This window comes from Lithobates pipiens, unplaced genomic scaffold (assembly GCF_037356315.1).
Source record: "Lithobates pipiens isolate NorthernLeopardFrog02 unplaced genomic scaffold, aLitPip1_a1.2 Scaffold_18, whole genome shotgun sequence".
Classification (NCBI taxonomy): domain Eukaryota; kingdom Metazoa; phylum Chordata; class Amphibia; order Anura; family Ranidae; genus Lithobates; species Lithobates pipiens.
Window position 1 is genome coordinate 82,644,584 of NW_027507758.1, and position 144,179 is coordinate 82,788,762.

Consider the following 144,179-nt stretch of genomic DNA (forward strand, 5'->3'; position numbering starts at 1 on the left):
AACCCTTTCACCAGTGATCACCGTATAAGTGTTACGGGTGACGCTGGTTTGCTTTTTATAGCATCAGGGCACCCACCATTTATTAACCAATAAAGGTTTAACCCCCTGATCATCCGGCGGGTAATATCAATTAGGTTTTAGGGTCAGATAGGGTCTGCGTCACCCGAGGCAGCGCTAGGTTAGTGCCAGTACCGCTAACACCCACGTGCAAAGCATACACCTTCCGTAGTGGTATAGTATCTGAACAGATCAATATCTGATCAGATCAGATCTATACTAGCGTCCCCAGCAGTTTAGGGTTCCAAAAAAATGCATTGTTAGCGGGATCAGCCCAGATACCTGCTAGCACCTGTGTTTTGCCCCTCCGCCCAGCCCACCCAAGTGCAGTATCGATCGATCACTGTCACTTACAAAACACTAAATACATAACTGCAGGCCTGATCCCTGCGATCGCTAACAGTTTTTTTTGGTAGCGTTTTATATTTAAATCCTGAAGGCGGTGCTTGGTTTTCGGGGTCCCGTACACGGCTAGGCTCCCAAAAAGTCCCCCACATGTGGTATCCCTGTACTCAGGAGAAGCAGCAGAATGTATTTTGGGGTATAATTTCACATATGTCCACAGCATGTGTGAGCAATAGATCATTTAGTGACAACTTTGTGCAAAAAAAAAAGTGTAATATTCCCGCAACTTGTGGCAAAATATAAAATATTCCATGGACTCAACATTCACCTCAGTAAATAGCTTGGGGTGTCTACTTTCTAAAATTGGGTCATTTTGGGGGGGGGGGGGGGTTATGCTATTTTGGCATTTTATGGCCTTCAAAACTGTGATAGGTAGTAAGGAGTGAAATCAAAAATTTGCACCCTTAGAAATCCTGAAGGCAGTGATTGGTTTTCGGGGTGCCATACGTGGCTAGACTCCCAAAAAGTCACATGTGGTATCCCCGTACTCAGGAGAAGCAGCAGAATATATTTTGGGGTGCAATTCCACTTATAACTATGGCATGTGTGAACAATATATCATTTAGTGACAACTTTTAGTAAACTTTTTTTTTTTTGTCATTATTCAATCACTTAGGTCTTAGGACAAAAAAAAAATTCAATGGGCTCAACATGCCTCTCAGCAATTTCCTTGGGGTGTCTACTTTCCAAAATGGGGTCATTTGGGGGGGGGGGGTTTGTACTGCCCTGCTATTTTAGCACCTCAAGAAATGAGATAGGCAGTCATAAATTAAAAGCTGTGTAAATTCCAGAAAATGTACTCTAGTTTGTAGACGCTATAACTTTTGCGCAAATCAATAAATATACGCTTATTGAAATTTTTTTTTTGCTAAAGACATGTGGCTGAATACATTTTGGCCTAAATGTATGACTAAAATTAAGCTTATTCGATTTTTCTTTTAACAAAAAGTAGAAAATATATTTTTTTTTCAAAATTTTCTGTCTTTTTCCATTTATATCGTAGAAAATAAAAATCGCAGGGGCAATAAAATACCATCAAAAGAAAGCTCTATTTGTGGGAAGAAAAGGACGCAAATTTTGTTTGGGTACAACATTGCATGACCGCGCAATTATCAGTTAAAGCAGTGCAGTGCGAAATTGTAAAAAGACCTCTGGTCCTTAGGCTGACAATTGGTCCGGGCATAAGTGGCTAAGGTAGACCTAAATCCAATCATGAAAATCTCATGAAAGTTTTAGGCTCAGTTCACATACATGTGAATTGGATGTGTTTTGAACTGCATCCAATTCGCACTACATGTGAGCCAGCAGCTTTCCCATATGTTCACATATCTCTGGGCCGGCTGCAGTCGTTTTTAAAAAAAAAAAAAACACTGTGCATTTTTCAGTCCAGTTCAGGTATGATTTAAAAATAAAAATTTGCCCCTGAACAGGTAAACAAAACCACACCGGACTCCTTTTAAAAACCATGGCCGGACATATGCGAATCAAGCCTTAATATGATAATTTAATCCAAAAAGCTTTCAATAGTTTTAAATCTACAGCTTTCATTAAAATTATACCCAGTGATCCTTCCATGAAGCTCCCCAGTATTGCTATACCAACAGACATTGCTGAGGCATGGTCTGCAGTTGTAACTATCAAAAAGCAAGTGCAGGATAATGATGAGTAGTCAACGCTGGAGCAAGTGAATGGAGACATAAGTGCCTGGAGAAGATCAGCAGCACAATGCGGAAAAGGGTTTAAGGGAAAATGCACAGTATTTATACACATAGTTTATTTATACAGTATATACACAATACAGTGATTGAAGACTAAGGCACCTTTCCTATTGGCACTGCTAGAAAGGAAAATCTGGCTCCTTAGGTGCATTTTTAACTCGCCTTATTCACTTGTGAAACCCAGCCAATGACCGCAGGACAGCCCTATACACACAGCCGTGTGCAATAAGATATTTCATACTGCATAGGAGATACTGTTTGCCACCACACCCCATAGAGGTGAATAGGTCTGTGCCACAAATGCTACGCAAGCATGGTGAATTGTTTAATTAAATGTTATAAAAGCAAAAATTTATTTTTTATATATCTATGCAAAACAAACATAGTAGAGGATTAGAAAATAAAAAAAAATAAAGCAGATATGTATCACCAGTATGAAACAAAGAAAACATTTCTTTAGAGTTGTTGGATAGTTGAACTAAGCCCCTATAACAGGGTTTCTCAACCAGGGTTCCTCTATTAGGTTGCCAATGGTTCCTTGAGCAATGAGCATTTTCTGATTCCCAGATAAGTTCCCGCTGACACCATTGATGTTTTTAGCTATCTGTAAGGGGGTCCCAATGACCACAAGTGTAAGGAGCAAGCTTCCCACTGACCATCACACTAATGTATCATGAGTTGTAGATATACAAATTTTTATCAGGGGTTCCTTGAGGCTGGAAAATTATTTCAAGGGTTCTTCTGTGCTGAAAATGCTGAGAAAAGCTTCCATATAATATAGCAAGGGGTCACTATCACTGCTGTATTCTAACAGATGATGCCACCTAGTGGCCCACAAATGACAATGGAAGAAAGTCTTATTCACAGAGCAATGAGTTTGTTTAGCAGTTCATTAGCCTGAGGGCCCTACAGGAAATGGTCTCTGTTCCTCAGTCACACCTATAGGGCTTCCTGCTGCAGAACGGTTACTTTCCTCTGACAATACACAAACCCCTGGATTCAGGAAGTCCAAGTTTCAGGTGTGTGTGGATCAAAAATCAGTTGCGATTGTCCAGAGAACATCCCTGGTTGGATTTGCTTTCAGGATCTATAACAGCATTTGAATAGCCATAAGAAAAACGTTTTTTCCAAAGAATTGTTGTGAAATTTCCAAAATATGTTTATACATTAAATAGGCGCTGTCAGCTAACCATTCAGGGCAAAGTGTCAGTGTCTGCCAACTGCCCACCTTCCCAGCAAGTTATACTCCCAAATCGCTGGCTCTGTGATCCATTGGAGCCTTTGCTCTATTGCCCTTACAGAGCAGGGGCTTCATGAATGGCAAAGTACGTGGCCTGCTCCACGTGACAGTGCTGAGGTGTTAGTGGCCAATCGCCAGACTTGAACACTGTTACATGGGGAGGGTCATTGAAGCCATCTTCTTAACAACCTAGGACAACAGACATAATGGACGGAGGGATGAGTATACCTTGACAGGGGTTATCATCAGAGTCCTTCTCTTTGCTATGAATGGGCAGGTGAAAAAAAAAAAGCCTGCCTGCCTTGAAGGTACAAGGCACTGCCTACCAGCCATGGCCTCAAAGACTTATGGTTCTAAAGAATCTTCTGCATTTGACACAACTTTGGGAGTGTCAAATACCTGGTCCCCCTCTGTGGTTCCTTTTGACAACCAGGGACTGGAAGGAACCTGAAACTGCTGCTAGGGATACACCTGGAAGAGCACTGGATGCAAAGGATTCCTAGGCAGGCATTGCTCTTAGCCCACGTACACACGGCCGGATTTTGTCCGTCAGGTTTAGTCTGACGGATTGTGTCTGAAACTGTTGCATACACACGGTCGGACTAAGTTGTCGAAGAATCCGATCTTTCAGAATGTGATGGCGTAATTTCGTTACGATGGGACTAGATTCAGGTTAGTAGCCAATGGCTTTGATGTAGGAATTTGATCTGAGCATGCGTGGCACTTGGTCCGATCAAAATTCTCTACACATGATCGGATTACGTCCGACCGGCCCAGTTGGTCAGGAAATATTTGCAACATGTTGGAAAATTGGGTCGGACGGAGATTCGGACGGAATCAGTCCGATGCATACCACACACAGTCGGATTATCTGACGACACGGTCCGATAAGACGCATTCTGACGGATTCTCCGACCGTGTGTATGCGGCTTTAGATGCAGCCAAGGTCTGAAGCACAGTCCACCAGACATAGGTAATAATATTGCAGTTGGCCTTTTTAAACCTTATACATATACAGTATGTAGGTTAGTGACAATGTCACTTTAAAGCACCAAGAAACACCAAAACCAAAAATGTAACATATTGCAGCTGACCAATCATTAAATGTGATGGCTGCATTTGTTTGCTTTTTTTTACATTTTTATTAGGCCTTTTTCCCCTCCATTTTCACCCGATGATCTGGACAGTACCACACTTGAATTAGAGTGCCCCAAAGCTAGATGAAGGGGCACCTTTGGACAACAGCATTGTCGGTGTGGGCATACGGGAGTGCTAGATGCACTTGCAGAGTTAGATACACTAACAAATTGAAGGGATACTCCAGCTACCACTTTTTAAATCAGTTACAGTTTTGTTACTCATTGGGAAAAAAAGTTTTACCATTGTAAGCACCCATCAGTGGTAAATGGTTGGTCTCATCCCACTAACGGCTACATCTGCAGGACAGCTTGTTCTGTTGAAAAACAGACTTCATCTACTGGTAATTGTCTGGAGTGATCTTATCTCGGCCAGGATGTACCCATACACTGATAGCACAAATCTTAGAGCCGGTTCACACAGCGGGCGATGCGAGGCGACACGACTCGCTCTCGCAAGCCGCCCCCGTTCTGTACAATGGAACCGTTCTGAGAGGAGCGACTCGAGTCGCTCCGACTCAGAAAAAAGGTTCCTGTACTACTTTTGGGCGACCTCGGGGCAACTTGCATTGACTTCTATACAGAAGTCATCTGCAAGTTGCCGCTGAGGTCGCGGCGAGGCAAGTCGGAGTCGCCTCGCCTCGCCTGCAGCGTGAACCGGCCCTTACTTTGTAGTGATATGTTCTGTGACGTTACCATTTCATTGTGTATGTCACATACCACTAAATAAAATAAAACAGACTTACTGGCCAGATCACCAGATAAAGGAAAGAAAACCTAAAAAAATAAATAATAATAATATAATATAGGAATGCAGCCGTTTCATCTAAGGATTGGTATGCTGCAAGAGTCTAACCTCTTGATGCAGACAGAGTGCAGCCACATTTTTGCATACTACTTTGCAAACAGCTGTGCCGAAAGCACATCCTGCACACTCCTGGCAGCTAAAGGAAAGCTCCCAATCACTGCATGTGATCATAATCACAAGCTTGTGAGCCAAACACGGCAGTCACATGATAACAAACCCTGGCCTTCCTGGCATCTGAAACCTCTTAAAGGGCAGGGAGTTGCCAGCTCCAAGAGGTTAATACTACTTTAAGCATGTGTGTCACCTACAGGAAAACTATTGGTACAGCTTTAGTAAACACGTTTGCATTCCATCAAACTGCCCAACCATGTCCGTTGAAAAACACTTATTGTTTATGGGGGCCTCCATGCTTCTCTAAAACCAAGCTTACAAATGTATTTTTAATCCTAGTTTGTAAACACCAGTCTGATGATCGTCATGTTTAGCAGCCATTTAACTAGCTTCAGCAGGTGCTTAATAAGTATTTACTAATGTAGTAGCCCAGTAGTTTCTCAGAGCGTTCTAAAAATCAGATGAAGCTTGCAAAATACTTGCTGATAACCAATATAGTTCTCAGGAGGGACGTTGTTTCACAATGAAAGCAAGATCAAAAACATGAGGACCTGAAAAAAAAAAGCAGCTGATTACCGGCTTCTGTTTATTATTAGTATTATTATTATTCAGGATTTATATAGCGCCAACGGTTTGCGCAGCGCTTTACAATATGAGGGCAGACAGTACACTTACAATACAAATCAATACAGGAGGGATCAGAGGGCCCTGCTCGTTAGAGCTTACAATCTACTTCCGTGATCAGCTGTGCACCAATGACAGCTGATCACGGAAGTAAACAGAAGCAGGTAATTGGCTGCTTTTTTTCTCCAAGGACCAAAATCGGTACAAGACGGCTCCTGGAATTGTTAAATCTGCTGAACATTATGCTGTTTGGGTTAGCCAGTACAAGCTGGAATTAAAAAGGCTTGTACGTATAATCATATATGTGTGGAAGAATTCTATTGAATTTAATTTAGGAGCCCAATTTTATGCAGCTCTACAAATGTATTTATTCCAGAGTTTGTTACATGAAACAAAAGAAAGTTTACACATTCACGGTGATATGTTAAAGTTTCAGGAGTATTAGACATTACTTTAAGAACTTTTTATTTATAATTTTGGATAGTGTAAGATGGGCTTAAAACCCTGCCAGTTTTTTTGTCATCCATGTCCCATTGGGCAAATTTCCCTGCACTTCTTGTCCCATAGCGTCCCCATAGAAAATTATCTTTTCTATTCCTGTGCCGATGACAACTGAAAATTTGGGTTTTGCTTTCACCTCCAGTGAAAATGGCCACCAGGACAAATAAAGATGGTTAGAATAGCTTTAAAGGCAGTTGTAAACCTCAGATATGAAATATGAACAAAAGCATATCCTTCTATATTGTGCACTTGTCTCAAACCAGAGCACCAAGTGTAATTTCTGTCTGCTACTTCGTTCCTCTAACAGCATAAGTAACTTCTGACAAATTTTCCCTGACACCAAGAAAAAAAAAAAAAAAAAAAAAAAAAAAGAAGAGCTCTGTTCCTGTGTTAAAAAAAAGGGGGTCCTTTCCCACAAACTAATTCTCTCAGATCTCTCCAGTGTGCAATTTCAGCTCTTGACCCCCTTTTTTCTGACAGCTCAGACAAGCTTTATACATTCAGGACTTTGGCATAAATAAAACTGCATAGTAAAAACAGTTGAAGGCAAAACAACAAGTTAAAGTGATTGTAAACCCTCATCTTGTAAAACAACCCATTCAGTTTAAAATTAAATGCAAAACATTTGTTTAAATATAAAAAAAACACATTAATACCCAATTTCCTTTTTTTTGTGATCACATTTTCTCTGTTTTCAGCTGTATAACAGCTGGGAGGTACATACTGATCCTCCCAGTGAAAGGCTGTGCAGGGGGGTGGTCAGGACAAATCTGATCACTGGAGGAGAGCAGGCCGAGTTCCCAGTCATGGCCCGTCCATTGAGAGCGCAGTGCGCATGCGCTGGTGACATGACCGGCGCTTCTCAAGTAAATATCTCCTAAACGGCGCATGTTTACTGTACCTTAACTGTAGGTATAAAATAATCCTTTACTATCACTTTAATGTCCCTTTATTGGCAGATAATGAAAAACAGTGTTTTTTTTTATTAAATAGGTACCACATAAAAGCTTTGCATGTCCCTAAAAATATCAGTCATACCAAAAAGGCATCTTAAAAGGATAAATTCACCTCTACAGAAAAATCTGTGTTCAATTCACTGGGTATATGTGAGGGTTTACAACCACTTTAAACTTTAAGTTCACCTATACAGAATAATCTGTAAGGTGAACTTACACAGGACCCCCCCCCCCCCCCCCCCCAAGTCCCACCGACCTGGATTGCGGCAACCTCCAGTTCTGAGCCCCAGTATAGCTGCCTCAGTGGTCCAGGGCTTATAAATCCCAGCAGCTGAATCTCCAAAATGTACCCCGTCAGGAGGGACTTTTCGGAACATTCTAAATCCAATCAGAACCCGCGTAGCCCATCCTGTTAGGGGGAAGACGATGTGTGAATGCCGAGGGATTTCTAAGCCTCGGACTCCCGACGCGGCTATACTGGGGCTCAGAATGGGAGATTGCCACAGAACAGGTCAGATTATTCTGTATAGCTGAACTTGTAAAGTTGATGTAAACAGCCTCAGATGATACACAGGGATGAAACAAATCTCCCTACATAATTTTTACATGTATATCTGTCGTCTTCTGATGGTGTTAGGAGATCTCTTCCTGTTCAGCACTGCAGTGAAGCCTGGGCACACAGCCAATACAGCAGATTGGGGTAAAGGCGCACCCCCCCCCCCCCCCTCTCCTCATAGGTAGAGACTTTCAGAGCCATTAGTTGAATCGCTCAGCTCTGTCCTAATTTATAGCATCCTTCCCAACATGAAAACTTAGGCTGCTTTTATCTCAGTTGACAGGGAATAGAAGAATGGAGCATGAGAAAGCCAGGGGACATAGTGCTTTGAAGAGAGCTAAGAAAACACTGCAGATAGATCTGCCCAGCTCAAATTTCATGAATTGGGTTTACAACCACCAAGTCAAAACATTGTTTAGGACAGAGTAGGAAAGGGTTAAATCTCCATGTTATTTTTTCTTTTTTAATGTCTTTGTCCCGCTGGGTTAAGTCTATTGCATCCACATGGAGTTCACTCCCTGTCGCAACAGGAAGTCAGAGGAATTCTTCCCAAAGTGAGAGGAATTCCCATTTTGGACAATTGTAACTGGAACAGGTATTTCCATTGGATAAATTACTTGCTATACTGACAATTGTAAAATTATGGATTTCCCCTCACTTTCCATTTCAGCGACAATAGTCACCAGTACAAATAGAGGGGAAAAAAAAAATCTTTCTAGCAGGACACAGACAGCAATAAAAATGTGGCAGAGGGTTTTAAAAACAAATTCACCACTTGTCCCACCCACCATGTATAATATGATAACAATATTGTCAGTAAGTCAGTTACTCCCAGCATCAGTTAGTGTCAGATTGACCGCCACAGTATCTTGGTCCCTTTATAAGTCCCAGATTGGTGCCATCCGTAGCATAAAAAAGAATTATACACAGACACACCATAGTTTGCAGACACTAACTTTTACGCAAACCAAACACTTAATGGGATTTTTTTTCCCCCAAAACATGTAGCAGAATACAATTTGGCCAAAATTTATAAAGACATTTGATTTAAACATTTATTGGATATGTTTTATGGCAAAACGTAAAAAAAATGTTTTCATAAATTTCTGCCTTTTTTCATTTATAATAATAAAAAAAAAACTCAGTGGGGATAAAATACCACCAAAAGAAAGCTCTTTGAGTGAAAAATATATAAATTGAATTTGAGTACAGCGTTGCAGGACTGTGCAATTACCAGTTAAAGTAGCACACTGCCGAAAAGCAAAAAAATGGCCTGGTCATGAAGGGGTAAAATCTTCTGGCGCTCAACTGGTTAAAATCACTTTTTTTTTTGGATTACATATAGTTTAACCCAGCGCCTCAATATTACCCCAGAGAAACCAATGAAATAATTTTAATGTCCCTGGGAACCCTTTCTAAAATTCATTTATTTGGGGTCAGTGGTAATACTCCTCCTTACATTGGGGGTCAGAGGGGAGAATGCCATCATTACAGTGGTGGTCAGAAAGCCACCCTTCTAGACAACTAAAATTATCTCTGGTGTCATGCTGGTGGCTCTTGCAAGTGACATAGGACCCAGAACCATACAAGCACCCTTAAATATCAGAAATCAATCAGCCACAGGCAAGAAACCACTTAATAACCTCTGATGGAACCCTAGGACTCCACAGAACCCTGGTTGAGAATGGCTACTTTAAGGCTCGATTCACATATGTCCAGCCGCAGTTAGATTGTGATTTTAAAAGGAGTCCGGTGCGGTTTCAATCAACAGTTTAGGTGCAATTTTTTTTACTTGAAATCACACCTGAACTTGACTGAAAATTGTACCGGACTCACGGACTGTGGCTGCCCCGGATATACTTCATAGAAAGTGGATTCAGTCATGTGAATCGAATGTGGTTCAAAACATCCAATTCGCATATATGTGAACTGAGCCTAACCGAAGCAGACTAGTACTTCTAAATTTGGTCTAGACGAGTCGGCTTCGCTGACCTCTGGTCACAAAAGGTTTAAAGCACTGATCTTACCTTTTCCAGTCGGTAAACAGAGCTTTGTATACAAGAGTGAACCTGGAGAAAGAGACCATGTTTTCTGGTGGACCAGGTCTAAAAACGAAGGCAGACACTGGAACAAGTCTAATAATGACCTGCAAAACAATTATAACTCAGCAGCTAATGGCTTGTTATTGGAGAAAAGTCCGCAAATAAAATGTGCTAAAAGCTGTAGGACAAATAAAAGAAAGATCTCCACTAAATCTGTGTGCTGTTTGTTTTGGATAAATACGTTTTAGTCAGTCACTGAATTCCCACATTTTAACAGTACTGAGTTTACAGTTCCTACAACAAAAAAGAAAAGCTTCTTGTAGAACAAATTTCAGGTGAATTGAGTGACAATTGTTAAACCTGAACTACTGACAGATATACAGCTAGAGCTGCACAGGCAATTTCTAGAGGCTCGAGAGTCACTGAGATAGCACCACCTGTGGATGTGTGGTGATGCACATTTATGGTGGAAGTAAACTCAAGCCGCAGAATTTCCATTCATCATTAAATCAATACTTGCAAACATTACAAAGCACCCCGCCATGTCAATTCTCCTATTCATGTGAGCTTTTAAGTAAACTTTCCTTACTTTCTGTCTCCCAGAAGCAGCCTGCACCATGTCAGCTCCTGGTAGCCTGTTCCTTCGTGGAGTATATTTCTGCCCTTCCTGCCATTATCCTGCACATGCATGGTACTTTTTATCTTGCTGACAAGGCCCAATGTTTAGGCCACTTGCATTTAAGAAAGTGGCAGAGCTCCTCCGTGAAGGGTTTGACAGTATGCTGTGAACCAGGGCAGAAAGGCACATGCACAAATAACCTCACTGCAGGGGACAGTGACGGATTTCTCACAAACGTCACAGATTCAGGGAATATAAAAACTAGAGTTAGACTCACCGGTAACTCTGTTTCTAGGAGTCGTCCAGGACAGCACTAGAGAGATTAGGCTCCACCTCCGGAGGCAGAAAACACATCATCAGACCTTTAAAGGTTGGCACCTGTCCCTTCTCCCTCAGTCTAACCGAGAACTTCCCCGAAACGGCTTCTGAAACAACACAAACACTCGTCCAACATAACAGCATATAGGGAGGGAATCCCTGCTGTCCTGGACGACTCCTAGAAACAGTTATCGGTAAGTCTAACTCTGGTTTTCTCTAGTCTTTCCAGATCAGCACTAGAGAGGATCAACGAGAACTTACCAGATTGGGGGGGGGGGGTCTACTGCTTGGAGGACCTTTCTTCCAAACGCTTGGTCTTGTGCTGAGATAAGGTCCAATCTATAATGCTTCATGAAAGTCGAGTAGTTTGACCATGTTGCCGCTCGACAAATTTGTTCTGGTTCCAGCTCGGTCTGCCCAGGAGGCCGATAGTGCCCGTGTGGAGTGAGCCATGGGGGGAAATGGACATTCCATTTTCATAAATTTGTAAGCTTGCCCAATAGCCTGTTTAAACCATCTCGCAACTGTGTTTTTTTTTTTTTTTGAAGCTTGGGACCCCAATTTTTTACCCGCATGTAAACTAAATGGCGCATTTGATTTCCTAATGCTTTTCGACATCTCCAGATACTGTAAGACACAGGCTCTCACATCCAGTTGGTGGAATTCTACTTCCTTTGGATTGGTGGGGGACCCACAGAACGAAGGCAAAATAATTTCCTGGGTTCTATGGAATTTTGTCACCACTTTGGGCAAAAATTCTGGGTCTGTGCAAAGCACCAACCTGTCCTCAAAAATTTGTAAAAAAGGCTCTTTAATGGAAAGCGCCTGAAGCTCGCTAATGCATCTAGCTGTGGATATAGCCACTAAGACGACTGTATTGAGCGTGACACATTTTAAGGAGGGCTCTACTTCTTGCAACCATTTTATCCATCCCTGTAGTACAAGTGACAGGTTTGGTAACATTTTAAACGAAACAGGTTTAATTCTGGCTAACCCCTCAAAGAACCTGCTGACTAGGGGGGTCTAACGCCAGGGGTTGTTCAAAAAACACATATAAGGCCCAACTTGTACCTTCAAAGTGCTAATGGCCAGTCCTTTATCTGTGCCGTCTTGTAAAAACTCCAAGATTGCCGGGATACTTTCAGACGCCTTCTTGGCATCTAACCATGAACAAAAAAACCTTAAAATTTAACAAATTGCTTGAGTTACCTTCTTTCTACTGGATAGAATTGTATTTACCACCCTGTCTGAGAGCCCTTTAGATTTCAAGAGGCTTTTCTCGGACACCAAGCCGATAACTTTAGAGTCCATATTTCTGATAACAGAACTGGGCCCTGGGACAGCAGATCTTTCCCCTCATTCAGCATGAGGGGAGGCTCCTCTGACAGGCATAATAGCGTGGAAAACCATGGCCTCTTCAGCCAATATGGAACCACTAATATCATCAAGGGTCCGTTCTTGAAGAAATTTCCTCAAGACTAGAGGAATAAGTGGTGGAAAGGCGTAGCACGTGAGAAAGGTCCACTTTTGTGCCAAGGCACCTATCCCTTTGGTCCCGGCTTCTCTCTCTAGCGAGAAGTACACTGGAACCTGGGCGTTCTGCTGGCAAACAAGTCTGTCTCGTGGCTGGCGCTTTTCAAATAAGGCACCCTGGTTCCGCTGTCCATGCTCGCCATGCGACACGGAACCCAGAAGTGGTTCACCGGAAGTCCCTGGCCTCCTCCTCCGTTCCACAGGCTGGAACTCAAAGCCTGTGGCCGCCGCCGCCAAATCCATATGGCCATCAGGCGGAGAACGCCAGCGTTCCCCAGGTTATCTAGGAGGAGAGCGACAGTCACAGCTGCGCTCAGCCTGCCTGGAGGACCCCAGATGTCCGCCATTCTGTTTGCCCCAGTATGCAGACCTCCTTCCCCTGCTCTCATGGGCTATCCCAGTTACAGGGGAAGGAGAGCTCCAATCCAGCCTCCTCCTCCGGTGGAGGAAAATATAAAGACTGAGATAGAAGGGACAGGTGCCACCCTTTAAAGATCTGATGTGTTTCCTGCCTCCGGAGGTGGAGCCTAATCTCTCTAGTGCGGTCCTGGACAGACAACTATAGAAAACACAGCTTAGTCTAGGATCATATCTAGGCTATTGCGGGTGATGCGTTTTCAACCCGCGTTTCTGCATGCATTTTGAGATTTGTGTTTTTTTGTGTTACCTGTAAAAACACTGTAAATAGCTAGTTGCTAAGGAGCAGGTCAGGAAGCCAGCCACCACGTCCTTAACAACCGATGAGTTATCAGCTGTCAGTGGGGTGCCCCGCTGACAGCTGAATCTAAAAAAGGGAAGAATTGCCAGCTAAAAATTTTTTTTTATAAAAACAAAAACGTGTGGGCCCCTCCCCCCCAAATGCATACCCCCACTTCAAAAATCGGCCTTTAACCACTTCCCACCCGGCCAATGCATATATACGGCCGGGTGGGAGCCGTCTACTCCTGATAGGCCGTTCAGGAACGTCCTTCAGGAGTAGCGGGATCGCGCTCGCGCAGCGGCGCGATCCCGATGTGCTCGTGTCACCCGGACACGGCACATCTCAGATCGGCAGGAGGGCTCTATGATTGGCCCTCCTGATCACATGACGGCCGTGTCCAATCACGGCCGTCATGTGATGTAAACAAACAGCCGGTTGCTAGGCAATCGGCTCTCCTCTCCTCACACGGAAGTCACCGCTGAGGAGAGGAGAGCAGAACGCTGCAGCCGGCTGATGATCTGTGAGTATGGGCTGCTTTTTACAGCTTTTTACTCACTGATCATCAGTGTAATGTAAACACACAACACACCACACAGTACAAACACAGTCCCCACATATGTCCCCAAATAATAAAAACACATGTCCCTAATAATAAAAACATGTCCCCCACATATGTCCCACTAAAATCACATGTCCCAATGATTATCTGCACACATATGTACGTGATCACCTGCACACATATGTACATGATCATTTGCGTACATATGTCCGTGATCACACAAACCAATTATTATACACTTAACGGAATTTTTTTTACCAAAAACAAGTAGCAGAATACATTTTGGCTTAAATTTATGACAAAATTTGATTTTATTGGATTTCTTTTCAAATAGAAAAAAGAAAATATTGTTTTTTTTCCAAATTTCCGCTATTTTTGCGCTTATATCGCAAAAAAAAAAAAAAAAACGGAGTCGTGAATAAATAACACCAAAATAAAGCTCTATTTGTGCGAACAAAATGATAACAATTTCATTTGGGTACAGTGTAGCATGACCGCGCAATTGTCACTGAAAGCGCTAGAGCGCTGAAAGCTGAAAATTGGGCTGGGAAGGAAAGGGGTGAAAGTGCCCTGTATTGTAGTGGATAAATAAAAAAAAAAAAAAAAAAAAGAAGGACAGGAAACTTTTGAAAAACGCTCAAGCCTTAAAAAGGTTTAGTAAATGTGCTTTAACTGCAGTAAAGCATGCCCATCATGATGGCAACAAGCTATTGCCATCTTTTGAAAATGCTAATTGCCTAATTGAGTCTGACTTTAATACGGAGTCAAAAAGCTGCAACAAGCATGCCGCAAGTCAGAGCTTCTCTTTTCTGTACCTGTCCTGGTCAGTTATTTCACTCCAGAAGCCAAAATGGCAGCATGATTAAGCGCTGTTTAGAGTGAAACACATTACAGACAGCATTTGCCTGTTGTAAACCATTAATGAAATAAAGATGTTTGTTGCAAATACCGAATGTTCCAAGTTGATTAATAGATCAACTTGGGTACAACCATCTTGCTGGATTTTACTTGCGATTATCACTGCCATAACTGCTAGCAATAATCACTATCTTCTCTCCTGCTCCCCCGCCAGGAGAATACAAAGTCTCAGTAGGAAGGAATCGCCTATCAGTACTGTCCGAGTAGAAATGGTGAGAATTTATTTCTGCAACCCGTGGTCCCACTGTCAGATCACAATAGCTTAGCAGGAGAGACCGCTGTACCAACATTGCATAGTTAAGCAGGGTACACACAGGCTGAATGTTAGGCATCATTGGCCAGTTCAATAATATGGCCTGTGTGTATGGCAGCCGGTCCGACAGACGCTTGAAAACCAGCAGCCGACTGCCTCCCAATCAGCGCTCTTAGCCAATGGCTGAGAACACTGACTGGAGTATTCTGGTGTGGGGGCTGTCCCCCTGTCAGAACACAACTCAGCAGGGGAGATTGCGGTACTAACATTGCATTTTTAGTACAGCGGCTCTGATCTGAGCTGTCAAGTTTTTTGTTTCTTTTTGTTCAAACTAGGCTTAGTACGGCAGCTCCTCCCCAGCTCATCAGTTTTTTTATTTTTTCATTCAGGCTATAATAAATAGTGTGTACCAGGCTTAATTCTCCCCCTCCACACATTTAGCTAATTAAATGAAAAACTCCACTTTAAAAAAAAAAAAAAAAAAAAAAACTGTTTGTGATACAAGGCATTAAATATTTTTTACTGAATGGAAATCAATGTCATTGTGTAGGATGGGGAAAAAAACGGAAAAAAAAAAAAAAAACAGATCTACGTGATCCATAAATTATTTAATTTCAAAAAGAGCAGTCCAAAGTTGTATAATAAAGCCCATGTAGATCATACAGTTTCATCCATTATACAACCTTACACACAAAAAAAAAAAAAAAAAAAAAAAAAAAACACCCACACTCAACCCACTTCAGCAAACCAATCTTTTCGACGGATTAAAAAGGTTTAAACAACCTATATTGAAATCCCCCACACACACACTTTTGCCATCCCATTTGCTTCATCCCAGAAGTGTACTGCCATCTTCGCATACATTTACCCATTGTCACGGTGGTACAGATTTTGCAAATCATTCTTGGATCCCTGTGAGTATTGTTAATCAAAAGGTCTTCAATTAAAATGGTCCATTAAAGTGAATGTGAAGCCTAAAATTTAAGGGCCCATATGCACTTTAAGGGTTTTTAATGAAATGTAAGGGGGGGGGGGATAAAAAAAAATAAAGAATAAAAAAAAAAAAACACATTAGAATGAACAGAGAGCAACAGACAAGCAAACTGGTATGCAAAATAATGAACGTGTTCAGTTTGTCCTATCTGTGCACCCATGCATCTAATTTGCAAAATTGCAGAATTTGTAAAATGCCACAAATTGGGTTCTTGAGTTCTGATATTTTCTTTGGATCAAGCAATAAATTCATTAGAGTAAGAGAAACAGGACTCCCCTTCAAGAGGTGTGGAACACTGCAATCTGTTCTACTAACTGGTGTCATGGAGAAAAACTGACACCCATTATGGAAGACACTTTAAAAAGGCCTGTTTTACCATTCATTACTCCTAATTGAACAGGTCCACCCACTACAATGAAAAGAACAGACGGATTGGCTTTAACTAGCCATACACAGATTTTGCATATTTATCCAGTGTGCTGAATGAGAGAATCGAATAGTCCGCTCTAAACAGTGTGGATGGCGGAATCTCTGTTTCCGGCTTTCGTATTCAGCAGCTGCGACACTCTTGGTTGTCACAGGACCCAATGTTGCCATTGTTCAGTCAACAACCCTCCCACCCTTTGATTTTTTTTTTTTTTTTTAAGTCAAAGTTGGTTTAGTCAGATGGTGTAAAACCTTAGTGGTCAAATAAAAATACAAAAAATACACAAGAATAATATTTTTGTTTCTTCGTTTTTTTTCTCTTTAAACTATACAAGCACTACAGGGTGAGTCCCTGTGTGGTCAGAGCTGTACAATACCATAAAATTCTTCATTATTTGTGGTCTCTAAAATTTGTGTAGGTACATTTTCCTAAATCTAGCTCATAAAACAAAGGTGAAATGGTTTACCATAGAATTCTTTTTTCACCACCTATATTAAACATCCCAATACACAATTTTTACAAGGTAAACAGCCAAGGATACACATGTCTAAAGAGAAGTCACAGGCCGATGTCGTCCATATGCTGCAGCCACCATTTATGTATCAACAGATATGGGGTTAGTTAATAAGCCTTCCCAACCATAGAAGTTTTCTGATCAAATACATTATAACAGAACTGAAAAACTTTTTTTTCCTTTAGATGAAGTGGTATACATCAGTTTGTTGTTGTAGTCTGTGTACCCGTTAAGATTTCCCTGCATTTCAGAGGGACGGGAAATGAGAAGAATCTCTCCAAGGGAATGCAAGTCTATGTACGGCCAGCTGTACTTTATAGGTTTCCCATGCCCGATTATAAATGATTAAAGTGCATCTCCAGCTAAAACAATTTATAGTATGCGGGAGTGTTAGAACTTTTGTCAAGCTTGTTTTGCCATCTGTGCATCCGTTGAGTGGATTATTGACCATTTTCTGTGCTGGTGACACACAAGGGAAAGTGAATGGATATATCAACCATGAAACACGTTGGAGTTTATTTACTAAAACTGGAGAGTGCAAAATCTGGTGCAGCTCTGCATAGAAACCAATCAGCTTCCAGGTTTGATTGTCAAAGCTTAATTGAACAAGCTGACTGACGTTCGTAGCCAATTGGTTAACATGCACAGCTGCACCAGATTTTGAGTGCTCCATTTTTAGTAAATCTCCCCCACTGAAACAAAAACCTGGCCAAGGTTTGTAGCAATTGCCAGTCTTCAACGAAAATAAATTTTAAAATGTCCTTCGTTTATCTCCCAGGAAAGAAATCCATCAGATTCCTCTATCCATGCTGAAGAGGATGGATAGATGAATCTCCAGCTGCAGGCTGTTGTATTCTGCCAGCCGGCATCATTGATAGTCAGAATACCCAAACAGTTCCTGCATCCCAGCTGTCGATTTCCCACTAAGCTCCATTTGATTGAATAATCAATTTCCGTCAATTTGGGTGTTGTCGACAGGATCGCCCCCAAAACGAACTCCCTCAGATTCAGCAGGCAGCTGCTGTGCTCTTTAAAAAGTTAGCTTCAAATACTACGACCTATATGAATCAAAGAGATGCAGAACTAAAAACTTAGCAAGCAGTACAGTCTCTGCTCTTCCCATCTCAAATGACCACTGTGCAGCCATATATCTCCATCCTCAGAAATCAGTGCTCATGTTCACAAGCTGCACCTTGAAGCCCTCACATTTTATATGACCTCCCCATACAAAATCCTATATCTGGCCAGAGAATATCATATCTTCTACATGCATAACACACAAAAATGGCATCCGGCCAACAACATTCCCATGCCAAGCACCTATTCCCTCAATAGTGTCAGAATCTCTGCTGAATGCATAACCAAACTTTAAAGTAAACTTGTCATAACAAAAATATGAATAAAACACCAAAGACAACTTGTGAAGGAGATTTAATACTTTAACTTTGCAGCAGGCAGTGTTCCCAGTCTTTGGTCTCTTGAAATACTGTGGTGTCTGAGATGTTCACTGGTCTCTTCAATGTTCAGGTGTTTTGATAACTAGTCCTCCACTGGATGCTGTGGTTTTTCCCATTGGCCAAGTCACTGCTGTGTCCTGTAGTAATGTAACAGCCGTTACGAACAACCACAGCACCGGGGAAGGGGATGTTAGCCAGTAAGCCAACATACCGTGATGCGTTGGATACCAGCAAAGCCTATAGACTTCAAAATGCAATGACTGTAATGGTCTCCTGTGGGAAAATTAAGTAGGACATCTCTTTTTTTTTCTCAGAAGATGAATAAAGTGTCAAGAACGCAAGAAGAAGGGGAGCATGTGCAGCTGCAGTGATCGGTAGTAGAGTGATCCTTTAAAGGACACTTTCACCCAAACTCTGTTTATGGGCAATCCAAAAGACATGCCAGTTCCCTTATTGGGGGAAATGAGAGGTATACCCGTTCCTGCCTTAAACACCCACATATTCTGACAAATAGACTTGAAAATTGGAAGATAACATTGGAGGGTCTGTCAACATCCACTGTCAACGTCCAAACAAAATGAACAGGCAGATGTACCAAAAGCAAGGAACCTGCTCATGAACCCCCTCCTGAATGGAGCAGACAAAGGTGTGTGAAAGGATCCATAGTGAATCACTGACCTGAAATCAGCACGTGCATAATCAGCTGCATTGGAACATCACTGATGCATGCTGTTTCCAAGTCAGGTCTACGATGACAAGCCCCAAAGCCTGCATATTTGGGGGAAAAAAAAATACAACCAGTAGCGCCTATGTACCCCAAACATCCACAATTCCAACTTGAACAAACCTAAAAACTTTCTAACCTGCATCTCAACTGCCTTTTATTTACTTCCTACACAATGCTTATTGCTGGCCACCAAGTAATTCCTATCAAATAAGATATATGCCTAGCAGAACACTAGGCACCTGGCAACTGCTTTTACATGTTCTTTATGGAAGCACCGCCAGTGTGCTCCCCTGATTACTACTATATAGGGGTATTTGATGTATGTAAAATGCATACTAGTAGGTGCCTCAAAACAGACCCGTCACAAAAAAAGTATAGAGATTCCTGCAATTTGGAGGTGCCTGGCTGTCGTGCTGATCCCCAGGCATACACATAATAATTGCAGACTTTTTAGATCTGCATACTTGTTCCAGGCCAGGGACTCCAAAAGGCTTGAAGCTAGAGAGTCAACACAACAGCCATTTCCAAGTAACTAGTCATTTTAGATAAAACATCAAAAATGGCAGCTACCATAAAAACTTTTATGGTAGTCACTTTAATTTAAAGGCATAGCCCACCAGGTTTCAAGTCACATCCATAATTTGGGTATAACTTGAATCACATTCCCCCACCCTCCCCCTTTACTACTTTAATTATGAAGTGCTACTCCCTAGAGCATCCCGTTTTTGAATTTAGCGTGCCTGTGCATGGCTCCTCCCAGAGAGCCGCATCATCCATTCAGAGGGATCTGTCAATGGAAAGACTGCAGGTCCCTTCTGCCATGGCAGCAGAGGGATTCACAGATCATAATGGAGCACAAGTGCAATGTCATCACCACATTTGCAGTCCATTGTTTGCCTTCTCCAGCCCCATAACAGAAGCTATTTACTTCCTTAGCAGGAGCTTGCACATTGCTAAACGACATACTGTTTGCAGCTGCACTGCTTATGCCAGCTTTAACGCAAAAATGTAATCAAGACACATTTTTTATTTTAGTAATGCAGGAGCATTTAATACATTTTTGCAAAAGGTGGACTATGCCTTTGGGGTACTCATAGTAAAGTTTTTTTTTGTGGGGTCGAAAAACAATATGCACCTTTATCAGTAGGATGAGCATCATTGGCAACTTCTGCTGGCACAGCTCATTTCCCTCCTTCCCTCCCACGGAATAAACCTCAAGAGAAGCTGTCCTTTCCTGTTCATAAACCTGCCTACCAATCTCCAAGCATAAGGATGATCAGATTACCAATGCACATCTGCTTTCCTTCATCAGTCTATAGAAGGCCTAAGTAAGAGTTTGCTTTAAAATCAACTACATACATTCTAAGCACATCAAAATAAAGGTGTTCAAAGTTTTACCTTTTGTTTTCTTCAGAAAATAGCTACAGCCAAAAAAAAAAAAGTTTGCGCCCTGTCAACATATTGTAGAGAAGGGGTCCCTTGCTCTCTGTGTGAAAGCAGTGGTCCTCTGCAAAAGTCTGCCACCCACCTCAGTGGGGAGCATGAGCTCAAGGGGGTGTGCAAAACTGCTGCCGAGAGACAACTGCTCACCCACAGAAATAGCTGGAGTCCTTTGCAGCAGCATCCTGGCAGAGGGAATGCTTTTCTCCTCGGTCTGCAAGTGCTTTCTAAAGAAAGTGGAAGACTAAGGCCCCTTTCACACGGGACGGATCAGTAATGATCCGCCCCGTGATGATGCACTTGCTCAGCAGGGATCGCTCCGTTTATCCCCGCTGAGTCGGCGGATAACAGGGCGGTCCCTGCACACTGTGAAGGGACCACCCTGTCAGCTCTCCGCTCTCCTCTATGGGGGATCGGATGAGCACGGACCGTCTGTCCGTGTTCATCCGATCCGCTCTGCAGACGGATAGAAAAATAGGATTTTACTCCGTCTGCAGAATCGGACAATAGCGGAGGCAGACGATATCGGGTGTCTGCGGATGTTCATCCGCAGACACCCACTATCCCATAGGAATGCATGTATGTCCATATTTCATCCGCAAACGGATGGATGAAATACGGACATAATGTCCGCATGTGTGAAAGGGGCCTTAATTTTTTTTGATGCCCCTGGAATGTATTTAGCAAAATTTTAAGCGAAAGTTCAATCCTGTTTTAAATGAGTTGGCGCCCTTTCCTTCCTTAAACATCTCAATAGAATGTAGAAGCAGAAATCTGTCAAATCTTTGATTTATATAGGTGAATGTTGAACTGTACAGTACTAAAGTGTTTGAAAGTGTGAGAACAAGGGACTTAACACTATGAACATTGAGCAAAATAACTAAAATCCACAAAAAAATAAAAAATAAAACCTGTACCTACAAAATCACTGTAGAAAGCCACATGTGGACCCCCTAGCCACTGGTTACAAATCACTACTGTACATGAAAAAACAGTTGCAATGCACAGTGGGTATAGATTTCTTAATGCAAACAGATCTCCTGGGATTCAATTAGCAGAACGAAAACAGGTTTGCAGATACATGGCTGAATTCTACTGGATGAGGTCAAGATGACATGCAAAGTTAACTCCCAACTAAAGTTTCAATTTGAAAACAGCAAACCACATTACAGGGAAACCAAAAAAGTAGGAAAGTCCTCTTTCTGCAGAAAAGGACTCTTGTACTCCATGTGGAAGTGGTGGTCTCCCTGGCAGATCCAAGCTGAGACAGAGCTAGAGATCACAACCAGCAGGGAGCATGGGCATGTTGATTGGATATCTCCAGTTCTAACTCTACAAAGGGGTATATTGGACCTCTACAGAGAGAACACTGCTTCCATGCAGAGAAAGGATCCCTTACAGTATGCTGGCAGGGGACAAGCTTCTCTACTCAAGCTTTGACTACTTTCTAAAGATCCTGGACACCTTTTGATTGGACGCACCTGGAATATATTTTACAGATTTAAAGTTTAGTTTAAGTAACCCCCTAGCAACCAATCAGAATGACTTCTCTTTGCTGGAAGGAAGGCTGGAATAGTAAATGCAGCAGATAAATGAGTCTGTATACCCGTGGTACACAGTATGGCTGCCACCCCTGCTTAAGCTGACAGCTTCAGTTTAAAAACTTGTTTGCCATGACAGGGCATGGGTTTGTGGGATTCACCTAAACACTTGCCGCTCAACTTGTAGGATGACCACTTACAATTCTCATTTGTTTTCATGCAGTGAAAGCAAACAATGCAGCTGATGACAAATAACGACATCACCACGAGCCACGCAGGACAGTGAGGAGGGATGACAAGGAAAAAAAAACAACAATGAAGAAAGGAAACGATGAAGGGTGCTCTTTCCACAATATCTGTAGACTGGGTGGGAAGCAGCCTGGAAACTCCATCCCTGCTATTCTTTTGCCGTGTGTATCCATAGGACAAAGTAAATAAAATATGTCAAGTTTGTAATGCTGGTTCATTTGTAATACAACGAAGAGTCTGTGTTTCTTCTATAGACAAGTACGCCAGATTGTCAGTCTCTGTTGGTGTTATTGGCTGAGAAGGCGTGGAGGTTTCCCATTTGACTCAGGCCGCTCTGGATATGTGCTACGTGGATCTCCACATTATTCTGAAAACAGCTGCAAAAAAACAAAACAAAAAACAGATGGGTGCCATCGTATTCTGAGGTCAGCAGGCTTTCTAATGCAACAAAACTTATGCTGACTGGTAAGAACACTTCCTGCTAGAGTATGGTGGACTCCCTGTAGCAGTAGGCATATACATGGTCATAGAGGCTCTAGGACTGGACAAGGAATTTGCAAAAAGCAAGGTCTAAGTTAAACAATGACATCAGAACCACACAGAGTAAATCATGTTTTTTTTTTTTTTTTTTTTTTTTAGAGCTAAAGGTGGGTAGAGATCGAAATTCAGCAAGCACCAGGCAAATTTTGATTAGGGTGTAGCTGTACCTGTTTGACAGAAGTCGATCATTAGATCGATATCAATTGAATGAACAATTTGAAAAAATGTTGAGGCTAAAGCAGATTAGAATATTCTGACAGTGCTGAGTCCATCTTTCAGAATACAATGTCCTGGTGCATGGAGGAATCTGTTCCATTTATAAAAATCTCTCGTATTTATAACACACGCATTCATTTTAAAGCGGGAGTCCACCGGGACTCCGCATTTTTTTTTTTTTAAAAGCCATTAGCTACAAATACTGCAGCTGCTGACTTTTAAAATAGTGACACTTACCTGTCCAGCGCGCCCGCGATGTCGGCACCCGAAGCCGATCTCTAGGTCGTCTGTCGGGTCCTGCCGCCGCCATCTTGGGTATGGGAATCAGGAAATGGAGCCTTTCGGCTTCATTTCCCCGTTTCCCTACTGCGCATGCGCGAATCGCGCTGCGTAATAAGGACGCTCCCCGCTGCCTCTGGGATCCTGTGTGTTTCCCAGCAGGCAGCGGGGCACTTGCGGGAAGGGGCGGGCACTTGCGGAAAGGGGAGTAAGTTACGCCCCTTTCCGCAGAGAGCTATCCCGGAAGTGGGTGCAGTTACCTGGATTATCCAGGTAACTGCACCCCCCTCCCCCCTGAAAGGTGCCGATTGTGGCACCGGAGGGGGGGAGGGTTCCGATGAGCGGAAGGTCCACTTTAGGGTGGACCTCCGCTTTAAGAGAGAATTTTCAAGGAAAAAAAAAAAAAAAAGGACGTACATTTTAAATAAGGAACTTTGAAGCAAAATAATGGTCAGTGCCCATCTGCAGCCTCATCATTACCATCAATTCAGCCTGATCAAGGTCCATATGAAGCCTCACAAATGCCATCAATGCAGCCTCATCAGTCCACATCAATGCAGTAGCCTCACCATTGCCATCAATGCAATCTGATCGATGCCCATCTGCAGCCTAAAAGGCACAAGGAAGGGGGTGGGACGAGCGCCGACAGATTACATACAATGAGAATCTCCAATGATAGATCGAACAGCGGTCCAATGGTGGCCCACGGGATGGGGCCACCAAGTACAAGTAAACAGAAGATTCTCACTGTATATGATCTGACGGCGCTCGTCCCACCCCCTATGAGGCAGCTAAAATCGAAGTATCGACGTATAACACGCACACACTATTTGCACCCGATTTTCAGGGTGAAAAAGTGAGTGTTATATGCCTATAAAAGAAAGAAGGAATCGTCCTTGATTTTACAAAAGGAAAAATGTCTCATACATATGACCAAGTGTTTTTTTTACTGAAAAACCAAATCCAGTGTCACCACACCTTAAGCCCTCCCGATTTGACAGTTTCAAATTGCATGACAAGTCACACACCATTGTTGGCAATGGAAACATTGAAATTGCCGCGACTGTTGCAGTGAATTTGAAAAAGGCTCCGGTATTACTTTTAGCCAATTTAATTGTGACTTGCATAGACTTCTGCTGTATGAAGCCGCAAGCCATAATGAAATCGGCAGTGCAAATTGCACTGATGTGCGGCCTTGAAATCGTCTGATTTCAAAGCTGCACCTGTGTGAACGGGGCTTACTGCATAACAGTAATACATATAAAGATAAACACTAGTCTAAAATACATGAAATACAAGTTGACACAATGGAAATGATAAACATGACAGCAGAATAAGACATCAAGGCCTGACACACATACCTGATATTTGAAGGGTTTATAGAACTCTTTATATCGTTAATAGAATCTGTTAAAGATTTGAACTCAAAAGAATTCAGGTCCCCTCCTTCTGCCAGACACTGTAAAAGAAACAGTACAGTCTCACAAATTATTCTCTAGAAAAGCCTGGAAGTAATGCAGCGATGTTGAGGTCTTACTTTGATCTGTAGGAGGATAGCGGTGAGTCGGGATATGAGGTCTGTCAGGCTCTCGTTCTGTACACATGACTGACCGTTTGAGGTGTTGGCTTGGCGGACCATCTCCTGGCCTTCTTCCTCACAACGCCGCCTCATGTCTGTTGGCTGGTTTGCAGGCTGAAGGCCCTGATCTGGAGCAAGCTGTGGAAGTTTGAGACGTGAGATTGGGTCTAATAGAAGATCTGTCACTGCCCCCATGCGATCACAAGGGATGTTGTTCATCCCCTGTGAGAGCAATGAAGTGTAAAAAAAAAAAAAAAAAAGTATAATTAAAAAAAACGCGCACATAGGTCCTGCACACATATATAAATGGTGATCACACCACACATGAGGTATCCCCACAAAACGTCAGGGTGAGAGCAATAATTCTAGCACAAGACCTGTAATTCTAAACTGGTAACCTGTAAAGGCCATTAAAGAGTTAGCTATGGATAATTTAATGTATTCCACAGGTGTGCACAATTTTAAAGCTTGATGTGTCGGTATCCATTTACTGTAACATCTTTTAGATTTAACCAAAATATTGGGCATTGTGTTTAAGTGCACTAAAATGCTTACAGTAGATCATTCCTGAAAATTTGCATTTGATAAAAGGATGCGCAAATATTGTGAGACAAAAAAATTTAAAAAATAAAATACAAAAAAAAAAAAAAAACGCAACAGCAACCACTTTACTCCCAAAAATATATATTGTGTTTTGTAGATCATGTATGGCGGTTTTAAGTAATTTTCTAGCAAAAAATAAAAACGTACCTGTACAATATGTGAGACATGTCAGAACTGGTTTGGAGGGCAAGTGGTTAAACAATTGAAATTCTATTTCAGTGAACTTATGTTCAGTTTAGTCCCACTGCTAACAAAATATCTTTATATACCTTCAATTACAAAGATTTCCTTACCTCATGGCAGTACTGCTGAACCTTATAAAGAACCTTATTAAGATCTTTATTGAGTTGTTCCAGTTCCAGAACAAGGGTTGCATATCTCCTCTGAAACTCAATGCCAATAGGAGCAGAATAGGATTTCTGGCGAGAGAAATGTAATTATCAGAAAAATGTATTTCATTGTCACAATATTTCATAACATGTTAAAATGAATCTGTTTTACAAATTTCATGTAATGTTGGGATAGTTTTTTTGGTGAAAAATAAAACCAGTCAGTCATTCAGAGGAGATATACGGGGCAAAATTTCATGATTTCAGCATATTATTGCAGATTGCCCGCTGCTGTTTTTTGGACTTTGAATTAGGCCATTTGAGTGCACTGAAATGCTTTAATATCAGTGTCATCTAGGAGATTCTTTAGTCAAATGGTCAGCCGCAGCCTAGTAAGAAACACTGCAGTCTCCCAAATAAAGGCTATAGTTTGAAAAACATGAATTCAGGAAGGGAGAGGACAACTGTGGGACCATTCACAAAGCGCAGCAAGAAACCTGCTCCACTGCTGGTTTCCCTTACCTAGGATTGAAGAATCGGCTCGGGTGAGGACATTGCTGGATCCCTGGACAGATAAGTGGGGGGGACTGGAGCTCCTCTTTAAAAGAAACTTTGACACTGAGGGCCTTTTTAAGGCACTTTAGCACTAAAAATAGTAATGAAAAGCCTCAGCTGCAAACCCAGTGTGAAAGCTTTCACACTGGGGTGCTGTGCTGGCAGGGCGTCACAAAAAATCCTGCAAGCAGCTTCTTTGCAGCGCTATAGGAGCGGTGCATACACTGCTTCTATAGTGCCCCTGCCCACTGATATCAATGGGCAGTGGCATTGACAAACCGCCGTTGCAACAGTGTTTTGCAGGCAGTTTTAGCCTCTAGCAGCCAAAAAGCGACGTTAAAACGTTGCTAAAAATAGCACCGCTTTACCGGCCTCCCCAAATGGATAGGCAGCTAATAAGCATGGGGGGGTGGGGAATACAAATAGTTGGAAACACACATGCAAAGTCTTTGTAGCCTTAGAGGTTTAAATGACCCAAGAAGCCGATTCTTCAACTTCCTAATTACAAGTCTTTCATTACTAGGGAAAAGACCTCAAGTCTGACACCAAGCTGCAGACATTGCACACTACCCGCCAGTAGGTGCACTGAAAGCAGCCCTGGAGTCAGCAAAATTTAGCTGGGGGCACCTAGTACAGTGGGATTATATCCCCCCTTCTCTAACATGTCTAGAATGAGACCTATTGCAACCGCATGGTGGCGAGACAATATATAGACTTAAGGTACAGGCAAGGCCTCAGGTACCCACAAATCCCAGACAGCTGGTAGCAGGTGAGGGTTCAATAGCAAACAGGAGCAGCAGTGAACAGGTGCTTCTTCAATGCTGCCTGGTTTGTAGCACGTAACGGTCCATCCTATGCCATGAAGTAGCACGTAGTGTTGGGCACGGCCAGCTCACTCACTGGTTCATTTAGAGACAGAACAAGCGGTGAGGCAATGCCTGCAGCTCAGGTCTGCATCTGGAAAGCACTCTGCAGTTAACACATACAAGAACAGAGTCTGCAAAGTGCTCCACATTGAACCAAGAGTGTGAAAGTCACTTCCTGTCTATCCCTGCAACATCCGGGGGGGGGGGGGGGGGGGGGGGGGGGGAGGGGGAACTGAAGGAAAAAAAGCCAACAAGGTGGTTAGTCTAACACAGCAGAGCTGTAGAAAAGATGTCCATCCTCCTAAGACACTTACAGATTATTATTTTTTTTGCTTGCCATTGTCAAATCCTTCAATAGCAGCAGTATAATCCAAAAGTTTAAGACTTTTGAACCCATGTCCTTCAATGGACAAAAAACGCTGAAGTCCTGCTTTTACTTTCTCACAGAAATTAGTAGATCACAGACTCACTCCCTTTGCTTGGTAGGAACAGAAGCTGCACACCTCAGTGGAGATCTAAGGTCAAATATCTGTCTCAGGGGGGGGCGTGGCCTGGACATGGCGGAGTAGAGACGTGCATTGCTTGAGCTCCCGGCCGTCTCCCACCTTACCTGTAGACGTTTGCCAGATTACCGCATTATGCCATCCTCGAAAAAGCGGGCCGCGCAAAGGAAAAGCATATCTGCTAAACCGGCTCTTCCTACACCGCAATCCGGTGATATCGAGCGGCTTTTCCATCTCTCTCAGCTCCGCTCTCCGGGCCCTGTCATGGCGGCGCCACGTGACCACGGAAGCGGAGTCCGCGCTGTCTGCGCCTCTCCGGACCTCGACCCAGATGCCTCCACTTCGGATCCCCTGCTGAGCACCCCCTTGGATTTCCATCGGGAAGTTACCGACACTCCGCAGGTGGCGGTGCCGACGCTGCAATTGGACGAGGAGCTTCGCTTGCTATTGCACTCCCTCCCTACCAAGTCAGACATCACCACGCTTATCGGAGCGGTGGAAGCTGCCCACCGCAAGGAGATAGCTCTCGTCCGAGAGGAGGTGAAGGTCCTCGCCACCAGAGTGACTGGCGGCGAGACATCCTTGGCGGCCCTGGAAGAACGAGTGGCAGCTTTGGAGGACGTTCGGAACGCCCAGGCGGACGCTTTGCTGGTGCAGCAGCTGAGGCTGGAGGAAATTGAAGACCGCAGTCGTAGAAACAACCTGCGACTGCGGGGTCTTCCAGAAGCGACGGGACCGGAGGATCTGGCGGACACGGTAGCGCCGATATTCCGGAGCATTCCTGGGGTGGATCTGCCCCCTCGCCTGGAATTTGATAGGGTTCATAGAGCCCTTGGCCCACGATCGACGGACCCCGACAGGCCACGCGATGTAGTCTGCCGACTGCACCATTACCTGCATAAGGAGGAAGTCCTGCGGAAGGCCTGGGAAGCCCCTGCCGTGGAGTTCGATGGAGTAGACCTGAAAATTTTGCCGGACATATCACGTGCAACGCTGCAGAGGCGAGCCCTGTTAAAACCTCTGCTGGAGCTGGCTCGCCACAGAGGAGCAACATACCGCTGGGGCTACCCCTTATCGGTCACGTTCCGAAAGGACCAATGTTTTTTTACTCTCCGCCACCCTGGCTCCTTGCCGGACCTGTTTGCCTTTCTAGCGGTGCACCCCATTACTCTTCCGGATTGGCTAGCTCCTCTACCCCGCGTTCAGGGTACAGATGCAGGTCCTGGACGTCGGGGAAGCCTGCCGCCCAGACAACAGAGGAACCGTCGGGGGCCCAGAGCACCCTCTCCGAGGATCTCCAGGGAACTGTGAGGTAACTTTTCTCTTTGGACTTCACCCCCTCCCCCACTTACCGCGGCTGATGCCGCTGACACTCTGGGCGGCCCGTTTACCCCTGTTCCCCCGGTGACTAGCTGCATATGGACGGCTCTCCCCTGTTTACTGGTCACAACCGTGATGGCTGATGCGGCTCCCCCCCTGCTGCCCTGGGCCACACGCTGTTGCGGTGGTCCACCACCTCTGCCCGAACTGCTGCGCAGCTCCCCCCCCCCCACTGATGTACATGTTTTTGCACGTAACCTAGACCTTCCTACCTCCTGCTCTGAATCTGGGGGTCCCCCGGGGGACCTGGACTCTAATATCTGGACTACGGGGGTCTTCCCCCGCGCTACACGACATCTCACTTGCCCTGGACTGTTGGTGGGTTCCCCTGCTCCCCCCCCCCCCCTGTTGCTCTGCCCTCTGCTACCTGCTCACACCTGTTCCATATGGCCTACAGTGGAGATGTCTACCCGCCCACCTGAGACTCTCGAGTAACCTATTTTTTGTGTGGCGGCTTGAGGATCATGCGGAGCTGTCGTTCCAAGGAGGATTGTGTATACTGTGGGTGGGGGCTCTGGGCCTTGTGGGGGGTGGGTGGGGTGCTGGTGGATCTCCACCTGATGTGACTCTGGGGACACCCCCCTGGAGGTACTTGGGGGACGCTGTTACACCCCTGTCTAATGGTTATGGGGCAGGGGTTTGGTGGGGGAGGAAGTTGTTTGCAGGAGCAGGGGGGGCCTGGGGTTGGGTCTCCTGTGTTGGGACGAGACGGCCGGTGCGTGGCACCCATACCTAGATCCGGATTGGCACGGGTGGGGCCTTGTATCGCCCAGATCGGCTACTTATTGGGGGCCCCCATGTCCTTTTATACTGGGTGTGGAGGCGGGTGGGGGATGCTGGGTAGGTGCCTATTTTATGGGCACCCTGCAGACGGTGCACGGTTTCAGTGCCTAGCTGTAGATACGTGAGGGCTGGGCCGTGTATCGTCTGGGTTCGGTTTCCCTTTGTAGCCAATGTGATTCCTTACCTGTTTTTTGCCCTTGTTATCTGTTCAATGGTTACATACGGGATGTTTGCTATTTTGACATTTTTTGTTTACCTATTTTTCTGTGTATAATTTTACCTGGAGTTATGCAATATGCATTGGTGATGTTACAAGGTGGGTGGCGGGCTTAGGGAGCTGGTTTTTGCGTTCCCTGCCCGGTTCACTCCCCCCCATAGGCTAGCATGTTTTGCTAGAGGGTATGCTGTGCCCTCGAAGCATTGTGTGCACATAACTAATTTAGTCTTTACTGGAGACGTAGGGCGTTAGCCCCGGTTTCCGATCACAGTTCCTCTTATCTGCATTCTTGTCTTTTCTTTCTTTCTTGTCTGTTCCTCCCCCTTCCCCCACTTCCCCTCTGTCTTTCCCTTACCCCCTTCCCGGCTACCTCCGTCCCCCTTACGCCCCCTCCTGTTCCCCTTCCCTAGTTATGGCCTCATCTCGCCTCCGCCTTTTATCGCTTAACGCGAAGGGCCTCAATACACCCGAAAAACGACGTATCCTGCTGGCGGACCTGAAAAGGCTGCACACGGATATTGCCTTTATACAAGAAACGCATTTTAAATCCCGTGCGCTACCATACCTCTGTAATAGGCACTACCCGTTCTCATACCACTCTATCAATCCGACAGCCAAGTCAAAAGGGGTCTCCATACTTCTTTCCCACAAACTCCCGTGGAAATGCCAAGATTCCCTGATAGACACTGCTGGCCGTTATGTTTTCCTGAAAGGTCTCATTGGCACGGTTCAAGTGACTCTGGCATCCATATATGCACCTAATGAACTTCAGGCCACTTTTGTGGAGGGAATTATGGAGAAACTGCAGGGCTTTAGAGCCGGTCAGTTACCGTTGGGTGGGGACTTTAATGTACCCTTGCTGCCCTCTGTAGACACCTCGACTGGTCGTACCTCCTTGCCGGTGAGTCAGCTCAAACAGGTTGCGAAGGCGCTCCATAACTCCCAACTGATTGATGTCTGGAGACTACAGCACTCTAGCGAGCGGGACTATACATTTTACTCTTCTGTACATAGGGTCTACACCCGCATTGACTATTTTATGATCCCTCACTCCCAACTACATGCAGTGGAGCACTCCTCCATCGGTAACAGGACTTGGTCGGACCATGCACCGATCTTTTTGACTTATCTACTGTCCGACACCCCGCCTCTAGCGACCAGATTTTGGCGCCTCAATGAAAGCTTGCTGCAGATCCCGGAGGTCCTGGAAGATGTGACCACGACACTGCGCCACTACCTCCGGGAGAATGCTCTCCCGGATTGTGATCCAGGGGTGCTTTGGGAGGCCCACAAGACTGTGGTTAGAGGGGTTCTTATCAAACATGGGGCACGACTTAAACGAGAACGCACTAAACTTCTTGACCAACTCTTAGAGAAGCTACACATAGCGGAAGCCCGACATAAACATGCCCCTACACACTCCTCTGACACTGATGTACAATTTTTACGGAAACAGGTAACAGACACTCTATATTACAGGGCTAAAGCGGCCATGCAATCCTGTCGTAAAATGGCCTACGAATCGGGTGACAAATGTGGGAAGCTGCTGGCGCGGTTGATAAGGGAACGTAAACTCTTGACATATATCCCTCACGTTATTGCGCCAGGGGTGTGGAGGGTTACTTTGCCTCGGGATATCACTCAGGAATTCCGCGGTTTTTATTCCGATCTATATAATCTCCAGGCTGATCCGCAATCGCAGTCGGACATGGTGGATTATATTGTAGCATCCCATATGCCCTCTATTTCCCCAGAAGCCAGAGCAGAGTTGGAGTCCCCGATAACCTTGGTTGAGATTCATAAGGCTATGGGGTCCATGAAGCCTGGGAAGGCCCCGGGCCCGGACGGCTATACCCTGCAGTACTATAGAACGTTATTAGATCTGCTGGGTCCGCCCATGCTCGCGCTATTTAATGCAATAGGCTCGGGCGGGTGCTTTCCTAGAGACTTCTTGAGTGCCCATATTTCGGTGATACCCAAGGAAGGGAAGGATCCTGCGTCCTGTGGTAGTTACAGGCCGATATCCCTTCTAAACATTGATTTAAAAATTTATACTAAGATCCTGGCCACTAGAATAGCTGCCCATCTCCAACACTTAATCCACCTGGATCAGGTCGGCTTTATCCCCTCTAGGGAAGCCCGTGATAGCACCACGAAAGTGTTAAACCTGCTCCACGTGGCGACAACCACGAGAACCCCTTGTGTTCTGCTGAACACAGACGCCGAAAAGGCCTTTGACCGTGTGAATTGGTCATTCATGTTCGCAGTACTCCGACATGTGGGGCTGGGGGAACGAATGCTCAACAGGATAGCTGGAGTGTACTCTACGCCCACGGCCCAAGTTAAAATTAATGGGTCGCTTTCGACCCCTTTTACGATAACCAATGGGACGCGGCAGGGATGCCCCTTATCCCCTCTTTTGTTTGCGTTATCCCTGGAACCCTTTCTAGCCATGGTCAGACTTAACCCCGATATACAAGGGGTGCGAGTGGGTCGGTCACAGCATAAGATTTCAGCTTATGCTGATGACATGCTTTTTACGCTGACCAACCCAGGGATATCGTTACCAAATTTACTACGGGAATTTGAGCGATATGGGAGGTTGTCCAACATGAAAATAAATTTCACCAAGTCGGAAGCTATGGGTCTCATGTTGTCACCCCGATTGCTGCCTGCTCTACAATCCTCTTTCCAATTTAAATGGACGTCCACCGCCCTGACTTATCTCGGGACTAACATCCCCTCGGACCTATCGGACCTCTACGAACAAAATTTCCCCCCTCTCCTTGCTAGGGTGAGGCTGCTTCTGGACTCATGGCGAAAAGGGATCCATTCATGGTTCGGTAGGTGCAATCTGCTGAAAATGTGCATTTTGCCCAAATTTTTGTATCTCTTTCAGGCGCTACCGATTAGGATCCCGCCCACGTACTTTAAACAGGTCCAGACCTTGTTCACCCGCTTCGTCTGGGCACAGAAGCGGCCTCGGATACCTCGATCCCAACTCTCCCTGCCGAAATCTTATGGGGGGTTGGCACTCCCTGACGTTAAACAATACTACTCTGCCGTACACTTGGGTAGGATTCTGGACTGGGGTCGTAATCTCGCTACTAAACTATGGGCGCAAATTGAACAACAACAGTGCCCCTTTCCATTGAAGACAGCTCTCTGGTGCCACGAGGCGCTACCGCGAGCGGTGAAATCCCACCCCCTCATAGGCACCACGATCTCTCAAGGCGCGAAGGTGGCGCTGCAACATTCTCTGACGACCACGGCGTCCCCGCTGACTCCGATCTTAGGTAACCCCTGTTTTACTCCTGGGCTATCTCGGGCACATTTTCGACCGTTATGGGACTCCGGTCTTTCTATGGCCTCTCACTTTGTCCTGCGGGATGACTAGACTTCCATCCCGGATCTTGTGGACCCCTTAGGTCCGTATGGTCTGGACTTTTGGAACGCCAGTCGCCTGCATCACTTTCTCCATTCTCTCCCGAACCCCCTAGACTATACCAGACCACTTACTACTTTTGAAGAATACTGTTCTGACACTGAACCGATCTCCCGAATCCTTTCTAAAATGTACATTCTACTCAATACACCTACACAACCACCACATATCGCGGGTATTACTAAATGGGAAACGGACCTAGGCCGCACTTTTACGCAACTACAAATTAACAACATACTGCGGTTCGCTCTGCGGTCCTCGATCTGTACCAAAATACAAGAGACGAACTACAAAATTCTGGTCCGATGGTACCTGACGCCTAGTCGCCTTCACCTTATCTACCCTGACGCATCCGAGTACTGCTGGCGCTGTCGCGAAGGGAGGGGCACAATTTTTCATGTTTTTTGGTCCTGCCCTAAGCTTTCGGAGTTCTGGGCCGCGGTCCGGACCATATCTCAAATTTACCGACTGGCGGATCCCTAATGACCCAGCCTTTTTCTTACTGCATGTTTCGGACATACCCCCTAGGACATACGCACGATCGATACTACGTCACTTAACGAATGCGGCCAAGTCCTGTATCCCCTTGCTCTGGAAACAGCAGACGCCGCCTTCAGCGGCGATGTGGGTAAGGAAGGTGGAGGATATAAATAAACTGGAAGACCTGGTGCTTACAGCCCAGGATCGGCAGGAGACATATCGAAAGACTTGGTCTCTCTGGAACGTGTTTGTATACTCAGATGAGGGTAAAGCTTTACTTGGCCGTTAATTTACTTGCCACTGGGGCCTGACATACCGTGTAGGTGAAGCCGATCCCGCCCTGCCCCCCCCCCCCTTATCCTTCACCTCTTCCCCTTAACTCTTCCTTCCCCACCCGCCCCTCCCTTCCTTTTTTCTCTTCTCTCTGTTATTCTTTCACTTTCTTCTCAATCTTCACTCTCTCTTTTGGCCGCGACTCCGACCATGCTCACAATGACCTTATGCCAAAGCGCTAGGTTAGGCTTCGGCATGATTGCTTCCTATGAAGAGGCGGGGGCATCTTTGCCGTCCTGGCCTGGAGGGTTTGGCCTCCGAGGCCAGTGGGTAGGACATGTTTTGCTGATAATCTATATGTTCCCATGCCAATACCTATACAGCATGTTTGTGAGGCTGCGACCTCTTTCGTCTCTCCTGTTTTACTTACTGTTGTTTGTTTTGGGGCTTTCCCAATGTCTGTTTTCATTGTTCAAAATACTAATAAAATTATATTTGCAAAAAAAAATATCTGTCTCAGGGCCACAGCCTACTTACTGCCCAAAATACCAGTCTCTATACTGCTGAATCACTGCCGAGGATAGGAGGTGTAGTCAGCGCAAAGTCACTGCTGGGATGGGGAAGTAGGGTGAACCGAGCTCCAATGAGAACTTGAATTAAAAAGTCAGTGCTGTCAACTTTTGAGGATAAAATGCACCACAGTGTCCGCAGCTACAGAGATTGCCAAGAACATATTTTAAAGTTCATTTGCTTCTTGCTAATATTTATAAATGTGTACAACCTGGACTCAAGTTCACTATGGGTGGGGGTATGCAGTGTTTGAAACTGACCATGCAAAATAATCAAGACTCACCAGTTTTTCTGCTTCTGTGTTCATGTCTTTTAGTTGTCGGATGTGCTCTTTCTTGATCATAAGAATCTTTGATAACCTCGTCTAAACAAACAAAAACCATGAATGTTAAAAATAGAGATCAAAAATAGTTCAAATAGAAAAAAAATAAAACATTTTTGTACGACGCCAAAATTAACATTGAAAAGGTTACAACTGCAAACCAAGAATGTTATATTGCAAATACTCCAGTATGAAGTTCTAATTTACTTACCACCTGAACAAGAAATTCCACTGGAAACCCCCCTATTGTGTTATTTTCTATGCTGGACGATTTGCTTTTCCAGGGAGATTGTGCCAACAGGGTATCACTTTCCTAAAATTTGGTATAAAACAAACATCACAAAACAAAGAACATGCTGCCATATGGTAAATCGAAACAGATAGACGCACAGTGGAAGCAAATTGAGAGCAGAAATTTTAACTGCAAAAACATTTCCCAGTGTAACAACCCTCCCATCCCTACTTGCGTAGCTAGTATTAATATTTTATGAATACAGCGCTGCATAGCAGCTTAGCCTTAATGCTACAATTATCTATTATTTAACTTTCCTCATTGTCCTTATTTCTACAAAATTTATGGAAAAAAAATAAAAAAATAAAAAAAACTTACCATAATGGGTGACTGGACAGGTGGAGGGTATTGTAACCGTGGTGGAGTCATGAACATTCTGGAAGGCCGCTGTTTTTGTCCAAAGGAAGCGATGGGCATTGTTTCATGTGGCTCATTGCTCTGCAAGATGTGCATAAGTTACAAACTTTCAAATAAAAGCGTTAGTGATCACCTTTTCATAAAGCAAACACCCTACCTACACCCTCCCTTCCCACCCACTGTGTCCCTACTGCACTAACTTCCGTGGGCGACGCAGTTTCACAGTCTATGCAGCCTGGCGCAGCAGTCCTGCGGTTCAAAAACTGAACTGTTCTCTTCTTTCCCTATGGGCGCCATGATGGGACAGAGCATTCCTGAGTGGTCAGATCGGGCATCACCCACAGATGCAAATGCAGTGGGGTGTTGGGTTGAGAGGGGGTTCTGTTCACCTTTTCATTTTTGCTGAAAAGGTGAACTTACAGTTTAAAACCTCCAAACATTATTTTTAAACAGACGTTAAAGTGATTATAAAGTCTTTTTTTCTATAAAAACAAACAAACATGTCATACTTACCTGCTCTATGTAGCAGCCCAGATCCCCTTCTCTTGTGCCTCTTCTGTTCTCCAGGCCCCACTCTCCTGTTGAGTGCCCCAACAGCAAGCATCTTGCTATGGAGATGGAGCTGTCGTTTTGGCCCTGTCCCCTCTCTGTTGATGGGCCAACTGACTAATTGACAGCAGCGGGAGCAAATTGTGCTGCTGCTGTGTCTCAGCCAATGAGGAAGAGTCCCGGATTGCTGAGACACTTGGACATCGCTGGACACAGCGAGGGCTTAGGTAAGCATTAGGGGCAGCTGCTGCACACAGAAGGATTTTTACCTTAATGTATAGAATGCAAGATAAAAAAATCTTATGACTTTACAATAACTTTAATACGCTTGCTGCTCCAGCACCTGTTACTGTGTGATTAGTATATAACCCATTAGATGCATGCTTAATGTTACTGGGCAGGCAAATTCTTACGATTGATGACCATTAAGCCTTTGGTACACATGTACCAGGAAAGGAGAGAATATTTTCTTTACTTTGACAATGTACAACAGATATCAAACTGGCATGATGGAAAATGTTGTTCTGACAAAACTACATCTGATTTTTGCTTGTAGTCATCTTACTACCTCTTACATAGTCCTCCAGATCCAGATGTTTGGCAGCTTCCCACTGGAGGACTTCATGTGGGGCTGCCCCATCTCCAACATATTTAAGTAGTCCAGGCTGGTAATATTAACTCGTACCCCTTGACAATAGGAGAGACTGCAATAAATGCATCTTTCGCCTTAAACTATTTGATATCTCAGGTATCCCTCAATACAGGTCTGCTTTAAAAAGCAGATGTCCCTGGCATCAAGGATAAAAAGTAATCAAATAGCTTAGGCTTCCATTAATATTTTAGCTGGTAATGACCAGATGGGAAAGCAGTTTAAGAACAATGCTTTGTATGTGATTCAAACCGTATGAGAATCTCCGGGTTTAGATCAGTTATGTACATTTAGATCTTCCTACAGTATGACCAAGTTAGGTAATGCTTTGTCTCACAAAGCCAGGACTAGAAACAGTGAGCAGATTTGAGTGAGCCTTTATTATTTTCTGGTGGTTGAGCAGAGTATGTAAACTTAAAGCGGATATTTTATTGGGGAATTGTTTGTAAAAATTTGGTTTACTTAGCAATCACATGCAGCTGAAGAAAAATGTGACAGTGTCTCTTCACTGGACTCCCAAAGAAAAATATCCCATTCTTCACAATCACGCCTTATTCATGTCATCAGTTTATGGCAGCACCTATATTTGTGAGCAACTATTTTTAACCACTTGCTGACCGCCACATGCCGATGTACGTCCCTACTTTGGGGAGCTAGCTGCCATAACCCTGGTATCCCTGTGTTCGGTCAGCTACAAGTTAAAAGTGGTCTGTGCGCCAGATTCACTGCGAGATCACTTTTATCAAAGGTGGAAGAGGGCCCCCGCGTCTGTTCTCCTGTCAGGTATGGAGACGAGCGAGGGGAAGATTGCCCCCACCTGTCACCATAGCAGGGAAGAAGCCATGTCAAAACGTCACTTCCAACCATACTTCTTAAAGGCACTTTTTTTGAGCATTTAAGTCCAAATATGAGATCTGAGGTCTTTTTGACCCCATATCTCATATTTAAGAGGTCCTGTCATGCTTTTTTTCTATTACAGGGGATGTTTACATTCCCTGTACTACGAATAAAAGCGTCACAATAAATTTTTTTTTAAAACATTGTAAAAACATGCCCTGTCCCGCCGAGCTCGTGTGCAGAAGCGAACACATACGTGAGTAGCGCCCGCATATGAAAACGGTGTTCAAACCTGTAACGCAAAACATGCAACCGGTAGAATTTTTTTAAATGTCGCCTATGGAGATTTTTAAGGATAAAAGGTGGGTCGCCATTCCACGAGCAGGCGCAATTTTGAAGCGTGACATGTAGGGTATCAATTTACTCGGAGTAATATATCTTTCACAATATAAAAAAAAAATAATTGGGCTAACTTTACTGTTGTCTTATTTTAATTCAAAAAAGTGTCTTCTTGCAAGACCGCTGCGCAAATACAGTGTGACAAAGTATTGCAACAACCATTATTTTATTCTCTAGGGTGTTAGAAAAAAAAAAATGTATGTTTGGGGGTTTCAAGTAATTTTGTAGCAAAAAAAAAAAAAGTTTTTAACTTGTAAACACCGAATCTGAAAAAGAGGCACAGTCCTTAAGTGGTTAAGGATGCAGCACATGAAAGGCAAAATCAGAACCAAAATATCTAATGAGCCCCTTGAGAATTCATTGAGAATTTCTACATCCATGGAACCAGATATTGATGAGTTATTTTATCAAAAACTGTCAAATATGGGTCTATTTTTATGTTGTTCTTTTACTTTTAGAAAAAAAAAAAAAAAAGTTAGATGATAGGTACATTATCTAGAACAGTGATTGTTAACTAGTGATCTGCCAGATGTTTTCTGTTTATCATTGTCAGCGTGTTTTATGTGTGGCCCAAGATGGTCAAAAGGTTGGACACCCTGCTTTAAAGTCAAGTAGGTTCAGAGACCAGGATAGCTCTTGAGAAGATTTCATCTCCTGTCGCTGACAGACAGCTATGCCAGTGTTTAGCAGAATGAATCAACTTAAAGTTTACATTTTAGAAGAATAGTTTCTTTAGGAACTCTACAAGGTAAACTGTAAATGACACAGCTGTGCGCACAAAGCAAACTTACCAGGACTTCATAGTCTGGGATCGTATGTGTACCAAGTCCATTTCTATCAAATGTGACCCTGTAAGTGGAATTTTGGGTGTCTACAGCATCGATCTGACCAGTGAACAGGCCATCGTGTATTCCTCGTAACCGAGCTGTGGGAAGATGGAAAACAAACCAGCTTTGAGCTAGACACACCATACTTGTTTAGAACATGAAATGTTTAATGGAAAAGGTACTCTTCTGAACAAGCACCAACATCCCTTTCACTGGCCTTTGCCAGAGTGAAGTCTAATAAACACCACATTATTGTTAAAGCCCTGCTCCAGACTAGGCCCCCACCCAATTGCCCCTCTTTACACAGTGTATTTTTTTTTTTTCAAACACTTAAGATATCTACAGGGTGGTCGTATGACCTACCAGGTTGTCTTCCTCTTTACCGCCTGTCCAGGGCAGTCCTCTGCTGATGAATAGAGCAATGCTGACGTGATGACATCAGTTCCACTCTCCATTTCAATAAACAATAAATGAAGGCACAGTGGTGATGGCCCCCTTAGGGGCAGGGCCATGACACCAATTTATTCATAGTAAGATTGGGTGCATATTAATATTCTTCAGTGCTATCAGCCTAGAAAATTCTGACTGAAGATGTGTCATGCCAAGACACTAATGAGCAGCCTAACCACTCCCTTTATTCACTGCAACACATACCAATACTCTTTGACTTGAGACTGTAATATTCACATCAGTAAATTGTCTATATCAGTGTTTCCAGAGCTTAACCATTACCTTGTCTGAGTTTCAGCTATATTGTTCTAAAACAATTAGCACAAGTCTAACCTAGCTACACTGCCAATCATTAGTATATATATATATATATATATATATATACACATACATATATACACACACACACACACACACACACACACAGCCAAATGACACCTGTCTTTACATGCATATGAACTCCCCGCCAGTTCCCTGCATCCAATTTGCATGACAGGAGAGTGACTGACTCTCTATGGAGCCAGTTCGCACAGCTCCGGGGTGGCAGCAGTCCGCACAGGAAAAAGGTCCTGTACTTCTTTGGCTCCCTTTCAGGTGTAAATTCAGGGAAAAATTTGGACCGGATTTTGCAGCGGAATCTGTGAACAGGGACACACCGGACCCCCTGCTGTGACCCGTGGCCACATCAGCGTGGCCACAGCCTTCGTCCGTAGGGTTTAATATTGAGTTGGCCCACCCTTTGCAACCATAACAGAATCAACTCTACTGGGAAGGCTGTTCACAAGGTTTAGGAGTGTGTCTATGGGAATGTTTGACCATTCTTCCAGAAGCGCATTTGTGAGGTCAGGCACTGATGTTGGGTGAGAAGGCCTGGTTCGCAGTCTCCACTCTAATTCATCCCAAAGGTGTTCTATCAGATTGATGTCAGCACTCTATGGAGGCCAGTTAAGTTCCTCCCCCCCCCAAACTCACTCATCCAAGTTTTATGGACCTTGCTTTTTACATGGTGCACAGTCGAGTTGGAACAGGAAGGGGCCATCACGAAACTGTTCCCACAAAGTTGTGACCATGACATTGTCCAAAATGTCCTGGTATGCCGACACATTAAGAGTTCCCTTCACTGGAACTAAGGGGCCAAGCCCAAGCCCTGAGAAACAACCCCACACCATAATCCCCCTTTCAACCAAAAGATTTGGAGGGGGTGGCCAAATACTTTTGGCAATATACTGTGGATGAGCGAGTTTGGGGTGGAGGAACCTAGCCTGCACAGAGTCCTGACCTCAACCCGATAGCTAGAAAAAATTATGACATGTTCAAGACTTACTTTACCAACTGTATATACATACACATATACACACACACACGCTCCTTGATTCACTAGGAAGATTCCTCTGTAAACATTTAAACACACGTTACCTGTAACTTTAGTTCCGATGACCAGAGAGAGGGGGATTTCATCCGGCAGATCCTTGAACTGGGAAACGTCTGCCACTTTCCTCTGCTGTAAGAGCCGTATTTTCTGTCGTTTCTGTTCCAGAGCCGATCGCTCTTCTTCAAAGAATGCAGCAGAACATCTACAACATCAACAATACAAATGTAATACATAGAAAAAGCACATCTGCAAAGCTTTCTGTAAACTGGCTGATATTTCATGGATTTGGACAAAGATTCGTTTATGAACATTCCCAAGAACATTCAGGGCTGAGAGCTCTGTTTCAGACCAGGAAGACTTACTATTCTGTTAAAACTACTGCAATCGTTTTAAGAAAACAAAATTTTTAACCTGCTAAATAATTTCTGTAACCAGTGTTAAAAATCTGCATTACTTTGAGTGCATTTTAAAAAATGCCAGTCATCATTTGTTGTACAGCAGATTTAAAGGTTATCTAAACCCAAAAACAAAAATGTAACATATTGCAGCTTACCAATCCTTAAATGCGGTGCCTGCATTATTTTTCTTTTAGTCCCTTTTCACCTGGTGATCTGGCCATTAACACTTCCTGTCTCAGAGTGGCTCCACTCCATGGAGGAACAATGGAGCCATCCATGGACAGCAGCACTGTCAACCTGGAGAGGGTAGTGTTAGCTAGCAAGCTATGATTAAGATCGGATGGTGTGAAACGCGTTAGAAAGTGTGCCATTTTCCCTCAATTATTGTACTGTGGAGTGTCGATTTGGAATATGATAGAATAAAAGGTGATTTTAACCACTTTCAGACCGGACCATTTTACTGGCTTAAGACCAGACCACTTTTTTCGATTCGGCACTGCGTCTCTTTAACTGACAATTGCGCGACGTGGCTCCCAAACAAAATTGGCGTCCTTTTTTACCCACAAATGGAGCTTTCTTTTGGTGGTATTTGATCAACCCTGCGGTTTTTATTTTTTGCACTATAAACAAAAATAGAGCGACAATTTTGAAAAAAAAACAAAACACATTTTTTGCTATAATAAATATCCCCCAAAAATACATAAAAAAAATTATTTTTTCCCCCTGGTTAGGCCGATACGTATTCTTATACATATTTTTGGTAAAATAAATTTCAGTAAGCGATTATTGGTTTGAGTGAAATTTATAGCGGTTACAAAATAGGGGATAGTTTTATGGCATTTTTATAAATTTTTTTTTTACTAGTAATGGCGGCGATCAGAGATTTTTATTGTGACTGCGACATTATGACGGACACATCGGACATTTTTGGGACCATTGTCATTTATACAGCAAGCAGTGCTATACAAATGCACCGATTCCTGTGTAAATGACACTGGCAGTGAAGGGGTTAACCAGGGGGTGGTAGTGTAGGGGTTAAGGTGTCCTAGGGGCATGTTACTAACTGTGGGGGGCTGGGCTGTGTTAGTAAACACTGATCTCTGCTCCAATCACAGGGAGCAGAGATCAGGGTCACTTGTTGCTAGGCAGAACAGGGAGATGCTGTTTACATTGGCATATCCCCATTCGTCGATCGCGGGGCTCACGGGGGTCCCGACCGACACGCCCACCGGCGCGCACGCGATGGCAGGGCGGCAATTACAAATGGACGTACCTGTACACCAATTTACCCTGCCCGTGCCATTTTCCTGACGTACATCGTCGTGCGCTGGTCGGGAACTGGTTAATGGATGTGAGGCAGACCAGATCTCTTCCTCATCATAGTGTTAGAAGCATTTGCAAATCTAGACAGACTTGACTAATAAATTTAAGCTGAACTCAAGCGAACACACTTTTTATATAGTTACAACAAGTTTTCATCCCTTTGGTATAAAGTTTTTGCATAAATAAATGAAAGCGGACTATTGTAAGCAACGCTGTCAGTGTTTAAGCAGAACTATAGTTAATAAATTTACCTAATCTCCAGCAGTTAGAGTCCCTCGCCAGCATCTTGCCCCTGGGTGTCAGTCTTCTGGTATCTTGACTGGCCAGCAAGACCGGCATGTGCAAGAGTCAGTCATCCCAGCACACTGAGACAAGGCTGGTGCTTTCTAACGCAGAAGGGACACTGCATGTATTTTCTGCAATATTAGCCTGCCTGCTCACAGTCTATTATGAGAAGACCTCCGTTCCACTTTAAACGGAACTGAGGATCCATTTTATTCTTTTTTTTTTCCCCCGTCAACAGACCAAGCTGTCCAGCACTATTGCTGGACAGCTTGGTCTGTTGGGGGAAAAAAAAATAATAATAAAATGGAGGAGAGAGACTTACTGGCAGGATCACTAAATAATATATGGGAAAACGATCCAAATAAAAACCCCAAAATGAATGCAGCCACCACAGTCACAAAGCATTATGGGCTTTCTAAAGGGAAAATATAGCAGAAGCAGTCTGCCTTCAGACGCTCTCTCAAACCTTTGTATGACGCTAGCTGGCAGTGGAATGCGATACAGATGTGTGTACATTTTAGATAAAGATCTGTTTACTCATCTCCAAAATGTACTGCTAAACATGGCCATAGATGGGTAGAATTTCTAACAAAAACGCCCAGGAAAAGAAGGTTCTAAGAAAGTTTGTTAATTTTTCTAATTATTGGGTCAAATTGATGTTCATTTTCAACCACAGCGAGGATTAAATTTGAAAGAGCAGGATTTTGAACACATTTCTAACAGTGTATGTGGTCCATTCATTCCAATATCATGTTAAAAAGCAAACAAACAATCTTTCGGACAAATGAATGTTTCTGATGAATATGCCTTACACGAGCGGAATTTCGGTTGGAAAAAACTTGCATGGTTTTTCCGACGGAATTCCGCTCAAGCTCGGCTTGCATACACACGGTCACACAAAAGTTCTCTGAACTTTCGACCGGCAAGAACGCGGTGATGTACAACACTAAGACAAGCCGAGAAAATTAAGTTCAATGCTTCGAGCGTGCGTCAAATTGTTTCCGAGCATGCGTGTTTTTTTGCGCATCGGAATTGCATACAGATGAACGGAATTTCCAATAGGAACTTTTTCAGATGGCAAAATAAAGAACCCGCTCTCAATCTTTTGCTGGCGGAAATTTCACCAGCAAAAGTCCGATTGAGCATACACACGGTCAGAATTTCAGACAAAAAGCTCACACCGGACTTTTTCTGGCGTAATTTCTGATCATGTGTATGCGGCATAAGACGTTTCGCTTGAAATTCTATCCATCTATGGCCAGCTTAATCACAGCAGCAATGCAGGCAAATCCCACAATTCAGCTGGCAACAGGTACAATGAGACTCCAGACAGAGGCAACCAAAATACTGCAAGGCCTGGTTCCCACCTATGCAGGTTGCAGTTTGCATATTCCAGGTAGATTTTGCCTTTTTCAATACACATTTTTAATTCATTAAAGTCTATGGAACCAAAAACCACCAAAATGTCCTGGGCCCTTTCCATAAAGTGCACAGGTGTAAATGTGACCCACAGGAAACCATGTTAAATGGACTATAGTGTGTTTCTGCAAAACTGAAGATGCACTAAAAAAAATGCATAGGTGTGAACCAGGCCTGAGGGATCAAAAAAAATTTCAGGAAAGATAAATTAACTTAGTATCTACAGCCTTGATGAAAGAAGAGAAAGGAGGACCATAAAACATTTTCAAAAAAGTCAAAAAAACATTTTTCACATTTTGGATGAAGGGGGTCAGGTATTTACTGCTCTCCAAAGCGGGACTCAATCCAGAAAACAGAAAATAAATAAATCTGGACTTGCCCTACTCAAAGAAAAGCACAAAATTTCCTGTGTGTTGCTGTTGAAGAGGATTGCTTACTTTATGTCTAGTAAAACAGAGCCGGAAGAATGGAAAAACCTCTCAAAGTGTTACTACACCCAGGACCCCGCATTCACTAGATCTGATCTCCCACAGTACATGGAAATGAAATCATTTTAGGAAATAAAAACTGCTAAATACCTTTTCTCATCAGCAATATATAGCAGTCTTGTGACTTTTTTATCAGTGCCTGGTTAAAGTCTCTAGGAGGAGTTTTCACACTGCACAGACTGTCCTATCAGGATACAGGACCCCCGACACTCTGGACTGTGCAGATTGGCCCTGTGCTCATCACATTCACTCTCCCAAGAAAAAAACAAAACCAAAAAAACCCTCTCTAGCAATACACACTAAACTCAGCATGTGCAGCCTGAGTCCATAGACTCAGTCTTATCCAGACCCAGACCCATTTTGGAGTCAGTGGAAGAGGAGGAGGATCTGTGCATACAGGATCAAACAGCCTTTTTACACAATGCGGAGGAATAAGTATAACAAGCATGCTTTACTACATGGGAGTTTACATGTTCTCCCTGTGCCTGAGTGGGTTTCTTCTGGGTACTCTGGTTTCCTCCAAAGACAAGCTTGTAGGTTAATTGGCTCCTGTCTAAATTGGCCCTAGTATGTGTATGTATGAATCCGAGTGAGGGACCTTAGAGTGTAAGCTCCTTGAGGGCAGGGACTGAAGTGAATGTACAATATATATGTAAAGTTCTGCGTAAATTGACGGCGCTATATAAGTACCTGAAATAAATACACAGACCGATTTTACTGTTGTGGGTTTAGTAACACTAACTGAACCCCAGATCCATTCACCACTGTACCCAAAATTAAAAAAGCAAACGTTTGGGTCAACGTTTGGGTTGGAAATACAATTTAAGGACTTTTACAGACCAAAGTCTGTTAAGCTGTTTTTTTTCTGCAGATATAAAAAATGTATTTATGTACCGTTTTTACACCATACATGTGTGGTAGGGTGCAGAAAATGCAGGCCAACAGGTATGGTGCGACAAGGGTATAAATAAGGTTCAGTAGGGCAGTATTTTGAGTATGACGCTGGGATTAAAGCAACACTAAACATCCTTATTCTCCAAATATAATCCTTACGTCACTGCCTAATGGTTCTGAAATAAATTTTTCATAAATCTCTTACTGTGTCTTTTTTCCTCCTTGTAATGTCTTATACGAGCCCCTGAACCTCCTCTTTTCCCTGTTATTTCCATTTGTTTGGAACAAACTGTACATGTTGGGGTCATGGGCACTGCTCTATGCCCACTACACACCCTATATTCCTTATGAAGGACCGCTTGGTCTGCTGTCACCCACTATTTTTATAAATTGGAAAAGCAGACATCCGGTATGGGAAACATGGCATGTGATGAAGTTTGTGTGCATGTGTTTTTCTCTGATAGGAGCCACCAGTAGGCAGCATTGATGAGCACCAAGTACTGATAGGCAGCACTGATGTTGCGTGATTGCGCTGGATGCACGTCCCAGGGGCACATGGGAAGCAGGGTTCTGGGAGGATGCCCATGGATGCCTGAGGCTCGGATGGAGGGGTGGGTCAGGGAGCTCCCCTATCATGGTTTCTTGCACCAGGGCCCCAAAGGTTCTAGTTACGCCTCTGTCTGCCATTATGAGTGAACAAAAAGCAGAGCATTCCAATTTACATTTAGGGGTTGGTAAACATGAGAAATATTCCTATTAACCTACCCCTAAGCTTGCCATACTGAACATCTAACCTCACCCCAATCTCTCCGACCCCATCCCCTAGGAGCCGCTGGCATGCAGTGCGGAGGAACAGTACAGAAGCAGTGGTGGCAGAGAAGTGGTCACTATTTGAATGAATAACTGTTCAGGGCTTTTGCTCAGAGTTTGAAAAACACTCCTGGTATCAGAAGGGGGATTCAATGGATGCAAGGCTTTCGGACCTGGCCAGCTGGAAGCAGTCTTTTTCTGACGCAAGCCTTACGTATAGTTAAAAGCAGACAGATTGGAAATGGGAGGTTACCATAAATGTGCAGGCTTTACTGCTGTCATTCTGACATCTGACTTCACTAACTCATCGGTCAATGATGTGGAACAAGGAAGGAGACAGTGAAGTCTGAAATGTCCATCCTGCATGCTTATGCCAACAGTGACTCACTACAAAGCAGGCGTTCAGTAGTCTTTTCTACACTTCGACATCTTGGTTTACCTTCGTGGCTTCCCCATAAGCCGTCTGATTTTGCCCCATTCCACTCTGGTTAGTTTCCTGGTCTTGAGATTTGGGAAAGACTCTTTTAGGCAAACACAGAAATCATTATCGCCTTCAAAGAGGGGTCTGCAAACAGAAAAGACATTACCTTAGAAAAGGCATTGTATGGATGTAATGTGCAAATTTTAAAAGACAAATACCAACATCCTTCATTTACTAAATACAGAACATATAGTAAGGTATAGCAACCACTGAGGCTTTTTTTGGTACCAGTTTAAGTCGCAGCTGGTGTCAACTGTTAAAATGGCAGTAAACCCTCATTCTGATTTTTACCTACAGGTAAGCTTAAAATAAACCTGTAAGCAAAACATCTTCTAAACCAGAACCATTTAGGAGATATTCTAGCGAGCAGCAGCCAATGAGTAAGCTCTGGTAGGTGGAGTGAAACGTGTTGGTGGTGTGGCCTGGTGGGGTCCAAGCTGAGACTAACATTCACTATCATACAGTATGCATGCTGCCATTTTTTGGAGCATAGACAACCTAGCACCCACAGCGGTGGTCATAGGACTTCATTCCCAGCCTGAGTGGCTCACATACATATCCTTGGTTCGCAAGAGTGTGTTAGTCTCACACTGCAGATATACTAAGAGGCTGTAGGCTCAGAAGTGTCTAGGCACAATCATACCAGCAAGTGCGCTGCTATTTCTCAATAGAAATTCAAGACATCTACAGACATTTTGCAGATTACTGCTTAGGCAAAATTACCTATAATATTGTTAAAACATCTGTCAAGGTTACTGCGGTCCTTATCTTACTGTCCTGGTGACAACCACTCCACCCATTTCCTGTGTGTCAAAAGGGACAGGAGATGAGGGGAAAGCTTTCCAATGGGGTTACAACCAGAAATAGGAAGCTTTAACCAAATTCCCACAGTAACAGAAGCAAAAAAAAAAAAAAAAGTTTGGGAGGTCTTGATTTGGGCTTGTCAGGATGGTGAATGTACCAATCAAATGGATCAAAATCTAGATACAAGCTAAGAAACTTCTAACATATTACCTACAGTTCTTTCCAAAAGGGAAAATATCAGAAGACAGATTATTAATCCACTTTAATAGTGATTGATATATTTATATAAAAATTCAGTCCAACGCAAATTGATAGTAGGAAATCACGCGTCCCACCACACTTGCGGACCTAGCATTGTATTGTTTCTACACAATCTGGTTTAGCGCATTGGGGAACTTCATTTGCGATGTGATGGCCATGTTTTTTTTTTTTTTATCTATAGTCACGAACGTTGAATCAAAAAGGGAAGTGGATGTCACTAGTGTACTGTGGTGAAGTGGACCTAGAAAATTAAGAGCACTTTTTGGAATTTGGACACTGCGCTTTATGAAAGGGGACTTTTCATCGGCAGGATTTCCTACTATAGATTTATGTGGGACTGATATTTACTATAAATATATAAATCTCGGTCACTATAAAAAGGTGGATTAATCTTTGTCACTTGGTGATATTTTTTGCATGATAGAGTTGCCTGGAGGAAACCAATACAGTTGTTTTTCTTTTTGTGTATTACATTTTTTTTTTTTTTTTTAATAATTTTTATTGGTTTTCAATTTCAAAGATAAAAATGAAAGAAAATAAATCACACAAAAGTATGAGCATAATGTTCACAGAGAGCACCCACTGTGATAGCAAGTGTAAAGTACAACAACATCTAGTTGAACTTCTAGAAACAAAAATGTCCCAATAGAACAGTATTACTGCTGGAGCAGTATATCATAATAGCATGCAGGAAAGGATGTTATACCTGAAATAAAACATAAGCAGTCAAGTTCGAAAAAAAAAAAAAAAAAAAATGGAATTACGTACCGGTAATGTCCTTTTCCAGGAGTCTTTCAGGACAGCCACCTTAGAGAGACACCGGCTCCTCCCCTCTGAGGAAACACCGCCTTCATTTTCATGATTTAAGCCTCCTCCTCCCTTCGTTCCTCAGTTCTTCCAGAGTACCTCCGGCCAAACTGGGGAGACACAAGAACACGTCAAACAAATAAACTTTTTAAGTCTTACCTGACGGCCTCATGTAATGAGTTCCCGATGATCTGCAAACAATTTGGGTGGGAACCGGTGCTGTCCTGAAAGACTCCTGGAAAAGGACATTACCGGTACGTAATTCCATTTTTCCCCAATCGTCTTTCAGGACAGCCACCTTAGAGAGGATAAGCGAGTACATTACCTTAGGGTGGGACCACTGCCTGCAGTACTATACGGCCAAAGGCTTGTTCTTTGGCTGACAGAAGATCCAGTCTATAATGTTTCACAACCGTAGAAACACTGGACTACGTTGCAGCACTACAGATCTGTGCAGGAGATGCCCCAGCCCACTCTGCCTGAGAAGTTGCCACTGCCCCGGCTGAGTGTGCTCTAACCCCAACTGGAGGACCTAACCTCCCTGTCACGTACGCCTGTCCAATGGCTAACTTAACCATCTAGCTCTCGTACGTTTAGAGGCTTTGGAACCCTTCCTAGCCCCAGAAAACAACACAAAAAATGAATCAGATTTCTTGAACTGACCTTGTGCAATCCAAATAATGAAGAACACATCTTTTAGCATCTTAATCTGTGAAACATGTGTTCCTGTTCTCCTACTGGATTCGAACAGAAAGTAGGTAGCACAATCTCCTGTATTCTTATGGAAACTAGAGGCTACCTTAGGTAAAAAAGGTGCCCTAATAGAAAGGGCTTCGAGTCACTTACTCTCCCTGCTGTAGTGATTGCCACCAAAAATACAGTTTTGGGAGTGATCAATCTTAACGAGCAAGGTTCTAACGGCTCAAAAGGTTCCCTTGTGAGAACCTGTAAAACTAAAGCAAGATCCCGACTGGGAAGGGGGCGACCAAAGGCTTGGTCTTCACCTACTTAAGGCTCTGAAGAACCTTACTATCCCAAGGTCTGACATTAGAAGTCTATTCAGAAACACGCTTGAAACGGATACCTGACTCTCCAATGTTTCGGGGCTAACCTTTTATCTGCCCCTGACTGCCGGACCTCTAGAACGGCCCCCGAGCTGTGCTCCTTGAAGGAGTTCTCTGAGCACCAGCTATTGAACCGCCTCTATACCCTCAAAAAAATGGTCTGAGCTTCCATTTACCTGCCATTCAAAAGAGTGGCTACTAACAGTCTGAGACCCCTTTGCCATTCGGAACTTCCTCAGTAGCCAAGCTGCAAGGTTCCACCTGGGGGCAGCAGATTGGACACTGGGAAAAAACCCAGGGGAGTTCCACCGACAGGCCCTTAAGAATGGAGACCCACGGCCTCCTGGGCCAATGAGGTGCGATTAGAAAGAGTCACCAGAACTTCCTCAACTCTGCAGGAATCAAGACGGGAATCAGGACGGGAAGGGGGAAAGCATAGCACCTAGAGAAATCCTAATTCTGTGCTTAGTGCGTCTGCTTCCGACATCCCATCTCCCCTGCTCATAGAACAGGAGATGGCTTCTTTCGCGTTTTCCCTTGGGGCAAAAGAAGTCTATCGAGGGCATCCCCCTCCCCCGGGTGATCATTTCGAAAACGTCCTGTTTGAGAACCTGGTTGCTCTCTCCCCGCGTTCTCCTGCTGAGGCATCTAATACCTGAATTTGCTCTCCTTTCCACCGGATCACTGGAAGGACAGGAATTTAACATTTGGCCCATCTGAGGGTGGCTTTTCGCTAAGGCCCTTAAGGCTCTGCTCCAGAAGCCCCCGTTTTATTGACGTAAGCCACTGCCAAGGGATTGTCTCCATGACTGCTACCTAATGTCCCCAGAGCACTCTCTACGGGGTCCTGAGAACCAGATCTACTGCTCTCAACTCCCTCCAATTTTGAGGGTCTCTTTGACTCCCTCCTTCTTGGATATTGGCCAAATCCACTCTAGGCCTTGTGACAAACATGCTCCCCTATCCCACCAAAGGGACTTTAAAATACAGGCTATGTAGTATTATCTCAATGCTCTAAGTCGGTTACTCACTGCTACCTTGCCAGCACGGGACTGTCAGCTGTGACCTTTGCCATTCGGTGATCAGTCATGAGCTACCGTGCTAAAGCTAGCAACAGAGACCCTCGTGATTTGACACAGGGTGGACTAGAACTCAGACATACGCAATCCAACCGCAGACTGCGCCTTTGGGAGACGGCGCGCATTGTCACACGCCACCGCTCCTGGCTTCTTTACCTGAGTTAGAACCGAAAACAAAGAGTCCTAAGGCCCTCTACTGTGGCCCCAAACCTTCAAGATGAATAGCTTGCAGACGACAGTAACGTAACCCCGTCCACTGAACAGCTAGGAGCGTGGATGTCAGTAAGCTCAACCTGACCCTCTTTACTCAGGAAGGTGACCCCCTTGGGAAGAAGTTTCTAGGGAGAAGGGGATAGCCCAAAGGGGAGTGCTTTAAACTGAAGGTGTAGCACCCCTACCGAGGTTATCCCTGCCAGCATGAGGAAACGCTGGTGGCTTTCTGCGTTGGAAATATGCAGGTATGCATCCTTTACTATCGATGCCCTGAAACAGTTTTGGTGGAAGAGGTGCCCTCACCCCGTGATTAAAACCAACCAAAAACTTCTGTAGGTGACCAAGACACCCAGACGATTCAGGCTCAGGATGAGCCTGAACTTTTCCACAGGCTTGCGAACCCCAAATGAGAGAATAGAAGCCTTGCCTATTTAATCTGCTGGGACCTTTATTACCACTTCCTATTCCTCTAACTCCTGCAGAGGAAAGAAAGGCACCTTTTGTCAGCTCAGTGACAAGGAGTCTCAAAGGGGGAAGCTCTGAAAACTCCACACGGTAACCTCTTTTGATGATCCCCAACACAAACTGATTGGAGGTGATCATCTCCCACTGGGGGAAGAAGGACCCTTTTTAACTGCTCCCCCTATTTTTTTCTTAAGGGGAAAGGCCTCTTTCTTATAAGCCATGCGATAGCACTGCTTCAAGACCTGGCCCAAACAGCAGGTCTCCTCTAAAGAGGAATTCCACCGAGCTTTGATTTGGACGCCCTGTCCCTATGCCATGTCTACAGCCTTAAGGCCCTCCAGGCTGAGTTGGTCAGACCTTGCATACCATCGAATGAATTAAGCCGAAACATCCGCAGAGTATGCCAATGCCTAAAGCAGCACGGGAAAAGGAGGATAGAAAAGACTCCTCTGCCGTCATTGCTTCATCTGGATAAGCCAATACTTTATACTACGAGCCACCACTGTGGCTGCTATGGTAGGCTTAGAGATTTCCTTATGGTAAAACCCAGGCATCTTCAAACCATAGGGTCTAAAAGTGCCCCCATGTCCCCAAGGACAGGTCAGTATGCCTGGACATCTGAGAAAAGGCCGCATCTAACCCGGGGGATTTTATTCCAGATGAGAGCCTCCTCTTCCGCCCAAGGAAACCTTTGCTTTAATGCACCAGAAAAGAAAAGTTTTCCTTCGGGATCCTGCCATCCTTGATGGCATCAATCAAGACGTCATGACCCGGGAACACCCGCTCCCCCTAGGCCCTAGTACATCTGAACGTGGGGTGACAGTGCCTCCTAAGTGATTTGGACAGCTCTCAAGAGCCTTTCCATCTCATCCAGGGGAAGTTTATACCGTGAGGTTCTTTTGGGTTCCCCATCCAAGTCCTCACCCTCAGTCTCCCTTTGGGAGTCTGAGACGGCACTGTCCACTTCTTCCTCAACTTCCCTCTGGAACCCTCTGGATTCTCCCTAACCTGTGGGAGGAACAACCATTGGGTTAGGTGGAACACTCTGCTGTGCTGGTGAAAAGAGTGCTCTGGAGCTGAGGGCATTGAAACCTTTACAGAAGCCGCCAGATCTGCACCCTGTTCTGCTGCCTGCTCTCTAATGGCACCCAAACAGAGCTACGGACTGAGCTATCCAGGCCTTTAAAACACTCCTTACAAAGTGCCTTGAACCAGGAATTCCCCAAAGAGGCTCTACATGAAGGACACTTCCTCCAAGAGCCAAGGGGGGACCTGCTTAAGTCTTTCTGAGATACCTGAAGCAAAAGAGAGAGAGCAGCATAAACTTTAAAAAGAAAAGAAAAGAAACACCAGCACTACTTAAGAGAACCACGGGGAGTGCCCCCTCCTAGGATCAATCTCCACCTGGATCCCAGATGCACTGCCCTTCCCCCCGACCACCTAGGGGGAAAACACACCAGTGGAGCTACTGGTTATAAGGTAAGGGAACCCCTCTCCAGGGCTATTACCTTTGAGTGGCTGGTGCTGTTATCTCCAGGAGTTCTTGAAGCCTCTGCTTCGGACATTCTCCCGTTGAGGAAGCGTGGTACGAACGTGCCTCCAACAGCTACCTGTGCAGACTGTAGAAAGAGAGGCTGCACCAGCCGAACGCTAGGTTCCCCTTCACGTGCCGCGTCCGGAACCGGAAGACGCGGATTGAACGAAGGGGTCCGCCCCCACCGGAACTGACGTCGCCCGCCTACCGGTCCGGCTTCCAGCTCCCAGCCGGCTGCATACACAGGGGGGCCCTGGATGCCTTCGTTCAGTACCCCACTGGGCGAAACGCAGGGATGAACCTCTCCAAAGACTTCCTGCTTTCCCCAAGCGAAGATTGGAGTGCGTGTAAAGGTCAGTCGAGTATTCAGCTTCCCCAGCCGACTGGACTGTTTGTTCCGTTGAAACACCCACGGGTGAACGAACAGACGACCCCATAAACTTCCTGCTTCCCCAAGCGAAGTTTAGGGTATATGGACAGTACGAACACTTCAGCTCCCCGCTGATAGGACTGTCCCGGACCGACCGATAAATGGTCGGATAGCCGAACGAGGCCGGGGCTCCGCTCGGATAGCTTTCAGATTCACCAACCGAATTCAGCCTTCAGGTTCCTTGGCGATGTCTCCCCGCCGGAGGAAACACCATAACTGAGGAACGAAGGGAGGAGGAGGCTTAAATCATGAAAATGAAGGCGGTGTTTCCTCAGAGGGGAGGAGCCGGTGTCTCTCTAAGGTGGCTGTCCTGAAAGACGATTGGGGAAAAAAAAAAAAAAGGAGGAGGAGAGAGATGTCAGCACATCAGCTTGTTTACCGATTCCGGGGGGGGGGGGGGGGGGGTCTTCCTGGAGATGCCACAATTCCCAAATATGATTATGGGCTTCTATCCTGTCTTGTATTCTAGCAGTCCTTTTTTCCATCAGTTCCACATCCTTGACACTTCCATAAAGTGCGTCACAGGACGGAGGCGAGCATTGCCTCCAATTTAGGGCAATAAGACACTGTGCAGCCGTTAGAATTTGACAGAGCAGTTTATTATAAGATTTAGAATTTTTCAGTGGGGAGAAGCCCAAGAGGACAAAATTTGGTGACATGGGGATAGGCACTCCAAAAAGGCGACTTAGAACTGAGTGCCAGAATGGAGTAATTAGTGGAAAAGTCCAAAATATATGCAGAAGGGTGCCTTTGTCCCTGTGAACTAGTGTGGTAAATTGGCATGCAGGACATCCGGGGGGTTAGGTACCAGAAGTAGAGAATTTTGTAGGCATTTTCCTTATAAAGAGTACAGAGGGAGCTTCTAGCAGCCTGTGACCAGATCACTGTGTATTAATTTTAATGTTATGATGATAGCAGCTTCTATGTGATTTGAATAATTCTGAAAAGATGAAGAATCCTCTTAAGTGCGGTGGTAGTGTGTAATACGACATGATTAGTGTTATATGGGTGGAGCTGCAGATGCAAATTAGTCAGCAAAATACTCACTTGTCGATATTGGAATAAAACCATTCATATATACACCATTTATGTGCTTTGGGTAGTTTCAGTAGGTTTCGCAGCCTGTAGCCAATTTTCTGAGATGCTTTTTTCACCGGCGTAGTTGTGGTAGATGTAAACTTCTAGTAGAAAAGCAAAAAACATTTTAAGCCCCAGTTTGTAAATCCGTACAAAAGATCTTCCAGGATATATAGTCAAGCCACTACCAGTCATTACAATAGCACTCATCTTGCATGTCTGAGTCCCGGTTTTCATACCCACCTTGGACACTATCTGCATGGAGTAAGGATGTTTGGTGTGCATCATAAACATGGTGTGTGTACTGTGTAAAGCATATCAAAATATGCTGATACAATATAAATAAAGGGGATGTCTAATGCTCAAGGATTTTCTAGTTTTTTGATATACAGAAGTTGTGGTCAATGCACAGAATCAGAAATACAAAAACTGAAGAGAAGAGCCACTGTATACCCACAGCAATGAGTTAAAAAGTAGAATGTTCCTTACCACCAAACCTAAATACCAAAAATCTACACGTTTCAACGTTTTGGACTATAATCTTCCAGGTGTAAAACAGATCTATGATGAGCTGTCATACTATCCATATTACCAGATTTTTTTTCTTTTAGCTGCAAGGCAGCTTATTTCCAGATTCTGGAAGTCCACATCCTCTCCATCTTTTTTGATCGATATAGTGAACAGTACTATGCTGATGGAGGAGATGCAGATGAGAGATTTAGACAATGTGGAACACTTACCACTCTCTGGTATATTTGGCTGCATTACTCTGCTTTTGAGAAGCTGCCAAGTAGGCATGGCCATTAGGCAATGTTTTGTTTCTAACTTGCCTGGACCCCCTTCCTTGGTCTTGACCCCGTTAAAATGGCTGCTACCCGCCTGTGTTTTTTTTTTCTGTCCCCTGTGAGCCTTTGACATTGTTACAGTTGCTTATATTACATACTATCCCCCTCATCGGGTGCTCTGGGGACCCTTTTACATTGCAAAATTATGACTGATGTACTTGTTACTGGCCGATCGTTCCAATTATATTTTATTCTCTAAATACCATACTGGTGACCTCACAATAGGGATAAAACTTTTTTGCAGAAGGGAGTTTAACAAAACACGGGGCCACTCATTAAAATTAGAGGAAAAGAGATTTAACATTAAACTACATAGGCGATTTCTTTACTGTAAGATCGGCAAGGATGTGGAATTGCCTTCCACAGATGGTCTCAGCGGAGGGCATCGATATTTTTTTTTAAACTATTAAATTTTGAGACAGTTATAGCTTTGTTTTGGTGGTATTTAATCACCACTGAGTTTATTTTTTGCTAAACAAATTTAAAAAGACAGAAAAGTTTCTTAGTTTCCGTTACAAATTTTTGTAAATAAGTAATCTTTCACCTTTACTGATGAGGGAGTGATGGGCACCGATATGCAGCACTGATGGAGGAGGCACTGAAAGGGCACAACTGGGGGGAACTGGCAGGCACCACTGATGGGGCTGCACTGATAAATCAATGCACAAACTATCAGTGCAGACACCCCTTTTAGGAGAGCCACTTATCGGCTCTCCTTTATGCATGCCCTGTCAGCTCAAGTAGAGGAATGTTGATAACCAGTACTTCCCAATTATGATGATCAGCTATGATGGGATAGGTCATAGGCTCTTTACCATGATCGGAGATGTGATGTGTCTGGGCGAGGGCATGCACAGCAGCTTGTTTTGAAGGACGACATACGACGTCCAGTCAGAACAATGGAACCCCCGCCCGGCCGTCATTCTGCTATAGTCTGGATGGGAAGGTGTTAAAAAAAAAAAAAAAAAGAGAAGTTCACCTTTTGACAAAAATAAATGCACTTTTTTGCGGGTAAAACAAACGTACATTTAGGACCCTTTCACACTGCTGCGACTTGAAAGTCATGCAATGCCAGGGAATGCCTGTGTAAACTTGAGGTCTATGGACCTCAACGCGCATCAAAGTCGGATCAAAGTAGTACAGGGACTACTTTGAAGTCGCAAAGATATGAATGGTACTCATTAAAAATCATAGGATATGACTTGTCATGCAACTTTGCAGTCCCAAGTCACAGGACAAGTCGCACAAGTGTGAAAGGGGCCTTTGTTGTTGCAGGAGCCCATAAAGTATTGCACCCATGATCACAGGACTCCTGTAGACCCGTCAATGTATCCGCTTGCTCGTACCTCATATGGGAAAGCCGATTGACTGACAGGAGGAATCAAACCACCACAGCGATAACAGTGCTGTGTTAGTTTATAGATAAGTACAAGCCATCAGCCGCTAAGGCTGTCAGGACATGTAGTATTCACATTCACAGAGGACTGCGAAAATGACATGGCTGCGTTTTTTTTTTTTTTTTTTTTTTTTTTTGACAGCTGGCAGGGGGAGAAAATCCTGAATATGGGTGCAACATGTAAAAGGCTATGAAAGGTGAACTTATCCTTTAAAAAATTCAAAGATTTTTTGGTGCACTTACATATTGTACTTCCTAGTTTTCTTTGGCACTGGTGATTATACTCGTTCTAGGATAGAGGACACCTAGGCAGCATAAACACCCAGTGATGGGTCTACCCCAAAACTATCAACACTTCCAGAGTTGGGAAAACGTGACTCAACTGAGACCAATCACTGCTTTTCTGGCAGGTTGCTTTTGAATAGCAAAAAAAAAAAAATCAATCAATCAATCTACAAATCCGGGTGGCCAAAACTGACCTGTGGCACAATGGGCGTTTTCTGGTTTCTTTTTGGTGATCTGGTGTTTATCTGACGTTCCTCTTCTTCACAAACAAGCCGGCTTCGTTTGGAGGTCCTATGGGGCTGGGCAAAGGAATGACAATTAAAACTGGACTCCAGCTATTTTTTTTAAACAATAAATGGTTGGAACCTCTGAAATCTGGCATTTCTGACATGAATGAAGCATTGTACCCCTTTATAACTGTCTATGACTGCTGTGCCACTTCACCCAGACTAGAGTCAAATTTCCAGTCATTCCTGCACCTATTCTCTGCTTCTTTAGACTATGCTGCTTTTCCTACTCCATTCTTCCCCCCACTTCATATAGGTCTTCCTGTTAAGGCTGCATTTAGACCATTCCTTCTTCTGCCTTGTACACACATTCCGACAACAAAATCCGTCTGTTTATTTCCGACTGATTTTGCCCTAAACTGGTGTTGCATACACACGGTCGGACAAAGTTGTCGGAAAATCAGATTGTTGGGAACATGAGGACGTTCGTTACGACAGGACTACGTTGAGACTACTAGCCAATAGCTTTGGTCTCCTAATTTGATATGAGCATGCGTGGCACGTGTCCGATTGGAATTCTCTACAAACGATCGGAAAAAGTCAGATCGGATTTTTATGTCGGAAAATGTGAGATCCTGCTCTCAAATTTTTTCAGTCGGAATTTCCAATAGAAAAAGTCCGATAGAGCCCACACACGATCGGATTTTCCCGAAATATAATCTGATCCAACGTTTTCCGTCAGAATGTCCGACCGCGTGTACAAGGTATTCATCTCAGTGCAAAGGGGATCCAGTCATCTAACACTGAAAATCCAACCCTATTGGTTTCCCCTGTGTTTAACCAATTACATATCACAGGCCGTCATATGACATCCTTGTCTGAGTGGAGATAACGGAAAATTTATGTCAAAATACTTACCGTAATTTTCCTTTCCCGATGGACTCCATAGCAGCCAACGTGTGGGTTTAGTCCCGCCTCCATTACCCTATAGGACGATACTCCCATAAATCTTTGCTCCCTGCCAAAGGCCGTGTTCAGTAACTATCCTACTCCAGCCATTTGGGAGGGAACTCCTGCTGCCATGGAGTCCATCAGGAAAGGAAAGTTACGGCAAGTATTTTGACATAATTTTTCTGTTTTCCTGACAGACTCCATGGCAGCCAACGTGTGGGAAATAACTCGCCAAAACACACCCGGGTGGGCAAAATGCTGAATAAACAAAGATTTGACACCGTCAACTGACAAAACTTTAACACCAAAGTCAACTGAGGATAGAGCAGCCGGGTCAACACAATGAGACATAAAAGTGTGTATCGAAGACCACGACGCCACCCTGCATATCACGTCAGGAGCCACATGGCGAGAGGCCGCCCACCAGGTAGAAAGACTTCTGGTCGAATGCGCTGTCACCGCCTGAGGAGCCAAGCCCTTTTCTCTGTACGCCCATCGGATTGCTTGAACTATCCATGCCGCAATTGACCTGACTGATGCCCTAGTGCCCTTGTTCTTCCCACAGAACAGAACCAACAGGAAATCTGACTGCCGGAAAGGAGCTGTAGCCTCCAAATATAGCTTTAATGAGCGACCAACATCAAGCGGATAAACTTCAGAGAAATCCGAGGATCTGAAGGTTGCTAGAGAGATTTTCAGGAAAAACCGAGGTGACCTTGGGGTTTGACCCCAACATTGGAACTTGGACCACTCTGTCCGGAAAAAATGTTAGAAAGGGTTCTTTGACTCCTAGAACCTGAATCTCTGAAACCCGTTTTGCTGAGGTGACCGCCACCAGGAATGCAGTTTTCAAGGTGAGTTCTCTGATGGAAAGAGCCTTACTAAAAAGAGAAAAAAAGTCCAGAACTAATGGCAGATTGCATTTAGGGAATATGGGTTTTCGCTGGGGTCTCAATCTTACTGCACCCTTGAAGAACTGTTGGACAAGGGCATGCTTGGCCCAAGAAATCCCTGTAAATGCGGAGATAGCCGAGACTTGAACCCGAAGGGAACTAACTGACAAGGGTAAGTCCAAGCCTAATTGCAAGAAACCCAAAACGTCTTGAACTGCAGGTAAAACGTAGGAACTAGTTCTGGAAGACATATAGGATACAAATTTGGCCCAGATCCGTTCATATACTTTATTAGTACTTCATCTCCTTGCCCTTAAGAGAGTAGAAATGGCCTCCTTAGGGCACCCTAGTGCTTCCAGCCTTCCCCTCTCAAGAACCAGGCCCTCAAATGAAGGTGAGCCGGACATGGGTGGAGAATCGAGCCTTAGGAGAGCAGGTCCCGTCTGGATGGGAGAGGAACTGGGTCCCAAAAACTGAGGAGGGATAGGAGAAGAAACCAAGGCCTGTTGGGCCAATGCGGAATTATTGCCAACACTTCTACTTTTTCCCACCTGAGTCTCTTCAGAAACTGAAAAATAAATCGGAATTGGAGGAAAGGCGTATGCCTTGCGGAACCACCAATGTTCTGTTAGGGCATCTATCCCGTAGGCCTGTGGGTCCTTGAACCTAGAGTAGAACCTCATTACCTTCCTGTTGAAACGGGAGGCGAAGAGATCTACTTCTGGAGAAATTCCCAGGGATAGAACCCATTGAAACACATCTTCGTGAAGGGCCCACTCGTCCAAGTGGACTCGTGAGAAAATCCGCTTGGACGTTGAGAACTCCAGGCACATAGGCTGCTGTCAAGTTGGCCAGATTCTTCTGGGCCCAACGCATTATTGGATCCACTTCTCGGAGCAGAGACCGACTTCTAGTGCCCCCTTGCTTCCTTACGTAGGCGACCGCAGTCGTATTGTCCAGCCTGAGGACTAAGGATGTTCCCACTATCAGATGCGGAAATGCCAACAATGCTAGGAAGGCTGCCCGTAGTTCTAGCACATTTGACACTACTCCCCGAAAGTCCCAAATGCCCTGAGCCACTTCCGACAGGCAATGCGCCCCCCAGCCCCTGTTGCTGGCATCTGACGTCACTGTGATCCATTTGATTGGAAGAAGGGAGTGGCAATGCAACAGGTTCTCCCGACGAAGCCCCCAGAGGAGGGAACCTCTCATGGTCTGAGTAATATCGATGGACTGGACCTTCTCTCCCGACCATTGGCGAAGAAAACCCATTTGAAAGGGGCGCATCCTCCACTGTGCCCACTTCACCATCGGTATGGTGGACACCATGGTGCCTATGATCTTTAGGCATTGAAGAGCCGACGAGACGAAGAGAGGGCCAGGCAGATCCTGTCCCGTACTACTGCAACCTTCTCCTCGGGCAGAGAGATGGTACCTTTTGCCATATCGAGAAGAGCACCGAGGAACACGAGAGACTGTAGGAACTAACTGGCTTTTCTCTAAATTCAGGAGCCACCCGAATTCCTTGAGGGTTGCGATAACTTGATCCCTGTGTGTTTCAAGAGACAATCTCTGTCCTGAGCCAGAAGAAGCAAATCGTCCAGATAATGATGAATCCGGATTTTCCTGATTCTCAACAATGCTACAACTGCTAGCAGGACCTTCGAGAATGGGCAAGGGGAGGTTGACAGACCGAAGGGAAGGCAGGAAAAACTGTAAATTAAGCTGGCCAACGGAGAAACAAAGAAACTGTTGAAACTCTGTTGCCACCGGGACGTGGAAATAGGCGTCTTTGAGATCTATTGAGATAAGCCAGTCCCCTGGCTGCACTGACTGTTGGATCGTGGACAGAGTTTCCATTTTGAATTTCTCCTTTCTTATGGATCGATTTAGACGCGTCAAGTCTATTACCGGTCTCCACGTACCGTTCTTCTGGACCAGGAAAAGAGGGGAATACACTCCCATGCCGCGTTGGTTGTCTGGAACAGGAATAGCGGCGCCTTGATCCAACAAAGATTTTACGTAGGTTAAAAGAATTTGTCTTTTTTCTTCTGACCTTGGAATGGATGTGGGGGACACACTTGAGTTTGGGGACACTGCTGAACGACCAAGTGTGCCCGAAGGAGACCGTCTTAACGGTCCAAAAATCCTGGATCAAGACCGCCCAGATATGCCGAAAATGGAACAAACGAGCTCCCACCCGGACCGCCTGGACGGGCCCGATCTCAAAAGGACTTAGTAGGCTCCTTTTCCCCCCCATCGAACTGCCCTTTGCAGACTTTTTGAGAGATGTCTGTCTGGACCTCCAAGATCTGGAGAATTCCCGTCCAGGCCTGTAACTGCGTGCCTCCCTGGCACGGTCTTGACCCTGCTTTCTTGGGAACGATCTCCTTTGACTCTGCAGCCGCCTATCATGGGGGAGAAACCCTGACTTACCCCCGGTGGCCTGAGTTATATCACTATCCAGCTTATTGCCGAAAAGGGAAGAACCATCAAAGGGAATACGGCACCAAACCTGCTTAGAAGCGGGATCGGCTAGCCAAAGACAGAGCCACAGGGCACGCTTGGCAGTTACAGAAGAGAGCATAACTCGAGCCACCAGTCGGATAATATCGATCGAGGCCTCCCCCAAGAAAGCCGAAGCCAGCCTTAGTTCTTGAATGGGAGAACCCTTGGCAAGATCTTCTGAGACGTTTCTGAGTGTCTCATCAACACTATCAGACCAAACTTCCATCGCTCTAGACAGAGCCGCTAAGGCCAGAGCTGGTTTACAGGCCATGCGCCAGCCGTAAGATAGATCCTCTTCAGGTCAGAATCAATTCTCCTGTCCAGGGAATCCTTAAAAGAGACTGTGTCCTCAAGAGGAAGGGTCACATGTCTGACCAGTCTCATTACTGCCGCATCCACCAGAGGGGAAGCTTCCAAATTAACTTCTTCCTCCTTGAAAGGGTAAAGTCTCTGGATCTTAGATAGAAGAGAATTATTTTTCTCTACCTTGCTCCACTCATCCGAGATTACGTCTCCCAACTCAGAGGAAAGGGAAGCTAATACGCTCCTTCTTTAGTAGCTTAAAAAACTTCCTTTGCTTCGCCGGAGCCACTACCGGCTCTTCCCAGTTCAGCGTTTCCTTAATGGCTTTGACCAAAGGAGGAAGCAAGGAAAAATCAAAGCCTGAACCAGACTCTTCTTCCTCAGATTCACTATCTGAGAGGACCGCAGATGGATGGCTAGGCAGAGAAGAATCCCATGTGTCCTGGGCATCCCTCCCCGGAGACCTTGAAGACTCTATGGGAGACAAATGGGGGGCTTCAAATTTCTTTAGACTGTCCTTGACCAATTTTTCAACCATAGACTTCAGCTGAGTCACTCCTTTCGCCTGCCGCTTTGACATAACAGGCATCACAAAAGGGACTTGTCAGCAGGAACCTGCGTCCTACACCCCCAACATAAACCTTCAGCTGCGTGACTTGAGCAAGCTGTAGAAGGGCAGGAAGGTTCCCGGCTACGGAGACTAGATCTCGCAGGAGAATCATGACGTCTGGATCTGGAAGAGGAATGCCGGCGGTGGGATTTCGACGAACCACTTCCTCGGTGAGAACTCCGGCGTTGAGTAGACCAAGAAGGGCTGAAAAAGGGAGAGACCAACAGTGTTAGCGGAACATCCCCTAATGTTCCACTGTCCCCCCCCCCCCGGGAGGTAACCCAAAAAAAGGGTACCTGTTGTTACGAGAGGGCTGGCCACTAGCAGGCGGTGAGGCATCCAAGGGATCCATCAGGGCTGGAATAAAACAGCCCCAATTAAACACAGAGAACAGCAGGATAAGCAAAGATAAACTGACCTTTCCCCATAGACACATACCTATTGCTGAAGAAATCAGGGCTCAGGAATGGCACTGCAGGAATTACAAGCATCCCAGAGGCTCTGCAAGCTGTCCTCCGTTTTTAAAACTGCCGCCTTAATGACGTCATCAATTACGCCAAAAAACCGCTAGTGCGCATGCGCGAAGCCCGCAACGCGCATGCGCAAACCAAGCCTCGGCCTCGCGCCAGTCTCGCGCATGCGCAGAATGACCAAGCAGCGAACGAGGAAGCTGGGCGGCTGGAACACAAGGAAACCAGCCGCCCAGCTTGCCAGATACACCGCAGAACGATGTATGGGGGAAAAAAAAAAAAAAAAAAAGAGACAGAGCAAGGACAACAAAACACACAGAAAAAACTACATAGAATGGCTGCCATGGACAACATAAAGCTCAACACTCCTGTACACGGACACCATCCGAGGTAGGTCCCCAAACACATGCCGGACTTTGGGGGGGGGGGCGATAGTCACCTGCTAGTAGCTAGGCTCACGACTAACACGTGGTTTCACCTGTCAGTGACCAGGAATACACCTCTTCAGCGCCTCTTCCAAATGCCCCTTTTCCATACTCCGCTAGTAGCTAGAGCTTATTGGAAATATGCGACTCCAAGTCGCACGGCTGATCCGAATCGCAGAAAAAAATGCAAGTCTTCAGGGTAAAAAAAGACACATGCTAGGTCCTATGGAGGAGGACAAAAAAAAAAAAAAAAAGAACACGGCCTCTGGCAGGGAGCAAAGATTTATGGGAGTATCGTCCTATAGGGTAATGGAGGCGGGACTAAACCCACACGTTGGCTGCCATGGAGTCTGTCAGGAAATTTGAATTATGTCTGCCCGAGATCTTTTTTTCTGCTGGCGATTTCCTTCAAAGTAAAAACAATCATAGCAGCTGTTCAGCTGCTTAATTGTTTTTAGAGGCGGTGAGAGGGGACGTCCCCTCACCTCCTGTGCTTCTATCGCCTTGCCCGTGCGATCGGCAAGCTAGAGAATGACTCCGCCGGTGGCAGTAGTTTTATCATAGAGCTGATTGAGGACCAGATGTTCCCCGGCCATCTCTATGACGTCACTTCCAGCACATTGGATTCTTCCTACAACTTACCTATAAAATATTTTTCTTGGAGTTCATCACAGGACACAGAGCAGCCATAATAATTACTATGTGGTTATACACCACCTATAGGCGAATGGGCACTGGCAGATCAAACAGGAATTCTTCCCCTATATAACTCAGTTTTGTAGCAAAGCAATGAATATCCCAAAAAAGAGGGGAGGGACCTCTGTGTTCTGTGATGTACTCCAAGAAAAGAATTTTACAGGTAAGCTGTAGGAAAAACTGAGTTACGTCCTGGTAACATCCTTTTCCGGGAGTCTTTCAGGACAGCTACCTTTAAGAGACCCTGGCTCCTCCCCTCTTAGGAAACACCGCCTTCAATTCCACAATTTAAGTCTCGTCCTCCCTCCATCCCTCAGTTCTTCCAGAGTACCTCCGGCCAACTGGGGAGACACAAGAACCCGTCAAACAAACAAACTTTTAATCTTACCTGACGGTCTCATGTGAAGAGTTCCCGAAGATCTCCAAAAAAAAAAAAAAACCTGGGTGGGAACCGGTGCTGTCCTGAAAGACTCCCGGAAAAGGATGTTACCGGTATGTAACTCCGTTTTTCCCAAGTTCGTCTTTCAGGACAGCCACCTTAGAGAGGATAAGCAAGCACATTACCTTAGGGTGGGACCACTGCTTGCAGCACTTTACGACCAAAGGCTTGGTCTTTGGCTGACAGAAGATCCAATCTATAGTGCTTCACGAATTTAGAAAAACTGGACCACATTGCAGCTCTATAGATCTGTTCGGGAGATGCACCAGCCCACTCTGCCTGAGAAGTTGCCACTGCCCTGGTTGAGTGTGCTCTAATCCCAACTGGGGGTTCTAACCCCCCTGCCACGTAAGCCTGCCCAATGGCTAACCTTAACCATCTGGCTATCGTACGTCTAGAGGCTTTGGAACCCTTCCTAGCCCCTGAAAATAACACAAAAAGTGAATCAGACTTCCTGAACTGACTTGTGCAATCTAAATAATGAAGGACACATCTTCTAACATCCAATCTATGAAAGATGTGTTCCTGTTCTCTCACCGGATTTGAACAGAAAGTAGGTAGCACAATCTCCTGGACTCTATGAAAACTAGAGGCTACCTTAGGTAAAAAGGCCGGATCCATCTTAAAAACCAAACAGTCCGGAAAAACCTGAAAAAAAGGTGCCCTAACAGAAAGGGCTTCGAGTTCACTCTCCTTGCTGTAGTGATCGCCACCAAAAACACAGTTTTGAGAGTGATCAGTCTTAACGAGCAAGATTCCAACGGCTCAAAAGGTTCTCCTGTGAGAAACTGTAAAACTAAAGATCGATCCCAAACTGGGAAGGGGGAATTTGAAACAGGTCTCTGCCTACTTAGGGCTTTGAAGAACCTCATTATCCAAGGGTCTGATGCTAGATGCCTTTCCAGAAACACGCTTAAAGCTGATACCTGACCCTTCAGTGTTCCAAGGGCTAAACCTTTATCTGCCCCAGCCTTGAGGAACTCTAGAATGGCTACAGAGCTGCGCACATTGAAGGAGCTCTCTGAGCACCAGCTATTGAACCGCCTCCATACCTTTAAGTAAATGGTCTGGGTTTCCTTTTTCCTGCAGTTTAGGAGAGTGGCTACTAAACGATCTGAGAAGCCCTTGCCCTTCAGCAATTCCTCATCAGAAGACAAGCTGCAAGGTTCCACCGCTTCACCTGAGGACAGCAGATTGGACCCTGAGAAAGGAGATCTTCCTGGACTGGGAGAATCCAGGGGGGTTCAACAGACAGGCCCTTCAGAATGGAGAACCACGGCCTCCTGGGCCAGTGAGGTGCGATTAGAATAAGGGTAGTATTCTCCACCTGAAACTTCCTTAACACTGCCGGAATCAGCACGGGAGGGGGAAAAAGCATAGCACCTGGAGAAACCCCAACTCTGTGCTAGTGCGTCCACCCCCAACGCCCCGTCCCCCCTATTTATAGAAAAGAAGATGGCTACCTTCGAGTTTTCCCTCGAGGCAAAGAGGTCTATCGAAGGAATCCCCCAGCTCTGGGTGATCATTTCGAAGACTTCCTGCTTGAGAACCCAGTTGCCTTCTCTCAGTGTTCTCCTGCTGAGGAAATCTGCCACCTGATTTTGCTCTCCTTTCAAGTGGATCGCTGAAAGGGACAGGACATTTGCTTCGGCCCACCTAATGATGGCTTTTGCTAGGGCCCATAAGGATTCGCTCCTGGTGCCCCCCTGTCTGTTGACGTAAGCTACCACCGAGGAATTGTCCGACCTGACTTTTACATGATGTCCCCGGAGTTCTCTCTGAAAGGTCCTGAGAGCCAGATCTACTGCCCTCAGCTCCCTCCAATTCGAGGATCTCTTCGACCCCCTCCTCTCCCAGGTACCCTGTATCAAACGGGAGTCTAGGTGTGCACCCCAACCTGAGCTGCTCGCATCGGTTGTGACCACCCTGGATATTGGTAAAATTCACTCTAGGCCTTGGGACAAATTTGCTCCCTTTCTCCACCACCAGAGAGACCTCTCTACCTGAGTTGGAACCGAAACCAAAGAATCCAGAGACCCCTGGCTGTGGTCCCAAACCTTCAGTATAAATAGTTGCAGAGGACGGTAATGTAATCCCGCCCACTGAACTGCTGGGAGCGTAGATGTCAGCAAGCCCAATGCCGACATGACCTTCCTTACTGAGATCTGATAGCTGCCCTGGAGAAATAACAGTGCTTTGTCTACCTTTTGGATCTTTTCTAAAGGAAGGAAGACCTTTTGTTCTGTTGAGTCCAACACATACCCCAGGAAGGTGACCCTCTGGGAAGGATTTAAGTTGGATTTCTCCAGGTTCAGAAGCCAACCCAGGCTTACTAACAGGTCTCTTGCTATCTGTAGATCTCAAATCAACTGCGTCTGAGAAGGGGCAAACAGGAGAAGATCGTCGAGATATGCGATCACCGAGATTCCCCTGAGACGCAGGAATGCCAGAACTTCTGCCATCACTTTGGTGAAGATCCGGGGGGAAGAGGATAGCCCAAAAGGGAAGTGCTTTGAACTGCAGGTGTAGCACGCCTTCTGAGGTTCTCACTGCCAGCCTGAGGAAACGCTGGTGGCTCTCTGCGATGGGAATATGCAGGTATGCATCTTTTAAATCTATCGATGCCATGAAACAGTTTGGTGGAAGAAGTGCTTTCACTGAGTAAACTGAATCCATCTGAAACCTTCTGTAGGTGACTGAGACATTCAGAGGCTGTAGGTTTAGAATGAGCCTGAACTTTCCCGAGGGCTTGCGAACCACAAAAATGTAAGAATAGAAGCCCCTGCCTTTCTCTCCTGCTGGGACCCGTACTACTACTTCCTGTTCCTCTAACTCCTGGAGAGAGGAAAGAAGGGCAGACGATTTTTCTGCACATCTTGGCAGCTCGGTGACAAGGAGTCTGAGGGGGGAGTTCTGAAAACTCCAAGCGGTAGCCTCTTCTGATGATCCCCAACACAAACTGATTGGAGGTGATCATCTCCCACTGTGGGAGAAAGGCCCCCAACCTTCCTCCCACTGTGACCCTGTCATTGAGACTTTTTGGGCTGTTCAGGAGGGCGAAAAATTGCTTCCCCGCGCCCTTTGCCCTTGAGCCCCCAACTTTTCTTCTGTCGAACAGTACTAGGGGCTTCAAATTTTTTCTGAGGATGAGTCTTTTTGACTGCTCCCCAAATTTCCTCTTAACGGGAAAGGCCTTTTTCTTATCAGCCGTGCGATCTAGCACTGCTTCAAGACCTGGCCCAAACAGTAAGTCTCCTGTAAAAGGGATTCCACAGAGCTTTGCTTTGGACGCATTGTCCCCCTGCCATGTCTTCAGCCCTCCTGGCTGAGTTGGTCAGAGCCGAGGATCTTGCAGACATTCACACGGATTCAGCTATGCTATCCCCTTAAGCAGCATGGGAAAGGAGGATAGAATAGTTTCTTTTGCCGTCCCTGCTTCAATGTGCGCATTAATCTGGGTAAGCCAATACTCCATATTACGAGCCACCACTGTGGCTGCCATGGCCGGCTTAAGATTTCCCTGTGATGAATCCCAGGCCTTCTTTAGAAGTGAATCCATTCTTCAATCCATAGGGTTTGAAAGTACCCCCATGTCTTCAAAGGCCAGGTCAGTATGTCTGGACACCTGGGAAAAGGCAGCATCTAACCTGGGAGATTTATTCCAGACAAGAGCCTCCTCTTCCGCAAAAGGAAATCTTCGTTTTAATGCCCCAGAAAAGAAAGGTTTCCTTTCGGGATCCTGCAATTCCTTCCTGATGGCATCGATCAAGACGTCATGCACCGGGAACACGCGCTTTTTCTGTTCCCCCATGCCTTTGTACATCTGATCATGGAGTGACAATGCCTTCTTTTCCTCTTGTATGCCTAAAGTGGTATGAATATCTCCCAAGAGCTCATCCACTTCTTCCAGGGAAAGTTTATACCGTGAGGTTCTATTGGATTCCCCATCCAAACCCTCATCGTCAGATTCCCCTTGGGAGTCTGAGACGACACTGTCAACCTCTTCCTCAACTTCCTCTCTGGAGCCCCCTGGATTCTCTCCACCCGTGGGAGGAACATCCACTGGGCTAGGTGGTACACTCTGCTGCGCTGGTGGAGGGGTGTTCTGGGCCTGAGGCCACTGAAAACTAGAAAAAAGTGTTTTGAAGGACTGGAAAGTACTAGAGAGTTCCTTCACAGAAGCCGCCAGATCTGCACCCTGTTCTGCTGCCTGCTCCCTAACCAACCCCTCAATGCACTCTACACAGTGCCTTGGACCAGGAATCCCCCATAGAGGTTCTACATGAAGGACACTTCTTCCTAGAACCATGGGGGGACTTGCTCGTGGCTTTCTGAAAAGCAGAAATAAAAAAGAGAGAGCAGCATAAGATTTAAAAAGGAAAAGAAACACCAGCGCTATTTAGAGGACCACCGGGAGTGCCCCCCCCCCCAGGATCAACCACCACCAGCATCCCAGACGCACTGCCCTTCCCCCCGACCACCAAGGGGGAAAAACACCAGTGGAGCTACTGATTATAAAGGGAACACCTCCCCAGGGTTCCCCTTACCTTTGAGTGGCTGGTGCTGTTATCCCCAGGAGCTCTTGAAGCCTCTGCCTCTGACATTCTCCTGATGAGGAAGAGTGGTGCGAACGTGCCTCCGACAGCTGCCTGTACAACTTTAGAAAGAGAGGCCGCACCAGCCGAACGCTTGGTCCCCTTTCACGCACCGCGTCCGGAACCGGAAGGCGCGGATCCAACGAAGATGTCCGCCCCCACCGGAACTGACGTCGCCCGTCATCGGGTCCGGCCTCCAGCTCCAAGCCGACTGCAAACAGGGGGACCTTGGACGTCTCGTTGCAGCGCCCCACTGGGCGAAACGAAGGGATGGACCTCCCCAAACTTCCTGCTTTCCCCAAGCGAAGTTTTAGAGTGTATGGTCAGTACGAAAATTCAGCTCCCCAGCTGACCGGACTGCCGAAAGTAGTCCGATAGACGATCGGACTGCCGAGCGGGGCCAGAGCTCCACTCCAGATAGCTTCATTCTCGCCAACTGATTTAGCTAAGGTTCCTTAGCGATGTCTCCCCACCGGAGGAAACACCATAACTGAGGGACGGAGGGAGGACGAGACTTAAATTGTGGAATTGAAGGCGGTGTTTCCTAAGAAGGGAGGAGCCAGGGTCTCTCAAAGGTGGCTGTCCTGAAAGACGAACTTGGGAAAAATTAAATTTTCTTTATCATACATCACGGGACACAGAGCAGTGATAATTGCTATGTGGGATGTCATAAAGCAATGTCCCTGAGGGGAGGGAGACACAATCACAGAAACTACCACCTGAGAAGGACTTATTCTGCCACCCGTAACATACTGTGGCCAGAGCAGTATCTTATGTGGCTTCAATATCCATCTGGTTAAACTATGAATCAAAGACCATGTAGCCTTACAAACCGGAGCAGATACCTGATGGCCCAAGATGCCCCCGCACACCTGGTAGCAAGTGCTCTCACCATAGGCTTGAACAATTAACTTGCGGATCCAATGAAAAAAATAGTTAACTTGGACGCCTCCTGCCCTTTCTGGGATCTGCTGGCAGCACAAACCAGAATTCCTTACCCCTGCTGACAATTCAATTAAATCCTGACAACCTGAACTACCTCTAGATTATGCAGCGATCTTACTCCTGCCAACTGAGGATTAGAAAAGAAGGCAAAACACTCTCCTGATTCAATTATGCAGAACTGGTCCCTAAGGTGTTACCAGTGCATCTATCCCTATTGCCAGTTGGACTCTCGTTACGGACACAACCTGTCCAACTTGTTGCAGCACTTGGAATCCAGTAGATCCACCTGCAGAGTTCCCTAACATTGGCAGATTGCCAAAAATGTCTCAGGAAGCAGGGACCACTTGGTTTTGTCATCATTTACTGATGACTGAAATCCCCTGTCATTTCTCTATACCTGGAATATGTTCTGGTGACTGAGACAGCACCTGTTCTGCCCCAGTCAGAACGTGGTTCACCTTCCAGAGTCATACAACTCCTGGTGCCACCCTGGTGGTTAATGAATGCTATTGTAGAGGCATTGTTAGACTGAGTCTACAACTGATTTGTTCAATAATCCAGAGCTAGGTGTACTGGCCAAAAGTTTCAAGATATTGCAGGGCAGTATTCTCTCCTATGGAAACCAAGTTCACTGAACTGTAGTCACCTTCAAACCAACTGGAGAGACTAGCACTAGTGGTCATTATCTTCAAAACTCCTGAAAGGAAGAGTTTCACCTTCTCCAGATTCCAAACCATCAACCACCAATTTGAGCTCTGCAATACCCGGGAACAATGTCCTCTGGCAACCCAATGCTTGGATTCACCTGTCCCAGACAGAGAATATTCATCTACAAAAGACCTGGAGTAGGACTGTACGTAGAAATGTATCCAAGTTAAAACTGGAACCGACTGCTTTCTGAACAAAGATTATTATGCATCTATGCCAATATGCGCTTACGCAAACATGTATCCATGCAAACACGTAAATCTATGCAACATGCACACACATTTATGTACACATGTTTATGCAAACACGTGCTTATGAAAACTTGCGTCTACGCAACACACGTCCATGCAAACACACACCTCTGCAAACATGTGCCTATGCAAGCTTGTGTTTATTCAAGCAAACACGTTTCTATGCAAACATGTGCCTATGTAAGTAAGCAAGCATTATGAAACATGTATACTGTATGCTGCACCTGGTCAACTGCTCCAGGGCCCACACTAGTTTTGCAGGATTAGCCAAGTACATAGGCATCCAATGCAGCCTCTATGCTGCTTCAACAGTCAAAAACTAAGCTCCTACAGACCAAATGCATGCTATTCTGGAGACAACTGCTTAAAGTGCACCAATGCCCACGTTCTTTCAAACATGTGCTTATGCCACATGTATCTATGTAAAACGTGTTTATTCAAACATGCAATTAAAGTTTGCAAGCATGTATCCTATGCTGCACCTGCCCAACTGCAATTGGCCCCATACTAGTTTTCCAGGATTAGCCAAGCACATATGCATCCCAGCCTTTTTTCTGCTTCAGAGCAGCCTAAAAGTAAGCTCCAAATGCACATTATTTTGAAGACAACACCTTACAGGGCACAGATACCCACATAGAAGTGTATCAACTTACAGTTGTACAGGACTGCCGGATTAAGCAGAAAGTATGCAGTATATAATCATGACTTGTCTGGCCACACATTTTTCCCATTGTAAATCTCACCCTTCATTAGTATCCATGGGCTGCTGTTATGTCTCAAGAGGCACTGAAGCTGCTGTCCACATAGTAAACATGGCCAGCCCTCCACTTCCTGCCTATATAGAAATAGTCCATACTGAGCGAGCCTGCGCACTCTAGCGTCTCTAGGAGAAACAGCAGCCCACTCTCCTAAGAAGTACACAGATCATGTTTAAGAGCACACTGCCCCCCAGTGGCCACGGAGAGAAGATCAGACAGTCAGATTTTTCTTTTTTTTTAAAGAGAAACTGCAAAAATGCAGGACTTAACATTCCTGCTGCAGGACTCTGAACATAACATGAGTCCAACCTTCACCCATCATGGCGGGCTTTGTCATAAGACCTTCAGGGACCCCTTAATGTGAGGTCCACTCCCCCGGACCTGTATAGCACCCAGCAGGAAAGCACCTTGGTCAGAACAAATACTGCACAGGGTTCCATTACGCAAGGTCTAGCGCCGTAAGGCTGCATTACAGGCAAAAATCGAGGAATATTCTCTCCTATCCAATGAGGCTAAGGTACTATCCATTTTGGCTGACAGTTTTTTCAAATGGATCCGATTGAAGTCCATGGTTCTTACTAGAAACATCCAGACCACCAAGTATGCTCCAATAGCACATGTATCACATCAGTGACCACCACCTTACAGACACTGGCAAAAAATAAAAATAAAAATTGAGGCACTTCCCATGTAGAAGGGGTTATATAGGGGAGGGCTTCCTGTTTGATTGATCTGCCAGTGTCCATTTACCTATAGGTGGCATATAACCCACATAGTAATTATTATGGCTGCTCTGTGTCCCGTGATGTAAGATAAAGAACAAGCCAAGAGTTTTTTTTCTCTCAGGCTTTCCAGCGTAGAGGAGAGATGTGAGAGCGACTCTATATCTCGCTATAAAGAGGACGTGTCATGCCCTATTCCTATTACAAGGGATGTTTACATTATTTGTAATAGGAATAAAAGTGATAAAAGAAAAAAAAATTTTTAAAAAGGGAAGTGGGGAAACAACGCATGCAAAAGAGTGCATATCTAGATTGCATATGTAAACGATGTTTAAGTCACACGTGAGTTATCGCTGAACATTAGAACAAGAGCAATAATTCTAGTGCAAGACCTCGAACTCTAAATGGGTAACCTGTAAAAAAAAAGTTAAAGTGTAGCATATGGAGATTTTTTAAGTACCAAGGTTTGGCACCATACCATGAGTGGGTGCAATTTTAAAGCGTGACATTTTAGGTATCCATTTACTCTGTATCATCCTTCACATTATACAAAACAAAATTGGGTAAACTTTAGTGTTTATTTTTTTTTTTTTTAATTCATGAAAGTTTTTTTTTTTTTAAACCAAAAAACAAAACAAAAAAACTGCGTTTGAAAAATTACTGCGCGAATACCGTGTGACTTATTAAAAAAATGCAACAGCCACCATTTTATTCCCTATGGCCTCTGCTTTATATATATATATATATATAAAACAGTTAACAGTCACAGACTTCACGCTCCATATGATTTGCTTTCTTTGGATTGAATGCTACTGAAGACACTGTATAAATTGCATGGAACTTGAACGCGCATGTTAAAACAATGCAGACAATTCGTGTATAACTAAAAGGCAAACACTTTTTTTTTTTTTTTACATATTTGGATACAGTAGAGAGGGATTAGAGCACCTGTCGGGTTTTTACTGTCTGTTTTCTTGTTTAGGAGATTCGCCCTCTGTCTCATTTACCGTTATCACCAAGAGTGAAAGTGAAAGACAGTCCCTAATTTTAGGTTGTCAGCAGAACAGGAATAGAGGCGAAATCTACCAACTGAGACACTAGTTATGGTGACACCCTGGGATTCTCCAACTTTGGAGGATTTCTTTTCACTTCCTGTATTGGCAATGGGACAGGAAGCAAACAGCTGGCAAACAAAAACTGACAGGGGTTATAACCCTCCATTACTCTATCCAAAATGAAAGAAAAAAAAAAAAAAAAACGTTGCCTTTAGTTCTACTTTAAGAACAGTGGTTAGCCAACCTGGACTATGGCTGCCATGCTACACCAGAGTTTCCAGGAAACAATCCAAGTCCTGCAAAATCCTCCCTGTATTTACCTGAGGTATTGATGACACACACCCAGTACAACATAAACCAGTCACAAACTGTCCTTTGCTGACCAAACTGTTTTATAGTGTACATCTGCCCCAATATTTCAGACACTAAAAATAAGTTACAAACATTTTGATGACACTCATTGCTATCTGACAGGGAGTAGAAAATCTGGTGTCAATCTAAAGAGTGTGCAGACAGGTAGGAACCCCTAGATACTAACCACATCAGCAGAAGGACTATTTCCTCCTTTCCAGGTGGGAGTCTTCTGAGGCGAACTGTATTTTTCATTCCACGTGTGTGACAAACCTCCTTCTGTAAAAAAAGAAAAATCAAGTGTTTTTTTCACCTAAGTAAATAAGCGATTGTGCTAACTAGACCCAAACAGTCATTTAACGGGCAACATAGGAGGGCCAAGAAAGTGACCCACTGGGGAAAGTGGATGCAGCTCATCTCCGATTTGGTCTTAAAGGAGAAGTCAAGCCTGAGCTCGTTTGGCTGTGCTTCACCTATGGGTCACAGGAGTAAAATTCGTTTTGCAATCCTGTGACCCATTTTCAGCAGAGAGTGGTCTGAAGTCCACTCTCAGCTGACATCACTGGAACTAGCTCAGGCACCGCATCATGATAATGAAGTCTGAATCTGCCAGGTGCCTGGACCGATAGCCGTGTCAGCCTTTCAGCGAGCCACTGAGATGGCCACTCTCCATAGATCAGTGCTCCAGTGAGCATGGAGGAGCAGAAGAGAGTTGCTGATAGTCAGCAGCTCTCCTCTGGGGGATCTGTGACAACTGAGCCATCGGAGGTGTTTGCTGGCTCGGTTCTCAGCTCAGAGATAGTGGGGGACAGATGCAGCATCAGGCCGATGCTGCATCAATCTAGGTAGGCATGAAGCTGGCAAAAAAAACCCACGCCATTTTAAAAGAGACGTTTGTTTGTTTTGTTTTTTTTGGGGGGGGGGGGTTCCCCTGCCAACACCCGTGGTAACAGGAAAGAAATTAATTTGCATTAGTCAGTGAACGAGATACAGACCACGAAAGAAAAAAAAAAATCTATACTGACCTTTATGCTGCAGCATCGGTGTGATGCTGCAGCCGTCCCCTGTTGGCTCCAACCCTGAGAACTGAGCGATCCTATGACCGCTGAATGCTCAGTTTTAGTTTTTGAACTTCCTGGAGTGGAGAGCAGGGACTCTAGTCATTGCTCTCCGATCTGCCCCTCTAGTGCTCACTGGAGGGGCTGTGGGTGAAGCTGGCTTTGGGTCTCAACCTCACACTAAGTACTAGAGACAGCCGACATCCAGGCAGCTGGGAGGATAAAAATATGGTCAGGATCCTTCCAAAGTCTGAATCGACTCTGGGTCACAGGAGAGCATAAGTGCACTCTTGTGACCCGGAAGAGATGTATGGCCAAAAAAGCTTTGACCATCCTATTTTAAAATTTCTATCTAAAGCAATGTATTCTTAGGGACAGGAACTGAGTGTTATAAAAATAATCCAGCTTTTAGTAAAATCTTACAAAGAAAATTTAGGAACTATGAACATCTTACCTTTTAGACTAACAAGGGCCTTAGCAGAAGAATCTAGAGGGGGAAAAAAAAAAAAACACTTAGAATTCTAAAATGTTTTTCTGAATTTATAAAAATATACATCTTGATGGAAAGGAACAACTGGGTACAAATTGTAGTGCACCAAATAAAGCACGAGCAGTATATTACCAAGCTATGAGAGTTATCAGCTCATGAAAGACAGCTGTCATTCTAAACATGGTTCCCCAAATCATGGGTGACTGTGCTGCCTGGCCACTACTTTAACATACATAGAGCTCAGAAATGATGTGCTTGGTGGAAGAATATGCTCATTCTAGTGTTACCTACCAGTGGCTCTAAAGAGGTTATACTGATCTAACTGAGTTTGTGCAAAGTCTGCTTTTAAAGGCCATTTTGGAAAGAACAGAGATTCCCAAAGAGAATTAGGTGTTAGCGTGAAAATGAAGGCAGCATAAATAGTTAATATTAAAGCATTTGTGCAAATCTGTGGATTCATTTCTAGCAATATCTGCGCAGATACAACTGACAAAAGCCGTATAGGAAAATGTTAACACATGGCAAAACATAATAGCTCACTGATGGGAGAACACAGAACAAGCCAATGCCCAAGTTACCATAATCATGATGTCAAAATACCTAATGCCAACCAAAAATCACTACACCAGATGCAGCCTTTGTCCAACTCATGGAAGAGGCATTTGTTCTTGCATATTGCATAGCAGTGTACATCTCGTGTCTACAGCCTAATAGCTGAGATTTAAGGCACTGCTAGTCCCACCAGATTTCCAGGGAGATATGGTGATGCCACCATATCCAAGAAGCAGAGCCTCTGCACAGTCTTGCCAATATTTTTTCATTAAAGTGGAGCTCCAGTCTCCACCTGAACAATTAAAAGTCAGTAGCTACAAATACTGCATCTGCCGACTTCCTCTCTGCTTACGGTGGCAATCTGACCGAAGTGGGGGAGCGGCGGGTACCTGTCAAAATCAGGTACATGCCCCTCCCTCCCCAAGAAACAGTGGTAATTGTAAAAGGAGACGGGAGAGCAGAACATTCCCTTTTGGGTGAAGTCACACTTTAATAACCTGTGAGATCATTGTGTTTTAAAAACACTTCAGTGTAATTTTCCAAAATGTAATAGATTATATATATATATATATATATATATATATATATATATATATATATATATATATATATATATATATATACATACACATACACACACACACACACACACACACACACATACATACACACATACATACATACACACTGACTGTATATGCAGGGACCATATTTATTACATATTTGCAGTAGTACATAAAGGCTGCAATCCACTACTGAACGAATGAGTGACTTGTATAGCGCTATCTATGCAAACTGAATCGCCTCAGGGCGCTTTGCCGCCTGTGTCCATCTGCGATATAGCGCGGTCCTTTACCCCATAGGGTTCCGATGCGTTTACAAACACATTCTTTGGCCAATTTTTTAGACAGGGTATAATTAACCTACCGGTATGTCTTTGGAGTGTGGGAGGAACCGGAGTACCCAGAGGAAACCCACGCAGGCACAGGGAGGACATGCAAACTCCAGGCAGATGGTGTCGTGGTCGGGATTTGAACCAGTGACCCTATCACTGCTAGGTGAAAGTGCTAACCAAGTGTAGATGTTATAGAGTCTTGGGGCCCTCAGACTTCAGCAGCCTGTAGTGGGAACATGAATTGGGGCAATAGCATTCATCTCTACTATTCTCAGGTAACATGCTCCCAGTTTTTCAGATTGTATTCCGCATCATATCCTCAGTCAAAAATGAAGACTGTCCCCCACACTCTGACACTCATTCCCTCTATTAGGTCTGCAGTTTCTGATAGTCCTTTCAAGCAATACATATATTGAACATTATGTGCGGCCAGAGGCCTGCATATGAGGCCCCCCTTTATCTCATAAGTTGACAGACACCAATATAGAGTAATTGCAACAAACCAGGAAGCTCCTTCTAGTGGTCATTTATAACTATATTTATTACAAAAGGCAAAAATACAGAAGAGAAAGCTTGTAAAACAGATTATGCAATTTTACGTTAAAGTGATTAAAGTTAAAGTGATGATTTAGCATGTTCTAGGCCAGTAGTTCCCAAACCTCAGTCCACAAGTACCTCCCCCCCCCCCCAACAGGATATGTTTGGGTAATTTTTCTTAGATACAATAGTTACCAAACACCAAGACACTGAAAATGATTTAAAGCACCTGTGTGAGGTGAAGGAAATGCTGAAAACATGACTTGTTGGGGTACTAGAGGACTGTTGCTGGGATACACTGGTCTAGGGAAACATGTATGAATGTTAACTGTGCCCAAACAAGTAATGTACTTTTTGTTTAGAAATCCATCTGAAAATAGAGAAGTGCACCTCCTGGTATGTTAGGGTGCCCAAGCTGTAAATCTGCAGTGTGAGATCTAAAGCCTCATACACACGATCAGACTTTGGACAAACTTTCCCCGTGGATTTTTGTACAAAGGGCATTGGCCGTGAACTTGTATGGCATACACACGGCAGGAATTTTTCAGCCAACTTTCACCAAATCACGTGGTTTTTCTGCTCTTTACTGCCACCTTTGGTCAACTTCTGTATTGTTTGATCTTTTTCATTGGTTCTGAGCACGCGTGTTTGATTCCCTGCAAAGGTAAAGCATAATGGACTACTATGCATCGCATAGTAGTTGTGCCAAATGTGGCATGTCAGGGGGTCACCAGTACTTAAAGCGGAAGTTCCATTTTTGGGTGGAGTGCCGCTTTAAAACAGTACTGAGGAAAAGACTAGCTGCAGGGAGTCAGCAGGCAATACTGGTGATCAGTCCTTTGGAAGCTGTGCCCAAAAATGACAAGCAGAAGGAACAGTACAGGTCTTCTTTAAAGTATGCCCTACAATAAGTCAGAATAGACTCTCATTGTAACTACAATATAAACAAATGTCTATATACAAGAGTTGCGCTTACTTACATGAATCTTTGTGTGCTTTGTGTATTGCTTTCAGATCTGTGCAGTAATCCAGTGTGACACACTGGGATTTTTTTTTACTAAAGCTGGAGTGTGCAATTAAAAACTACTGGTCACAGGTTCTATCTGTAATACAAGAAGTGGTGGGAATAGACGTAGCCCAAACCCCGCGGATATGCCTTCTAGGCTTAGTAGAAGAATTAGCCCCCAGGATAGTGGACAGAACTCTGATAGGACTCCTACTTTTCTATGCCAGGAAAATGATCACTCTCTGCTGGAAAAAGCACGCCCCGCCGTCAATATTGTTGTGGAAAACACATGTCAATAAAGTACTACTGCACTATAGGGAAACCTACCATAATAGAGGATGCCCCACAAAATACACGAGATTGTGGGCCAGGTGGCTGGCTGAGGCCTCCACAGCATCCGCAAACTGAGCATGTACATAATGCCACTCTACGGGTGGATGCGATTTTGCTGCAGTAGGTGATTAGTATCGATTTATTTCTTTATTTACTTTTTTATATATATTGTAGCCTCTGATATGGGTTTATTTCATTTCTTTTATAGTCCCTTGGGGCTCGACTGAAGAATTAGGTCCTTAGTTATCTCAATTGAGCGGGAGCCAACCCAGCACTAAGTTAGTTGTTTGTTCTTGTGGACGTGCTACAGCCGTAGATCAATAATGTTGGAAGCAGCCCACTGACCCCTGCGTGGGTCTAGTCCCAATGCTTTGGCATGTTTACTGTTACCTGTTGATTGTCTGTTTGTATGTCTTAAACTCAATAAAAATATAAAAAAAAAAAAAAAAAAAAAAGCTGGAGTGTGCAAAATCAGGCACACCTCTGCAGAGAAACCAATCCGCTTAGAACCTCAGCTTCTTCAGTTAAGCTCTGGCAATAAAACCTGGAAGCAGATAGGTTTATATGCAGATGTGAGCCTGATATTGCACTCTCCAGCTTTAGTAAATAAACCCCTTTGCCTCTGTGCTGGAGCTTCCTGTAATAAAGTCTGCTCACTGCTCTCTCTCCTTATGCAGTGTGACTGGTCTGGTCTCCACCCCTTCCTATAGTTCTCTATAGGCAGCCTGCAATGGGCGGAGCTTGTGGGGTCTCTCCTACAGCTCTGCTCTCTGCACAGTGAGGAGGTCAATGCTACTTTTGCAAGATAATATCTGCATTTGGTGCATAAAAGTAGATTTATATGCTTTGTGGGTGTTGAGGAAAATATTAAAAATGAAAGTTTTTGTGCTAGGAATTCTGCCGTAGGCGGTCTGCAAGTGCTTAAGCTGACTTACTGCAGCAGAGCGGCCCCGCTGAGCAGGACAACATACATGAACGTGATCCAGTATTTTAGGGTAGGGTGCTAGTTCCTGCTACGCTGTCATTCCCTACAGCACAAGCCAATCAACGGGTCCCGGGCAATGATTTATGGCCAGAATCTGCCGATCGGCTGAGCAAATGACAGAAGAGAGCTCTGTGTTGGTAAACAGAAAGCTTTCTACAGAGGGCAGTGATGTGACTTTTTTCCCTCTCCCTGCAAATGGAGTAAAAATCAGCACATCGTTTAGTAAAAATAGTACACTGTGCACGCATTACATGACGTTGGGCACACAGTTAGCCACTTTTGATTGCCTCTAAATGTTAACCCCTTCCCAGCCAGTGTCAATAGTAAAGTGACAGTGTCAACGGCAGTTATTGTCAGATTGCCGGCCGCACTATCAGAGTCCCACTTATAAAGTTGTTGATCACCATTACTAGTATAAGGGAAAAAAAAACCCAGTGTATATATCCCACAAAGTGAAATATACAAAAGTGCAAGGATAGCAGCCAGCACAGCAGTGATTCAAAATGCAGAGATAAATATATTTATATTTATCTCTGCAGTGTATATATCCCATCGTTTGTAGATGATATAACTTTCGTGCAAATATACACTTACTGGTAGTTTTTTGTTTTTTTAACTAAAATGTCTTTACATGATGTAGCAGAATAGTATGAAAAAAATTAGATTAAAAAAAATAAATAAATAAAAAAATAAAACTTATAGGATATGTTTTATAGCAAAAAAAAGTATCCCCCCCCCCCCCCCTTACATAATAAAAACCCAGTGGGGATCGATCACCAAAAGAAAAAAACCTTGTATACATTTTTTTTTATATATTATATATTTGTAATCAGAGCCCTCCTCGACACCTGAGAGCAACCTAACTAAGACCTGCATTGTGCAACGGCCTGTAGGTCAGTATACCTGAAAAGAGGGCATACCCTGTATGAATACCTGTGTTAGGATTTCAGATGGTGAGTCTGACTTGGTGGAAGGAGACCTCTCTTACGACTCTGGTTCAAGTCTCTCTGGAGTGGGAACAGAGGGACAGGAGCACAGCGGGGTAGGAGCGTCCGGCCAGATGCAGCAGCAGGTGCTAGGAAGATGGAGATCTTCAGGTGCAGGAGCTCTCTGTAGCAAGAAGGCAGCCGGTGGAGATTGGCAACAGGCCGTGGTACACGGATCTGGAGAGGCAGAGGCTGGCCCGGATGGATCTCTGGATGAGGAAGCAGCAGACACAGAAGCAAGCAGGAGCCAGCAGAAGAATCAGATAACAAGCAGGGGTTCGGCAACAGGTATCAGTCCAAGAACGGTCAAACAAGCCGGGATAGGAGCAGGAGAGGTCAGCAGAGTCAAACGGAGCCGGGTCAGGTATCAGGTAGGGTTCAGGCAGAATAACAGATAGCTTCAGGTACTAGCTGCAGACGAACAGCACAGAACATCTGCAGCTGTGCCTTTAAAAAGGGCCACTGGCGCCAATCGCGCTAACGCGCACACGTGCGTGTGCCGCGCGCAGATACGAACGGCGTGCACCCGCGCGCGTCTGAAGACGCGCGTGCCCACGACGACCCGTGGCACGAACGCGCGTGCGCGTACGGAGACCCGATCGCACAGAACGGACGGATTTCTGACAACCTGCTTGATTGTAAATACCGAGAAAGTGGGAAACCGGGAGGGTGGGTACCCGGAAATAGTCACGGACGTCGTCACAGCCAGGGAGGGAGGCTTAAATAGCGCCTGGGCTCCTCCCACAAATACAGGCTGGCCTGCGGCCAGCCTTACAACTTGTAATCAGAGCCCTCCTCGACACCTGAGAGCAACCTAAGACCTGCATTGTGCCTCGGCCTGTAGGTCAGTATACCTGAAGAGGGCAAAAAGACACGTGGATAGGTGAATAAATAGAGTGTTTAATGGTGCTGCACAAACCGAGATTCATTTAACAAAGAGGCGAACGCCCTGCTGACTTCTTCCTGTGGATCGGGGATATACCTGCTAAAATAGGAGGAATTCCAGCGCCCCATGTGCTTAATGATATGAGGGGGCACCCCCTGTTGGACGCGGCAGATGCTGCCCCGATTCTGAATGAATGACCTGTAAATGATTTGGGGTCCAACCCCAACTTGGCGATTAACAACCTAACATGTGTCATGAACTGTTTGGATGTCAATGGATCGGATGGAAATGGTAACAACGGGCTGTGCTGAGGAGATGCCGCAAAAAACGCGCCAAGCGCATCAAGTACCTGGAGTGGACACCACCTACTGCTGGTACCATAGAACTTAACTACATAACCCTGACCCACCTGCTTGGTCTTGTTATTGTTAAGCTGTAGAGCGAAGTGGTCCGAGAACCTGCTAAGACTACCCTTGGACAGAAAAGGTGCATGATTGCTGACCCGTGACACCTCCCCTGGTCTGAGGAACCCAAAGAAACTTAAATATACCGCTGCTTTGATCACAAGACTGGGACCTACGCCAAAAGGGGATGCCGAAAGTAAATCTGAAATGTCCCGAACCATCCAACCGGAAATGGGCAGCCTGGCCGCCCGGGCCTGACCCTGAGATTTCTGCACACCCCTCAGCAAGGCTTTGAGAGGGTGAGTGGCAAAAATGGACGGACTAGCAGGGTCTTGGATGGACCTAAAATGCTGAATGCCTGCGAGATAAGATTTGATGGTACAGGCGGACAAAGCCAACTCGCTGTGGCAATAGGCCGCAAATGCCATGACAGAACGGATATCCCACGGGCTGCTAGAAGGATGCAACCTCAAAAACCTGAGAAAACTCCTCCACCCCGTGGAGCAGGCTTTAAACGTATTGCTGGACAAGGATGCGTTGGCCAAACCGATCGCCTGTGTCCAGAATCTTGTCAGTCCATGGTGAGAAGGCAAAAAGGAGGGACTGGCTTGCCCAACCGTTCTGCTTCCGGATGCTGTAAGAAAAATTGACTGAATTTGAAACGTGACAAAGCATCGGCCGCCCTGTTGAAATCCCCACTGATGAATTCCCCCTGAAAATGGAACCTGTGAGTCAACCCCAACCATGTCAATCTGCGCATGAAGGCCATGATGGCCAGGGACCCTGACCTGCCTTTGTTGATGATGTTGGCCGTGGCCTGATTGTCCGTGACAAAAATAACTGAACTTCCCGTCCAGACCGGCCCCCAAGTGACAGCTGCAGCCACAATTGGGTAGATTTCAAATAAAGCCGAAGTCTGAGCAAATTTCGGTAACTGAAACACCTCCCGAGGCCAACGACCAGCCAGCCATTCCACCCCACACATGGCCGCAAACCCTCCTGACGCCGCTGCATCCGAGAACACCCTGGGTGAAGAGCTGGAAGGCTGCGGCACCAGCAATGAAATGCCATTCCAGTCCCGCAGAAAGTGATCCCACATGATCAGGTCAGCGCGTGCGTCAGCTTGCAAGCTGACACGAGCGTCCGCATCCTGGCTAAGGGGCAAGAGGGCCAAAAGTCTGGAAACAAAAGCCCTGCCTTGCGGAATGATTCGCATCGCATGATTGAGCATGCCCAAGAGTGACTGCAACTCCTTTTTTGAACAGACGGAAGAACAAACAAACGCATGGATGGTCAGACGTATTCTGTCCAGCTTCACCTTGGGCAAACTTGCAATCATGCGCCTGGAATCCAGCGTGATGCCTAAAAAATGTATGACCTTGGCGGGACCTTCCACTTTGTGGACAGCCAATGGCACGTTCAGCTCTGTGAACAAATCCATGAGATACTGCAGGTCCCTAGGAGCCCTGGATGGATCCTCCACGAGCAAAAAATCGTCGAGATAGTGCACCACTCCCTGGCAGCCTTTGTGATGACCCAGGATCCAATGGAGAGCCTGGGCGAAAATGTCGAACAGGGACTGCTTTTGGCCCCAAAAGTTAATTTTGTGGCAAAATAATAACAGTCCCGCCACCTGATGCCATGCCATTGCCAGAGTGCCGCACTGATTGGGAGTAACTTGAACGCATCAGCAACGTCCGCCTTGGATAACCAGTCCCCTTGACCCAACTGAAGAATAAGCTGAATCAACCGAAGAATATTTCAAAGAAAACTCTTCCGAAGGAATCAGTGAGTTGATGCTAGGAATGCGTGAACAATGAGGAGCGGACAAATCGTAGATGAGACGGTATTTATTTGAAAATTTGCCACATACAACCCCAATGGGGCTAACCCTCCACATGCCGAACGGAGAGGAAGAAAAAGGCCCGATCACAAAACCTTTGGCAACTTCTACACCCAACAATTGATCAACTAATGAGGCATGTTGGTCAGCAGACACAAGGTTTCTACACTCAAACGTTTCCGTAGGCAACGTGATCAACCCTGTGTGGAACCCAACCGTGAAGCCATTCAACAGAAAATCCCTGACCACCGTGGATGGGTGATCCTCTAAATAACCCCCTAAAGCAGCAACATTCACCCGGTCTAGTCATGTGGTCCCAAATGGTTTGACCATGCAGGACGATTTGGGATGAGCCCGGAAACAATTAAAACACACATGCAGGAGTCTGCACTGATTGTAATTGCAGCCAGCATGATTAAAATTGTTGCAAACCTGCGATTTCCCTAAAAAATGAATGGTCCTACCCAGCTTGTCCACCTGGCCTGAAGGACCCGTGGAAGAAACACCAACCCCCTGTCTGCTAACCCCTGACGGACCCGGGGGCTCAACCACAGGACACCAAGCAGCGGTATGCGTTGAAGACTGACAGGAGCTGCATACCGGGGACTTCTGATTGGCAAAATGTCTGCAAAAACGCTCCATGTCAACGTTGCTCCAACACATGACCACCTGGAACTGAGTCCAAGTGGCCACCACCTTGGCCGAAAAGGAACGGTGGTAGTCATAGAAACTGCAACCCCCATACTTGTGAGCCAGATCTACCACCTTGTGGAGATATAGATCCAACTCCACCCTCCTATCCGGACTGACCGCGCAAATGATGTCCCGGAAGATGCCGAAAGCCAGCACAAACTCAGCCACATTGAGTTTGCGATTGAGTCTGGGGTCTTTGACTTTCAGCACAACCGACACCTCACTGCAAGCATAAGATTTGTTCTCAGTAATGTCTTGCGATGCAATTAGTAAGGAGGCTAGATTCACATCCTTCCCATCCAAAATGTCTCTCTTCAAATTGGCAGGAATGAAGTGAGACGGTGACACAGATGGGGGAGCTGCCAACGGTGATGGAGCTGTGATAGGCAGGGAAACGGCCATGTTACCTGTGAGAGCACCAGAAAGGACAGGAGCTGGGGACACAGGAAGCGCCTGCGTTCTGGCCGCATGCGCTTCCACCACCTCCATTCTATCCTGCATCTGGGACATGGAAGTGGATGTGTTCAATAAAGCATGAATCTGCGTAAGAGAATTCTGCACCGAAACCTGCGACATGCTGTTATCGGGGAGTGGCTGACCCGTGCTGGATTGCAATAGTCTAAAAAGTTCAGCCTTCCTGGCAGTAGCTGGAAAAGAAATTCCCCTGCAACGAAGTTCTGCCGTGAGCCTGGGCACCGTCCAGCTCCTTAATGAAGGTGTGCTGCCATGCACAGACCCCCCGGTGACAGATGGCGGAATGAACGCAAATTCGTCACTCTCAGATACATGTGACATGATGAATCTGTGGTAAAAGCACAAGAACATGAGAAACTACATACCGACCCGACCCCCTCCCCCCCTCTCTCCCTGAAAGTACGGACCTAACCATGCCAAGGATGTAATCATGTAACAATCAGCGCATGAATGAAAACCTGAAGCGCCCCCACCCCCATACCTGAATGAGTGTGCTGAGAAAGCCCGAGCAACCTGCGGCGCTACAACAGGTAAATTAATAACGAACACTCAGGGCTAAGAACAAAATACCCACAGAGCGTGGTGGGTACCGAAATAAGCGTATGAAGTGAAGTGCAACGTATGAAATGTTGGCCGCGAGCCTGTAAACCTATGAAAACTAAGTGAATCCTGGCCCGTAAGGATCTAAAACGAGATGAAACCTGACCTGCCCCATGTAAAGAACCCATGAAACCTGAAAGAAACACACGCACCTTCTGTTTGCGAAAAGTTGCGACGAGACGAACGAGTCACCCGCAAGGTAATGTACCTAACATGAGTTAACACGGACAGAAAATCAAAGCACGGCTTCCTGACAATCATACAACGCCTGAGCTAGGAACAGAACCTGTGGAGCAAACGTGAAACCTTGAAAAAAAAAGGTACAAAGCCTGGATGGCCATCAGATGCCCCCCCAACACCCCCACCCCCCTCACCGACTGAGCCCACAATGACCATGCAGCATGCCCCAAACGCCCCTGCATGCGCCTGACCGCCCTGAGATGCCCCCAGTGATGCCAAGCAGTTCCACCCCCACCCCCCCCCCCCCCCCCAACGACCCTCCCCCCCACGGTAAGACCACCAGACAGCTAAGTAGCTGCCCCCGCCATGACCCCGTCAACCTACGACTGATGAGGAATCCTAAATGTGTAGGAAAAATGCTAACCACATGCGCCGTGCTTAGGACCTGAATGAGTGATGCGAACGAATGAATGAATGAACAAGCACTAACGCGTACTTTGAGAGAATGCTGTGATGAACTGCTCCATGGCACCACCCATGGCCGATGAACCCCACCTGTCGCATGAGTGACTGTGCGAGTACCTGGCATGGCTGAGACACATGCGACTGGGGCACTCCCCTGTACCCTGACACAGAACCAGCAATGTACCTGATGGAAAAGAACAGCAGACTGACCAAGCCAGCTTGTGCGGGGGGGGCTTTATCTCCCCTGATGGACGTGCCCCCCACGGAACGGCGGCCGTGCTGAAAGTGGATATGCCTTCCCGTGGGCCAGAAACATGCCCCCAAATGATCCACCAGTGATGGTCTTCACACATGGAATAAGCCCCACCATCAGCGCCATCCGCACCACCGATGTTGTCAGTGCCATCCTCCCCCCCCCCCCCCCCCCCCCCAACGCCACCTACCTCCCGCCAGTCCAACAGCCCGTCCGCCTCGCTCCACGAAAGGCCTGGTGCTGCGGTTTGCAAGAACCATGGCTGGAACGCAAACCGGAAACCACGATACCGGAAGTGAAGTCGTGACCCAGAAATAGTCACGGACGTCGTCACAGCCAGGGAGGGAGGCTTAAATAGCACCCGGGCTCCTCCCACAAATACAGGCTGGCCTGCGGCCAGCCTTACAATATATATAAAAAAAGTCCATCTAGCTCAACCAAAAGTAGTTCAGTGCTACATAGCAAAAAATAGCTTGGTCATAAAGAGGGTAAAACCTTCCAGAGCTCAAGTGGTTAAGCTTTTACCTATAGACTTAAAAACAAAGCAATTCCCCCCCCCCCCACTTTTTTTTGGCATTCTATGCAAATCCCACACATACAGACAGTACACTGACAGGAAAATAAGTACAGCTTTCTTAAAAGTATATCCCCTATACAAGTAACAAAATAGAAATAAAGAAAACAGTATTTTAAAATGTTACATTGCAATGCCTAGCTACAAAATCCGATTACAGGCAGCATTTATATCATTTTAGCAAGCTGCTTTCTCAACCAGTAAAAAGGTTTACCAATTAATATTTGTTCTGCAAGTACAACTAAGTAAACCCAGTTTATCACACAGTGTTCAGCAATATTTGTAGAAGAAACCTCTTGCAGAAAACTGGTAGAGAGCGATGCTAAACATACAATTGTAGCACGTTTAGAAAGCCCAGATTACAGAGAATGAGTCAGTAGGACACTGTTTGGATCAGGAAGTAACTGGCAGCCCCTGTAGGCCTCCTAGTGCTGAAAGGACAGCAGCTGAATGGAAAAACAAAAAAGTAAATAAAAAATAAATAAAAGACAAAAACAAAAACAAAAAATAAAGAATAGCAATGACAGGCTACCTTTTGGCGCATATTTTTTCTAAATATATATTGAAAAAAAAAATCTTGTCTCAGGATTGTTTTTTCCTTGTATATTTAGCATTAATCCAGAAACATCCAACAAGCAATATATCGAAATAGATAGATATATTTTAGGTTTAGCAGGATGGGAAGTTAGTGTAGTCACACAGGGAGGGTAACAGATGAAAAAAAGCAATGGAGGGGGGAGGCGATGAATTCACATTCAGGGGTTAAACTGGGAACCCGTTAAACTGGGAATACTCCTGCACAAGACAACAGTGAAAAGCACTGATCGGAACAAGGAGTCTGTACTGGGGGGGGGGGGGGGGGTCCAACATGACATGCAGGACCAGAACTAGAAGTAAACAGAGGAGACAGTTTATTATTAGTTTTGCACGATTTTTCAAGTTATATGTCCAGCCATTGATAATGCTCAGGAAAAAAAAAAAAAAAAAAAACAACGTGTATGCACAAACAAAAAGTAGAAAAAAAAATCTTGGTTCAAATAGATAAAATTTGTGGGGGAAAAACAAAGAGAACCCCACCCAAAAAAACAACAATTAGACCTGGTCAGGGTGGATTTGATTTAAATAAAGTAGATTTAAAATCATGGTTTAAATCACTAGTAAAATAGCTTTATATAAATCAACTTGATTTAAATCACACTTTTTTTAAAGAGCAACCGTCATCTCTGTCCCCAACTGCTGCTCCTCTGAACCGCTGTTGACCGACAGTTCAATTCACTTTAATGGGACGGCTGGTGATGTAGCGGTGACACAGCAAGGTGAGGGACGTGGCGGTAGCAGGTGAGTGGATGCCCACTAACAGGCGCTGCCATGATGGATCTGAAATGACAGGTGCTCTTTAAATATAAGGATTTATTCTTACTGGTAGTTAGAATCTTTAATATTTGCAAACAAAATTAAGGTTTCCTATTTAGAATAATAAGCTCATAATAAGTCAGATTAGTAAAAAAGCGTTATCAAAACTGATTCAATCATACAGTTTGTAATGTACATAGATTTGCAAAACAATGGGATAAAGAAATATTCTTCAACTTTGTTTCATCTCATGGTTACTGTGAAATTGTGTGAATGCATCAATGCAGGGCATGTTATCTCAGCTTGCAGAGCTTGGATTCATTAAATGTGTTTACCAAAAATGTAAATATTGCAGAATATACAGCCTCATGCTACATAACTAAGCTCCATTTCATGCTGAACAAAATTATTAACATATCAAATAGAAAATCTTTAGATTTTTACTCCAAAAGCATTTTATTTAAATAAATGTGATAAAAATAAAAAAAGTTTTTTTTTTTTTTTTTTTAAATCATTGATTTATATTCACCCTGGTTCACATCTATGAGTTTAGAGCATTTTGCATAATTGCATTTAACGTGGTTTTCTATAGGACATGTTCACATTTATGCGTTTTTGGAAAGGGTCAGGGACTCTCTCGGCTCAGTTCACACACGTCCGTCTGTGATTTCAGCACAATTTTTAAAAGGAGTCAGGTGCAAATTTTACTTGAAATTGCACTCGAACTGGACTCAAAAACATACAGGATTCTTTAAAAACGCTTCATAGAGACAGCTGCCGGTTCACTTGTCATGCAAATTGGATGTAGTTCAAAATATATCAAATTTGCATATATGTGAACCCAGCTGTAAACGCAACACGGTGCATTATTGGTTCAATAAAAAACTTGAATGAATAAGCAGTGGAAGCATATGTAGTGCATTTTGCACAAGTGAAAGATGCATCCAAAAAAACACTATATATATCAGGGCTTGACAAATTTGCTTGGAATCTAGGAGCCAGCTAAAAAAGTTAGGAGCCGGGTCGGTAACGGCAATCCAGACCTGTCCCTGGCCTGACATGGAGACGAGTGAGGGGAGGATAGCGCGGCCCCCCCACCTGTCTCCATGTCATTGCCCATAGCTCTTAGAGGGACATTTTATTTTATTTTTTATTTTTTTTTCAAATGACAATTTTTTTTTATTTTTTTTTTATTGCATTTTAGTGTAAATTTGAGATCTGAGGTCTCTCTGACCCCAGATCTCATATATTTAAGAGGACCTGTCCTGTTTTTTTCAATTACAAGGGATTTTTACATTCCTTGTAATAGGAATAAAAGTGACAATTTTTTTTTTTTAAAAGCACCGTGAAAAAATAAAAAGTTAAAATAAGAAAAAAAAAATGTTTTAAATGCGCCCTGTCCTGCCAAGCTTGCGTGCAGAAGCGAACGCATACGTGAGTAGCGCCCGCATAGGAAAGCGGTGTTCAAACCACACATGAGGTATCGCTGCGTTTCGGTAGAGCGAGAGCAATAATTCTAGCCCTAGACCTCCTCTGTAACCCAAAACGTGCAACCTGTAGAATTTTTTAAACGTCGCCTATGGAGATTTTAAAGGCTAAAAGTTTGTCGCCATTCCATGAGCGGACGCAATTTTGAAGCGTGACATGTTGGGTATCAATTTATTCGGTGTAACATTATTTTTCACAATATAAAAAAATTGGGCCAACTTTACTGTTATATTTAATTAAAAAAAATAAGACTTTTTCCCCGAAAATGCGCTTGTAAGTCCGCTGCACAAATACGGTGTGACAGACAGTATTGCAACGACCACCATTTTATTCTCTAGGTTGTTAGAACTCCTAAACATATACATACATACATACATACATACATACATACATATATATATATATATATATATATATATATATATATATATATATATATATATATATATATATATATATATATATATATGTATGTATGTATGTATGTATGTATGTATGTATGTATGTATGTATATATGTATATATATATACACACACACACACATTTTTTTTTTTTTTTTTATTCTAAGTAAAGGTGAGATGGGTGGGCAGTGAAAGCTTCATTAGCATCGCTGGCTGTCATACCAACAGCCACCACTAGATGGCGCCAGATTACAGAACTAAACATAGGACCACAGAAGGCCTCAAAGCCGCGGCCTCAATTACCGGCCGGCGGCGGCGCGGCCCGACACGATCACGCCAGGGGGGGGGGGGGTGGAAGGAGACAGGATACCCCCGCTGTGCTGCCCCAGGCGCCAGATCACAAATTCTAGTCGCCAATGCGATCTGGCGCCCGGGGTTTGTCGAGCCCTGATATATATATATATATATATATATATATATATATATATATATATATATATATATATATATATACACACACACACACACACACACACACACACACACACACACACACACACACACACACACCACACACACACAGTTGGCTGACATTTTCGTCCCATTTTACTTTGCAAAGTAGTTGAAGCTCTGTCAGATTATATGGAGAGCGTCTGAACAGCAATTTTCAAGTCTTGCTACAGATTCTCATTTGGATTTAGGTCTGGGCTTTGACTGGGCCATTCTAACACATCAATATTCCATTGTAGTTCTGGCTGTATGTTTAGGGTCATTGTCCTGCTGGAAGGTGAACCTCTGTCCCAGGTTTTCTTCTAAGACTGCCCTATATTTAACCCCATTCATCTTCCCAACCCTGACCAGCTTCCCTGGTTTCAGGGTGATGTGCAGTGTTAGTTTTGCGCCACACATAGTGTTTTGCTTTTTGCCCAAAAATTTCAATTTTTGGCTCATCTGACCAGAGCACCTTCTTCCACGTGTTTGCTGGGCCCCCACATGGCTTCTCGCAAACTGCAAATGGGACTTCTTGCCACTCTCCCATAAAGGCCAGATTTGTGGAGTGCACGACTAATAGTTGTCCTGTGGACAGATTCTCCCATCTGAGTTGTGAATCTCTGCAGCTCCTCCAAAGTTACCATGGGCTTCTTGGCTGCTTGTCTGATTAACCACTTAAGCCCCGGACCATTTTGCAGCTAAAGGACCAGGCCCCTTTTTGTGATTCGGCACTGCGTTGGTTAACTGACAATTGCACAGTCATGCGATGTGACTCCCAAACAAAATTGGCGTCCTTTTTTTCCCCCCACAAATAGAGCTTTCTTTTGGTGGTATTTGATCACCTCTGCGGTTTTTATTTTTTGTGCTATAAACAAAAATAGAGCAACAATTTAAAAAAAAAAAAAAAAAAAGCAATATTTTTTACTTTTTGCTATAATAAATGTCATGGTTATGCAGTGATCTTCCTGTTTGCTTACCTCCCCTCATGTGTTCAGACTAAGAGGCCAGCCACTTCCACCTGGTGGTTTTTATAACCTCTCCTCTAAGCATGGCTCCACCCCAGGCCCTATCAGGGAACCCTATATTAACCTGTGCACTGCAAGCCAACAGTGCTGATCAACCATTGTGTGTTTGGCCTCCTGTTTTCTGCTTGCCATGTGCTCTATGTTTGTCTCTGTTACCAACCTTGGCGTGTTCTCAATGATTCCTGTCTGCTTGTGACCCTGACCTTTTGGCACGTCCCGACCCTGAACCTTTGACGTGTACTCTGTTGTTCCTGTCTGCTAGTTGCCCTAACCTCAGCCTTATCCCCTTACTATCCTTGTTGTTCCAGCCTGCTGCTTCCTTCTCCTGTAGTCTACTGTGAGCGTGAGCTGCGAGACCCTAGGGGCCGCGACCTGGAGCCAGACTGCAGCGAAGTCCATCCTCACCACTGGAGGCTCTGGCGAACACCCGCTGGCTCTTAGACTCCACGCCCTGGGGAATCTATGCTCCAGCTCCCATTGGGATCCGTTTAGTGATCCTGTAGACTTGTGTCCTGAATCTCCCTGGGTACAATCTGCAGCAGTCAGTCCTAAGGTCCACTACCTAGCGGTGCACTTCCGACTCCTACGGAGTGCATCTGTCAGGTGACCTGACAATAAATATCCCCAAAAAATATATAAAAAACGTTTTTTTCCTCAGTTTAGGCCAATACGTATTCTATTTTTGGTAATATATATATATATAAAAAAAAAAAAAAAAAAAAAAACGCAATAAGCACAAAAGTTATATAGTGTCTACAAAATAGGGGATAGTTTTATGGCATTTTTATTATTTTTTTTACTAGTAATGGCGGCGATCAGAGATTTTTATTGTGACTGCGACATTATGGCGGACACATCAGACAATTTTGACACATTTTTGGGATCATTGGCATTAATACAGCAATAAAAAATGCACAGATTACTGTAAAAGGTCACTGGCAGTGAAGGGGTTAACACTAGGGGGCAGTGTAGGGGTTAAGTGTGAATTTTTTACAGTAGGGGGGCGTGGCTTGGCGTGTGACATCACTGATCATTTTTCCCTATGACAGGGAACAGACGATCAGTGACAAGCTCACTAGGAAGCATGGGGAGAGGTTTGTTTACACTTACCTCTCCCCGTTCTTCAACTCTGTGACCCGATCACGGGACACCGGCGGTGATCGGGTCCGCGGCCACAGGGCTCAGGACCGGGTCACGAGTGTGCCGCCGGTGGCGCGTGACCCACGGCTGGGCTTTTAAAGAGCAACGTACCTGTACGTGCTTGTGCCATTCTGCCGAAGTATATCACGTGAGGCGGTCCTTAAGTGGTTAATGCTCTCCATGGCCCGGCCTGTCAGTTTAGGTGGATGGCTATGTCTTTGTAGGTTTGCAGTTGTGCCATACTCTTTCCATTTTCGGATGATGGATTGAACAATGCTCCGTGAGATGTTCAAAGCTTGGGATATTTTTTTATTATAACCTAACCCTACTTTAAACTTCATTCCCTGACCTGTCTGGTGTGTTCCCTGGCCTTCATGATGCTGTTTGTTCACTATGGTTCTGTAACAAACCTCTGACGGTTTCACAGAACAGTTGTATTTATACGGAGATTAAAGTGAAAGTCCATGCAAAAACTAAACTCCCTGCAACTATAGCCACCAACATTATAATACCAACCTGTCTAGTCCATAAAAGAAAAAAATTAGTATACATACCTTTTCTACAGGTGATCCGACCTGATCGCCAGCAGCGGAAGCTCTGATCCTATGCTGAGCTGTAAGCTGTGGCGGCGGGTGCAGAGGACACATCTGTCAACGGAAGCCCCATAGTAACTATGGGCGACGTCACGTCCCATCGATTCCACGGCCGTTGTCGGACGTGTACTCAGCAGAGCTTCCGCCTCTGGAGACTGGGTCGGATCGCCTGCAGAAAAGGTAGGTATACTGATTTTTTTTCTTTTCAGGGCTAGAGAGGTTAGTGTTAGAATGTTGGTGGCAATAGATGCAGGGATTTTAGTTTTTGCATGAACTTCCACTTTAAATTACAGACAGGTGTACTCAATTAACTAATTAGGTGACTTCTGAAGACAATTGATTCCACTAGATTTTAGTTAGGGTAAGGGTCGGTTCACACTAGGACGACTTGCCAGGCGACTTATTCGCCTGACAAGTAGCGTCCCGTTCTGTACAATGGAACTGTTCTAAGCGGAGTGACACAAGTCGCTCCGACTTAGAAAAAGGTTCCTGTACGACTTTGGGGGGCGACTTGCATTGTTTTCTATACAGAAGTCGTTTTGCAAGTCGCCGCAGCGGTCACGTCCAGGTTGCCTGAGGCAGTCGCGCTGCAAGTCGTGCTGCCTCAGTGTGAACCGGACCTAAGGCTCCATGCACACTGGAGCTCATAAACTGCAGTTTATTGGAGTTTGGACGTTTTTTTTTTTTTTTTTAAAAGCCCATAAACTCCACTCTATGTTAGCCTACATGTCCATGCACACATGGACGTTTTTTAGCTTTAATGAGCAGTGGAGTTTATGGGCTTTTTTCTGAACGCCAGAAATTCGCGTTCAAAGTGCAGTTTTTCACAGCCAAAAAAACAAAAAAAAAAAGAACGATAAACGCTCATAAACACACGTTAGTGTTCGGCATTCAATTTTTTCAATGCATTGTGGGAGTTTGGAATGTCCTCTATGTATTTTTATTGAAAAACGCCCATAAACGCTAGTACAAAACGCTGTTAAAGGCATGTTTTTCCACCAGCGTTTTCTGTCAGCAATCTGGCGTCCAGAAAAAGCTTTTTTGAGCTTCAGTGTGCATGGAGCCGGAAGGGGGCGGAATACAAATGCACGCCACATTTTAGATATTTGTAAAAAAAAAAAAAAAAAAGTTGAAAACCATTTATCATTTTCCTTCCACTTCACAATTATGTCCCACTTTGTGTTGGTTTATCACAAAATCCCAATAAATTACATTTACGTTTTTTGGGTGTAACATGACAAAATATGGAAAATTTCAAGGAGTATGAATACTTTTTCAAGGCACTATAGATTTCACCATCATAGTGCAGTAAGACATGGCCATACTTTTATATACAAAACATTTTTTCTCTAACAGCGCAATTGTGAAATACAAAAAATAAAAAAAAACTTGCGAAATTTTGAATTTTACCTCAATATAAAAACAGGTCTCAGTAACAACGCTTAGGAATCCAGCAGCGAACAAGAATAAGGACTTGATTAAATTATGGGTTATGATTATTGCACACAATTCTTTCCACTGTTCATATTTCAAAACAAAATAAAATGTTTTAACAAAGCAAAAAAAAAAAAAAAAAAAAAAAAAAAAAACCTAATGGGAATCCACAGCAACCAATTGGATTTCACATAGCTGTAGTCAGCTCAGGGAAAGCTAAATTCTAAAAGCACTTCACGTTTGCCTTTCTAAAAAGTCACGTCCATTGCCAACAGCCCAAATTGACACGAACGTGGAGCTTTAACATGGCCATTTTATGCATGTGGTGTGCACACCAGCAAATGACTTTAATGGAGCGATAACAGTTCAGAAGCTTGACCCGGTTTCCACTGCACTACATTTCTTTGGAAACAGCATTTCCAAAATGTAGGCAAAGCAGGTCAAACCCAGCCTTTCACTGCATTTCGATTAGTATGTATGCAGCTGCTTCCAAATAGATATGTCTGTGTTTGACAAGAATGGCCTTTGATATGAGCCAATTACAGAACTATACAAAATGCTAGGATTGGAGACAGGTGTATATACACAAGCGAATTTTATGGTTTTGCATCTAGTCCCTTGGCAATAGGACATGTAATATAAAGAAGGCATGACTTCAGCCATCAGGAATCTCAAACATGATCATAAGTAATTGCTGGAGACTAAGCAGTCTACAATCCATGTGTTTAATTGACCACCAAAATTTCTTTGTGAAATTAACTTCATGCAATGAATTTAACCCCTTGCCTACAGTGCACTTAACCCCTTCCTGCCCAGGCCAATTTTCAGCTTCCAGAGCTGCCACATTTTCAATGACAATAGCGCAGTCATGCAACACTTGCACCCAAACGTTTCGTATTTTGGTCACACAAACAGTGCTTTCGATTTGGCAGTATTTAACTGCTGGATATTTTACTTGTTTTCTAAATGGGGGAAAAAAAAAAACAAAAAAAACACACACACCTTTTTCATAGTTTGTTATAAAATTTTGCAAACAGATTATTGTTCTCCTTCACCGATGTGCGCTGATGAGGTAGCACTGTTGGAACTGCACTGATAATCCGCGCTCTGATTATCAGTGTACATGTCCCTTTTACACAAACCATTTATCGGCTCTTCTCTTCAATGCTGTCAGCATGAGGAAATGAGTGCCAATAACCAGCTTCTGTTTACATTGTGATCAGCTGTGATTGGACAATCAATCACCCCAATCTGATCAGCAGTGTCCGGACCATCACTGGATGACGTCATATGACGGCCTCCCATAACTGGCCAGCCGCGCTGTAGCTGTCATTTGGCTATAGTGTGGTCAGCAAGTGGTTAAAACGGGAATACAGTTTACTGAAAAATCAAACATATCAAGTTGGAAACAAAAAACACTATGGCAATTTCTGACAAAGCAAACTTTTCCACCCAGCTCAATCAAGGCAGCTGCAATTCCATCTACTTGTTCACGTGGGGTGTACTATAACGTATACCCGCTCAGGGCCATGTTTATTCACACAGTGATCTACAGGTGTTCCATGCAGGTAGTCCCATTAAAGTCTATTGGGACACAGCAGCTGTGTCCCAATATGCATTACATCTGTGTGGGTGCATGTCCCCTAATGCAGACAGTGAGTAATGAGAGTTTGGGGACACGCACCTGCACAGAATTCATATTGGGACACAGCCGCTGTGTCCGAAAGACACCAATGTGACTGCCTGCATGGAACACCTGTAGATCCCCGTGTGGATAAACATGGCCCTGAGTGGGCATCGGGTATAGTACACAATGTGCAACAAGGCCTAAACAATCACTAAGTGTACGATTTGCTTTACGATTTCAGCAAAAAAAAAAAAAGAATTGAAAGTTCAAAATGGCATGCATATGGTCAGCTTTAAGACCCCATTCACACCTGAGCATTTTGTAGCTTGAAGCTACAAAACGCTAGAGGGGGGAAAAAAAATCTATTATTCTCAATGGAGATGGTTCACTTCTCCACTCCATGTCGTCTGAAGCCGAACGCCTGAAGCTCAAACAAGTTCCGGATTTGGGCATTTTTCTTCTTTTAACATTGGTGACCTTTTGCCCTGCACAAAAACCCAGCAAATAGCGGTAAAAAACGCCGCAAAATCACGGTAAATTCACACGATTTTCTGCTTGAAAACGGTCTCTGGTGTGAATGCAGCCTAAAACCAACCTTCACCCAAACCACAAATACACAGTTAAAATACATATATACACACACGTTAGTCTAACCAAGATTTATTAGGAAACTCTTGTGATTCATACACCATGTTCACAATATGCTACCAAAGGGCAACACCAAATTTCAGAGATTGCAGCCATCTTGGTGACCGCTGCCCTCTCAGGCCTAATTGCTACACCATGAAAAAGCCTCATCACACAGCTGACATGCGCTCAATTTTCCTCAGGTGCCTTCACTACATTCAGGGTGATACCACATACTGTTTGTTAAACGACTTCACTGCCACCACACGTTTTAAAATAGTGGAGTGCCGTTTAAAACACTCAATCCAGAAAACACATTGAGGCGGCCAGGATCTGACCGGTCGTTAGACAGCTCACATCACAGACAATGTACCGAGCGGATCGGAGTGACTCTGCACCTCGTGGCTGCTGTGATGGCCAATCACAAATGTAAACACTCAAGTGTCTACATTTGAGAGCGGTCTCCTTCCTGTGATAACAGAGGGAAGAGAGTTTTAATCAAGAACAATTAAAAGAATGAAGGCAGCATCAGATTTATAGTGAGGGGCGTTACCCAATTGTGAGATCATATTTTTATCCCGTCCAGGCCCCCTCCTCTCCATCTCATCCTCACCATGTCTTCTCTATGTGATCTGTATCTTAACACCTTCAGCTCCCTTATCCTGCACATTAGAATGTTCATCGTGCAAGGCAAGGCCTTAGTGCTGCTTATACAGAAAACTTATCTTTCCATGTTCTATATGTTCATAATAAGGACTCACGGAACAGCAATGATAGGTGAGCGACTATCATTTTTGAATGGCTGTATTTATGATACATTTAGTATATATAAAGCACAAACTTTTATTTTATGTATTGTAAGGAATGGTTAAGAGCCCCATTAGATTCAGTTGTTTATAGACCTCACAGAGACCAAAGGAAGTGATAATTCTCACTAGAGGAAGGGTAATCTTAGTGGTCACTGGAATAGGTGCTTCACTAGAATATTCTCCCTTTAGGTCCTATTTCACAGAGGTGTACTGATCCATATGCCTGTGAGAAGGGTTGTCTTTAGCCCCCCCCGGGATGTACGGGAGTGAAGGGGGGGGCCTGTTGACATCAATGACAGGCAGCCGTCTGCATGGACCTCCACACGCATCCCACGGTGTACATCCGCGTGGGTCCAATGCACAGATCAACACCTAGACAGACAGTGTTAATTGATATTCATCCGTCTGCCTGCATACCCCCCCCCCCCCCCCCGCACAACACATCTAGGGATCCAGGGCAGCTGAAGATGGATCTTCACATGAGAATACAAATCAGTACACCCATGTGAATGAAGCCGTATTCCTGTTTTGACTATAGCTGTAAATTTCCCATAATTTTCTGTACCAGACACAATAGGGCACATTTACTAAAACTGGAGTGTGCAAAATCTAATGCAGCTGTGCAGGATAGCCAATCAGCTTCTAACTTCAGGGCACATGTATGTGTTATGATGCGATAAAAGGTCAGGTGTGTTTACAGTGTGGCTGTGCAATAGGGGCTCATAAAAGATGGATTGACACACACAAAGCACAGAGACAATGCATTGTTGCAACATAAAGAAACGCTCATATGTGGGGTACGGAGGAAGTAAACCCTCCTATCCTTTACAGACAAAGAAGGTGCCATCTTAGCCTCCGTTTGAGCCATAGGTATCATGGAGCTGAACATGTGATCCGTTATGACAACAGCCATTTGAAAGCCTGGCAAGTCTGTTGAGGGTACAAGCAATTGTAACAGTTATTACTGGCATGCCCTGAATGTAACCGCTTCAGGAGACAGCTATTGTTCTGATCATGGACCCCAGTGTTGGTTATAAAGAGCCTAGCAATAAAAACACTGCTACGGTCCTGGTCATGGGTTCCAGTGTTGGGTATAGGAAGCCTACGAATGAGGAAACAGCCATTGTCCTGTCATGGGCCCTGCTTTGGTTATGGGGACCCTATCGAAGAGAAGACTTCTATTGTCCTGGTCATGGGCTAAAGTGTTGGGTATATGGACTTCATCGAAGAGGAAATTACTATTGTCCTGGGTATAAGGACCCTAGTGATAAGGAGACAGCCATTGTCCTGTTGTGGTCCCTGTGTTGGGTATCTGTTGTCCCGGTCATGGGTTAAAGTGTTGGGTATAGGGACCATAGCAATTAGGAGACCACTATTGTCCTGGTTATGGGTTCCAGTGTTGGATAAAGGGGCCCTATTGAAGAGGAGTCATTATCCTCGTCATGGGTTCCAGTGTTGGGTTTAGGGACCCTCTCAAAGAGGGGACATTATCATCCAGGTCATGGGTTCCAGGTTGAATATAGGAACCCAAGCAATGGGTAAAATTCCATTGTCAAGTCATGGGCCCCAGTATTAAGATTAGGGACCCTAGCAATGAGTAGACCGCTATTGTCCTGGTCATTAATTTTCAGTGTTGGGTATAGGGACCCTAGAGATCAGGAGACAGCTAGTGTTCTGTCATAGGTTCCAGTGTTGTTGTACTGCGTACCCCTCAGTAAGGTTTAGGATAGGAAGTGTTGCGAGTGATATCTACCTGCTTGAAGTCATGGGCTTTAGTGTTAAAATAATTCTCCTAGTAAGCCAGAAACCCGGTATCCTCCAAACCACAAAATCTTTATTAGGCTACAGCTGCCCGCACTCTGCCGTTTTAAGATGTATCCAAAAGCCCCATACACACTATCAGATTATCTGCTGACTTTTTCCTTCAGATTTACCAAAACCATATAATATGAGGTCAAACCTTAGGAGTTTCAATGTGTATGCAATCAGGCAGGCCCTTGCACTACATGGTTTTGATAAATCTGAAGGAAAAACTCAGCAGATAATCTGATAGTGTGTATGGGGCTTAATAAAGATTAGGGACTTTGAAGGATACCGGGTTGCAGGCTTACACGTCTTACGGATTCATGCTTTGGAAGTTAACATTCCTGCCAGGAGCACCGGTCTCCAGCAACTGGCACGTTTATAGACCAGTTGAGTGTGGGTATAGCTTTTCTCTAGCAATCTATTTAGTCAACAGCAACAGTGTTGGGTGTGGGGCCCCTAGTGGTATTGGCTGTCTTTTTTTAGTCAAGGGCCCAATGATGGCAGTAGGACCCTTAGTGGTTAGGGCCCCAGTGTTTGGTGCAGGGACATGGCTAGTGGTATTGGCTATCCTGCAATGTCAACAGTCGCAGCGTTAGGTGTAGGGCCCCTGGAGGTACTGGCCCTCTTCTCCACTCAGGGGCCCCAGTGTTGAGTACAGGACCTTCTAGTGGTATCAGTTATTCTCCTGATTCCAGGGTCCCAGTGTCTGGTGTAGGGCCTCCTAGTGGTATTGACTATCCACCTGATTTAGGGACCCCAATGTTGGGCATAGGGCCCCTAGTAGTATTGGCCCTCCTCTGGATTCAGGGGCCCCAGTATCGGGTGAAGGGGACCTAATGGTAGTGGCTATCCTCCTGATTCAGGAGCCCCAGTGTCTGGTGTAGGGCCCCTAATGGTATTGGCTATCCTCCTGATTCAGGAGCCCCAGTGTCTGGTGTAGGGCCCCTAATGGTATTGGCTATCCTCCTGATTCAGGGTGCCCAGTGTCTGATGTAGGGCCCCTAATGGTATTGGCTATCCTCCCGATTCAGGGGGCCCAGTGTCTGATGTAGGGCCCCTAATGGTATTGGGTATCCTCCTGGTTCAGGGGCCCCAGTGTCGGGTGTAGGGCCCCTAATGGTATTGGGTATCCTCCTGATTCAGGGGCCCCATAGTTGGGTGTAGGGCCCCTAGTAGTATTGGCTATCCTCCTATTTCAGGGGCCCCTAGCGGTATTGGCTATCTTCTCCAGTCAGGGCCCCGCAGTGTCCCCTCTCTCCCAGGCTCCTGTCAGGCAGTGTCGCCCCCGGCCGGTGACAGGTCCAGCCGCCCGCCGGTGACAGCCGCTCCCCGCCTCTCTCACCCTCTACATCGGCCAAGTCAGAGTGTGGCCCCTCCTCGTCTTCCGCCCCCGAGCCGGCGGGGCCCCTGGCGCTCTTCATCCTCTTCATGTTGCCGAGTCACGGGCTGGACGAGCCTCCGTTGGGTTTGAACTCCCCTCTCTGCGCCGCCATTCGCGATCCCGCTCGCGTTGCTGGGCGAGAACATGACGTCAGCACAAACACAGCGCGGACTGCGTGCGCGCTCCCAGCTAAAGAATGAAGACGGGGAATCCTCAGAAGCGCGCAGGGCTGCGGGGGCGCGCTCTGTGTAGCTGACTGTGGCCGGATCGCTGTTTGGCTGATCCTCGCTCCAGCCAGTTTGAGCCGCTGGCTGCATTTCCATCAAAACTAAACAAATCCATTATCGTGTGACATTCCCAGAACAGTGCAGAGGACACACGGGGGAGGAATGCCCACCCCTGCCTGTGCACCAGCAGCCATTCATTAAACAGGTTGGCTTCTGATTATGTGCTGGGAATGTGAATAGTGAGAGATCCGCTGTGATTGGTGGTATTGGGATTTCTTACATCCGGGGACCTGGCAGAGATTTGGGCTATTTTCTGCCCGTTCACAGCCTGTGTTGGGCTATTTTTAGCAGTGACACGTGGCAGCTTCTGGATGTGACCTGAGGTGACTTCTACACTCTGCGCTCTGATTGGAGGAGGGACAGGAAAATACACAAGCCACAACTGTCCATGTCACTTAAGCCACGAACACACGATAGGATATTCCAATGGGAAATGTTCGATGACAGGCTGTTGGCGCAAAATCTGACCATTTGTGACAATTGCACAATTGTCTGATTTTCCGCAGACAAATGTTGGATGGCAGGTTTTCAAATTTTCCATGGACAAATGTCTGTTGTAGGATTTTCCTAGTGTGTGTACACAAGTCCAAAGTACAAACACGCATGCTCAGAAGCAAGGAGGAGCCAGAAGTGGTCGGTCTTGTGAACTAGCACTCGTAATGGAGAATTAACATTCATAACGTGGCAAATTATGAAATCTCAACATGCAGCGCACATTCTCGTCTTCTATAATGGCATAATAATGAAGCTGCTTTGCTGGTGATACTGATGGAGTTATTGCAAACGAATTTTCAAAGGATTTTTTTTTTTCTAGTGATATCAAGAATAACATTATTATGTGTTTTTTTTTTTTTTTTGGGGGGGGGGAGTTACCACAACACCATTATTCTGTAGTTTTTAAAAGCAAAGATACAACTATGTTGATGTTCCTTGTAAATTTTACATTGTATTTTTTTTTTTATGTAACTGCCTACTCCCAAACTGTCATTTGAAGTAAAATGCATAGCCAAGTATTATTCTCCACATTTATTTTTTATTTTTTATTTTTTTGTGCATTAAAAAAATAAAACAAATAAAAATAGACATTTTATCTGGCAAAAGAACTTAACCAAAAAGTGCATTCTATGCATCTAAAAATATACCAAATCAAACCAGCGTATAACACGTGCCGGCGTATAAAACGCACCCCAAGCAGTGGCGGAACTACCGCCATAGCAGCACATGCGGGTGCTATGGGGCCCGCAGTCAAATGGGGCCCGGTGAGGACAGGCGCTATGGCTCCGTGGGAGATAGCGGGCAGCTCCGCGGGTGGCCCGCGGCTCCGCGGGTGGTCCGCGGCTCCGCGGGTGGTCCGCGGGCGGCTCCGCGGGTGAGAGCTGGCGGTCCGCGGGCAGCCCGCGGGTAGTCCGCGGCTCCGCGGGTGGACCGCGGGCGGCTCCGCGGGTGAGAGCGGGCAGTCCGCGGGTCCGCGGGGGGCTCCGTGGGTGATAGTGGGAGGCAGATGAGAGTGGCCGGTCCGCTGGTGAGAGAGTGGGCGTGAGCGGGCTGGCCAATCAGGGAGCTGACGGGCGAGGGAACATAGAGATGACATCATCTCTCGCCGCCCTCTCATCCCTGCAGTGCAGTTCCCCCCTCACTGTGCAGGCAGCCAGGAAGCAGAGAGATGACATTATCTCTCTGCTGCCTGACTGATAATCTGCTGGCTGACTCTGTGACACAGCAGGAAAGTGGCAGAGCAAGTGACAATCCATAATGTGTGGCAGGCGACGTGGCAAGTGAAAATCCATGACGTGGCAAATGACAATCCATAATGTGTGGCAGGCAACGTGGCAAGTGACAACCAGGGACGTGGCAAGTGACAATCCGTAACGTGTGGCAGGTGACGTGGCAAGTGAAAATCCATGACGTGGCAAATGACAATCCATAATGTGTGGCAGGCAACGTGGCAAGTGACAACCAGGGACGTAGCAAGTGACAATCCGTAACGTGTGGCAGGTGACATGGCAAGTGACAACCTGGATGTGGCAAGTGACAATCCGTAACATGTGACAGGTGACGTGGCAAGTGACAATCCGTGACGTGACAAGTGACAATCTGTAATGTGTGGCAGGTGACGTGGCAAGTGACAACCCGGGACGTGCAAGTGACAATCCATAATGTGTGGCAAGTGACAATCTAGGATGTGGTAAGTGACAATCTGTAATGTGTGGCAATCTAGGACGTGGCAAGTGACAATCCGTAATGTGTGGCAGGTGACGTGGCAAGTGACAACCTGGATGTGGCAAGTGACAATCTGTAACATGTGGCAGGTAACGTGGCAAGTGAAAATCCGTGACGTGACAATCCGTAATGTGTGGCAGGTGACGTGGCAAGTGACAACCCGGGACGTGCAAGTGACAATCCATAATGTGTGGCAAGTGACAATCTAGGATGTGGTAAGTGACAATCTGTAATGTGTGGCAATCTAGGACGTGGCAAGTGACAATCCGTAATGTGTGGCAGGTGACGTGGCAAGTGACAACCTGGATGTGGCAAGTGACAATCCTTAACATGTGGCAGGTGACATGGCAAGTGAAAATCCGTGATGTGACAAGTGACAATCCGTAATGTGTGGCAGGTGACGTGGCAAGTGACAATCCGTAATGTGTGGCAGGTGACGTGGCAAGTGACAACCCGAGACGTGGCAAGTGACAATCTAGGACATGGCAAGTGACAATCCGTAATGTGTGGCAGGTAATGTGGCAAGTGACAATCCGGGACTTGGCAAGTGGACAATCCGCAACATGTGGCAGGTGACATTCTGCAACGTGTGACAAGTGACAATCTGCATCTGGTGGCAGGCGACGTGGCAAGTGGACAATCTGCAATGTGTAGCAGGTGATGTGACAAGTGACAATCCTTAATGTGTGGCAAGTGACAATCCAGGACGTGGCAAGTTACAATCCATAATGTGTGGCAAGTGACGTGGCAAGTGACAATCCGTAATGTGTGGCAGGTGACGTGGCAAGTGACAACCCGAGACGTGGCAAGTGACAATCTAGGACATGGCAAGTGACAATCCGTAATGTGTGGCAGGTAATGTGGCAAGTGACAATCCGGGACTTGGCAAGTGGACAATCCGCAACGTGTGACAAGTGACAATCTGCATCTGGTGTCAGGCGACGTGGCAAGTGGACAATCTGCAATGTGTAGCAGGTGATGTGACAAGTGACAATCCTTAATGTGTGGCAAGTGACAATCCAGGACGTGGCAAGTTACAATCCATAATGTGTGGCAAGTGACGTGGCAAGTGACAATCCAGGACGTGGCATGTGACAATCCATAATGTGTGGCAAGTGACAATCCAGGACGTGGCAAGTGACAATCCATAATGTGTGGCAGGTGACTTGGCAAGTGACAATCCGCAACATGTGGTAGGTGACATTCCGCAACGTTTGACAAGTTACAATCTGCATCTGGTGGCAGGCGATGATGGCAAGTGACACGCTCAGGGATCCCACTGATTTTGCATTATGGTGAGTTGAACTATTTCATTTTATATAACAGAACAGAAATTGGTTAAAAGGCCTGGAGGTCAGCAATGTGTTCCCTTCAGGGGCTGCATAGAGTATACTGCATACTTTGTTGTTCAAAATTAATATAAGCCGTTGCCTGGGTACTGTGCCACATGGGTGTGGTAGTCTGTTGTTTAATGGCATTAGTTCATTTTTTTGGGTGGGTGGGGGCCTATACAACATTTTGCTATGGGGCCCTGTGATTTCTAGTTACGCCCCTGACCCCAAGTTTAGGAGGGAATTGTAAGGAGAAAAAAAAAAACGTATATTTAAATGCCCATCAATGCAGCCTTATCAGTGTCCATCATTGCACCCTTGTCAGTGTCATTTGCAGCCTTGCCGTTTAAAAATGGCACCGCTGAGATACAGAGCCGGAACGCCTGTGGCTCTCGGCCGTGAGAGGCTCACAATCGCTGGGGGATCGGTGTATAACATACACCCATGATTTTCCCCTGATTTTAAGGGGGGAAAAAAAGTGCGTGTTATACGCTGATAAATACGGTAATATAAAAGCCTCATGCATGTGTCCTGCTTATTAATATAGGGATCAACAATGCCAAGAGTTGGTGAAAGCAGGGGTCCATCATCCTGAGATAATTCCGAAAATCATCCGGATTATTCTCCTGGAGGTCCCGCAGCAAATGACATAATTGGTCATGATTAATAAAGCAACCAATTTTTGGTCCATAGAATGCATGAAGGTTAAAAAAAAAAAAAAAAAAACTTCAGCCTTTATAACCACTTGTCTACTGGGCACTTTTACCCCTTTCCTGCCCAGGCCAATTTTCAGCTTTCAGAGCGGTATCCATTGATTGACAATTGTGTGGTCATACTACACTGTACCCAAACAAATTTTTTTATCATTTTCTTCACACAAATAGAGCTTTCTTTTGGTGGCATTTAATCCCTACTAGGTTTTTTATTTTTTTTACAAAAAAACTAAAATTCCAGAAAAAACATTTTTTTTTTTCTGTCAGTAATTTTCGTAACTAAGTAATTTTTCACCTTCACTGATGAGGCAGCACGATAGGCTGAACTGGTTGGTGGGCATTGATGAGGAGGCACTAAATATGCCGCACTTATGGGCACTGTTAGGTGGCACTGGTGGGCACTAATAGTCGGCATGAATAGGCGGTACAGATGGGCACTTATAGACAGAAGTGATGGACATTGATGGGCAGCACTGATTGCCAGCACTTACTGGCATGGCTAATGGGCACTGATTGCTGCCACTGAGCACTGATATTGATGGGCACTGTATTTTTACACTTTATTTCTATATTGTAATCAGGGCACTGATGATCAGTTCCCTGATTACTTCCCTAGATGTCCCCCTGTGAAGAGATGTCCCTGATCGGCTCTCCTCTCCTCACACTCTGTCAGTGTGAGTCGAGGAGAGCCAATTGCCAGCATCTTCGTGTTTACATGTGACCGGATTTGATTGGACACAGCCGATCACATGGTTAAAGAGCCGCAGACTCAGGGTCGCGATGTGTCCTAGCAACATAGCGCAGCCACGATCGGCGTGGGGTGCGCAGCACCGCCCTGCTGTCATTTGACAGTACGTAGGTGGCAAGCAGTTAAAAAGGTTTTTTTTTTTAAAGAACATGTTGTACTTCGTTACTCTGTGCAAAGGTTTTGTACAGAGCAACCTAAACCTTCTTCTCTTCTGTGGTCCCCCACCTGAACTCTTGGCTCCTCTTCTTCTCTATGACCCACCAATGGAAGCCACGCATGCAGGCTTGCTGCCAAGCTGAGCCAAATGTGTCTATAGAGACAGCCTGGCTCAGCCCCACCTCCTAAACTCAGGATTTGATTGACAGCAGCAGGAGCCAATGAGTGCTGCTAGCTCTCTGTCCTGTGAATGAGAGCCATTACAAGTTGACACAGCTGGATCGAGTGAGAAGTATTTAGGAGGAGGGGGCAGCATACAATCACTGGCCCATTTTTTGCAGAGAATGCATTAAGGAAACAAAAAATATTTAGCTTTACAACCACTTTAAATTAATTGGCTGGAAACTTAAAGCGTTAAAAAAAAAAAAAAAAAAAAAAAAAAAAAAGTAAAAAAATTATCCAGTCCCTTTAAAGCATTAATAACAGCACAGGTCTTGCGCTGTGTCATTTGCCCCCCTGTATCACCTGAAATAAATGGCTGATCCCGTTTCTGTCCCCCCCCTGTGAATTGACCATGGTTTATCATGGCTGCTGAGCCCTGACACGGTGGTTAGTTTACATGCCTCCATCATCCGCTCTCTCCTCTCCCCCCCCCCTTCCCTCCCTATCAGCTGATGACAGTGCCCACCCCTCCCCTCTTGCTGCTATTATAACTTTATAAAATTTTATGGCAATACCGTGTTAGATAATGCAATGTCTCAAGTGTATACCTTATTTCTGAATGTCCATTTGGCGCACACATGACCGCCTGCCTCTATCCTCCTCCTGACTGCCGTAGCTGTCAAATCGGGAGAGGGAATGGCAGGCGGTCACTCAAGCGCCGCTATGAAATAAAGGTATATAGGGGTATTTTTTTAATAAAGCGCAGACACTGGAGACATTGCATTATTTAACACAGGGGATTGACAGAAAATGATAAAGTGGGTTTACAACCACTTTAAATTTAACAGGGACGAAAACACAGAAACCAAATCTTGCAAAAACAAACACTGCAAACTGTGTAGCCACATCAATCCATTAACACAACACACACATAAAAAGGAACCTTCAATATTATGGGATCATTTAGCTGCACCACCAGTAATGTGGTGTACTTCATTAAATACATGTGTAAGAAGCTATGATTCATTGTTGAAACAGAACAGAAATTACAAAGAACCATAAAGGAACATAAGGAGGATTACTGCACACTCTAAGGACATAATTTCTCACTATCAGCCCAAGTACATACCAATAGTTTTTTTTTTTTTTTGTTATGCCCACTGGGTTGTACAAAACAAAACAAACCAAACAACTGACAGCTCTGGTCAGAGCCGCTGTACTAACGATCTGACGTTAGTACAGAGATAATCCCTGCTTAGCTGTCGTGTTTTGACAGGGGGATGGCCGTCCCACCAGAAAGTTGAGAGCGATCATCAGGAGCTGATCAGCTACTGGTTTTCCAGCATGCTCCTCTAACCGAACGGCCAGCTTCTGTCAGACTAGCTGACATACACACGGGCTGTCGGCATTCGGTCCATGTGTACTAAGCACTAAGCTTTCTAAGTCGGGTTCAAACAGTTTTATGACCATTCTCACCTCTGTCCTCCTACTCCCTTCCCCCATCCCTTTCACAGCCCACTTGCTACTTCTTATCTAAATATTTTTACTTTTATTACACAGACACTTTTATTACCCTGCGTTTTCCCCCAGAGATTGCTGTATTTCTCAGATTTTTATCACTTTGATACACCTTTGTGTATCAGTACTTCTAGGGCCAAGAAGAAGCAGGTAGACACCCCTGGTGGTTCATGTGCAACCATCCATAGCTTCCAACCATCCATCATTTGGAACCTAATCCATTTTCCCTCAGGCATTCCTCTGTTTGGTCTGATCTAACAAAACTATGAAAAGAAAAAAATGATTTTCATAAAATATGGAAAGTATAGTGACATGGGCTCCATAATCAGACACTGGGTTATATGCAGCCACCTTCAAGAGACAAGAAATTGGCAAGCAAAACATTGGACAGCCCATGTAACCTCTCCCACTCTCGGCAATCTTCAGTTTTGTAGCAAGCAACAAGTGGAAAATGCTTGTGTCCTCCTATACTTCCAAGAAAATGATTTTACATAGCAAAAATTCCTTTCTGATTAGAGGGCTAAAGTACAGGACTAAAGCCCCACACATACGGGCCAAATTCCAGGTGACATCAGCTGAAAAACATTGTATATTGATTAGTTGGCACAAAAGTTTACAAAATAGGGGATAGATTTATGGCATTTTTATTTTATAAATTTTTTTGTTACTAGTAATGGCGACGATCTGCAATTTTTATCGAAAACTGTAAAAAGATGAGCTCCTGCGCTACTATGGAAAAATAAAACACGTCTAGATAGGTGCTATTATTAGCATAGTAGCATTTCTACGGATAGCACTATTCGCTTTATATTTTAGATTTGTTTCACTTATTTAAATTTTTTTTACTTATTTATCACATGAATTATTTACCTTTTATTTATTTATCCCATTACATGAACTATTTATATATTTTCACATTGGGAGCGCAACACCACTTTTTAATATTTTTTCTGCAATTTTTATCTTGACTACGATGTTATGGCAGACACATCGGACACTTGACAGATTTTTGGACGATTGACAATTATACAGCGATCAGGGCTATAAAAATGCACTAATTACTGTATAAATGTCACTGGCAGGGAAGGGGTTAACACTAGGGGGTGATCAAGGGTTAACTGTGTTCTCTGACTGTGTGTTCTAACTGTAGGGGGAGGGGACTGACTATAGGAGATGACAGATTGTGGTTCCTAGCTATTAGTTTACACACGTCCCTGTTCTGCGTCTCGTGCCCGCTCATGGCTAGCGGTCATCGCGAGCACCGGTCACCTCCCGAATGCAGCGTGTGCGCACCTGCTATCCCATTTAAAGGAGCCGCCGTACAGCTATGACGGCTTGCGCGATCATGCCGACCTGCCGCTGTATAATGACGGTGGCTGGTCAGAAAGTGGTTAAGGTGGAAGGAAGAAACCACTCTGGGATAAAGGAGGCCTGAAATCTCAAAGCCACCTTGTCCCTATGAAAAAACAGGAAACATTTTTTACAAGCTAATGCCAACAGTTCTGTGTCCTATATCGCCAATGTGATTACCACAAGAAAAAACACCTTGCAAGTAAGGTCAGCTAAGTGAATATCTCAAATGAGCTTTAAGGGAAGCCTAAACAGAGTCAAGACCATATTAAAAAGGAGAAGTTCAGCTTTGGGGAACATATTAGTAGAAGTTCCACCCATTTTTAGAGTGCAACATATAACATGTTCCCGCTCCTGCAGTGGCATGGCGATCCTTCCCGAAGTTCCCCATACCAGCTGTCACTTTTTGAAGAGCGTGGCCGTGCGGGGCTCCATCCACACAGCTGTGTCATTCATTCAGAGAGTTCTGGGAATGAATGAACTACAAGTACTGACATTCTTTGTGGCTATCGTCTTGTAGTTCTCAGTGAACAACCACGGCACTGTTGATATTTCATTGATTCTTCCCGTCAGTATGAAACTGTCTGCCCTTATGATGTACAGGCATACGGCTTAAATGGACAGCCTGCATGAGACCTAGTGCAATTCTTTCCAGTCTCCTAAATAAAACAAAATAATAAAAAAAAAAAAATTGTTAATGCAGATTTTTTTTACCTGCAAATGGTGAACTTATCCTTTAGCCTCAGTTCTTTTTTTTTTTTTTTTGATAAATATTTTTATTATTTTCAAGAAAGAAGAACAGTACAAATCATATACATAAAAAATGTGTATAATAAAATACATATACATTAATAGTTAAGAAAGGGAATAAATAATCAAATAAGTGTAAATAACAAATGTACAAGAGTTTTTAAGAATATATCACAAACATAGAAGGGATCTATCAAAATTTTGTGGCAAGATGGATGTAATCCATGGGGATCATGTTTTCTAAAAATTTGTCTATATTATCCCAAATAATAGCAGCAAGTTTTTCATTGGACATAAACCAACTCATTTTGTTCCTGACCTGAAGTGGAATTTGGAGTAGAGGACCACCATGCTTTTGCCAATGTTTGTTTAGCAGCAGTGAATACAAATAACAAATGTCAAAAGATGGAAATGGGTATTAGTAACATTTTTTGGTTTGAGATTTAATAAGGCTTCTAGAGAGTTTTTTGGATTTTTTCCCAAATAAGGTAAAAATAATTTTTTATATAATATATATATATATATTTTTTTTTTTTCAAACCAAAATTGGTTTAATTTAGGACACTCCCACCATATATGTAAAGCGTTTACAATAACCAAGCAACCACTAAAGCATTTACTTGAGATAGTTGGTTTAAACTTGGCTAAACATTTGGGAGCCAAATGCCATCTCATGAGTAATTTGCAATTGGATTTTATTGCGGCAGTATTAATAGAACAGTGGAAGTAACATACCATATTTGTTCCCATTCTTCTTCTGTTATAGTTGTCCCAAGATCATTTTCCAATTTTGTTTTATATGAATGAAGCTTTACTTTTATTAAGTATAGATCATTGAGAGACGACCTTTAGCAGTAGGATCGTGTTTACAAAGATGTTCAAAGAGAGTGAGGGTTTTTTAGATTGTGTGAAGATCTTCTAGTTTAAGATATAAGTTGTTTTATTAGAAAGTGTCTGGGAAGTTTTTGATGGGGTAATTTGTGAGTTTGTTTCACAGACGAAAGGCTTAATTACTCCAGAAAGAGTTATTAGATTGTAGATTTTATAAATATTTTTCAAAGTCCATCATTTGAATTGGAGGGGTTCATGGAATCCTGGTTAAAACACTGGGTTACATACAATTGGTAATAAGGGAGCACAAGAGGACATTAAATTACTTCTTAATATGTATTTATCCCAAATTAACATGTAATGTTTGATAATGGGGTTATCAATATGCTTTCTAATTTTTTTTTAGGAATCCATAGAACAATATCAATGGATATAGGGTCTATTTGGGAGGCTTCCAGGGAAATCCAAAGGGGAGGGTCTGAATAGTTATGGTAACCCATAAGATGAGATATTTGAGCAGCAGAATAATAAGTGGAAATATTAGGAAGAGCTAGTCCTCCATTTTTTTTTTGTTTGGAAAAGAGTTTCTCCATTTATTCGGGGGTTATGTTTTTGCCATATAAAGGAAAATGTCAAAGTTTGAACTGATCTTAGAATATGGGAAGGAATATTAGTAGGAAAAATTTTTTTTTTTTTTAAAGATGTTATGCATCTTAACCACTAAATTTGATAGTTTTTCCATGCCTCGAGAAGAGGTTTCAAGAGACGTATAATAGACTTAAAATTAGCATTATAAAAAGGTAAGAAGAGGTTTAATGCCTAAATAGGACAAGGAAAAGTCTTGCCAGGGAAAAGGAAAATGTGTTTTAATATGAATAATATTGGTATTTGACATTATAATGTTCAGGGCTTTAGAATTAATATTAATATAAAGATCAGAATTTTTTTGAAATGCAACTAGTTCTAGATTTGAATAGGGTAACGTGGTCAAGGGTTGTGTTATAAATAAGATGACATCATCAGCAAAAAGGCAGATTTTATGATGGTAACTTGCAATATCTAAACCTTTAATATCAATGTTATTCTTAATCAAAATTGCAAGAGGTTCAATCGCTAATAGAAACAATAGTGGGGATAAAGGGCATCCCTGTCTAGTGCCTCTTTGAATTTCAAAAGGATGTGATCAAAATCCAGCATATTGTACAAATGCTTTTGGTTTATCGTAGAAAGAATTGATCCAGTTGCAAAAGTGAGGACCGAAGACCCATTTTTTTAAGAAGGAAATTTAAGTATGGCCAGAGCACAGTATAAAAGGCTTTCCTAATATCAAGAGATAAGAGGAAACCAGGATTTTTTATTTTTTTTAGCTAAATGGATAAGATGTAATATTCTGCGAATATTATCATTTGCTTGTTGTCTAGGCATGAAACCTAGTTGGTCTTTACTAATTAACTTATTTATTCCAGTGTTCAATCAAGTCACAAACATTTTTGCATGTATTTTAGAGTCTTAGTTAAACTGATTGTAAAGGCAGAAGGTTTTTTATCTTAATGCATTAAGATAAAACGCCTTCTGTGTGCAGCAGCCCCCCTATTACTTACCTTAGCCCCATTCTAGATCCAGCAATGTTGTAGGATTGTCTCGGCTGCCTGGGACTTCCCTCCTCATTGGCTGAGACAGCAGCACAATGAGGAGAAAAAAAGATTGGGCCGGGTCGTGGTTTAGTGTCTGAATATACACGCAGCGCTGCGGCTCGGGTGCCCCATAGCAAGCTTTTTACTGGGGAGGCACTCAACAGGAGGGAGGGGCCAGGAGAGCTGAAGAGGGACCCAAAAAGAAGAGGATCCAGGCTTCTCTGTGCAAATCCACTACACAGGGCAGGTAAGTATAACATGTTTGTTAATTTTAACTTAATAAAAAAAAATAAGACTTTACAATCACAGTGAAATGGTGTGAAAGTTAGACCAAGTAGTATTATCGCAATTTGGATCAGGTATCATGCAAATAGAGGCAAGAAGTGTATTCAAATTTATCACCTTATAGCATAGCATTATGATATGAGGATAATTGAGGGGCAAAAAAATAAAAATAAAAAAATCAACAAATTGCTTATAGTAAAGAGCAGAAAGACCACCTGGACCAGGTTTTTTATTAGTTTTAAGAGGAACAGAAATATATTATTTCCTAGTAATTGAAAAATAGGTTTTGGAATTGCGGATAGGTGTATAGATGAAAAGTAGTTTCCAGCTAGTTTATCATCATAAGTGTCTGATAAAGATTTGATAAATGTTCATGAAAAATTTCTAGAATTTTAGAAGGATTACTTGTAAATGAATTTGAGCCAGTCTTAAGATGGATTGGTTTAAATTTATGGACAGTTTTACATAATTTATTAGCCAAGAGTATATGGTTTATCACATATATATACACACATATATATATATATATATATATATATATATATATATATATATATATATATATAAATAAATAAAATGAGAATTTATTTTTTGTCCAACTGATATATTTTTCAGATTATGTACTTAAATGATACAGAGGGATTTTTTTTTATGTTGGTCGAGTATTATAGTTTTTTTTTTCTATATTTTTAATTATGTCATTGCGCTTTTCTTTTAATTGAGCTTGCAATTTGTCTGATTTTACCATGTAGAACTGCTTTATGTGCACTCCATAAAGTTTTGGTAGAAAAGTCAGGGGAGGTATTGAGATCAAAATATTCTCTTAGGGATTTCTCAATTTCAGAGAGAATACTTAGTTCATACTTTAGCCTTAGTTCATAATAAAATTGTGGAGTGTATGTTAAAAAGAGGAGGGCCGGTTTAAAAAAAAAAAAAAAATTAAAAGTCAGCAGCTGCAAACACTGTAGCTGCTGACTTTTAATAAGCACTTACCTGTCCAGGGCACCCGCGATGTCGGCCGCCCGAGGCCCGATCCGTCCCTCGACTCTCGGGTCCCGGTGCCGCCATTCTATGTAAGGGAAACAGGCAGTGGAGCCTTGCGGCTTCACTGCCCGTTTCCTACTGTGCATGCGCGAGTAGCGGCAGCGCTTATTGAAAGGGGCGCGCTGTGTTCTGGGACACACAGTTCCCAGAACACTCAGTGCCCCATTACCCAGAAGACGCTGCACGGAGGAGAGAAGAAAGAAGATCTCCGCGGAGGAGGAAGAGGCAGATTAGGATGATGTGCCTAGCAACAGGCATTTCTGGCAAGTTAAAAAAAAAATATTTTTTTTCATATTTTTTTCTAATTTTTAATGTCTTTTTTTCAGGGTGGCCCTCCACTTTAAAGTGGTGTGCCCAAAAGAAAAAAAAAATTTAAAAGTCAGCAGCTACAAACTTTTAATAATCAGACACTTACCTGTCCCAGGGTCCAGCGATGCGGGGGAACGAAGCCCCCCCTTGTTCCCCGCTCGCGGTGATACGCCGCAGTCATCTGGGACACGTGACAGGTCCCAGATGACTGTGCGGCGCGAGGGGAAGTGATGTCACCAGCCCGGGCAAGAAAGAAGGCAGACTACGAGGGACCCCCTAGCAACAGGTATTTAGAGGCGAGTAAAACATTTTTTTTCCAATTATTTTTATTTTTTTTCAGAATTTTAAACACTTTTATTTTTTGGTGGCAACACCACTTTAAGTACACACCAAAATTGGTTTGCAAAACGCAGTGCAATTTGCATGATCAGATCGCATGTCTGAACACCCAATGCGATCAGATTCTGGTGCAGACAAAAAAAAAAAAAGAGCCCTGCACGAGTTTGGTGCGAAGGTGGTGCAATTTGAGTCATACAAATCCATGGCTCAAATAGCACAGGAATGTGCTGTGATTCCTGTGCGAATTATATGCGGTATCCTGCACTGCATTAGTGTGAACCCGGGCTTAAATTGTTACTAAACCCAGCATCCTGCATTCACTATGTCTGGTCTCCCACAGTACACAGAACATGGAAATGCAATTAATTTAGTAAATATAAACAGCCAAATACCTTTTCTCATCAGCAGTATATAGCAGTCTTGTGATTTCTATCAGTTCCTGGTGAAGCTTGTAAGAGGACTTGTCCTATTGCACCGAGCTGTCCTAGGAGGCTGCAGGGCTCCTAACCCTCTGTCTGGACAGTGCCGATTGGCCCTGTGCTGATCACATGCACTCTCCCAAGAAAAAAAAAAATCTCTCTAGCTATATACACCAAACTGAACATGTGCAGCCTGACTCCAAAGGGGGACAGTGTTGGGAGGGGAAGATCGGTGCATACAAGATCAAGCAGGTATTTTTACACAATGAATGAATGAAATACTTGTATAGCGCACAATGCGAACTGAATTGCCTCTAGGCGCTGTGGCGAGCCTTGATCATCTGCTAAAAGAGGAAGGTCTTGAGTTTTTTCCTAAAAGCCAGGTGATTTTCTTCCAGGCGGATGTTGATTGGTAGAGCATTCCATAGCCGGAGGTTTTTGTTGGCTGAACGAAGACTGCGGTTTGGTGTGTAATGATTTATTTTCTCCATTAGGTATTGCGGAGCTTCTCTATGCACGCATTTGTGGGTGAGGCAAAGGGTCTTGAACATGATCCGATTTTTTACGGTTAGCCAATGTAAGCTCCTCAATGAAGGAGAAATGGATTCCCAGGGTTTTTTTTCCTGTTATCAGACTTGCCGCCGTGTTTTGGATCAGTTGTAATCGCGCAAGTTGATATTGTGGTAATCCTATGTAAAGCGAGTTTGCGTAGTCCAGTCGTGAATTAATGATTGTTCCAACTACCACTGCTTTGTCATTCTTTGGGATAAAAGGGATGAGTCTGCGAAGCATGCGCAGCAGATGGTGAGATCGACTGACTACAGATCCTATTTGCGCATCCATTGACATTTGTGCGTCTAAAATAACCCCGAGACTCTTCGCTTTGGTCTTTGGGGAGATAGTCTGCCCAAAGACGGTTGGTGGAGACCAGGAGGTTTTGGTTGCGGGCTTATGATTTGGGTGTAAGATAAGAAGCTCTGTCTTTGATTCATTCAGCTGGAGGGAGTTGGTGGTCATCCAGTCCTCTATTGATTTGAGGCAGTTTTCAAGTTGTTGTTGGTGATCTTTTTTTCCATTGATCCGGAAATAAAGTTGCGTGTCGTCAGCGTAAGAGTGGAAGCAGAGATCTGAGCATCTGATGATTTGAAGGAGTGGGCGAATGTAAATGTTGAAGAGAACGGGTGACAACGGAGAGCCTTGAGGGACTCCGCAGGTGACTGCCCGAGTTTCGGAGAGGAATTTTCCTAGTTTCACTGTCTGTGACCGATTTCCTAGGAATGACGCGAACCATTGGAGATCTATGTCTTGGACTCCGGCTACTTCTGTGAGGCGGACGAGTAGAGTATTGTGATCTACTGTATCAAACGCTGCACTTAGGTCTAGCAGTACGAGGAGACACGGCTCTCCGTCATCTGCTGCTTCGAGGGCGTCATCCCAAATCTTGAGGAGAGATGTTTCTGTTTCATGACCCGGGCGGAAGCCTGATTGCAGCGGGTCCAGGAGTTTGTGAGTATCCAGGTAAAGTTGTAGCTGATGTACTACAGCTTTCTCCATGAAAATGGTGTTGAGGCTTGTAATTGGCCTACGGTTGTTTGGATCCTGAGGGTCCAGGTTTGGTTTCTTGAGTAGAGGTTTGACGATGCCTTGTTTGAGGATGCTGGGAACAATCCCTTCATGGAATGATCGGTTTATGAGGTGGGTTATGGTTGGAGCCACGATGTCGGAGCATTCTTTCAGTAGTTTTGTGGGGATGATGTCAATAGATGAGGTACTGATACGCAGTTTGTTGATGTTTTTTGCGGTGTCTACGGTAATTGGGGATATTGAAAATTTTGGCGGTTGCGGTATGTTGGTGCAGACATCCTCTTTATGTATTTGCTGGCTGAGGTTGGATGTTTTCTTCTGACAAATTGTTTCCCTGATGGTTTTGACTTTATCGATGAAAAAATCCGACAGTTTGTCACAGTAATCCTGGGATTCGCTTTCTGGGGGTTCTAGGCACACCGGATTCATTGATTGATTAACCAGTTTAAACAGTTCCCGTGGTTGGTTTGCGGGCGTTGAGATTGTATATGAGAAGTGGTCCTTTTTGGCTTTGAAGATTGCTTTCTGATAATTCTCTGTGAGACCTTTGTAGTTAAATAGGTTTTCCTCGTGTTGTTCAGGGAGTTGAGTGTTTCCTCCGTAGAGTGGTTTAAGGTTATTGTAGATATCTTTTTGGACAGAGTGGTTTTGAAGGCTTCGGAGTACAGTTTTTTATGCGATCTGGTCCAGTGCGTTGTTACAGGTTTCCGTTTTGCGTTGGTGATGTTGGTAGCGATTTTGAATTTGATGGCGTGGTGATCCGTCCATGGCAGAGTTATGTTGTCGAGTATGTTGACGTCGATGTTCTGTTTGAAAATGAGGTCCAGGGTGTGTCCTGACCCATGCGTGGGAGTCTTTATCAGTTGCTGTAGACCCAGTTCTTCTAGTTGATTGATGCAGGCAGTCGCGATGGGGTCTTTAGGCTCGTTTGCCCAAAGGTTGAAATCTCCGAGTGCCAGGAAATTTTTGAATTTTAGGGTGTGCATTGCAAAGGATTCCGTGAGGGGTGAAAGAAGATTGGACTTTGGTCCCGGTGGTCTGTAGCACAGTAGAATATGAGTGGTGTCATGGGGTGTTGGTTGAAGATGTAGCGTCAGGGTTTCCATAAAAGGCACTGGGTTCTGAGATGATGGTTTAGTGAGATCCAGGTGACCTTTAAAGATCACTGCTAGGCCTCCTCCTTTTTTTCCTATCCGGTGTTCGGTTAGGATCCTGTAGTTTTCCGGCACCAATTCGGTGAGGATGGTGTTGCAGTCAGAGGTTAACCAGCTTTCGGTGATGAAGAGGCAGTCTACATTGTTCTCGATGATGAAGTTGTGTACTTTCAGTCTATGTTTGACTGCAGACCTGGCGTTAATCAAGGCGCAATCTAATTGTAGTGGTCGAGTAGATGTCTTCCTGTGGTTGGGAGCTGCTTGTCGTCCGGTTTTTAATAGTTATTCTCTTTGAAGTATTTTTTGTATGGAAGATGGCAATGTGGTGTTGATGTTCCTTAGTCTGTGCAGAACTTCAGCTGAGTATTTGAAGTAGCACATGGTTTGTGGATGCTGTTGATGGTACTATGGGCCTAAGATGATGATCCTGATCAGGGTATTGATCCTGAGGTGGGGCTAGGTATCAGACTTGCCGCCGTGCTTGAGGCTATTAGCGCGCAAGTTGATCAGGGGATGCCTATATGGATGCGGAAGGAGTTGTTGTATTCGGTTGCTGGCTGTTCCAGCTACCTTTACTTAAGGTGAAGGTCTCCGCTCAGAAAAGAAGTCTGGCTGTGATCTGGAATAGTCGTCCTAGGATAGCGTAAAAAATGGAATGGAGGCCGGAGGTAGGGGTATGCTAACCTATGGTTGTTCCTGATTGTTCCAGAGGAAGGCGAAAAACCCCCTGACAGTAGCAGCCAAACGCACCAGTGGGGCAAAAATTCCTTCCTGACCCCCGTAGGCGGTCGGAGTCCCTGGAACAATCACGGGGGGAGTGGAGGTGCGAGCTTACCTGGCTGCGGTGGTCCCCGTTAAACACTCTGGTTCCGGTGAATCTGGCTTGCTGTCAGCCTGACGTTTCTGGAAAGCTGTCTGGTTGCCCCTTGCAGTGGGATCTTTAAAATGGAGGGGAGGATGGGAGGTAGGATAGAGGTTAGAGACTCCTGTCTTAACTCCTGTTTTCAACTCCTGGTTATTAACTCTCCACTTTAGTTCAAAAAATCCACTTGTGTTCACAAAATCCACATGCAAGACACCATCAGGGAGCAAGCTCCTGGAGGAGTTTGTATAACTACCTTTTATACACCTGTGAACAATTAACCCCTCCCCTAAATTGGCAGGAAGAAAGAGGGGAAAAAAAAATGCTGTTTAAAAAGTGTCAGAAAAAAGGTCTTTTAAAAACTGCTAGCAAATGTATCAAATAAAGAAGGGGAGAAAATAACCCCCCCCAAAAACAACACTTGCAAGCAGAAGCAGTCAAAGCACAACTCCTGGTTATTAACTCTCCACTTTAGTTCAAAAAATCCACTTGTGTTCACAAAATCCACATGCAAGACACCATCAGGGAGCAAGCTCCTGGAGGAGTTTGTATAACTACCTTTTATACACCTGTGAACAATTAACCCCTCCCCTAAATTGGCAGGAAGAAAGAGGGGAAAAAAAAATGCTGTTTAAAAAGTGTCAGAAAAAAGGTCTTTTAAAAACTGCTAGCAAATGTATCAAATAAAGAAGGGGAGAAAATAACCCCCCCCAAAAACAACACTTGCAAGCAGAAGCAGTCAAAGCACAACTCCTGGTTATTAACTCTCCACTTTAGTTCAAAAAATCCACATGCAAGACACCATCAGGGAGCAAGCTGAGGATTAACCCCTTAGGTTCCACAGCAAGTATAACAACCATGCTTTACTGCATATACAGATCAGGGACGTGCAGTCAGGGGAGGCAGAGCCTCACCTACAATAATTATATATAAAAAAAAAAAAATTAAAAAAAAAAAAAAAAAGGATCAACTTCAAGGGTCATAGCTCGGCGACCTGGGTTACAGTCACAGAGACCCCAAATTTGAAGTCCTACCCCACCACTGGTCAAAATTTGGGGCTCCTACGACCTATGGTCCTGGAGATACAGGGCTTCTTGTGCAACCTGTAAGAGACTACATACAGAGCGGCCAGTTTAAATACAAGCTGGTACACTCTGCAGCAGACAGAGGATAAGCTCACAGTACCTCTCCTCACTTCTTGTCAGAGGCACTGAGCTCAATGGACAGCTTGGAGTCTTGGACCAATGGTAAAGTACCATTAGCCCAAGCTGTCCAATAAAAATGTTGCAGTGGAGGCACGCCTCTCTGCAGTATCATAGACGGGGGAATGTGTCTAAAAGACAAATGCTCCCTCACAGCCCAGCCCTCTTAACTACAAGGAAAAAAAAAACGTGTTTATGGGTATAAGATTTACCCACAATCCAATGTTTTTCTCACACAGTTAAGAGGGAGAATGCGAATCTGCCGCTGCTAAAAAGGTACAAGCTAAATCATATATTGTGCTATATGTTATAAGATAATTATTTATCTACTGTGAAACTACTGGTTGGAAGTTATAACTTCAAACTTCAGTAATTTGTCCATTAGGCCACCTGCTCCAGTACAGTTTTGAAAATGTAGTAAATTATCTTAAAAACAATATAGAATAAATTTTTATATGACGTGCCACTTAGGCCAATTCTGACACTTCTCCCCTACATGTAAAAATCATAATTTGTTTTGCTAGAAAATTACTCAGAACCCCCAAACATTATATACATTGTTTTAGCAGATACCCTAGGGAATAAAATGGTGGTCATTGCAACTTTTTTTGTTGCCCAGTATTTGCGCAGCAATTTTCCAAACAATTTTTTTATTCATGAATATATATATATATATATATATATATATATATATATATATATATATATAAAAAAAAAAACACACCAAAGTTAGCCCGATTTTTTAGTATACTATGAAAGATGATGTTAAGCAGAGTAAATAGATACGTTGTGGGAATGGTAACATTGGTTTACTCTGCGGCACCAAACCAGGCAACACTTGTTGGTTAGTTTGCTCAGGGCTGTAGTGGAACATAGGTTTTGTAAGGCTATGGTGATGCTCTTCAGACAAATGACTGGAATTGACTGAGCCCTTGTGTCATGCTTTAAATTTGCGCACAGTTGTGGAATGGCACCAAACTTCAGTACTTAATCTCCATAGGCGAGGCTTCAAAATTTTGTATAAGTTATAGGTTTACAGTTACAGAGGTCTAGTACTGGTTATTGCTCTCGCTCTTACGTTCATGCAGTGGCGGCCCGTCCATAGGGGGCACACGGGCACCGCCCCCCTACTGACAGTCAAGAAAAAAAAAAACTGGCCCTTTCAAAAAAAAAAAAAATGTAAAAAAAAGGTCCATAAGGTCACTGTGTTGGGGCGCCGTACACAGTGCACTATGAGAAGCGCCACGTCTATGCAATCACAAGATTGCAGACGTGGCGCTTCATTTGCGGGCTTTAAACCCACCTTGTGGCGCGCTCCATCACGCCCGTAGCTTCCGCATTAGTATGCATATAATATGCATTGCTATTGCCGGGTGCTTTGAGTGACACTCAGTTATGATGTCACTTCCGCTTTTATCTCCCAGTGCGCCCGAGCACAGAAAGCATGTCGAGTGGACTCATCTACTGCTGTGTGACTACACAGTCACACCGAGAGAAGACATCCTTCTCAGCCTGGCTGGTATGCAAGGAAGGAGGCAGAGGAGGTGCCAGGACGGCTGTCACTAGCCACGGATTGCAGTCTGCTCAGGAGCTTCATTATGAGAAATGTAAGTCATCATCATCAACTGTATCTCCCACCCAGTGTCACACAAACACACACACCCCCCCCCCCCCCATCTGTCTGTCTCACCCAGTACCTATCTCACCCACTATCTATCTATCTATCTATCTATCTATCTCACCCAGTATCTATCTATCTATCTATCTATCTCACCCAGTATCTATCTATCTCACCCAGTATCTATCTCTCTCATTCTCCCCCTTCCACCCAATATCTACCTGTCTGTCTATCTCTCCCACCCAGTGTCTAAATCTGTAGGCCCTATTGCGGGCGAGTGGCGGGGGGGGGGGGGGGTTTGGTTAGGGCCTTTTTGCCCCCCCACAAAAAATGGAGCACCAGCCACCACTGCGTTCATGGTGTATGTAACCTGTGTGTACCTGGCTCTAATACTAGCCAGTGCCTCACCAGTCACTAACCTCACATCCCTAATAAGACGGATTTTACTGTTGTGGGTTTAGTAACACTAAGATCCCACAGTGATACCAGGGTACTAATGGGGAGAATTACGTGAGCCTGAGTAGTCAGGGCTGTAATTTGACCCTTGAGGGTACCCAAGGCCAAGGCACTGATCCAAACCAGCCTGGAGAAAAGACAGGATACATCCCGTGGAATACCATCTAGAATCACATTTTTACTACTCACACCAGATAACACTTCCATGTGCAAAGATGGACTTTCGGAGAAGTCAACTTCCTAGCCTTCAAAACAGACAACAGGTCTGGAAAAAGTCCACAAAGAGTCTATCTGGTGTCAGACTATGTACCATCAAGCCAGGAACAAAAAACAGGACTGGCCGAAGCTTTTTGAGAAAAGAGTAAGAACATGAGAGCAGAGAGTCAACACCTGCTTCCAAGCAAAATATACCCAGGTCTAGGCCGTATCCAAAACTAGGCTCAGGTATGCCTAGTGATGGGTTGGAGCATCCACTTACAGTGCCTTGCAAAAGTAATCGGCCCCCTTGAACTTTTCAACCTTTTGCCACATTTCAGGCTTCAAACATAAAGATATAAAATTTTTATTTTTTGTGAAGAATCACCAACAAGTGGGACACAATTGTGAAGTGGAACGAAATCTATTGGATAATTTTAACTTTTTTAGCAAATAAACTGCGTGCAAAATTATTAGTCCCCTTTACTTCCAGTGCAGCAAACTCACTCCAGAAGTTCAGCGAGGATCTCTGAATGATCCAATGTTGTCCTAAATGACTGATGGTGATAAATAGAATCCACCTGTGTGTAATCAAGTCTCTGTATAAATGCACCTGCTCTGTGATAGTCTCAGGGTTCTGTTGAAAGCGCAGAGAGCATCATGAAGACCAAGGAACACACCAGGCAGGTCCGTAATACTGTTGTGGAGAAGTTTAAAGCCGGATTTGGATACAAAAAGATTTCCCAAGCTTTAAACATCCCAAGGAGCACTGTGCAAGTGATCATTTTGAAATGGAAGGAGTATCAGACCACTGCAAATCTACCAAGACCTGGCCGTCCCTCTAAACTTTCAGCTCAGACAAGGAGAAGACTGATCAGAGATGCAGCCAAGAGGCCCATGATCACTCTGGATGAACTGCAGTGAACTACAGCTGAGGTGGGAGAGTCTGTCCATAGGACAACAATCAGTCATACACTGCACAAATCTGGCCTTTATGGAAGAGTGGCAAGAAGAAAGCCATTTCTCAAAGATATCCATAAAAAGTCTCGTCTAAAGTTTGCCACAAGCCACCTGGGAAACACACCAAACATGTGGAAGAAGGTGCTCTGGTCAGATGAAACCAAAATCTAACTTTTTGCCCACAATGCAAAACGATATGTTTGGCGTAAAAGCAACACAGCTCATCACCCTCAACACACCATCCCCACTGTCAAACATGGTGGTGGCAGCATCATGGTTTGGGCCTGCTTTTCTTCAGCAGGGACAGGGAAGATGGTTACAATTGAGGGGAAGATGGATGCAGCCAAATACAGGACCATTCTGGATGAAAACCTGTTGGAGTCTGCAAAAGACCTGAAACTGGGATGGAGATTTATCTTCCAACAAGACAATGATCCCAAACATACAGCAAAATCTACAAAGGAATGGTTCACAAATAAACGTATCCAGGTGTTAGAATGGCCAAGTCAAAGTCCAGACCTAAATCCAATCGAGAATCTGTGGAAAGAGCTGAATACTGCTGTTCACAAAAGCTCTCCATCCAACCTCACTGAGCTCCAGCTGTTTTGCAAGGAAGAATGGGCAAGAATTTCAGTCTCTCGATGTGCAAAACTGATAGAGACATACCCCAAGCGACTTGCAGCTGTAATCGCAGCAAAAGGTGGCTCTACAAAGTATTAACGCAAGGGGGCCGAATAATTTTGCACGCACCACTTTATTTTTATTATTAGTTAAAAAAGTTTCAAAAATCCAATAGATTTCATTCCACTTCACAATTGTGTCCCACTTGTTGGTGATTCTTCACAAAAAATAAAAATTTTATATTTTTATGTTTGAAGCCTGAAATGTGGCAAAAGGTTGAAAAGTTCAAGGGGGCCAAATACTTTCGCAAGGCACTTTATATACTTTGAATAATAAGTTGTAAACTTCTACACTTCGTATAGTATGTATTGTTACTGCTGGTCACATTCTTGCACATATGAGACAAGACCTCTTGTAGGTTGAATTTGAAATGGCTTGTTTTATATCTGTAAACAATATTGAGCCATATTTTATGACTTGAAAATGTTCTAATAAAAATAGGATATAACCACTTGAGCTCCAGAAGGTTTTTCAAGACCAGACCATTTTTTTGCTATTTAGCACTGTGCTCCTCTAACATGTAATGTTGTACAAACATTTATATACATTTTTCACAAATAAAGCCTTCTTTTGGTGGTATTTGATCCCCACTGGGCTTTATTATTTAATTTTGCACTATAAACAAAAAAAAAAAAATTTACTTTCTGCTATAAAACATATCGAAAACAAAATTTAAAATAACAAAATTTCCTCATAAATTTAGGCCAATATGTATGAGTCTACATATTTTTGGTAAAAAAAAAAAAAAAAAAAAAAAAAAAAAATCACAATAAGCATATATTGAGTGCATGCACAAAAGTTACAGTGCCAATAAACTATGGTATATACCAGTGCTGTGAAAAAGTATTCGCCCCCTTCCTGAAAAAGTATTCGCCCCCTTCCTGATTTTATTCATTTGCATATTTCTCACACGTAAATGATTCAGAACAAATTTTAATATTACACAAAGATAATTTGAGTAAATCCAAGATGGAGCTTTTAAGTTCTTATTTCATTTATTAAAAAGAAAAAAAGCTGTTCAAACCTGCCTGGCGCTATGTGAAAAATTTGATTTTTTGTACTCACCGTAAAATCCTTTTCTCTGTAATTCACCAACCGACACAGCTCCTCTCTTAACCATTGGGTTGTTATGCCCATGACTAGGAAAATACTAGGCATTAATTGTTATGCAACACTCAGAACTATTTAGTTCTGCCCAGGGGGCGGTCCTTTGGGCAACAACCCTCCAGCCTGCCATGCAGTCATCAGTACGTCAACAAGCAGTATAACGTAAAGGGCGGCGGGTGCTGTGTCGGACGGTGAATTACAGAGAAGGATTTTACAGTGAGTACAAAAAAAATCCCATTTTCTCTTATATTCACCGACCGACACAGCTCCTCTTGGCCATTGGGACGTCCCCAAGCAGTGCCAAACGAGGGGTGGGAAAGCAGCATAGAAAACTTCATCCACCATGGCAAGTGAGAACTTTACCCACATAAAAAAAGTGCGTGAAGAAATCCACTACAAAACCAGGGTACCCTCATCAACAGGAGTGACTACCTACAATCGCACCAAAAACTGCAGAATGTAATGCAACAGCAGATTAACTTAACGGTACTGCGTTTTTATCAAAAAACCAGGAAAAAAATATATTGCATATTCAATTGCAACTATACGGCCGCCTGCAAAACTTTGTGGCCAAAATGGAAATGGTAGCCGACGAGACCGCCATGCCTTTCTTTGGACCAGCCACCAAAACAAACAGTGCGTGAGTCTGACTTCCGAAAAGGGAGCAGTGGCAGACAAATACACATTAAAAGCCCAAAATCACATCTAGAGCGCGAAGGGCCACTTCCCTAGGGTGTTTCAGCTTAGGACACAGATGGTAACACAATGTCCTCACTGATATGAAAAGCCGAGACCACTTTCGGCAGAAAAGACGGCTGCGGATGCAACACCACCTTATCCTTGTGGATAACCAGATAAGGCGACTTGCAGGACAAACCCGCCATTTCCGAAACCCTCCTGGTCGATGTGATGGCCACTAGAAAGACCACTTTCTGGGAAAGAGTCAACAGGGGACTCTCCCTGATATTTTCAAACAGCGGTTTTTGAATCGCCAATACCAAGTTCAAATCCCACGGGGTAACGGTGGACGCACTGGAGGGACTACATGTCGCACCCCCTGAACAAAGGTACTCACTAATGAGTGAGACGCCAGGGATCGCTGAAAAAGAGCCAAGGCTGATATTTGCCCCTTAATGGTGCTTAACGCCAATTTCTGGTCTACTCATTGCTGAAGAAACAGCCAGATCCTGGATATAGAAAAGGAGCGTGGATGCCATCCTTTCTCCTCACACATGGAAATGTAAGCCTTCCAGGTACGATGATATACAGTGGTGTGAAAAAGTGTTTGCCCCCTTCCTCATTTCCTGTTCCTTTGCATGTTTGTCACACTTAAGTGTTTCGGAACATCAAACCAATTTAAACAATAGTCAAGAACAACACAAGTAAACACAAAATGCAATTTGTAAATGAAGGTGTTTATTATTAAAGGTGAAAAAAAATCCAAACCATCATGGCCCTGTGTGAAAAAGTGATTGCCCCCTAAACCTAATAACTGGTTGGGACACCCTTAGCAGCAACAACTGCAACCAAGCGTTTGCGATAACGTGCAATGAGGCTTTTACAGCGTCCTGGAGGAATTTTGGCCCACTCATCTTTGCAGAATTGTCCTAATTCAGTTACATTAGAGGGTTTTCGAGCATGAACAGCCTTTTTAAGGTCATACCACAACATCTCAATAGGATTCAGGTCAGGACTTTGGCTAGGCCACTCCAAAGTCTTCATTTTGTTTTTCTTCAGCCATTCGGTGGTGGACTTGCTGGTGTGTTTAGGATCATTGTCCTGCTGCAGAACCCAAGTTCGTTTCAGCTTGAGTACACGAACAGATGGCCGGACATTCTCCTTCAGGATCTCTTGGTAGACAGCAGAATTCATAGTTCCTTTTATCACGGCAAGTCTTCCAGGTCCTGAAGCAGCAAAACAGCCCCAGACCATCACACTACCACCACCATATTTTACGGTTGGTATAATGTTCTTTTTATGAAATGCAGTGTTCCTTCTACGCCAGATATACTTGGACACACACCTTCCAAAGAGTTCCACTTTTGTCTCATCGGTCCACAGAATGTTGTCCCAAAAGTCTTGGGGATCATCAAGATGTGTTGTGGAGAAATTGAGATGAGCTTTGATGTTCTTTTTGCTCAGCAGTGGTTTTCTCCTTGGAACTCTGCCATGCAGGCCATTTTTGCCCAGTCTTTTCCTGATGGTGGAGGCATGAACGCTGACCTTAACTGAGGCAAGTGAGGCCTGCAGTTCCTTGGACGTTGTTGTGGGGTCTTTTGTGAGCTCTTGGATGAGTCGTCGCTGCGCTCTTGGGGTAATTTTGGGCGGCCGGCCACTCCTGGGAAGGTTCACCACTGTTCCATGTCTTCGCCATTTGTGGATAATGGCTCTCACTGTGGTTCGCTGGATTCCCAAAGCTTTGGAAATGGCTTTATAACCCTTTCCAGACTGATAGATCTCAATTACTTTCTTTCTCAATTGTTCCTGAATTTCTTTGGGTCTCGGCATGATGTGTAGCTTTTAAGGATCTTCTGGTGGACCTTACTGTGTCAAGCAGCTCCTATTTAAGTGATGCCTTGATTGTGAACAGGTGTGGCAATAATCAGGCCTGGGTGTGGCTAGAGAAATTGAACTCAGGTGTGGACAACCACAGTTATAGTATGTTTTAACAAGGGGGGGCAATCACTTTTTCACACAGGGCCATGATGGTTTGGATTTTTTTTCACCTTTAATAATAAACACCTTCATTTACAAATTGCATTTTGTGTTTACTTGTGTTGTCCTTGACTATTGTTTAACCACTTAACAACCGCCCATTGCCGATTAACGGCTTCAGGGCGGTTGTTTAACTCTGAGAGGCCGTTAATTAACGGCCTCCCAGAATTCTGCTCTCGCGCGCCCCCTGGGGCACGCACACGAGAGCATCCGTGACCGCTGGGTCCAGTGGACCCGGCGCATCACGAATCACGGTAAACGGCCGCTCATCGCGGCCGTTTACCACGTGATCGCTCCGTCAAATGACGGAGTGATCACTTGTAAACAAGCCGGCGTCATGTTATGACGCCGGTTCCTCCCTCCCCTCTCTGTACCGATCGGTACAGCGGAGGGGGAAGAGATCGGTGTCAGCAGCGATGTGGGCTGCATCTGCAGTGCCCACATCGCTGCTCACCGAAAATTAACCCCTCAATTCCCTGCAAATACTCTGCAATTCCCTGCAAATACCCTGCAATTCCCTGCAAATACCCTGCAATGCCCTGCAAATACCCTGCAATGCCCTGCAAATACCCTGCAATGCCCTGCAAATAGCCTGCAATGCCCTGCAAATAGCCTGCAATGCCCTGCAAATACCCCGCATTGCCCTGCAAATACCCCGCATTGCCCTGCAAATACCCCGCATTGCCCTGCAAATACCCCGCATTGCCCTGCAAATACCCCGCATTGCCCTGCAAATACCCCGCATTGCCCTGCAAATACCCCGCATTGCCCTGCAAATACCCCGCATTGCCCTGCAACACTCCGCATTGCCCTGCAACACTCCGCATTGCCCTGCAACACTCCGCATTGCCCTGCAACACTCCGCATTGCCCTGCAACACTCCGCATTGCCCTGCAACACTCCGCATTGCCCTGCAACACTCCGCAATGCCCTGCAACACTCCGCAATGCCCTGCAATACCCTGCAACACTCTGCAACCCCCGCCGATACCCTGCAACACTCTGCAATGCTCTGCAACCCCCGCCGATACCCTGCAACACTCTGCAATGCTCTGCAACCCCCGCCGATACCCTGCAACACTCTGCAATGCTCTGCAACACCCGCCAATACCCTGCAACACTCTGCAATGCTCTGCAACACCCGCCAATACCCTGCAATGCTCTGCAACGCAGTACTCTGCAACACCATGCTCTGAGATACCCAGCCATAGTCGGTGATACCCTGCAATACCCAGCCATAGACATCTCCCGCTGCCCTCCGCCCTCCGGTGCTTCTACCGAATCGCTAATACGATCAAAGCCAGAATCTTTTTTTTTTTTCAGGCTTCCCAGCTTAGAGGTGAGATGTGGGTCTTATTGACCCCACATCTCACTGTAAAGAGGACCTGTCATGCCATATTCCTATTACAAGGGATGTTTACATTCCTTGTAATAGGAATAAAAGTGATCAAAAAAATTATTTTTGGGGAAAAAAATGTCAAACTAAAATAAATAAAGTAAAATGAACAATAAAAAAAAATTTTTTTTTTAAAGCGCCCCTGTCCCCATGTGCTCGCATGCAGAAGCGAACGCATGCGTAAGTCCCGCCCACATATGAAAACGGTGTTCAAACCACACATGTGAGGTATCGCTGCGAACGTTAGAGCGAGAGAAATAATTCTAGCCCTAGACCTCCTCTGTAACTCAAAACATATAACCAGTAAAAAAAATGTAAATCGTCGCCTATGGGGATTTTTAAGTAGCGACGTTTGCCGCCATTCCACGAGCGTGTGCAATTTTGAAGAGTGACATATTAGGTATCTATTTACTCAGCGTAACTTCATCTTTCACATTATGCAAAAATTGGGCTAACTTTACTGTGTTTTTTTTTTTTTTAAGCACAAAACTGTTTTTTTTCCAAAAAAAAGCATTCGAAAAATTACTGCGCAAATACCGTGCGAGATAAAAAGTTGCAAAGACCACCATTGTATTCTCCAGGGTGTTTGCTAAAAAAACATATATAATGTTTTGGAGTTCTATGTAATTTTCTAGCAAATAAATGATGATTTTTACATGTAGGAGAGAAATGTCAGAATTGTCCTGGGTGCTCCAGAACACCTGATGGCGCTCCATGCATGTTGGGCCTCTGTATGTGGCCACGCTGTGTAAAAGTCTCACACATGTGGTATCACCATACTCGGGAGTAATAGCAGAATGTGTTTTGGGGTGTAATTTGTGGTATGCATATGCTGTGTGTGAGAAATAACCTGATAATATGACAATTTTGTGAAAAAAAAAAAAAAAAGTAAAAAGAATCTTGATTTTGCAAAGAATTGTGGGAAAAAATGACAACTTCAAAAAACTCATCATGCCTCTTACTAAATACCTTGGAATGTCTTCTTTCCAAAAAGGGGTCATTTGGGGGGTATTTGTACTTTTCTGGCATGTTAGGGTCTCAAGAATTGAAATAGGCCGTCAGTCCTTCAGGTGTGATCAATTTTCAGATATTGGCACCATAGCTTGTGGACTCTATAACTTTCACAAAGACCAAATAATATCCACCAATTTGTACTTATTTTTACCAAAGATATGTAGTAGTATAAATTTTGGCCAAAATTTATGAAGAAAAAATTACTAATCTGCTAAATTTTCTAACAGAAACAAAGAAAAATTCGTTTTTTTACAGAATTTTCGGTATTTTTTCTTTTATAGCACAAAAAATAAAAAACCCAGCGGTGATTAAATACCACCAAAAGAAAGCTCTATTTGTGTGAAAAAAAGGACAAAAATTTCATATAGGTCCAGTGTTGCATGACTGAGTAATTGTCATTCAAAATGCGAGAGCACCGAAAGCTGAAAATTGGTCTGGTTATTAAGGGTGTTTAAGTGCCCAGTGGTCAAGTGGTTAAATTGGTTTGATGTTCCGAAACACTTAAGTGTGACAAACATGCAAAGGAACAGGAAATGAGGAAGGGGCAAACACTTTTTCACACCACTGTATCTTCCGAGAAGATTTTCACGCCCTCAACATAGTTGGAAGTCCGACAGACCCCGGTTCCTCAACACCTGGCTCTCAATAGCCATGCTGTTAAAGCCAGTGATGGTAAATCAGGATGGAGAATCGGACCTCGAGACAAAAGGTCCTCTCATAACGGCAGTCGCCATGGGGCATCCGCCACCAGGCGCACTAGGTCTGTGTACCAAGGACGCTGAGGCCAATCTGGGGCAATCAGTATTACTGGGGTCCCCTCAACTTCCCCTCTGCAAAGCAGACCTGGTAACAGTTTCAGTGGAGGAAAGGCGTAGATCAGCTGGTACTGATCCCACAGAGCCACCAGCGCGTCTGATGTGTCTGCCCACGGATCTCTTGTCCTGGACACGAATCTTGGCACCTTCCAATTAAGACAGGAGGCCAGAAGATCCACATCTGGTGTGCCTCACCTAAGGCACAGTAGCCTGAATACCTCCGGATGCAACGCCCATTCTCCTGGGTCCAGCATATGGCGACTCAGTTAATCCGCCTGCCAGTTCTCCACTCGCGGGATGTAAATGGCTGACATGGCCAGTACGTGTCGCTCTGCCCACAGAAGTATGCGAGCAACCTCCCGTGCGGCGGCTGAGCGTCTTGTTTCCCCTTGGTGATTGACGTATGCCACAGCCCTGGCGTTGTCTGACTGGATTCTGATCGGACGCCCCTGAAGTCTCATTGACCATGCGGAGAGGCACAGCCTGATCGCTCTTAGCTCGAGCAGACTGATCGGCAACCTGGATTCTTCCGCCGACCAGAGGCCCTGAACCGACTGTACCACCATCACTCCACCCTAGCCGGATAGGCTGGCGTCTGTTGTGATCACTGTCCACTTCAGAGGTAGGAACGACTTCCTGGACGGAATCACCTGGATCTGTCGATCCAGGGACAACTGAGATTTGTCCCATTTTGTCAAAATCTCCTTCTGCAGGACTCTGGTGTGGAACTGGGCATATGGTACTGCCTCGAAAGAGGCTACCATGAGTCCCAGCACTCGCATGCAAAAGCGGAGCGACCACCACTTGCGGTTCATCAGCAGTTATCGCAGATCTGAGAGTCTGCAGTTTGTCTGAAGGGAGAAAAACTCTCGCTTCCCTGGAGTCCAGCAGGAAGCCCAAGTACTCCAGACGCTGGGTCAGTACAATCACCGACTTCTTTAGGTTCAACAGCAACCCAAATTCTTGCAGGGTCTGCATGGTGATCGCCACATCCTCCTTTAATTCTGAGGCGGAAGATGCCCTCAGGAGGAGATAGTCTCCTCCCACCTTGCCGCAGCAACGCCAAAACTGGAGCCAATACCTCGGGGGCTGATGCCAGACCAAAAGGAAGAGCCACAAACTGGTAGTGGGCTTCCCAGACATCGCAGAGACTTTTGATGGCGAAGGCATATGGGTATGTGCAGGTACGCATCCTGGATGTCTAAGGACACCAGGGAGTCCCCTTGATGGAGTGCAGCAACTACTGAGCGATTCCATTCTGAACCTCTGCATTTTCACAAAGTAATTGAGGGCTTTTAGGTCCAAGATTGGATATACCCCTTCTTTCTTGGGAACTACAAACAGATTTGAGTAGAAACCCTGGAAACGTTCTGGAACCGGTAAAACCCCTCCTCGCGACTCAGCAGGTCCCTTAATGCCCCCAAGAGGGCCTCCCAGCGAGCCAGGGATACGGGTATGCTGGAGGGGAAGAATCTGTTTGGTGGCCAAGAGAAACTATATCTTGTAGCCGGAGGAAATCAGATTGCAGACCCATTGGACCACCGGGCTGCAAACTCCGGAAGGCGACCCCCCCACCCGAGATATGGGTGGGGGCAAACCTTCATGCGGTAGGCACTTTTGTTCGCAGGCTTGCAGTTCCAGGGACGTTTTTGTCCTTCCGTGGTCGTCCTGACAGGCTGGGGACGTTTTGCCGAAGCTCCGGGCGGACAAAAAAGCCGTTTGTTAGCAGAAAAAGAGGACCTTTGCCTACGGCGTGGCTCCTTAGCCTGCCTGGCCTGTGGGAGTAGGGTACTCTTACCTCCAGTGGCATTTTTAATAATGTCATCCAACAAGGCTCCAAAAAGCCGGTCGTCAGGGAAGGGAAGATCCGTCAGGGCTTTCTTAGATGCCTGGTCAGCAGACAAGCATTTTAACCAAATCAGGTGCCTCAGCACCAATGCTGACACTGAAGCCTTGGATAACAGAGGAAGAGTATCCAGGGCCACGACACAAATGTACTTAAGGCCTTGCACTAGTTGGTCTGCTAGTTCCACGCACACAGGAGAAGCCTGTTGCTCTCCCAATTTGCAGTGCAACAGTTTTGCCCACTCAGTGTCTGCGACACAAGTGCAGATGCCAGTACTGGTCGCACAGCTGACCACTCAACTGTAAACAAGGAACGAGCCACTGCCTCGGCCTTCCTGTCTGTGGGATCCTTAAATGCAGGCATCCCCTCTACCAGGATCGTAGTTACTTTATTTAACCTGGATACTGGGGGGTCCACGAACGGAGGAGCTGACCACTTCTTGAGAAGGCTTTCCTCAAAGGGGTAACATGGATTTGCGGACCGAAAAAGTCAGTTGCGGGCGACCCCATTTCTTTTAAATGAACTTGTGAAAATAAGTCAGATACGGGAACACCTTAGGTGAACGTGCTGGCTTGCGGGACCGGTACATCAGCAGTCATCTGACAAGACAGAGCAGGGGTCACCAGCCTCAGCAGGACCAGAGTCTGCGCCAGAGCTCTCCTCAGAGGACCCGAGGGGGCAGGGGCCGCTTTTTTTTAACCCTTTTGCCCACTGCCGCCTCCATCTTGGCAACGAATTGAGGACCGACGTCAGGGTGTCCATGGGCACTGCGCAGTCCGCAGGCGACCCGGTTGCAATTGCCTGGATTTCAGGGGAAGAAAAACCAGTTTCTGAAGCCATGCCGACCCTACCCTGTCTGCCACCCGAAAGGGGACTTAGGATAGTGACAGTCCAACCCTCCTTACTGCCACTGGCTGAGGGGCTCTTTCCTGCAGGACTCACCACCCTGAGGAGTTCTGCGCTATCCAGCAGTTAATGCCTGTAATCCCTGTTGGCTCCCAGGGGCAGTGGAAACAGTGCTGGGTCGGTGGAAGCAGCTGCAATTGGCGCTAAAACTGCTCTGAAGCACATGCTGCCGCTAGAGAACACTAAAAAACCTGTCCAAGCTTCAAGAAAATGGCCGCCGGTATCACCAGGAAAATGGTCGCTGAAGCCCAGGAGAGCATGCTGCCCTTGCCCACACCTAAAATGGCTGCTGAAGGCAGCTCCATGAGGTACAGGGAGAAAACAATGGCGGTGAGCACAGAACTGCGCAGGACACCAGCATGGCCTCAGACACCTTCCAGGGGCATGAAGAACATGACCCAGGACACAGTTAACCAGCGCAACCCCCCCAGGGGAGAGCCCCTGCATAGACACATGCACACCGCTCAGCAGCATCCCCAGATGGAAGAGGGACAGGGAGAGACTGCAGGAGCTGAGGTTTCGCCGTGGCCTGCCTAGCGCATAGCTGCGGCCTGCACACGCTCGATGGCCGGACTGGGGAGACTACAAGGATAAGAGTATCCAGCCTTTTACCCAGCAGGCTATTGATAGCAGATCACAGGATCATCTTGCGCAAAAAGTCAGGCTTCTGCAGAAAAAAAGCAAGGACCGATGGGCCCGCAGGGTTCCTAGGTCCTTCTTCACTAGGCAAAATAAAACTGATGACTGCATGGCAGGCTGGAGGGTTGTTGCCCAAGGGACCACCCTCTGGGCGGAACTAAAGTGTTCTAAGTGTTACAGAACAATTAATGCCTAGTATTCTCCTAGTGGCGGGCATAACAACCCAATGGTTAAGAAAGGAGCTGTGAATATAAGAGGAGCGTTGAAGAGAAAAGCAATTGCCCCCTCCCATGCCGAATTATGAACTGTGATTAACCACAATTTTTTGGAAAGCAAAGTTAAATTTCACTTGCCACACCCAGGCCTGATTACTGCCAGACCTGTTGAATCAAGAAATCACAAATAGAAGCTGTCTGACCAACTGAAGCATGCCAACATATCACAAAAAGCCACAATCTTAAAAAAAATAAAAAAAAACATCAAGAACAAATTAGAAACAAAGTAATGTACATGTACTGTGCTTTGGAACTCCAGTGAACCAGCCATTATCCACAAATGGAGATAACTTGGAACAGTGGTAAACCTTCCCTGGAGTGGCTAGCCTACAAAAATTACTCCAAAAGCATGACGACGACTCATCCAGTTCATAAAAGACCCCAGAACAACATCTAAAGAACTGCAGGCCTCACTTGCCTCAGGTAAGATCAGTGTTCATGATTCAACAATAATAAAGCAAAAATGACATCCGGAGTACCAAAGCCACTGCTGTCCAAAAAGAACACAAAGGGCTCATCTCACATTTACCAAAAAACATCTTGATTATCCCCAAGACTTTTAGGCAAATATTTTGTGGACTGAGGAGACAAAAAAAAAAAAAAAAAAAAAAAAAAAAAACTTTGGAAGGTGTGCGCCCCGTTACATCTGGCATAAAACTAACACCGCATTTCATAACAAGATTATATCAACAGTCAGACATGGCAGTGTTTGTGTGGAGCAGCTTTGCAGCTTCAGGACCTGGACGACTTGCCATAAATTGATGGAAACATGAATTCTGAGCTCTACCAGAAAATCCCAAAGGAGAATGTCCTGCCATCAGTTTGTGACCTCAACTGCACTTGGGTTATGCAGCAGGACAATGATCCTAAACACAACAGCAAATCCACCTCCAAATGGTTCAAACAAAGCATAATTTAGGTTTTGGAGTGGCCTAGCCAAAGCCCGTACCTTTAATCCACTTGAGATGGTGTATAATGACCTTACACAGGCCTTTCGTGTTGTAAAACCCTCCAATGTGGCTGAGTTAAAACAATTTTGCAAAGAGTGGGCTAAAATTGCTCCACAGCAACGTGAAAGACTCATTGCCAGTTATCGCAAACACTTGATTGCAGTTGCTGCCAAGGGTGGCACAACCAGTTATTAGTTTTAGGGGGCAATTACTTTTTCACATAAAGCCAGGCAGGTTTGGACAGCTTTGTATTTACTCGGATTATCTTTGTGTAATAATAAAATGTGTTTGATGATCATTGAGTCATTTAAGTGTGACAAATGAGCAAAAAAAAATTCAGAAAGGGGCAAATACTTTTTCACAGCATTATATACTGGAATTTTAATTTTTTTATACCAGTAATGGTGGTGATCAGCGACTTATAGCGGACTGCGAAACTGTGGCCGACAATCTGACTTTGTGGGAACCAGTGATGCCAATACAGTGATCAGTGCTAAAAATATACATGGTCGCTGTACTAATGACATTGGCTGGGAAGGGGTTAAACATCTAGGGCATCTTAAGGCTGAGATCACACTGATGCGGCTTGCAGCAGGGGTCCAGTTCGTCCCTGTTCTCCATTTCAAGGACAAATCTGGGATGAATTTTTGCCTGAATTCATCCCTGAAACGGAGCCAAAGACTCTGTGTAATGTAAATTGGATGCCTGCAAACTTGCATCCAATTCGCACTAGTAAGAACCCAGCCTAAATGTGTGCCTAACCAGTGTTTTTGTGTTTACTATGTGGTGCTTTTACTAAGGAATGTGCTGGATTTTATTCACTGCTTTGCAGGAAAACAAAATCCAACATGTTCCCCGTGGACAGGGCAGAGCTCTGTCCTATCCTCTTTGCCAATCAGTGGGTGCTGGCGGTCATCCATCACAGCACAAGTGGCACGCCCCCTACCCAGAAGTACCGGATCACATACTAAGTACGTGATTCGGCACAGGTGGTTGGCAAGTGGTTACTATATGAACAGACAGAAAAAAAATTTGCTACAAAACATATCTGCTTAAAAAAAAAGCATTCAGAAATTTAGGCCAAAATGTATTCTGCTACATGTCTTTGGTAAAACAAAATCCCCATAAGTGTATGTTGATTGTAGATTTTCACAAAAACCAAACTATGGTATATATACACTGGCATTTTTTTCACACTTGTAATGGCAGTGATCAGTGACCGTGTGACTGATAGTGCGGCGGGATCCAGCAACCACCCTATAGACCCCTCTCACTGACCTAGCAGCTGGTGAGATGCTCAAAGTCTCTGCCACAGACTTGTCAATTGAACTAAAGCATTCTTGAGAGATTTAAAGAACTGCCATACACTACCAGATAACTTTTAGCCGACCCGGCGATACTGTATGGATGTTGATCCGTGTTGCGTCCTCCAACTGGGTTTCCAGGTTCCTCCAGAGATACCAGCCTTGTGCTCGGTCCTCTCCTAGAAAAGTCCTCCCCTGGGCCCTCCAGTTTTCTTGGCATCTCCCCACAGGCAAGACAGCACAGGACCACCCCTGGATCAGTAGGCCCCAAGACCTTTAGGGCCTACCCTCTCAGCTGCAAAGCCTAGGGCCAAGCGGCCCTGAGACGCAGGATCAGGCGACACACACCCTAGGCCAGGAGGGCCATGAGGTCGGGACAGCGAACCCCGGAAAAAAAAGCCACCACAAAATGGCATCAGTACCTTAAATACCCTCTCCCAGAATACACAGCGGGGAAACCACTCCCACTGGGCTATTTCCGAGCAAAAGATGGTATTCAATACATCCAGCTTGCTGCATTTCCACACTTACCGGCGGTGACAGCGACACTACGGTCAAGTGGAAACCAGTGCAACCCAGCTGAACTGGTACAGAAACCAAAACTTTTTGGAATAATTAGCCTGAGCCCAACTACAGCTCCAGACAACTTAAAGCGGAGGTCCACCCTAAAGTGGACCTTCCGCTCATCGGAACCCTCCCCCCCTCTGGCGCCACAATTGGCACCTTTCAGGGGGGAGGGGGGTGCAGATACCTGTACAGTACAGGTATCTGCACCCACTTTGGGATAGCTCTCTGCGAAAAGGGGCGTAGATTACGCCCCTTTCTGCAAGTGCCCGCCCCTTTCTGCAAGTGCCCCGCTGCCTGCTGGGAAACACACAGATCCCAGAGGCAGCGGGGACCGTCCTTATTGTGCAGCGCGACTCGTGCATGCGCAGTAGGGAACCGGGAAATGAAGCCGAAAGGCTCCATTTCCTGATTCCCATACCCAAGATGGCGGCGGCAGCACCCGAGAGACAATCTAGAGATCAGCTTCGGGTGCCGACATCGCGGGTGCGCTGGACAGGTAAGTGTCACTATTTTAAAAGTCAGCAGCTGCAGTATTTGTAGCTGCTGGCTTTAAAAAAAAAAAAAAAAGAAACGTCCCGGCGGACTCCCGCTTTAAATTTGAAAAATAGCATCTGCTCATTAGGAGCAGGGCGCTACATTTAAAAAAATATATATATAATTTTTTTTTTTAAACTACAGACAGTCCACACCTTATCAGTACTGCATATTAGTGACACTGTCACATGACATACAATACTTTTTTTTTTTATCATCGGTATTGTCGAGTACTATTGGAAAAAAATAAATAAAAAAAAAGCATCAGTATTTGTACTCGGTCAAAAAAAAAGTGGTATCGGTGCAACCCTACCGGAGAATGCAGTGAACAGTGCAGCAAAAGCCTGTCAGTTTATGCAAGTGAATGAAGGTAAGTGGCGAGTCAGACACCCAGAGCTCCCAGTGATCTTTGGGCATAATATGCCATGAAACTGAGTGCCCAGGGTGCTTGGAAGTTTTAGGACCACTTGAAAAATATGTGCTGGCCCCTTTTTCAGCACCTAAATTATTTTATGTGCTGAATAGGTGGGAAGTTATGTGCAAAATTTCACTTTAAAGTGATACTTTTTTTTTTTTTCCCTTCTTTAAAATAAACATGTCATACTTGCCTGCTCTGTGTAATGGTTTTTCACAGAGCAGATCCTCCTCTTCTAGGGTAGTCCTGGCCCCTCTGTTGAGTGCACCCACAGCAATGGCAGCCAATAGAACCGCTGCTGTGTCTCAGCCAATCAGGAGAGAGAGCACCGGACGGCCGAGGGACTCGTGGACATCGCTGGATAGAGAGGGAGCTCAGGTAAGTATTAGGGGGGCTGAGGTGGTTTGCTACACACAAGTTTTTAATGCATCAAGATAAAATTTTACCTTCTGCCTTTACAACCACTTTAAGTACAATAGAAAAAAAGTACACAAAAATATCAGTCTATACAAAAGTATAACAGGTATTTATTTTTATTTTTTATCTGAAAATAAACAAAAGATTGCATCTGAAAAAAGGCAAACAATCTTAAAGTGAAACTTCCAGCAAACAGCTACAAAACATCAGTGAAGTTTCTCATGAATCAGTATGGCTAGTAGTAGTTGGTCATATTCATCTAAACGCTCTGGAATATTGAAGACTTTTTTTTTTTTTTTTTTTTTTAAGCTTAGCTAAGCCACTTCCTCCATTCCGATGAGTGTCAGGAACGAATCCCAGCATTTATGTACACACAGGCAACACAGAAACCTTAATGTATATGCAACCCCTCACCTTGTAAAAATAACCCAGTTAGTTTAAAATAGAAATGAAAGGCAAAACACACACACATAATATATACCTATATGTGGCCTCACCGAGTTAAAGCCCACCAACCGCTTCCTGTCAGATATGCGGCCTCTGGGTGGGCTTTAACTCTGTGGGGCCACATATATGCATCCTAAAATATACACATTTCTCTGCTGAGACGTGCGCTTGGGCACTGCCAGCAATTAGCAGCGGATACTGGAAAGCTGCTGATGCTTACTTGCGACCAGGAGCTCTCCGATCATGTGTCCACTGCGACAGTCAATCAGTGGTCAAGATTGGAATGCCCGCCTCCGCCATTTAGAACCTCTTAAAAGGGCCAGGAGGCTGTGGGAAGGGGTTATTACTGCTTTAACACCTTCAGCCATGTAAACTGAGGAAATAACGCCTATACAGAGTTGCCAACAATGAGGATGAGATTATCTAGAACAGGTGGGTTCCAAAACGTCCACACTTCCTAAACCATCCTGTTTTTGGACAATTGACATCTACACTTTCCATGGTGATTGGATTAAAGTGTCTGCATGTGGATATAAATGCCAGAGTTACTCACGGACACTTACTAGAACTGGAGTGGTGGTTTGGAGAAGCTACAAAATACTTTTAACATTACAGAACAAATCCAGTTAAAATGTTAAATTGGCAGCATGAAAATGCTTGAATACATCCTGCACACACATGCCTTAATGAAGGATATATTACTTCTGTTCAACCAGTCATCATCTGGTTCAGATTTGCGTTTTCCAGCATCATCGCCTAGAAATTCTCACAGCCGATTTGCTGTCTCCTACCCAGCTGAGCAGCATGTGAAGGTGAAGCACAAGACTGGCTGAGCAGAATCATGAATCCTAGATATATGCATTTTAAATGTATATCCTGTTTGCCTGGATTTCCAATATAAGTAAATAGGGGGCAATAGAACTGTCCCAGAAAACACTATTAGGAAAGCCAAAACATGCCATACTTGTATCTTTTGGAATATTTTTGACTGGACACAGATACAGGATTCTGCAAATATTGGTAGCATCTAGCATAAAGGTTGCAGTCGTTTGAAATGGGCCTGACTGCCAGTTGATTAGTGGAAGTTTTCTATGTCAGTAGCATACAACATTTTGCATTCTTGTACAGCTGTTTGCTGCCAATAAGGGAAGGAAGGCAAGGTTAGCCATGTATCATAGTGCATATTAGTACCGCCTCCCTGTGGTGAGTGGAGGTATTAAGCAGAGTCCTTATACTGTGTGTAAAGTGTGGCCGGTGTCAGGAAAAGGTTTAGTCAGTTCTACGTTTGCATATCTACAGGAGGTGGCGAGCAGCTGGTACATCATCTTCAGCTGCTGTGGATATATATGTCCCAGCAGACCTTGACAGCTTAGCAGCTCATCTAATATATTCTTTGAATAGCATGGAATAATAGGACTTGTGGTTCCACAGATGCTGAAGGTCTACTGATTGCCTATCAAGGATTTAGAGCATAAACCATTGAACACAAGGCAGTGCAATCACCACAAAAGTCCGCCTTTGTAGTTGAACTTCAGCTTCAGGAGGTACTTCAGGTTTACCTGGGCAATGTCATACACAATATATCTGAAAAGGCAAGTTAAGGTACAAATACATTCAGGTTACAATGGAACCTTGGATCACGTGCATAATTTGTTCCAGAAGAATGCTTGTAATCCAAAGCACTCTTATATCACAGCAAATTTCCCCCATAGGAGTCTATGGAAACTCATAATTAGTTCCACAGTGACTTCTATGGTATGGAGTACCGCATGTGGCCAGCGGTGGGGGGGGGGGGGGGGGGGGGGGGGGCACCGGATGCACTCGGAGAGGCTCAGAAAGAGTGTTTCCGAATGTCACCAGCGCCCCGGCACCCCTGGCCAAATGCGGCACTGCACACCACAGAAGCTTATATCCTGCTCGTTTTGCGTGACAGCCAATCGCTGCGATCACATGACCATAAGCCCCACCTCCTGCCATTTTAAAGACCTTAAAGGGCCACCAGCTCTAAGGTGTTAAAGAAAAAAAACAAACATCTATACTCACCTATGGGCTGTTCACAGACTTTTAAAACCAAGAACTAATTGAACACATGACCGCTGATTGCTCAGTCACCGGCTCTCTTTTCTTTTTCAGCAGCATGCCGAGAGGCCGATCCAACTGTCAGCCAGGCATGTGGTTGCATTCCAACAGGATCCTTGCAGAGCCTGAAGTGGCTCTGATGTCAATAGACAGCGGCCTTTAGCCTGTTGGCTGAATCTGGGTCACAGAAGTGCACTCCTGTGACCCAGAAGAGAAGTATGGCCAAAAAGCTTTGGCCATACTGCTCTTTTAAGCTTGGACACTAAATAGACATGGCCCCTTGAGATGGTTACTGGACTGCAGCTGGGTCCATCTATAGCCTCCCTCATTTTGCTGTTGGTGTCACAATTTCTTTTTATATTCCCAGTACTTTGAAGCGCAGATGATAAAAGGATACTCATTATACATTAGACTGGTGTCATTAATGTTGGTGGACATGCCTTTCCCGAGAGGAACGTCCACTCCATCAAGTTGTACAGTAGCAGCAGGATCAGGTGCAGTTCTGCCCAAACCTACATAACAGAAGAGGAGGAAAACACATTAGTTTTTCCACTACAATTTATGGCCCCTGTTCACACATTGTGTTAGAAAACACTCATCAGTTTTCCTCAATGCTTATAATGAGTTGTGCTAAAAATGTAACATAACATTTTACATGTGTATTACACTTGCTTTGGTCTTCTTCATTCTCATATTTTCTTCAGCATTTTCTGGGTTGTGCCTTTTTTGTGGTTTTAAATAAGGACACATGGCTTGAAAAATGCACCAATTCAACTTTTTGGTTTACCTGTAAAAATTCTCCTATTGGAGTACAGGACACTGAGGATTTCATTTTTAAAACTATATGGGTTAATACTCTCACATGACTAGACACTGACGCCAACAATTTAAAGGCATAGGCGAACCTGCACACATGCTTTAACAGCTGCCACCTCTTCCTGAGGAATTTCCTCTGACACCTCATCCTCCCTCAAAAGGGGCAGAAGAATGAGAAGGAAAGTGCACCCTTTTTCTTTTCTAGGAGTTTCATGCCAATGAGAACCCCACCCAGGAAGTGGAGGACTGTACCCCGAGGGGAGTAAAAATAAAAAACAAATAAATGTGGTAGCATAAGTGTGCACACCCTCTTATAACTAACTTCAGATGTAGCGGTGTTCACAATCAAACTAACAATAGGAGTCAGTGCACACCTGACATTTAAAGTGCCACTGATTAAACCCAAATAAATTTAAGCTGTTCTAGTAGGTCTTTCCTGACATTTTCTTAGTCACATCCTACAGCAAAAGCTATGATCCACAGAGAGCTTCCAAAGCATCAGAGGGAGCTCATTGTCAAAAGGTATCAGTCAGGAGAAGAGTACAAAACAAATTCCAAGGCATTAGATATAGCATGGAACACAGTGAACAGTTATCATCAAGTGGATAAAATATGGCACAACAGTGACATTACCAAGAACTGGACCGTCCCTCCAAACTTTGTGAAAAGACAAGAAAACTGGTCAGGGCGGCTGCCAAGAGGCCTACAGTAACGTTAAATGAGCTGCAGGAATATCTGGCAAGTACTGGCGGTATGGTACATGTGACAATCTCCTGTATTCTTCATATGTGTGGGCTATGGGGTAGAGTGCCAAGACAAAAGCCATTTCTTAAGAAAAACATCCAAGCTAAATTTTGCAAACTGAAGTCCCCCAAAAGCATGTAGGAAAATGTGTTATGGTCTGATGAAACCAAGGTTGAAACTTTTTGGACATAATTCCAAAAGATAAATGTTTGGAATAAAAACACTGCACATCACCAAAAGTAAACCATACCCCCTGTGAAGCATGGTGGTGGTAGCATCATGCTTTGGTGCTGTTTTTCTTCAGCTGAAACAGGGGCCATAGTCAAGGTAGAGGGAATTATGAACAGTTCCAAATACCAGATAATATTGGCACAAAACCATCAGGCTTCTGCTAGAAAGCTGAATATGAAGAGGAACTTCATCTTTCAGCATGACAAAGACTCAAAGCACACATCCAAATCAACAAAGGAATGACTTCACCAGAAGAAGATTAACGTTTTGATTGAAAATCTGTGGGGTGATCTGAAGAGGGTTGTGCACAGGAGATGTCCTTGCAATCTGACAGATTTAGAGTGTTTTTGCAAAGAGTGGGCAAATATTGCCAAGTCAAGATGTGCCGTGCTTATAGACTCATACCCCAAAAAGACTGAGTGTT

General features: G+C 44.6%; 2 protein-coding genes across 4 annotated transcripts in view; both read right to left on the bottom strand.

The window, feature by feature from the left end:
- Positions 1-16,754: 16,754 nt before the first annotated feature.
- Positions 16,755-101,895, bottom strand: LIN9 (lin-9 DREAM MuvB core complex component). 3 transcript variants are annotated; one of them, XM_077485854.1, is made up of 15 exons: positions 101,693-101,895; positions 75,853-75,885; positions 74,528-74,619; positions 57,628-57,732; positions 54,878-55,008; positions 47,132-47,257; positions 41,120-41,277; positions 39,218-39,351; positions 35,954-36,073; positions 35,555-35,656; positions 35,305-35,385; positions 25,914-26,039; positions 24,976-25,239; positions 24,800-24,897; positions 16,755-22,780 (listed from the first exon to the last, which is right to left on the bottom strand). In XM_077485854.1, exons 1-15 carry the CDS (start codon positions 101,778-101,780, stop codon positions 22,675-22,677), a joined length of 1,764 nt encoding a protein of 587 aa, XP_077341980.1. In that variant the 5' UTR covers positions 101,781-101,895; the 3' UTR covers positions 16,755-22,674. The 3 variants fall into 3 exon arrangements, with proteins under 3 accessions (XP_077341980.1, XP_077341979.1, XP_077341981.1); XM_077485853.1 differs by having other exon boundaries at positions 54,878-55,011; XM_077485855.1 differs by having other exon boundaries at positions 24,976-25,155; positions 54,878-55,011; positions 101,693-101,894.
- Positions 101,896-139,538: 37,643 nt separating this feature from the next.
- LOC143987256 (poly [ADP-ribose] polymerase 1-like) overlaps positions 139,539-144,179 on the bottom strand; it is a gene marked incomplete at its 5' end in the record, with an annotated part of 5,670 nt that continues 1,029 nt past the window's right edge. Inside the window, 2 exon segments of the mRNA XM_077485857.1 lie at positions 139,539-141,469; positions 142,362-142,476. Of these exon segments, the coding sequence (XP_077341983.1) occupies positions 141,385-141,469; positions 142,362-142,476 (200 nt within the window).

Coding starts and splice junctions, on each gene's coding strand:
- LIN9 (XM_077485853.1), bottom strand. CDS start 101,780: ATGAAGAGGATGAAGAGCGCCAGGGGCCCCGCCGGCTCGGGGGCGGAA. Junction 47,258..54,877: donor TTTTATTCCAATATCGACAA/GTGAGTATTTTG, acceptor TTCTGTTTGCAG/ACCCCTCTTTGAAGGCGATA. Junction 22,781..24,799: donor ATAAACCCTTCAAATATCAG/GTATGTGTGTCA, acceptor GTTTTTTTGCAG/CTGTTTTCAGAATAATGTGG.